Raw genomic sequence first — 122,143 nt, forward strand, 5'->3', positions numbered from 1 at the left:
TGCAGTGGCTGAAAACATGTTTTATTCAAATAAATCTGCCTGAAGATTTTAGTAAAGAAAAACCATATTTTACATTCACTTGTGCTAGGAAGAGGAAGGAGTGAAAGAAAAATGCCATAGTTGAGCCTGGGAAGGAATTTAATCACAAGGTTTCAAAAGAAGCAGATTGAGTGCCTTACTGAATTTGGCATGTTTGTTTGTTTTTTTTTAAATTAGGCTGAAATAGTAAACATGCCACAAAAGTAGATCTACTTCTGTCAATTTTTTCTTCTAAAAAGCATACTCAACACAGTCAATATACATTATATCTTGAACGCAGCACAGTGTGTTTTTTGATTGTAAAATACTGCTTGAAAACAGGTCATCTGAATAATAGTCTCAAATATATAAATACACATATATACATATACACACACGTACATATGCTTATGTGTATATATACACACATATACAATCATTAAGTTAATGTTATGTTCTGTAAAAGGAAAAAGATTTCGGAAACAATCTGATTAGCAGATTAAAACTCCTATCCAAGGAACATACTTCACTACAGTCCCATGGGTCAGAACCAGCTAGGTAAATTCCTCATACCAATAGGGCCACAGACTGGAGAAAAAAAAAAACAAAACAACCAACAAAACCCACAAAAAAATAACTCCATATATTTCATTTCAGATTTCAAATAACAGGACACCACAGACTAAGAACAATGCCCATTTCACCGATGGATTTATCCTAAGGATAGCCAATTCTGCCAGAAAATTATTTCCCTCCTCCAATCATTTATTTTTTTGATCTGTATTTCCAGCTGTTTACATTCACCCCTGTATCAGTTACCTGCAACTGAAACCCATCTGAAGTTCAACTGAGCACTGTGATTCCACATGAGACACAGTAAATCATCAGCTCTCAAACTGGTGAAATCTTGATTTTCCATAAGTGTCTTTATATAATGTAGGGCAGATTCTACATGAATTTAAATCACTGAAGGTATAATAGGTCCAAGAAGATCTATGCTAGTTTACACCAGCTAAAGATCTCTTAATAGATTTATGGAGAAAGCTTCTTTTTTATTGCTTAGAATTATTTCTACATGAAATGTTTATTTCTTTCCTGAAAGCCTTTCCTTCAGTATAAGGAACGTCTACCCTCTGTTCATTTTATTTAGTCTGGTCTTGAAATGAAAAGCTGACAAGTTTTTATACTAGTTATGTGGTTATGTAGGTTTAAAAAAATGAAACAACAAACCAACAAAACCCAAAGAACCTGTCAAGTGTTTCCATGTCTTTCCCTCTTATTTTTTTATACAAATATATTGTATTTTTTCTTCCTGACTCCACTTGGAACTCTTCAGAGCATACTTCTATAATCTCAACTAAAATTTACTCGGTAGTGTATTTATTCTACATTTAATGAGTACCTTCATCCATAATTTAAAAATATGAAGAATAAAAATCCTCTTTTCTATGAAATGAATTTAGAATCTTTGTGGACACGTATAAAGCACTTTGAGATGGTTTTGCATAAAAAGGTGCTGCTTTATATTACATGCATTTAAAGTGGTTTAATATTCTACTCCAAATAGAAGAGAATGTTTTGTAGTCTCAATATCTATTTTGCACATAAAAATTAAATACATTTTGGAATAAAGAAAACTACTCAGTGTAAAGGGATATGAAAGTACTAGATGCTATAGATTTTACAGATGCTCTTCAGCCAAGCAGGAGCACCTGATACCAGAAAAAAATTTTGAGAGGATCTGGAAGAATGGTGCAGACATGCAGATGTCATGATACACTATTTTTCCATGATAGGGAAAAAACATTAAGTCATTTTGAAAAAAATATATTGATATATTCCAAACATATTCATGATAAAATTTAGCCATTGTTCTGGTTGAATACAGGTAAAAATGCAGAAAATAACTTTTGATTTGCTTTAAATTGCACAGAAGACTGATCACTTTTAAAGTGAGAAGCATTTCTTGAACACAAGAATCACAAAGCTTAAATAATTCAGCAGAGCCATTCACATACATTCATGTATTACGAATGAATGCTCTCAGTTATAGTTTATTCCTTATACACACAGCTTTATGCTAATATATTTAATGCTTGTTTGGTTGGTTGTTTTTTTTTTAAGAATTTAACAGTTCAAATGGGAACAGCCTATACCTTGTTAGAATGATGGTTTTAATTTGACTGCTTTGGTCATGATACTTAAGCCACTGCAGTTACTACTTTGAATTTGTTCCTCTGTGGTAATAATTTACAATTTAAAGTTTAAAAAGTTTCGAAATGCTGTAAGGGTGGCTTGTCTGTGGAGAATAGAGTAAGACAGTTACGATGGTTAAATCTAGAAGCAACTTCTTAATCTTCTGATCTCCTTTAATATTGGTGTTACATACTTTTCCATCAAAATACACACAGAACCATACATTCGAGTGCCAAGACATTCTGACTCAGAAGAGAACAATTCCAACCAACCAATTGATTAAGAGAACATGAAATAGGTTTCACTAGGGTAAATAAAATATCCTGCGCTATATAAACTTTAATGGCTGAGAGCAAACATGAGGCTAACATCCAAATAAATTACTCCCAATGCTAACTTAATTTCAAATTGTTTATGCCTAAATGCAGGGATTTGTCTGGGAGTTACTGAAATCATTCAAGCAGCTTCAGCTACTCAGTACCACTGTAACGATAAGGCAACCTAGAAATTGCTGCTTTTAATCATTTTCCTAGTCATTTAGCTGGAACAAGTCTTCCTACTTAGCTCAGAATTAAGTTTGCAGGAGCTTAGAAAACAGAATGTACTACATGATTACAGTCATACCATCATATTATTTTCAGAATAGCTCAGTCCATCTTATCTGGGGACTCCTTTAAAGCAACTTCTCTCCTTACACTCAACAACTTGAACATGGGAAACAATGTTTTTATACGTTAGGATGTGGTAAGATGACTCTCTGGATCCCACAATTGCACTTGAGACTCTTTTAGAAGATATCCACTTTCAGGAGATGACCATGGAAGAAAGTTAGCCACAGAGAGATCTTCTTGCTTACCTGAATGTCCCCCCATCCCTCGCCAAGGCATACACAAGACGACACGTACTAGCTAGAAGATTTGATGGTACACACCATTGTGAACCAAAATGGGCGTGAAATGTCCATAAATAAAGATAAATACAGCTGACAGTAGAAAAAAACTTAAAATCTCTTAGAAAATTACAGAAGAGCTTGCTCATCACATAAAAGTAATACTAGGGTTACATGCAGAATAATCTGGACAGATGGAGCACCCAAGGAATAATTCAGAACTGACATGCACAAAGTCAGTTTTAGAGTTAGTACTCTATAATGCCATGTCCTGATAATTACTAACACTACTTTAAAGCTTTGAAGTCTAAGGGCAATGGTAGATTTTGGATTTGTGCAGGTGAGAGCAAAATCCAGCCCACTAACACTAAGTTGCATGAAATTCTTCTTACCAAAGAATGATAGACATTGTGTACTTATGTATGCTTGACACTAAAAACAGAGGTTACTTTAACAATCCTCTGTTAAATGCTAAATAACTTTTTTTTTTCCCTATAGTGTTGCAAAAAAAAAGAGTAAAGTGAGAGTGGGAGTTCAGTGAATACTTTGTCTGGAAATGACATTATAAAAAAGTGACAATTTAAATCAGTCCGCGTGTTACTAGTAAAACTGGACTTGAACCTGAGCTCTTCAGCTTCACGTGATTTAAAATACAGATTGAAGTTACATTGAGAAGTAAGACTCCTGAATGTTGATTGTAGAAAGTTACATATTTTCCTTCCTTTGAGGAGTCAGAAATGGAAAGATGGCAATGATTTTAACTGTCTACTTGATAGTCAATCACTACCTCTGAATTTGTCATATTTATCTAAGGATGAAATTTTAGGGAGGTCATTGCTCCAATATTTAAAAACCCTAATAAGAATGGAAGTTCATAAGGGACTTAATATTGTAAAGCCAACAAACCCTTATTCCCTAAGCAGAACCCAAATAATGTTAGTTAATGCAACTTGAGATTTGGAGGCTCAGACCTCATACCAGATTCATATAAAGCAGGCTCCACTTTATAACAATATTCCTTGAAGATTGTTTTCATAAATAAGTATTACAGTACCTAATCTTCTGCAAAAATTAAAGGATTGAAGTTCAAAATGTACTTTTGCTCCAATAACCATAATAGCAAAAATACACGTTCCCAGAGGTTACTAGAACCTGTTGCTTTTCCAAACCACGTACTGCATTTTAGTAATGAACTACTACACTGTTAAAAGATAACAGTGACAGGACACTGAAGAAAAACTAACTATTTTTTTTAAACACAACTGGAACTTATTTATTGCATGCCACTTACATTACTGCTATTTTTTAATGCATAAAAATATCAAGTTCATTAAATGTCAGCTATTAAAACAAATCACTGAACAGTATTTGTTAATTTAGGACTGTGTTTAATTTGAAATAGAAAACATGCTTTTAAAATAAATTATTCACTAATAGGAACCCAGTATCGTGAAATCAAAGCAAAAATCAAGTTTTGTACATTTTTAATACTGTACATATATTATATATTGTTTTTTTATATTTTAGATATTCATTTCTAGATTGAAACCAATAGATTGTTTCCTTGATAAACTGAAACTTTAAAAGCCAATATACCAGTGAAAGCAATTTGCAGTAATTAAAAAGAGACAAGTGAATACAACATATGTACAGATCTGTGGAATTCAAACTATAAGCTACATACATTAAACCAAACTGTCCCTGTATATTTAACTACAGATCAATTTTGGCAATGTGGAGGTATATCTTTTATCCTGTTGCAAGTCCTAACATGTAAGTAGGAAGCTTCAATATTTGCATTCTTCATGAAAGTAGCAAACATTAACCAAAGAGCAACTGGATTTTCAAAAAAAAATTTGTATGACAACAAACAAGTAGTACAGTGAAGTTAGTAAGTATTTTTAATAGCATTCACATTTTTTAAAAAAGTCTCTGAACTGGACCTGTACATCACTTTTATTGACAGAACATAAATATAAGAAAAAGATCCCTAAAAAGACCAGAATTTTTCCCAAACATAAAGTGCTAAAGATGTGTACGGTAGTAAGAAGTTTTTTGTTTTCCTCTTTCTTTTTTCCTTGATTGAGCAAAGAAAGATTAACAAAAAGGTTAACCACGAATTCAATTGAAATATTTTAAAAATACCATGTGTTCTTGAGCTTCAGCATTCAAATGTTTTAGAAGATTCAGGCTGCTCTTCTAAATTCACTTGCAGTTCATTTTGACATTCTGGCGTCTCACCTTTGACAGCTAAATGGATAACTTTTAGCCATTTCTGTTTTAGTTCCTCATTGTCCGCAGCAAAGCTGTGCACAGACTTAGACTGGGTCAGTTTGAAGCTGTGTGGGAGGTCAGCACTTCTTGGAGTGTCATCTACTGCATAGCCCAGAAGTGGAATGGTAGCCAGAGCTTTAACGTCCTAAGAAGAAGGAGAAGTTCTTGATGAAGAACCGCCAACTAATCTGCCCGTTACCTCTCGTTCACTACACAGGTTGGTACAATCACTTGAGTCTTTCCTCCATTCCCAAGCTATTTCACTTCTCTTCCTCAGATGTCAGTGACAATAATTACTAAAATCTTTTCCATTTTCTCCGTACATACCTGTGGAGCACCATACATGTACAGCACAAGAGCTTCCTGTTTAGGTATAACACACCATGCTTTCTGCCAGGGCTTTGATTTTTCCATGTACTGAAGAAAGCTACATATTACGCTATTTCCAGAGACTTCTGCAGATTCAATCTAGGAGACAGTATAAAGCAGAAAAAGAAAAATAAACTTTCTTAAATAGAGACTGTAAACACAGAGAACAGAAAGGCTGAAATACATCACCATTCCTATCAAATCATAGAATCATAGAATCATAGAATGATAGAAATCTTAGATAACGTGCAAAACAGCTTGAGCAAATACCCAAGTTAAGGACTGGATTTGCAGAGAATATTTATGTGATGCATACATACAGTCACAATGTGTACTCCCTCACCACATGTGTAATCTGTTCCTTCTTTCATCAGTAATTTTGGGCTATACATTTCTAGATCACTTTTGTCACCACAGCTAGCTATTCTCCGTATCTTAGTATCTACCACAATATGTTATTTCTAAGATAACATCATGTTAGGCATGCAAGTGCTACTGACTGTCCAATATGACAACGACTCTATTTTGGCAGTCAAAATATTATGACAGGATCAGATGCAAACACATTTCCAATAACAACATAAGAATACAAGCACTAATCCTAGAGAAAAGATTAGGTGAATTGCTTAAAATCTGAAGACAGAGTGACATGCTACTTGGGTTAAATAGCGACCCTGGGAAGAACAGAAAGAACACAAAAGGATTATGTGCTAATATTTCCCTGCATCCATTTTTTTCCTCCCTCAGCGGCAATACTGTCTGGATGCTGCAACGTAGTACCAAGAACTCCGTTGTCATGAGACCCAGCATGCAGACAAACATTTCTAAGAGACTCTATAGCTCCTTCAGCTACCTCAAAGAAGCCATCCTGCCAAGAAACAGCAATCTCTTGACTATAAGGTAAGATAGTAGTCCTGTGCTCCTTACTCTTCCTCATTTAAAAGAGTGTAGTCAAGCCAATATGGACCATGAACTGTAAATAGAATTACAATCTGTATCTTATTTTTGCCTTCTTTTTCTGTTGTATTTAGCTCAAGGGTCAAGCCTTCTCTACTACATCCCAAGGCAAATATACGTCTTGACAAAGTTAGGATGATATTTTTCTGATGTACATCAGGCATTTTAAAAGGGCCTATAAAGGGGGATTTATGAAATGTGAAGGTTAACTGCAATTGTAGGATGCTCATTTCTCTCCCTGATGTTGTCTGGTTGAAACCTGGAGTTTTTAGATGTCAAAAGCTGAGAGCCACTTGAGGACTTAAAGGTACATTGTATACACTGAACAAAACAGTATCTAATTACTCTGAAGACTTTGAATAGCAAAATTCTCCCCCATTCCCCTCTCCTCCATCCCCAGTTCTTTCAGTTTGGGTTTATGTTTTCAAGAATCATTATAGTAGCAGAAGAAAATGGAAGATTTATAAGAAAAGGTAATGTTTTATCATGTTAGCTGATGTAACTGGAAAGAAGCAAACAAGCCAATTTTCATAATTCCCCTCTTTAAAAAAAGTTGCAAGAAACAAAGTAGTATTCTAAAAGATGGATGGTGGAAATCAAAATTTATTGGAGGGGATGAATTTGGTCCACTTACTTTTTATTTCTCAAACAGAAACTGGCCCTGCCAGAATGCTACCGTTTTTCACCTACTGATGAGTCAAAGCTGTTTGCAATTATGCACATATAGTATTTTTAAATTATATACCTCCAAGATCCCTTTCTTCTTCTTTTCTTCACTATCTGTACAACCAATTATAACATGATAGCAGTCCTTACAGACTTTGTTCAATTTATTGCCATCATATTCGAGATGTGCCTTATAATCAGAACATTTCCAGCAAACCACCTTTGAAACAAAAAAGATAAACAAACATGTAATATTTAAGAATCTATAAAACTTTATGGAAACAGAATTTAATTTAAAGTTAATATTACTGTATCTAATGAGCAATATTTTGTTTAACTATACAGAACAAGAAAGATAATTGTTTTATGATGCTATTATGTCAACAGTAACTTAATTGAAAATAATGATTTTTCCAAATTTGTGCCACTGCTTCTTAACTGGAAGTGGTTTTTACTGTTTACCTGGTGGGAATTTTGCACTTTGTATAAAATCAGATTAGGCTTTCAATGACATCTGTAGGTTAAAGTTAGGACTAGAATCAGAACATAGCACAAACCACACTGCAGGAAGAAAATCCTCCAGTTTCCAGTTTCTTTAGATGCCAACCTGAAAAGATACACTTACCATGTTGTTTTCTAAGTTTTACATAACCTCAGAAATGTACAACTGAGATGCACTTTCAAGGATTAAAAAAAAATAATAAACTCAGAAATGGTTATTTATTTAACTTGAGAAATATTAAATTTACAGTTTCAGAATCTGTTCATGAGTACAAAGAATACATAAGCCAATGTCACACTGTCTTTTGTCTGTTCACAATATATATAGAGAAAACTGAAATGCAAGAAGATTTCTGAGAAGTTCTTTCATTAGAAATATTTTTCCACAGAAATCTTCTTTCAGGGGAAAGAGATGCCCTGCATAAAAAGCGTGAGTGAAGTTATTTCAAGAGAGAAGGGTTGACCAATGGACTTGAACTACTCAAATACCTGAGCAAAATTTTATTTTGGACCAGAGCTCTGCAGTACTAATCTAGATCAGTACCTTCAACTTGTATCTCTAGAGAATACTGGTTAAGTATTCCCAATTAGTCACTGCTGAAGAGACAGTATCACTGACCCAAATTAATCCCCATGAAAAAATGTTTAAAATTAAAGTGGAAGGAGATGTGATAGAACTACAAAAGAGGGAAGTAATTACGAGTCTAAATGAAAGAAAAAAAGGAAGGATGTGTTCTTAACATTAATGGAGGAGTTTTAAGACAGAATGACCTGGAAAAAAATCCAGATGACAACTGTATAATCAATAATTCAGAGCTTCTGAAAAAGTCTCTAGTATCCTGCAAAGCACAAAAGCAGCGTTGTGAATGCAATAAGTGTTCATAGCACATAAAAACATTAGAAATCATACAAGATAACCTGCAAGACAAATATTAAACCTGGGCTTGCACTACCATCTGCTGGAGAAAGGCGTAGCTGCTGGACGGCAAGAAAAGAACGCAAAGTGTTTCCTCTTTTGTTAACTTCTGAAAACTTTCAAGACATACCACTATTTCATGGTCACTTCAGAGTGGCATACGTTACCATAGCATCATCCATGGAAAGCAGCAGTAAGACTCTCTCCTCATCCTAACCTTCTCTCCTTCCCTGATGTTTCATGCATGTTTGCACAGTCACACTGAACCCAGCTGGGAACAGTTCCAAGTCAGGCCAGTGAAAAATCACAGGGCTTCATGATCTTCTTGCGAAGAGGAGAGATGAGGTAGCAGAATGGGAAGAGGAGGTTGCCAGTGCTGCCAGGGGTAATGCTGGTTTATGCCAGTTTAATATGGTCTTGAAGCTGTTGAGATCAGCGGAGGCCACTCAGAAGTCACAGTGTAGTACAGCCAGGGGCTCGGGACATTTTACACAAACGTACATCTTGCATTGCTCCAAATTTCTTGCGAGTTTACCATGCCAACTAAAGCAGACGGAGGATCCTTTGCGGTACGCTATACGCAGCTTCCCCTTTCAGCCACAAGCACAGCAACAAACTCTGCACCATAACAAGCAGCCACCAGAAGTCAAGTAGGTGCTTAGACCCATTCCCAAGTCTGCTCGCCAGCTGCAGCAGCTGGGGTTTTGCACTTACATGTCCACATGCTCGGCAGTGGTGCCTTCTCCTTGTCAGTGCATTGAAGGGCTCCTTGCATTTCATGCACATGGTTACTTCGTTGTCTCGTATCCACCTCGGTGCTCTCTTCCCAAGCTCAGCATTCTGAACAGGGCCAGGAGGAGGATGGGAGATTAAAAAAAGTCAGTATAAAAAGTTGTGCAGTACTTTAAATAGAGAAAGTAATTATTCTCTTCCTCTGGAAAGGAAATGGCAAAACATAGCTCAAGATGCATTTTGAAATCTATACAAGAAATAACAAAGAACCCAGTCAAAAATCATTATGCATCACTGGAAGGGTACTCTGTTATGTGTTTCAAGAAAAAAAGAGGCTTGTTTATAAGACTTGGCATTATGAAGAAAAACAATTACCAACAAGATGACTACTTTGTAATTCCTCTTCTAAAACAATGATAAGCTTGAAAACAAAGTTTCTGCCAAACTTTTTCCAATTATTGAAGAACAAAATGGGTACTAAAAAGGTTACAAAGGAATAACAGCAACTTACAGAAACCTCAACAGGCATGTCTTCATATTCTTTAGCAATAGCATTTCTGAAAGTTTCATTCCTCTGCTGAAAAGCTTCTATAGTATTTTGAAGCGCCTAAGGAAACAGTGGAACAACTCCTGAAACATATTACGTTGAAAAAGGACTCTCTACATTCTGATCAGTTATCAGCAGAGGGAATCTGCAGCTTGAAAATAGGAATATTACTTTTTTGGTTGCTTCAGTGAAAAAGTATTTAGAAAATAAAGAATGTAGATTAATTTACCTTTATCCATTCTTCCTTATCTTGTTCAGAACTGAAAGAAATATTTGACACATTAGTCCAAAACTACTTCAGGAAACATTCTCTCACTATCAACAACTTCTTGCAAAAGCCAAACTTCTAAGGTAATTCTCAGGAATTTATATTTAAACAATATTAATTGTTAAGTCTCCAACTTAAAAAAACCCTGAAATAACAGAGAAAACAAAAAGATGACTTCAGGCTTCACAAGTTTGCAATCACTAAGGAGTGAATTCAAGTTGAAAGATAAACGTATATGCATTTAAAAGTAGTAATAGTATTTGCATTGTTAGACTGTTTTTGTTTTGGTTTTGGGTTTTTTTTTTTGAGAACAGGATAGAGAGGAAAAGAGGACAAAGTAAAGTTTGGGTATAGGTGTTTTTTTTCTCCTCTCATTTCACACACTACTAAGTTCACATACTAACACACATTTTTCCTATGTATCTCTTAATTTTTCTATGGATTGCTCTGAAAGATATGAAAGAGAGCTTTTACAGCATCTCAATCAAAACAGTTCCTCACATATTTTGCAATATTAGTAAAACTTTTAAGCAAGTTTTTTCCCCTTCCCACCTACCATCTACATATGAGGCAGAAGAAACCTATTTAAACAGTCAAAACAATTCTCCCTACCTGCTTACATCAAAAAAACCAAAAGTTGAGCTATTAAATGTTTTAACAAATTGTCAACCTCTCAAAGAAATAATCTGCTAGCTGTTTAAAACCAGGGATTGAAAATGTACTTAAATAGTATTCTGAAAAATAAATAGAAGCCTGCTAGTAAAGAAACCCCGAAGGATAAACTAAACATTACAACACTGTTAATACAAGCTCATGAATGAAAAACATTAAGGTATAGGGTACATACAATACTCACACTTAAATCAAGATTATTCTAATAGAATTGCATACTATCTTGTTTGGTACTTATCCCTTCACAATTCTGTACAGACTTAATGAATTCTAAAAATGTCCATAAGAGAAAACAAAAAATGAAAACATGTTCTTCTCACACATAAAATAAACTCATGCAATAAACTTCCAATTACTGGTAATACAGGAAAATTAACAAAAACTTACTTTGTTGTAGCATTTCTCTTCCAATTAAAACATACATCACAAATGATACAGCAAGATGCCATCTTTCACCATTGAAATGGGTATATGGCATAACAACTTGCCAAATACTTAGCAAGACATCATACAGCAATTTATAGCAGATGTGACTGATAGCCAAAAATGTGGCCCAGAAATCTTGCAGACCTTAGTGGAAAGCTTTTTCCTGATATTTTTCAAAGTATATATTTAATTTCAAATTCAATGATAGTGTCAGTAAATTTCTATATGCTGTTATCTTTCTATATTCACCGCTGTAACTCTCATTAAATCATACAAGTTTTTTTCCACAAAGGAAAGTGGCTTGCAAGCTCATTTGCTAGCAAGCTATGGTTTGTCCCCAAATACATGGTGGCAACACAGAACTGTATCCACCATGGACATCCTCCTGCGTATTCAATCCTTGCCTCTCTGCAATGAAATCCTGACTGCTAAGACTAGGATCTTTAAGCAGGTCTAAAAGGAGAGATGGAGCACTCTATTTGAGGTGGGGCAGTCTAGACAGGCAAGGTTTAGTCTGGACAATGCAAAAAGCAGAAATGGGAAGGTAACCCAGCAAGAGATGGATACCAGGACTAATAAGGAGAGCAGAAAAGTGCCAGTCAGAAGAGTGCAGCTGGAGGAAAAGGACCCAAGAACTAAAAGGAGAACTTGCCTTCCAGGGTGAGGTTGATACCTGGGACCATAGGAAAATAGGTAGACTGGAAATAGGCCTGAGGAATGGAGGAAAGCAGGTGCCCATCTACCACTGTAGACAACTATGTTCTGTGGAGATAAACCCACCAGGGTGGAGAGTTTTGTTGCGTGGACATGCCCTGAGGTGAACACGCCCATTTGTACCAAGGTGGCTCAGGTACCAGAGGCAGCAGCATAGCCTAGAGATTAACACAGTGTCCCAAAACACTTAAGTCAGACAGATTGCCTTTGCATCAGTTGGGTATGTTGCTTTCAATTTTCCAGCCAGCCCATTCACAGCTACCTTGAGTATTTCTGCAAAGTAAGGCAATGCACTATATGTTGAGATGCATTTTCTACTCCAAGAGATTCTTGGACTGACAATTTATGATTTTTGGCATCCTAGGCTATTTTCAAAATACTGATATTAAGATGAAGCCCACTGCATCTTTCTCCAAATCTGTTAGTCCATTCTTCTGTGTGTATATATTTAATCCTCCAAAAAGGAGATAAAAAGACTGCTTACCTGGCCTGCAACTCCAGTGTTCGCTCTTTTCCGGACACTTGAAAAGTGTGTGGATATTCTTCATTATGAGTTTCTATAATCTTCATACCATCTATGCCGACTCTGGTTCGAACCGAGAACTTTGATCCTACCAGGCTGAATTTGGGGACGCAGTAGAGCAACATATTGTTAAACTGGAGAAAAAATAAAGACGTGGCTTTGCCTTAACAAAAACACAGATACAGCCGCAGTTTCTACTGAGAGCTGGACAATATTGCAAAGCTAGACCTAGTGGGTGAGAAAGCAGGTTCTTTCCTCCTCACCTGATATAGAAGACCAAAGCTCTAATGTAAGACAATTTTTTCTTGTTAGAAATAACATTAAAGGACAGCTTCAGTGGATATAAGAATAATTGCTCTGCATATGCAGTAGGCTTCATAGCATTTATTATCAACTATTCTCAGACTTGGTATTTTATACCTCTGTAAACCTTTTGTTAAAAAAACCCATTCTTATGCCCCAATTCTGCAAAACCTACTCTAAACTGCAGAATAAGAACTCTTTTATTTAGTGTATACGTTTATGTTTGCCCTATACCAAAATCATTTGGTTTTGTAGAAGTTGTAACTAACATTATTTGAAGACATTGTTTGACTTTTCTCCAAGACAGAAGAACATTTCTTAGAGTTTTATTCACTGAAACCCTCAATATCACAGGAAAAAAAAAACGTACATGAGCAGGACAAAGATATATTCATTTATTAAAGATTAGAACTTTAAATAACATTTAAAAATCTAAAGCTCCAGCCTAGAAGCACAGTTATTAATTCTGATTGATAGTGTTTAATTTCCTCACATTTTTCTCAAAATTAATTATTAAAAAGGGAAACTTACTTCGGTTAAATCCTATTTCATAGAAATCCTGCCTAGCCTATTGCCTGGTCTGCATCACAGATACAGCACATTTGAACTTGTCACCTCTCACATGAAGTGCACTTCATTTTAATCAGCTGTTTAGCCCCACGTGAGGTCTTACTATTCAATGATTTCTCCTTTTGTTTGAAGCACCGATAAGCAGGAGTTGTGCCTCAACAACCTGTTACTGGTCTTTATTAACCAGAAGATGTGCAATGCCAGAGGCCTGTAAGCAAAAACGTATTAGCAATTTTTAATGCATGGGAAGCAATGAACTACATCAAACCTTTTCCAAGGCAGTTGTAAGGGAGCATGGCTGTAGCTTGTTATTTCTAAGACAGGACACAGGCACCTGAGAGGTGGATGACCTGCCATGATAACAAGCTTCCACAGGACCATGAGACTTACTAGGACTCCAACACAAGACTAAAATCCCAAGCTTTACATTTTAGTTTCATGAGAATGTCAAAAGTTCTCATGCTCTAGGACTTGCATTTATAATCAGCAATCACTTGTTTAAAACTGAGTTGCTGGACACTGGTTCCATTTATTTAAAACCATATATCCTTTTCTAAATGGCATTTCCAAGGGCAGTATAGGGTTTACTCATGCTCTAACATCACGAGTGGAAAGGTATTGACACCAACTAGAGAGGATTTCCCTCTCTGGTAGTTCTTTCAAGTCTAGAAAGGTATACAGCCACTCCTACAAACACCGGCCACCATACTTACTAGGAAAAGATACCGTTCTTGAGCAGATGTATTGCGAGCAGCAAGTTTAAGGATCTGTCCTTCTTTTATCAGTTCATTTGAAGGGTTCACAATGTCTTCCTCTTCTCCCAACATTTCATATATCTCTAACAATTTCTTTAAATTCTCCTTTATAGTGAAAACACAGTTGTAAAACTTATTAATTAAAAGCATAGATCTTTAAGCGTGTTTAAATGAAATGATGGCAGCTTGTGTAAGTCTGGAGAAGGTCAGCTTTGAAAAACATATACATACCCCATATGTATGGCCAGCCATACAGATTGATTAACGTAGTTGACACAGTAACAAGTACTTTTAGAAATGTTATCTACATCGTAATTAAAAAAATGCAGTTATACATACAAACTGCATTATTTTTGGTTGAAAATATCTCACGTACTTAAGGAAGTACCTGTGATGCCAGCCCAATGTGATAAACAGTAACTACTCTTAACAAACAGTATTCTTCCACTAACAGAAATAAATAAAACAAGGTTAAAAGTCCAGTGTAGTGTCAGCTATTTGAGCAAGGAGAGGAACCTAGTTTGTCCCATTTTCCACTTGAGAGAATTGGGTGCAATGCCAAATTTTGTCTATCGTTCCCAGGAGCTGTATAAATAAATTCAGTAGGAGAAATCACCTGGACCCAGGAAACTCATTTTTGCCATTTTAGGAAAGATTTGAAATTCACACTCCTAGCTTCACCAAATACTCAAATAGAATATATTTAGAAACGGACAAGGAAACAAGGATAATTTACCATTTTTCTTATTGCACTATTAGAGTGACTTGCTGCAGTGGATATAATTTCCAGGGATTCTAGACAGAAGAAAAAGAAAAAAGTAAAACCAAAACCTGCATTTTTATGTATTTGTATATTACATAGAAAAAAAAAAAGGATCATTTTACAAAATTATGTTTGTGTCGTTTTTATGTAAATTACACACTACAATAAATTTCTTAAATTATCAATAAAAACTAACCAAGGTAAAGTGTACAGCATAAGAAAGTCAGCTAGCAAAAGAAATTATAATCTGGAAAGATCAGAAGAGAATTGCTGCAGATTACTTTAGAGTTTCAGCACTTTGAATCACATTTTTTGTGACACGAACAGTCATGGTTCTCTCTGCTCTGTTCTCAAAGTAGTCTAAAATGTCACACTGTTTTTTAGTTGAAACAGCTCACATAACAGATATTTACAGTAATGGCACTAACAATGAAATATTTCAGAAAATTGTCTGGCAAGTAATTTTGAACAATTCATGGAAATAGCTTGAACTGTTCTTGTGTGAATAGAGAGGAATCCATTTTAAAATGGGTTATTCTTTTTGCCTGCAGGAGCTTAAAAATACAATAACTCTATTTTTTTTATAAGTAAGAGACATATGTTCCAAATGTGCATAAAGCAAACAAAAATGCTGACCAAAAAAAAGACAGAAAAGCCACCACAATTCCTGAACATCCGCAAAGCAAATGAATCAAGACCTGTGCGATGTTCCAAAACTAAAGCAAAAGTTCTGTACTTCAGGAGAATACTAGAGGCTTTATAGTTTTTATATTAAGATCATCTACTACTGGAACAGATTTTTTTCAAAGAATCTTACAAGTCCACTGAAAAAATTCTATCATTCTTTTCAGAGAGATTTTGCTTTTTCATTTTAGTTTTCCTGAAATTATCTTTAATTAACAGTATCCTCTTACTAATATTACAGCTCTTTTAATGGCTAGAAGATATTTACTTTCAGCATCTTTCCAGTCTAGAGAATCCTGAGGCAATTTCCTTAGGTAATCCTTTAGAAGCATCTCGTAGCGTGGAATGCGTTGTACTGGTTCTAGCATGTGATGTTGCAATGTCAAATTTCCACACACTTTTTCCTTCTAAAAAATTGCAAACATATTTCAATGTAGGAGGCAAAAATGTTATTAGGATATAGTAAAATGAAAGCTATGATTGATAAAACATAAATAATGTATTTGAAACATGCATGAGAGACCTTCTGAAACAAAACAGAACTACTTTACTGAACCAAATAATTAGAAAATCTTTCCTAAAAGTAGTTGTAAAAAGTTTTCTAAGTATCCAGTAGAATGCACATATAAAAGTGCTACCAAAAAAAATCCTCCCAAACTCCACTGTAATTTAACTTAGTTTTGTAATAACTCAGACAAAAGAATTACAACTAAACTAATAAGAACAGTTCATGACCACGTATTAGAAAGCACTTCTTAAAAATATACCTTTATAGCCCATTTATCTACCTGAGCAGGGAGTGCTTTCTTTGAGTTTCATTCATAACATAACCCCCCTCAGAAGTGCTTTAAGATGCATATTCACTTCGATAATCTTAGATGTAATTAAAAGATTACATTAAAATACACGTAGTTGTCTTCCCCGGCTTAGAATCACAAGACCCTACAGAGCAGTAAAATTTACACAGAAATACCTTATCCTGGTTCTAGCTGCTCAGTGCCAATTCACAGAGAAACCTACAGGGAGCACTAGAGGGTATAAAACGCACCTTTGAAAAGAACGGTGTGTGGCTCAGCTGTTAAGCTTCCCTTACCTTTTGGGGCTCAGCATTTAGGATTATATACTTGCCTCCAAAGTGTAGTGCTCTGCATAACAGCCCTGGTGTGAGCCAACAGAGTACTTACAGATTCGGTGCAAGAATCTATAGCTGCACTGATACGTTACTTTATCCTAAAACAGTATTTACTTTTAATACCTACAACAAAACGGAGTATATTTTATTCTTCTCATGTTACAGCCCTTCTACTTTAGTCCTCTACGTTGCACTGGAAAGGCTGGATTTGCATGGGTATTTGTGCGGGTATTTGTGCATGTGTGAAGGGAGAAGAAGAAACAGGATGCGGTGTGAAGCGGACAAAAACGACAACTTTTAATTCTAAAGGAGTTAGCATTTAATTTTCTCTTTAATTCTTTTTTCACCCACAAACCTATATATTTTTATGTATGAATTACTTGGAGATCTACCTTATTCTCCCCATTACCTGAATATCTTGAATAATGAATTTGAATTGGGGTGACCGTTCAGTCCATGTTTTCACCAACTCCATTGCATTATCAAAATTCTTCACATACTCTCCATACATCTTGAGGAAAGGAGCTAACTTTTGCAGAATATCTCCAATTCGGGGCGTGGTAGTCCTGCAAAGTAAGAGGGTGGAATCTCAGGGCAAACAGGAAAGAAACGAAGTCACACAAGGCTATAAAACAGTTCTAAGCGTTTAACAGAAAATCCCTCCATTTGGGATCGCCTCTTATAGAGTTCCAATGTAACCATTCAAAACTGACTTGAGTTAACACAGAAAGATTGTTTGCATCCTCTTTGATCGTGTATAAACATGATAGGTCAGGTAGAGCACTAAAGAAAGAACAGCTAATCATAACGAAGCACTTGAAAGGCGTTGTTTACAAAGCATGGCCTAAATTATTTTATTTGTAATTCCTTAAAACTGCATTATCGTCTTTTGACCATACTTGACCTTCTACATATCTAACCTGTGGTTTTGTTTGAGGACTAAATCCATACTGTACAGCTTCCCTTCTGTGCCTTCTACAAATACATGTATTTACAACTTTTAAAATCATAATTTATCTAAGAAAACCTAGGAGGTAGAGAGAATCCCTTGGATTTTGATCTTTTGTGAGAATTTTGCCACATCTTTCCCAATTATTGATAGCATCTTCAAATAAAACAGAATAGTAAAGAAACCGATGGAGAAGCAGAGAAAAGCCACACTCTTGATGCACACAAGGAAAGTGGAACGGCACATGTGCATCCCCCGGAACTACAATACGAAACGCGTTTCACATTTCGTTTTCAAGGACAGATTGAGAAACTCAGTATCTCTGGATTTCTGAAAGTCTGAAATCAATGTTGGGGTTGTGGTATAAAGTGAAGCAAATCTACTGCAATTACTTCAGCAGTCTACTCCAACACACCACTTCTCCAAGAGAAAAGCTGTGCAGAAGGAAGAAGTTATTTGAATAGTGAACATTGCAAGAACTGGCAAAGGCTGGTACAGCTTGGGGGCAAGATGTTACCTATGTATGACCTGACAGAGGTCTGAGCTACTACTGGGCCTGGCAACTAGAGAAGGGGACAAGATAGGGTGGGAAGTTGGCCTCCAAAATCAAGGCTCCCCACCCTTAATTAACTTCATATATTTGTTCAATCGCTCTACATGAAGCAGGTACGTACATTTTCAAAAGCAAAAAACAGAAACCCACTCCTTTCATTCACTAAACCCACTCCTTTCATTCACTGAATGCTATTTCCCTGGGTTGTCATTTTATTGCAACGTAACAGCTCAATTTTTAACTGAAAATAAAATACAGATCATGTCAATTCCAACAGAACAGAAGGAAACGTGAATATATTTCTAAAGGTCACTAGAAAAAAAATCCCACAGACATTAACATTTTCTGATAAATGTAACAGATAAGTAATTATAAAACTTTACAATTAAAAAAAAACTTCAAGCAGAAAGGACTGTGGCAATCCTTTTTATCTAAAGAAAGTGGCACAAAAAAAATACTTCTACTTAACTGTTTCACAACTATTACTAGACAAACATTAAAAGAAAACATCAAAATTCTTATAAACCAAGTGGGAATAGTTTGCTATGCCTGCTTCTTGGATACCTATGGCTGCTCATTTACACAGAGCCCTGTGATTTCACTGTCTCCGAAGATTCAAAAATTTAATAACTATTTTTCATGCAAGGCCCTTATATGTCCAAAGACTCTGAGGCTGTAAAAACACAAATTCATCGTTTCAGTTAAGAATCATAGAATGGTTAGGGTTGGAAAGGACCTAAAATATCATCTAGTTCCAACTCCCTTGCCATGGGCAGGGACACCTTCCACTAGATCAGGTTGCTCAAAGCCTCATCCAACCTGGCCTTGAAAACTTCCAGGGATAAAGACAGACAAGGTCCATATCATACAAAGAGCTCTGGAAGAATAGGAAGGACAGAGAAGTCTTAGAAAGTAGAAGCTTTTGAGAGCAGCATCCTCCCTTGATGGACTTGGAAGTGTAGGCAACTAGTTCATCTCATATTCAAACCTTACATGCCATGAGCCAAAAATATTAAATTCTAATAAATTCCACCAGGTCCAGAACAGTTACTATTCTCTTGGATAGACAGATCAGAAAAAGAACTATTACCATGGACCCAAATCAGCACTGCATTGCTGCCAGACAACAAGGATAGCACCATTATGCGGGTCAAGAAATAGTACTTCATGTTGTAATGTAGGTACAGAAACACTTGGTATTTCTGTGCTATCAGACCACAACTGTATTCACATTTGCATTGTAAAAACTCAAACATGAAATAACTGACTTACTAGTCACGATTTGTAGCATGTCATTTAAAATTGTCATGGCTGCAAGAAAACTAAGGAAAGGTGTGTAAAATCACAGCACAACAAAGGTGACTACTGAGCAACTGCGTTCTCTTCCAATATACAAGGTAACAGGCATCCAACAAAATTGAAAGTTGCAGTTTCAAAGCAAAATAAATCATATGAGTAGGTCAGCTCTGTAATCGTCACAGATTCCAAAACTTTACATTGAAGGAGTGAAATAATTTCTTCACCATCCCTGCCCCTAGAGGCTATCACACTGTGTTCTTATATTCTTCCCCAGGTATCTGCTATCGGTCATGCTCGGGTACAAAAGACAGAGTTAGGTAAACATTTTGTTTGATGTGGGACCACTGTTAAGCTCTGTTATGTTCTTTTCATTGGAAATATATTGCAACAAGGCTGTTTCCAGTGTTTTCAGGCCATATGTTGTAGAAGAGATATTCTGCTCCAGCTGTTGCTCAACTCTTTCAAAATGCAACTACCAGAAAATTTCGTTTCCACCTGACAGTCTTAGGTCTACACTGCCTTTTTTTCTAAGAAAGGAGAATCTGCTTCTGATCTGCTTTCCCAGTTGCAAAACTATATACTTTTACCTTACGTTTTCGAAACAAACCACAACTCAGGGAAAGTGTCAGAATTTTTTATCCAGCTATTTTTATTGGAAGCTAAAGAACAATAGAAGTGCATAAACCTACCATTAGAACATACTTAAGTATTTTCTATGTCTAATTAGGAGAACTGCTGAGGAAAGTGAAATCTGTATCTGGCAGAGGCTGTTGTGCCAGACTGTTCTGGAGGCTGGTGATGGGGAGGTAAAGTTTTCTCAGATTATTCTTTCAGCAATGATCAGAAATAGTTCTCTTCAATTGCACCCCTTCTTCTTTTAACTCCTCCCAAAAGCATAATGTTTTAAGGACATTTAAACAGGCCGTCCCAGGTACAGCACAGAGGTTGTTTTCAAGCAAGGTGGGAAAGATAGCGTCTTTATGGTGCAGTTTATTAGTTTTACACCAATAGTCAAAGCTCATCTGCAAAAGCACTTTTCAACCTTTGAAGCTATATAATCGTGTACACGATATTAGTGAGCAATCTACTATTTTGCAGATATGTAAGGTAATGCAACCCCTCTTCTTTGGTCCATAAAGTTTCTAGAGCAAAATTTTAAGAGTACGACACAAATTTAATTTCAAATATATACGGCACTGACAAAACGTAGTGTAAGCTGCTTTTTAAACACCATTACAATAAGTTAAACTCCACTTCTCATGAATATGTACCCTATTTTAAACCAGGCATATTTCCTATCAGATTTTTTCAATTGATTAGAAGAAAAGAGTAAGTTTACCTTACACAGTCATTCTGGAAGGAATGTAAGTTAAGATGTAAGCTTTCCTATATTTCATGATGCTTACATCTTATTTACTTTCTTTCATTATAGACATACAGGACTACCATGTGTTTGTGCATGGTAACAATTCTATTTTAAAGAATTATCATTTTAAAGGGTAGTCATCTTACATAGTCAGGAGATATTCTGTGTCTAAAGCACCACTGTGTCGTCTGAGATTTTCATATACGTCACAAAAATACATTATTTCTCAATTTTTAGTGTGATTTTTGACAACTAAGGAGTTATATGAAAGTGTAACTGGAAATGATATATGGACAAACACTTGAATTCCGCATAATAAACACTAGAGAATAAGCAAAATGAGTCACACAGGTGCTGAGGTGAAACAACTGGATGAAACAACATTTGTTATTTTTCAAAATTTTTTTTTAGATCTGGTGACCCCTTTTCCAAAATAAGGTAGGGACGCAGCAATTGTTTGAGACCTTTTTTTTTTTTTGACAATTACATAATATAGACCAAAAATCCATGTCTATATTTTACTATCTCCAGAATCACATACAACAAGGCAGGATAAAGATACTACAGTATCTTTACATGATCATTACAGAGTATATTTACACATCAACTATTCCTTCTTGCTTGCTCCAGATAGAGGTCAAGAAAAGCTGTGGGAAAAATGGCCCCAAAATATACCTGACATGGATTTTTTTTTCAAATAGCAAACCAAAACACAGAGAAACAAGAATGTATCCCACCTTATTACAGAAAACAATAACGACAAAGGTTACTGTGCTACAAGGGTAGCACAAAACACACGTATGTTATTTATGTTTTATATTCTATGCAATGAATTCACCAGGTAGCACATAATTTCCGTCTGAAGCCCTAATTCAGAGAGGCACTTAATCATGAGTAATCTCACTGGCTTCAGCAAGATACATGTCCTTTATTTTGAACAGATGACGCAAGTCCTCTATTGAGTCAGATCCCAATGAAGAGTGGAAGAGCAGATGTTCTCCTACCCACAGTATTTCCTGGGCCTGGAGCACTTCAGTTATGACAGTACCTACCCTACCTCAAACCTGTGACAGAGCTTCTACAAACACGGTTTTAGTAATATATCAACCAGTCAATCGCTTCTTACCATTCTTGCATTCTTTTCTCAAGTTCTGGAAGTAAGAATTTACTGTGGAAGGCATTTATCGATGAAATATTAGAAAATATTTTGTTAATCACTTCAGCTGGAAATGAACCTCTGTTGGCTTCCTCAAGGAGTCTGGAATAGAATACCTGCAATACAGAAAAAGAACCCCAAACTTATCACCTATTATCTTTACTCAATGGATGAAGACCTACCTACCCCTCCTTCTCCAACTGGGGCAAGATTAATGTTTCAGTAATATGGACAGGTAATGACAAACTCATTTATTGTCTTTCCCTCACCAGAAGTTAAATGCTTCTCCTCCCCTTACACCCCACTTTTTTTCTTGTGAGCCAGGAAAACACCGCAAGCAGAGCAGACATAAGGAAAGCCAAGCTGAAGTAGTGCCATTTTGGATCGTCTCCAGGCATCCTGTCTGTTTTAACAGCTAGATCATCTCAGCTTTCCCAGTCTTCCAGTCATATTTTCCACTCTTGCCTCCTTTTCAATTAACATGAAGTCTGATCACCATGAGCCCAACCACTGTCTCTATATGCTGTATCCCCTTATCCTTTTGAAATCAAAGTAGTTGGCAGAGTATGAATGATCCATGCATACCGTTTAAAGCATAAAAGGATCCCAGTTCTGACTGGACTCTACTATATTAAAAAATTATATTATTTCCCCATCAGTGGGCTTTACTTGACTAGAGGCAGCTACAAAATGAGTGCAGCTGTTAATGTGCACATCACATAAAACAGTGCTTATGAGGAGTTATGGTCTCCCTCTCTCTCTCTCTCCCATCCTTGAACAGACTGCTTCTCCCTAGAAAGGGCTCCAGAAGTTTGGGAAAGAGAAAAAAAAACAAACCCAAAACCCAGAGCCTGAAGACAGGAACTTGAGTAATCCCAACTGATATAGCACCAGTGTCTTAAAAGGGAAAAAAACGTATGCTTTCACCTATACGTTAAAACATGCTCATTTTCCTGCATCTCTGAGAAGACAGTTAGTTAATTTTGACAAACTACTTTGAAAAATTATGCTGGTTTTGGCTAGGATAGAGTTAATTTTCTTCACAGTAGCTAGTATGGGACTATGTTTTGGATTTGTGCTGGAAACAGCCTTGATAACACAGGGATGTTTTCGTTACTGCTGAGCAGTGCTTACACAATGTCAAGGCCATTGCTGCTCCTCACCTCATCCCACCAGCGAGAAGGCTAAGGGTGCACAAGCAGCTGGGAGGGGACACAGCTGGGACAGCTGACCCCAACTGACCAAAGGGATATTCCATACCCTATGACGTCATGCTCAGGATATAAAGTTGGGGGAAGAAGAAGGAAGGGAGGATGTTTGGAGCGATAGCATTTGTTTTCCCAAGTAACTGTTATGTGTGATGGAGCCCTGCTTTCCTGGAGATGGCTGAACACCTGCCTGCTGATGGGAAGCAGTGAATTAATTCCTTGTTTTGCTTTGCTTGAATGTGAAGCTTTTGCTTTACCCATTAAACTGTCATTATCTCAAGCCACAAGTTTTCTCACTTTTACTCTTCCGATTCTCTCCCTCATCTCACCAGAGGGAAGAGAGCGGCTGTGTGGGGCTTAGTTGCTGTCTGGGGTTAAACCATGACAAGACTATAAAGGTTATATAACTTTTTAATCCAGTTTAGAAACATAACAGTTTTCTGCTTTCCTCTCATTAACTGCAGTTGAGCAGCTGTGCTCGAAATTGATTTTTCAGAACTCTGTCCAGTTCATATTTGGAAAAGAGTCATAGGAGTAATGCACTTATGATCAAATCAAGGAAAATAATTGTACATTACTCATCAGAAAAACCTATGAACGAAGTAAACATTTTCCTTTTTTTTTTTTAACTTCTCTATGTGAAAAGGGTTTTTTTGATAGTTTTTTGTTTTGTTTTGTTCAGTTTTTTATTTTTCTCCCCAAATACTTTGTCTTATAAAACACACCATATATCCATCCCAGTGTGGGTCTGCTAGGAAATCCACTTTCATGAGGACAACTACTTAGATCCCCAAAAAGCCTGAACAATTATTGTATCAGCGGAGACTTTTTACTTTTCGTCAACTCTGTGTACAAGACTTATGCATTAGGCCTGAGGAATTTAAACAGCACTGTCTGAGAAAAATATCATGAAGTAAGACAAAGCATAGCTTCAGGTATCCAGGTAAAATTGGTTTAGGTATAATGTGAGAAAGTAAACAAGGTTTTAAAAGGAAAATACTCAAGAACTACAGACCTCCGCATTTAAGAAATATCAGTTTGATTCTACAGAGCACAAGAATTCAACCCTTTCCTTGCAAGAAGGTTAATTTCTGTTCTCTTCAACAGGACTTAGTCTAACTGTATAGTGGCAAAATAGGGCATGTAGAGTTTAGAACGAGCTTCTTCCTAGGCTCTTTGACACTAAAGAAAAATTCTTTTCGGGTGGCTCAAATCTGAAAGATTTAGTAATTTTCTAGTGGGCAGGCAATTTCAGTATCATAAAATGATATCCTTCTGGTCCACGTTACCAGAAGCCAAGAAATGAATGAGCATAATGTTATCCATCCCCTTTGTTGGAAGGGCTACCAGTATGAGGTTTGCACTACTGTTGCTTATGGTGACATCTACACACATAGAACCTATTGCGTTAATAGCCACAAAATTTTAATACTTAAAAAAAAATGTAGTGTTTTTAAAATAGAAACATAGGCAAAGTCATACGGCAAGAGCAAATGACTGACTGGAAAAGTGTCATCTCTTATCTAATGTATATACATATTTATGCCTAGCTGTTCAAGTGAATTCAAGGCAAGACAACAAAAACAAATTCAAGAAAAACGTACCCCATCTAGGAGGTCAAGTCGGCTAACGTAGGCTTTTTCTGTTTGCAGAAGTTCACTGGCAATTTTGTGACGTTTCTCTTCATCTGTCTCCTGAAGGAAAAGAAGAAGAGCTCTTACAATACTAAAGGAAACATAATTTAGTATTAAAAAGAAAGCTGAAAAGACATATGATTATCTTACAGTCCAAAACATAGCTGAAATCCAAGCTTCAAATTAGTAGTAGACACTCCATTTTGAAAAATACAAACTTTCCAGCAGTTTAATCAACAAATACAAAAGTCAGATGAGGATAAAAATCAGACTGCTGAGTAAAACTCGAAGCCTAAAACATTTAATATTTTGCAGTTTGTACAGGGATCTTTGCCAGAGCACCAACTCCTTACTTCACAGATCAGCTCACATCCTGGTAATCGAGTACCACTGACCTTTCAGAGCTGGAAGAACTGATTTGCAGAGTAAGAGGGAACAGATGGGATTAGTTGGTGTTCGCCTCCGCCTCCGTTTCAAAAGTTATTTGAACTGCATGTTCTTTCCACAAGAGAATTATTGAAAAATACTGTACAAAATGTTTTATATTCATCAATACACTCATTGCTGATTAATTGTTGACTGCAATTAGAGGACTTCTTCTGCAGATCTTTATAGAAGTCACTTTTGCATCTTAAGGGAGGTTTTTGCTTTAAAGTTTTTCATTCCACAAAATGTATTTTTGATTCTTCTGCTGAACAGAAACTCAAAATGTTCATTCAAATTTCGGTATTAAACTAAATACGTTAGAATATCAAATTATGAGTTGCTATGAGAAGTTACTTCGAAACAAACAATGAAAGCACAGCCTTTTGAAATATTAAAACATTAGGGAAATGCCTTATGCTCACAAGTGTCAGATTCAACAAAATGACACTTCCATTACAAGATTTTTCTTCCAGATTTAGTGCTAGTGCTGAAAAAAATGTTCACATCTAACGACATCTAAGTGTTTCCTAAGCAAACAGCAGTCTTATCACAGTGCTTATGAGAAAGTGGTAATTTTCTAGACAAACCATAGAAAGCCTTCATAAAAAATAAAGGAGGAGAGCTTGAAAGTTATTTCTGATTTCAAACTGCACACTGATTTCCACAAGAGTACGATAAACATTTGCAAGTACATTTATAAAGATGGTTTGCAGAATACTGAACACTAAAGTACAATCTTTTCATTTAAAGGACTTCAGTGGCTTTTTTTTTTCCTTTTCAGTATTCAATAAGTATTCCAAATTTGAACACATTTCAATTCTTATCTGCAGTGTCAACAGTCACACTGCTACATGGCAAGCCTCCTCTCTAAATACAGGCTTTCAATAGAGACTTCAAAGCTCTTCATTAAATCTGTTTAAATCAGCATAGCAACCACAGTAACCTACAGAACAGCATTTTAAGTGCTGTCAAGAGACATTGCAGGGAGCTGGAGGATTAGCTATTACAGCTACAACATGCCTTCAGTGCATCCATTTACAAGGAATCTCACACGTGGACCTGAGGCACAAAACTATGGAGGCTACTGGTTCCTCAGCAATTTTATTTTACTTTTTTTTTCTCTCCCCAAAACCCCATTTGCTCCCTGAAGCACTGCTATAGAACCAATCTGCAGTTTTCAGAAGATTACTTGGACTAATTAAAAAAGGGAAGACCACACATAGCAGACTCAAAAATATCACACGAAATGAGCAATTCCGAAAAAGCATTTAATCCTCACGCCTCAGTAAGGGCAAATCCCTCTTACTCTCCCACTGTACTCTGACCCCAGCTTTCCCATCCTCTCAGTATCAACCTTACACATCTTCCTGACTCGTGAACCTCAGTCTCCTTTCAACACCAATCACACTACCCATCTCGGGATTTTTTTATGTGGGAAAAAACACACAGCACAGATGAGTTATCTTTTCACCATAGCGGCATGTTCTTATTGCAGTGTTAAGAACACTCACCTACAGGATGAGACCAGTGCAAGAACAGAATTGCATTGCTAGTTTTCTTTAAGAGAAGTCCTCAGTTTCCCACCTCACCATCTCAATATCTGTCCATGTCACATGAACTCCCTGCTGTGTTTACTACTAGCTCCATCCTCATCACCTCTCATTCTCCCACTTCAATGTCTTATCTGGTATCGATCCAAAGAAAAGCACCTGGTTTCCACAAGGTCACACCAGCTTCCCTCCTGTTGGAAACAACAGGTCGCAAGCTATTTTGGTAGTCGTGACATCTGTCTCATGAGGAGCTTTTCTTGATGGAATTGGCAGCCACTTGTCCTGAGCACATGAGGTGAACTGGGACCAGATGCATGGGTGGATACATGGGTTCTGGCAGCACCATGCTAGATGGCAAGGCATGTTTGGTGGAAAGACTCACCACTGCATGAATCCAGTGTTGCAACTGGCATCTATGTGTATATATATATTTATTTCCTGTCTTCAGGGAATTCATTTGTAGCCATCTCAGCTCTGCCGTGGCACACACTATGCTGCGCTGCACCTCTACCCCCAGCTGCACACTCACCCTTCCCCGGAGCAGGCATGCAGGGAGCAGCCAAGCTATGGGCTCAGGGCAGGCAGACCCCAACAATGGGCTTAGCTTCCAAAGACTAGATTTTGGCTATTCCAAGTAGCAGGAAGCAACTTGTACAACACAATTTGGAAATAAATCCTGAATAAAGTTTTGTGACAGTAAGAATGACACAAAGCCATTCCTTATTATAGCTGTTGAACAAAACAGCCTTGAAAAACCTTGAAGAGATAATAGGGAAAAATTCTTAAAAAAAAAAAACACCAACTTTTAAAAACCATGGAAAACATGAAGCTAGTGTTCAGCTTCTGAGAACTTCAATGCTTCCCTAAAGAACTACTGTATCAAATGTAGTCATTAACAGTAAAAGGGAATTTTAATTCTCTTTTAAGTTACAAGTTAAGCTTTATTTTTGTGGGATATCACCATAAATGCACACATCTCTTTTCGCAAGTATGAAAATAAGATAATAGAAATTAAAGATATGGACATATTTTTTTCATGGAAAATGATTTCTTTATGCTTTTAGTACATCAGTATTTATATTAGGTTCCTTGCCATTAAGCAAAAAATGCTGAGACAAAAATTTACTACAAGGTATACCTGGACACATGCTCTATTGCTTAAAGCACAACTTCTCAATGACTTCAGGGAACTTTTCAAACTTCTGTGACAATCCGTAACACATGGCAACTCAACATATAAAAACAATCAGGAATGGTTAGTGTGATATATAAAGAACGTTCATGTTAGATGTGCAGAATTTCCAATTGATGATGAAAATATCAAAAGTGTGAGGTAACATTATATTCTCCATGCGTACTTCAAAGTAGAATGCGATCACGTCAGAAATGTTTAGGCAGCTTTTTTAAGCACTTAAGCAACTTAAAACGATGAACCTCTACTCTTTTCCAAATAAAAGGCGAAAATTGAATAAAATATTATCATTCATTCTATAGGTGCAGCTGAACTGAATTCTCAGTTCTACTTGTCTTGCACAAAGTAACCTTTGAAAACTCCAATTTTAGATGTTTTTAGTTCCACGTCTTTAAGCTATAAGCATACAAAATTTGACAAGGAGTCTAAATATTCCAAATACTATAACTTTTTATTTCTTTCCATGAAATAGTTCATATGCTAAACAGGGTATATAAACAAGAAACAAATTTATTGTTTAATGAAGACAAGATACGAAAGTAACTTAGAGCAGTTGTTACCATCATCTTTGTTTACTCAAACCAGATTTGGTTTGGTTGAATCATTTATTATCTGAGGTATTTAAAAAATAATAATCTCAACCAGACCATACTTTCCATTCTACCCAAATATTTGGCAAAGTTCATAAGGCAGGACTGCAAACCTCTATCTCTACATAGCATGCTTACAATAAATATTTCACTTAGGCTTAGTTATATATTCTTTAGTATAAAGTTGCACATCCTTAGAATCATTACATTACTATGGATGCTTCAGAAATTAAAGCAAGTAATTTTTACATAAGTTGTGTTTGAACTCTGAAGTTGAGGTATGAAAAACGCCACTGAAAGTATGCACTCTTTGCATCTGTGTTCACATTTCCTAATTTTGTTTTCTCATTGTCCTAACCTTGCAAAAATTACACCAATTTAAAATAGGCTTTAAATTAAACTAACTCCCAATATGGCCATAACTTATTACCCAAACCAAACAGGATCCATCTCCCATCAAGCAAACTATACCTATTGACATGATAGTAATGCTGTACATGATTCACCCCTATTTAGATGTAGCCCTTGCCACAAAGGCTTTGATATAGTGATATAGTAAGAAATACACATGGGGTAAGAGATGTAGAATACAAACAAATAGTATTCAATCTATGCGGCACTTGTTTGTTTGTAATGCTGAGTTTGGTCTAAAGTAACAGCAGGGTTTTCTTTTCTAAGACCATTCATGTCATAGCTGCTTTATTATCAAAAGCTTTCTTTCCTAAGTATTTGGAATATAAATGTAAATTTCCATGAGAGCTTAAGATTTCCTTTAATCTCTTGAGACTCCAGTTTCTGAAATAAAGGAATGCACTAAATTTTGCAAGACCTGCAATGAAAATCCTGAATCCTACCATCACCTTTTGGCATGCTAACTCTATGCAACAGCCCATTACACAAATGGTGAGTGAGTTTCTTGCATAGAAACCATGAAAAACAGTAAAGATCCTGTTATTGTTCTCAAGAGGATTTACGTGTTTAAATTGGGTGCAGAAGATATACAGCTTTGTTCCTGATTTACTGTTGCATTTACTGTTCTACATAAAATTGTAGAACCAGGAAGAAGCTGGCAGAACCTTTCTTTGTCCAGTGTTGCAACTTCCTTGGCAGAAAGTTAACTTAGCAAGGAAGTTTCATAGAATCATAGAATGTTTTGGGTTGGAAGGGACCTTAAAGATCATCTGCCATGGGCAAGGACACCTTCCACTACACCAGGTTGCTCAAAGCCCCATCCAACCTGGCCTTGAACACTTCCAGGGACGGGGCACTCACAACTTCTCTGGACAACCTGGTCCAGTGCCTCACCACCCTCAGAGTGAAGAAGTTCCTCCTTATATCTAATCTAAATCTTCTCTCTTTCAGCTTAAATCCACTGTCTCTTGTCCTATCGCTACATGCCCTTGTCAAAAGTCCCTCTCCAGCTTTCTTGTAGACACCCTTTAGCTACTGGAAGTCTGCTAGAAGGTCTCCCCAGAGCCTTCTATTCTCCAGGCTGAACAATCCCAACTCTCTCGGCCTGTCTTCACAGGAGAGGTGCTTCAGCCCTCAGATCATCTTCGTGGCCCTCCGCTGGACTCATGCCAACAAGTCCATGTCTTTTCTGTGCTGAGGACTCCAGAGCTGAAATTAGTACTCCAGGTGGGGTCTCATGAGAGCAGAGTAGAGGGGATGAATCACATTGTTTGACCTACTGGCCACGCTTCTTTTGATGCAGCCTAGGATAGAGTTGGCTTTCTGGGCTGCGAGTGCACATTGCCGGCTCATGTTGAGTTTCTCATCAACCAACACTCCCAATTGCTTCTCCTCAGGGCTGCTCTCAATCCATTCTCCACTCAGCCTGTACTTGTACTTGGGATTGCCCCGACCCATGTGTGGGACGTTGCACTTGGTCTTGTTGAACTTCACGAGGTTCGCATGGGCCCACCTCTCCAGCCTGTCAAGGTCCCTCTGGATGGCATCCCTTCCCTCCAGCATGTTGACCACATCACATAGCTTGGTGTCATCTGCAAACCTGCTGAGAGTGCACTCAATCCCTCTCTCTCCATGTTGCCAACAAAGACATTAAACAGTGCCGGTCCAAGTACCAACCCCTGAGGAACGCCAGTCGTCATTGGCCTCCGCTTGGACATTGCGCCGTTGACTGCAACTCTTTGAGTGCTACCATCCAGCCAATTCCTTATCCACCAAATGTTCCCTCCATCAAAACCATGTCTCTCCTATTTAGAGACAAGGATGTTGTGTGAGACAGTGTCAAATGCTTTGGACAAGTCTAGGTAGATGATGTCAGTTGCTCTTCCCTTATCCTTCAATGCCGTAATTCCATCATAGGCGGTTACCAAATTAGTCAGGCACGATTTGCCCTTAGTGAAGCCATCTTGGCTGTCACCAATCACCCCCTTATTTTCCATATGCCTTAGCATAGTTTTTATTTAAATCAAAACTTCACCTTATATTTAGAAACATATGATCTCCACCAGGTTTTTCATCTGAAACACCAGAGCCCTCAATATTGCCAGTAAAAGGAAGCCATCAAATAAGGACTTTAATAAAGATGCGCAACGGATTCTTCTCCATCTGTGGCAAGCATGCAGTCTATATCCCTATTTCCTATCAGCCTCATAACAAATACCAAATCATTTGTCTTCCTGTCTTCAGTTAGCTCTAGCAGCAGATTTCTCAGAAGACATTATTCAGGAAGTTAATTGATAGGAATGTTCTTGTACTATTCAGCTTCCGCGTTTTAGGCCAACCAAAATTTATGACAGAAGGTACTTCTGCTGGAAGGCAGGAATCTTTTCACTTTAAATTGTCTTTTTCCTTGTGATATTTGTGGTTTGTGACTTTCAATTTAATACAGTAAAGAAGAGTAATCAAGTATACTCTGCTCTGGTCATTTGGGGCAAATGTTTCAGAACACTGCAAAATTTAGTAAGTTTTGTCTAAACGTTTCCAGAACCTGCAAGAATCTGACTTTAGTCAGATCTACAGCGATGAGAAATAAAAACATAATTGCAAGAGCAACATTATTCCAAAAAAAGCTTTCTTTTCCAAGTTAAAAAGCAACTTCTGCTCTGGTTTTGTACCATTCTCCAATTTCATAGAATCATAGAATCGTTAGGGCTGGAAGGGACCTTCAAAGGTCATCTAGTCCAACCCCCCTGCAACAAACAGGGATATCTCCAACTAGATCAGGTTGCTCAGGGCCTCATCCAACCGGGCCTTGAACGTCTCCAGGGATGGAGCATCCACCACCTCTCTGGGCAACCTGTTCCAGTGTTCTACAACTCTCATGGTAAAAATTTTTTCCTAATATCCAACCTGAATCTACCTCCCTCTATTTTAAAACCATTACCCCTTGTCCTATCACAACTGGCCCTCCTGAACAGCCTCTCCCCATCTTTCTTGTAGGCCCCCTTGAGGTACTGGAAGACCGCTATAAGGTCACCCCGGAGCCTCCTCTTCTCCAGGCTGAACAGCCCCAACTCTTTCAGCCTGTCCTCATAGGAAAGGTGCTCCAGCCCTCTTATCATCTTCGTGGCCCTCCTCTGGACCCTCTCCAACTGGTCCATGTCCTTCTTATGTTGGGGACTCCAGAACTGGACGCAATACTCCAAGTGAGGTCTCACGAGGGCAGAGTAGAGGGGGAGAATCACCTCCCTTGACCTGCTGGCCACACTCCTCCTGATGCAGCCCAGGATGCGGTTGGCCTTCTGGGCCGCAAGAGCACATTGCCGGCTCATATTGAGCTTCTCGTCCACCAGTACTCCCAAGTCCTTCTCCTCAGGGCTGCTCTCGATCCATTCTCCGCCCAGTCTGTATTTGTGCCTGGGATTGCCATGACCCAGATGTAGGACCTTGCACTTGGCCTGGTTAAACTTCATGAGGTTGGTACGGGCCCACCTCTCCAGCCTGTCGAGGTCCCTCTGGATGGCATCCCTCCCTTCCAGCGTGTCGACGGCACCACACAGCTTGGTGTCATCGGCGAACTTGCTGAGGGTGCACTCCATGCCACTGTCCACGTCACCGACAAAGATGTTGAAGAGGGCCGGGCCCAACACGGACCCCTGAGGGACGCCACTCGTGACCGGTCTCCACATGGACATCGAGCCGTTGACCACTACTCTCTGAGTACGGCCATTGAGCCAATTCCTTATCCACCGAGTGGTCCATCCATCAAACCCATGCCTCTCTAGTTTAGAGAGAAGAATGTCGTGCGGGACAATGTCAAAAGCTTTTAATTTAATTTAATTCACTCTTTCCAGCAGTGGACTTAGTTTATTTCTGCTGCGCATGTATGCACTTACAATGCAATAGCACCACTTTCTTCTCTTCCCTGAGTTAGGAAACATGGCATGAAAGAGACAAAGAAGATACCGTGGATCAGTATCAAAATGTATATCAGATGCATAATTTAAAGTTTGTCTATGACTCACATACATCTGCTCCTATTGCTTTTACACAATTGCACCTACACTTGCTTAATTAAAAAGGGCGGAAGAGTGCTGTTAGTGTAACTTAACTGGACTGCATCCCAGTTTTAAGATCCTTTACTGACTAAGTGGGTGCTTAGCAAAACCACAGACTGTCTAATTGCTCTTGCTTCTTCCCAATGCCTGCTTGGACACAGTAACAGCTTAAAGGTCTTACCAGATCTCTCCTCACCACCCTTCTCCCCTATTCCAGACAGCATGGCAGCAGCTACTGAAACCTCCACAGGGCTGATTTCAATGTATAGGTTGCACTAACGCAAAGTAAATCAGTGTTTGATTTTGTAAAGCGTGGTCCTTAGATCAATCTGTGGTAGACATGCTTCTTAATCTTACTAGACTTAAAGGGGATGTCCTTGTATTGCAAGCAAGCTGGTATCTTAGGAAGTGCTGCTGTGATTCAGTTCAGTTTTACAGATTTGGTTCTCCACTAATGCTGACTTAAGAGTCATACTGCATGGGTTTGTCTTTTTTTTTTTTACCCTTCTAGCCCCAGCAAACAATACATCTAGTAACATCCATGTTGCACCTCACAATTTGACTCTTGGTCAATATAAGGCAGATCACACATGGTGGTCACCCAGCACCTCAAAGACAGATTTTGCTGAGATTGCTGCCATTAGCATTTGCCCAGTTCCTTCCTGGGCTTTACAACAGGACTGCTTCCCATTTCTGCTTTTTCCTGAAAATGCTGCCAGCACCTTACTGTGTGAATTGGATTCAAGCTTAACATTGTTGCCTATGGAGCACTTAGCACTTTATTGGCACAGAGAGAGGAAACAGGCGTTAGGGAACAGGAGACAGAACCATAATGAGAGGTGTGGCAGGTTAAAGGTGCCTTGGACCGTGATCAGGCTTAGGTTTAGATGGGTATCATAATGTTCATTCATTACTGGCAAAAACAATCCCCAAAACAAACAAGAAACCCCCCACATCCCAGCACCTTCTTATCACTACCTAGGATATTTTATCCTCTAACACACAAGAATTTGAGACACATCATTCCTACACGCAGAATTTACCCTCAAGCATGTGCGTACGTGACCCCCAGCTAATCAAGCTCAAGGACTTGGAGACGTCTGTAGTTAACTCATGCAGGTGTACTCGTGACAAGCAGTGAAGAGCTTTATCAATGCCCAGATGTTTGGCTCTGCGGTGAAGAGGAAGGCTGGGAGGGTCCAGTCCAGCCCAGCCCCCTCTGCCGTGACACACATGGCATGACTGGACCAGAACTGTTAATGATGTTTACTGGCCACCAACGCTTCAGTACAAGAAGGCAAACCGCATAATCAAACTTTTAGAAGTGGAAATATTCACAATTTTACAGCAAGTAATTTCCCAAGACAGATTTTCTTCCACCCACTTATTTCCCTTAATTATTTAAAACATTCCTTATGAGAAAGCTCAAATTCATCCTAAATTCTCCTTGCTAACAAGGCATGTATTTAGTATACTCTGAGCCTTGCATCTATCCGATGGATAGCAGATTGCCACTGCCTTTCCAGCTTTGACTTGACAACCAAGTTAAGGATTCACATGAGAATTCTGCCTGAAGCACTGTCGCTGCAGTTTATTATATGTGGAATTTTATTTTATATACAGCACTAACATGTGATGTATATAAAATACACACATATAAATATGGCACAGCTGAAGCACAGTGCTAATATTTTACTTAAGCACAGAATAAGCACAGAACTAAATATTTTAGTTTCACTTTTTTTTTTTTTTTAACTCTCAGATACCTAATGGGGGAAGATAAAAGGAAAAGGGAAGAGTAGAGCAAAACTTTTTTTTGTCTCTTTTTTCTCTTTTCTTCTAAACCCTGAGAACACGTATGAAACATCGATATCCCTTTCTTGATACAGCTCCTGCTCTAGAATTTGTGTCATTTTCCAAGCTAACAGTATAAAATTACCACCACCAAAAAAATCTTGGCAAAACAATTTTTTTTCTTTTCATTATTTTCAGAAGCGTGTCACTGAATTGCCACTGGACAGTCAAACTTTTACCTTTCTTTTTTTAAAGACAAATTTGCTGATAGTTCTTTAAATAACCTTTTTTAACAGTAGAGGAAATGGTAACAAATTTTAAGTTTCAGAGGAAAAATAACAAAGATTTTCAACTTTCTGACCTGCTCTAGGAAGCTTATTTTTTGTAAATAAAAACCTAGAGAAAATACACAAAGTAGTAATACAGCAAGAAAGAAACAATTTCTTTTTTTACCTTTGTTTCTACAGGTTGATCTTGCTTACTGATTTCCTCTTCCTTCATGTTAGTACTAATTGCTAGAGTTTCACTTTCAGATGGAAGCAGTGTATCACTGCTTGGAGTCCTGTAGCTGCTGTTAAGCACCTGTCCTTCACAGGCAGTCACACTTTGCAATGACTCTCTGGAAGTACTTTCTCTTTCCCCATTTATCAAGCTGCTGTTGATGGCATTATCCGGAACCGAGGCGGACATAGCAGAGCCACGATCAAGTAATCTCCTGTCCTCATCTTCTGTCTGGTCTTGTGCTACTACTCCGTTGGCTGTGTGCAGCTGTGCAACCTGAGTTTTGTCGGTATTATTGTTTCCCTGTGTTTGTAGTGAGAGCTGGGAAGGGAGTTTTGGCTGAGGTGATGGTGTTGACCCATATCTTCCTTGAGATTTAGAAGTGTGGAAAACGGAGGAATCTTTCTTCAAATCATTAGGATTTAACGGGCTAAAAACACCAAATAAACAAAACAGGTGAGAGAAGTTAAACATGGCATCCCTGGTAAAATCCCTGGTAAAATCATGGAAAAATGCCTGGTATGGGGAGTAGGAGAGTTGCACCATATAACCAATTTCTCCAAAACCGTTTCTTTGGGTGTTAATATTAGCAAGTTCATGCCATTGAGACTCGAACGGCAGTATTCCATTAAAACACAAAAAATCATGCATCTCCCACTGGAAACGTGGAGTGCCATCCATATTGATTCATGACATTCTTGTCCATCTTGAATCTCAGTTTGTAAAATGGAAGGCAGTATGATCAGCTACAGTAATAGATAAGGGGACTGAGGCACAGATATATGAAGCAACTTGCCCAAAGTGTCCCAGGGGGTTATTGGCAGAAATGGAGAAAGACTCGGATTCTCCCCAGCCCCAGTCCAATGCCTAAACTAACAAGCAGCCTGTTCCCTAATTGCCCTTTAATTATACAAAACACATGAAAAACATCCAAGGACATTTAGCATCTCTTTCCTTAGCTCAGCATATTGCAGGAGGAGCTCTAAATCCTTATCCCATTTCTTCCCCTAGTTTCCTTATTTTAGCATGTCCTTTTGCCATGCCGCATTTTTGCTGAAGGTTTCTTTCCTCCATGTTTTATCTCTGCTTTAAACTTATGTTATTCTTTGTTCATACCTTTCACTATTTCTTTCTTTATTTTTGAGATTTTGAATTTTAGGCTAATATAAACGTTAGCCTACTCTGTGAAAGTGCTTTGTTTCACTATAGTTTAACAACAAAAAAACCCCAAACACACAAAAAAAATTGAACCAAAATAAAACCTATACATTTTTGTCCAAAGTACATTTAACAAGTCATATTCAACCTGCAAATTGGTACCATAACTACCCCTCTAACATATTGTTCCTAGTATGTACCACTGATCTTCTGGAAAAATGAAGACTACTTATAGATTCTATGTTTACTTCTTATTTATAGGACAGTTTACACAAATATTGCAAGCATATTCTGTACTTCAGCATGCAGAGCTCAAAAAATATCTTAAACTAACTTCATCATCTCTCATCACATAATAAAAAAAATTAAATCAGTTTTCATTTAGTTGTGTAAAGATCATTCCTTTTTAAAAAAATAAGTTTAACTCCAAAATATAATTAATTTGTGTTTTTCAATTGCATGCACACAGCAAAGAGGTTTAATTAACCTTTTGCCATGCCTACAAGTTTGTGGGCTGTACAGACTAATGAAAATATGTTATTATAACTGAAAATCACGGTTTGCAGTTCATGAACTGCTTCCATAGCCACAGCAGGATATTCCAGAACATGGCATGCTAATTATGGAAGTTTCTCATAAGCAGAGATCATAGAGTTGAGGAGAATTTAACCATTGGACAGATATCATTGGGTGTACTTAACGAATGATGATGATGTGGGTCAAAAAGCAACTCAGCTTCCCCTAGTCCCCAGAACAAAACATCCCTATTTTTAAAAGTCTACAAATAAAGAAAGTTTTCCTTACATTCTTTATAGCTTCCTTTAATTGTATAATATTGAAAAAGTTCCTGCACAATACAGCAGGTATGTACAGGAGGAAGAAACGTAGGGCTCATTGGTGTAGGGCACAATGAACCTCAGTTTCCTTTCAGAAAGGATAAAATTGTTTTTCTAAATATACTACACTGATAAAAATACTTGGGTGATGCTTTTGAGGAAGACTGGGAGACAAAAGCGATAACAGGACTAGAAACCTGTGCTAGAAGAATTCACAGGACCTCCAGTGCAGTAATTTCTTTTTCCCATCTTTGAGCAGCTGTCATGATGGAGTGCAATTAAGTCTCTGCCTAATGACAGACAGTTCTTGCAGATGAAGCACTGAAATAATTTATATTCCACTGGACAAACGTACTTTTGCAACGCTCAGCTGCTTCTGTATAAAGGATTAAATTTACCCCATCTTGAGGGGAAATTCTTTCAATGAAAGCCTTAATACTCTGACTCTTCAGAAGCACGTGCTTTGTTGTACATCATGCATTCATTCCCGTAGGGGACATCCCTTCAAAACATCAGTATTCTGAGGAAACACAAGAAAGTCACATCCAAAACTTGCAATGCTCAACTGTCACTGGACTGTTTCTTGAGCTGCTGCTCTGTTGTGGGCTTTCTGGAAGGTCGCTCTCTTTACACAGAGCAGACATATTCAGAACTTCTGTTTCAGAGCTTATAATGCTTGTCACGTACACCTAATTAAAGACACAAGTAACACTATTTTGCAAAAGCAGAGTTCACTGTGGCTCATGTTTCTCAAAGCTCCAAATGTTTCCTGTAAAAGGCAGTATCAAAACTCAAGAACACCAAGCTATTCCACAGAAATCATCAAGTACTACAAAGCAAACAGTTTAGATAATGTATGATGTATCAATACAAATAACTCGTACAGTTCACCCTCTTCACATGAATGATCTGAAGACGTTAAGTCAGCATAAAGGGAAAACCACGATTTCGGGTTTTTCTATGTGCTTATAAAAGTAAATCTAGTTTTCTACAAGAAAAAAAGAATTCAAGATTAGCTCCAATGTTTCATTCTAAAAATCAGCACTTATTTCATATTGCTGACATTTTTCAAGATGTTTTAAAAATGCCACAAGCTTGTTTGTTTCTTTTTTTTTTTTTTTTTTAAGAAAAGCCAAGATTAGCACCTTATGAAAAAGCAGATCTTGTACAGGCTAAACATATAATTGGGGCTTGCACCATGCCAAAATATGTGGAGTCTTGCCATCAACTACTCTGGCAGCAGTGGGTTTAAGCACTATTGCAGTACCTATGTTCTTCCTCACAGGTTCAATTTCCAACAAGCCACACACAAGAGTCAGAAACCAATTTAAATTCTATTACATACCTGCCTCCCTCAAAACGATTGATGAGATCCGACACTTTACTGGACTTTTCCTTTGCGACGCTGGAAACAGGTGTCTGTGTCTCTTCCTCCATTCTTGGTTTCTGATTTGATAAAGCTTTATGCCTAGGGGTTTGGTATGTAACAGGTGACACCTTCTGCAGATGAATTGGCTTTGGAGGCACTGCAAACAACAACGACAATGATTAATCCCTCATGAACTGCTTCTTTGAACTGTCAAACATATGTGAGATTTTTGCATAAGAACTCACTATGGTAATGAAGAAGAGATGCTCTTGGCTTTACTTAACCTTAAAGTTGCTTTATGAATACAGAGACTTCATATAGTTTTTTATGCATTGTCTGGTATCGGGCATCTTGTTATTTTTCTTGGATAAAAGCCAAACCATGTGCTACTTTAACAAGCAAGAAAACTGAGGAGTTTGCTTGTTTTATTTACAGTGTACTGCAGCAAACACATATGTGGCCTCCATAAATGCAGTTTTTATCATAAAAAAGAATTAAGCATAATCAGAGGATCTAGCTGTGCTGTGGAGCTCAAAAGAGCGATTTAAAATGTTGCCCAAAATTCTGGTGCTCTCATTCTTTAGCTTTTCCCTCGTGACTTCAATAATAATACCAGCAGAATAGATAATTGCCTTCAGCTTTGAGCTTGCTTTACTCACTGAACCTTTGTGTGCCTATACTGCTGAAAACCTGGCTCTCTGAAAATACCTTTTTAATTTTTCGTGCTTTTCCCCCATCCCTACCACAAGTCTTTCTAATCAGATTGTTAATGATCAGCCACTGTTTAACACAACAGTGACTAGAATGCAAAAGACAAGGTGACACATAAAGTGACTAAAGTCGCAAGTGCTGAGGATCTTTAAATTAACTTTTATCACTTTAAGCAACAATGCAGCATTTGTGGGCAGCAAAAACACTTCACAGACAGGGTCCAAATATGTTCCACTGTCAGAGCAACATACCTCTAGCTCCATCAAAAAGAGAGGCTTAATGAAAAGACCCTTAATTCCCAAGAACACGATTCTGTTCATTCCCACACACACTCCCAAAACATATTGTGGGGAGAAGTGAGAGCATTTGATATGAAATGAAAAAATGAAAACTATATCTGCCCTTCAATAAAAGGCAGGCATAAATCAGCAGGAGTAGGCAATGCCCTGCCAGTGGAACTGGCGGTCCCAGGGGCTTGGCCACCGCTCCGCAGGCACTGTGCTCCAGCATGCCACAGGCACCAGTCCCCCAGTAACTACAGAGACCTGACAGGGAGCAAACATGAAGGGAAGGTTGACAGCAATTGGCATTAGAAACCCCATGCAACTCTTATGGTATAAAAATAAGTACTAGTATAGGATACATAGTAGATGGATGTGAAAAGCCACGTTCCTAGCATCACTGACTCTAGAATAGCTTATTGACTTACCCTGAAAAACCTGTGCACCGCAGGAATTGGCTTAAATCCCATCAACTGACATTTGAAAGTGGTGTTGACAAAATTCTTCCAAATATACTATCACAGACTACATTAAACTTGAAGAAACGCTTGATTAAGGGTGACTATCTATCTCTGCCTTATATTAAATTTATAGGAGGTAACGTTTATCTGTGCTTCCAATAACCTAATTGCACTTAAGTGGGATTGTAGTTATCGCTGCAGTCTGAAAAGTGCCATGAGGGACTCTATAAAGAAATGAATGTACCACAAAAAGCTTTAGACTTCAACCGTATCAACTACAAATGCTGATAAATTAAATAATCAGAGGGAGAAGGAAGAGAATTACTGTAGATCAGATGCTTTTACCGTATATATGTGTGTATCTTTGGTCCTTTCGAGCTTTATTTTATATTTATTAATGCAAGCAAAAAAACCAAGCTTGAGGAAGGATGCAGTGCAGAAAGGATGACTTAAAATACTGCAACTTTCAAACAGTTACAATCCGATCCTGAAACAAGCAGAATACTAAATTGTGTAACTGCTTAAGTATCCGTAGTAACTGAAGCCTCTCCCGAGAAGCCGCACACGTTCGCTCAGCCGCAGCCGCAGTGCGGTGGAGCAGCTTTCCCTCTATTCCCTCTTCTCAGGGAGTTCAGAGAAGGTCTGGCAGAATTAGGCCAACGAGCATCAGATAATCGTCCAAGCGCTGAATAGCTTGCTGCACGGACAAAGGCGATGGGACGGCTGAGAAAGGCGAGACAAGAGGGCTGGAGAAAAGCAGGACACATAATTGAGCGTGGGCACTGCCATTCCCTCAGGGAGGAGACGGAAGGGAAAGGGGACGCTGGGTGGATTTACTGACCAGTGCTACGCCAGTTGGTAGAAACGCTTCTTGCTCTTGCAAATGATTTTGTATAACCCGCGATTCTGTGAATTCTCTTATGAATGGACTCGTACATCTCTCTTAATGGACTCGTACATCTCTTCAATTCTGTTGTACATCTCATAAAATGTTAATATCCTCACAAGGATATATTAAAACTACTAAACTTGAGGGAATTAATGTCTATTGATAAAGTAGAAGGAATTAGTTGGAAGCTATTTTTATACTGGATCCACTGGGACAAAAAATCAAATTCTAGGACATTCTGTGGCAGTGTTGCACACTTTTGCAGCTGTTGCCATGAAGAAAAAAAAATGAAAAAAAAAACCATCATAGCAGTGTTTCAGTTGGGCAAGCACAAGGAGCCTCTGGTCAAACTAGACAATCAGAATATATTGAAAATCCTTGTAATGTCTTTAGAAGAGAACTAGACATCAAATAGCCACACCAATTTATTAATGTAAGATATTTTTTCTTTACTTCCTATTACCATCTAACAGACAGCATTTCCCCTGATCAGCTGCTGCTGTAGCTACTGTAAGTTTTAGAAATAGAGCAATGGGAAAAGGACAGTCACAAGATCAATGAAAACAAAATAATCAGTAGCGTAAAAAAAAAAAACCACAAACCTTCCTGTAAGGTCAGCATTGTTAACAGGGATTATGGAAAACAAATTCCATTAATTCTCCCCTCAATGTACTTCTGAGTACTTTGTTTTAATCAGATTGTTTTTCAATGTGCACAGAGTAAGGATCTTAAAGAAAAATAAAGGAGAAAAGACTGGCCCATTGTAATACCCTGCATAATACAGAGCTCTGTTCAAGTCTATAAATACTCTTGTCTCTATACTGCAGAATTTTGAGCTCATTAGGAGATATGAACTGCATATTCTGCCCACAGAAAACACCTCAGTATACTCAAGATTGAAGCTGCAATGCCTAGTTGTGCGTTCAAGTTTGTACCTATACACAAGAAAATGGGAGGTAATGCTACGAATGGCTCAAACAGGTGCAACCACCTTGGCTGACTCCAAAGCATATTAGCAAATGTCATTTACCTTTTCTCTCAGGAAGTATAATGTTTTCAGTCTCCCTCTACGCATTTAACTCCTGCTGGTTAAAAATGCTGCTACATTTTTATTCAATGAAAATACACAGTTAACACTTCCTGTAGGAAGCAACTTCAGCTCTCCTGGCTAAGTGATCTTTGATGACCTCCTTACATGCTCCGTCACCTTCAGGAAGATCAAACGAGCACAGCTGGATAGATACCAAAGATTTACACTCACAAGAACAGTACAAAACAACTAGTAATCTAGACTCAGCAAGTAATCTCTCTCAGAAAGAGAGAGAAAGTCATCTCTTTAGGATGTACATTTCCACATTTTTATATGACATCAGAACAAGTATACTCCAATAGTGTATTAAGAAAGAAGAACAATAATAATCAGGTGTGTTTTGTTCTCTCATTTGTCTTCTTCCTGGAGATAATGTTTGGGACTCAGCAGTTTTGTTGATAAAAGAGACATTGCTACAGGTTTCTTAAAGCACCACTGAGCCTGGAGAAGTCTAGCTTGAAACAGCTCTCAATTTTAGTTCAATTCAACTTTAATTGTAGAAGTTTCATTTGCCAGAGAAGTACAGTCTACATCCCAGACCTTTAAGAGGTCTTTCAGGTTTTCTGGGCCCAGGCCACTGAATATCTTCAAAACCACAGACTATATTACGATTAGCTGAGAAAGTAGGACAAGATTGATGCTACACTATAGACAGTCGGCTAAAACTGACTGCTGAAGTCTACATGTTGAATGCTTTGTCTGTACCGTTTCACAGTACCACAAACCAGGTCATCTTCTGGAGTGGAAAATCATCTCCAACCCAAACAAAAATGCCTCTTCAGCCTCAGCAGGAGATTCACAAGTACTCCTAAGCACTCATTAGAAAAATTTAAATGAGCAACTGATGCACAGTCTTGAACTGACAAGATACTTCACTGCTTTGGAGAAGTGTTGACATTTCAAAATATTTTCCATCCTACAATAATACTGCCTCATATAGACACCAGTTTCAGTGCCCAGCATTTAGTAATTGGGCATCATATAAAACTTATGCAAGGGGTTCAAAGAACTGGGAATAGAAGAAATTAGAAAAAAAAAAAAAGATCAATTTGTACATGTCACTCTACATGCATTCTGCTATTGCTAGGTTACGATCGCTGCCCAAATATTTGTAGGTAAGGGCAAATTTCAATTTATTTAACAATTTGCTTCATCACTCATGCGTCGTATTTGCCTTCAAACTCAGTAGCATATTTTGCTATTGCCACTGACTACCTTCACTCTGGATTAGTCCACTTGATCAGAGAATGCACTGCACTGATGCAAAGCAAGAGCATCGTGTTTCACAGCTGGTACAGACGGCAACTGCTTTTCTGCTCAGTTCTGATTTCTTTGCTCAACTCCCTCATCGGCCTTCAGTAAGTTTCAGGCTTTGTTCCAAATTTGCAAAGACTTTCATGAATCAACCTGTTCTTAACACAGAAATCTGACATATGAATTGCTAGACTGTTGATGGAAGGAATTTTTTGGGAAAAAATATTGCTCTTTTACTGTCAGGGTATCCAACAGCTAGTTTGTTTTCTCCTTGAAATGCCAGGGGAAAAAAATGAAAATGAAAAGAAAGAATTTTATATTGTATTCTGTGCAGAAATTTATTCACTTGATCTACCTACCCTGAGTGATCTGTTTCCAAATATTTAAACTACTTCTCAGAGACCAAGTACAGTCAAAATAGGTTCCGAGTCCAGGGTTCACTTCAAGTGCAAGATTTTGGACATTTTTTCCTCTATATTAAAGCTCCATTTTCTCTGTTAAAGCTAAGTTCACTAAAACTAGCTGTACCCGACTTATAACTTATATGACTATGTCAAAATCATCTTTGTATCTCTCATTTTAACTATATACATAATTATATACATTTTGATATACATCATAGAGATGAAGGTCATTTTGCAGTTAGTTCATCAACAACCAAATACACTGGCATTACAGTTCAGATTCACTATGAAAGGACATTAAGTATTTGCATGACTAGAACAACAATTTGGAAAAATATTTCCTGCCTAAAAATATTTCCTTCCTATAAACCAAAAATGTCTCTATATCTGTATGTGAAAAGCTGTTTCAAAAAAAAATAGCAACTACATTTAAACCAATAAACTAGAGTAATTTAGTCTGCTTGGATAGTTTGGACTACCAAATGCTTATCTTATTCATTCTATTATGTTTTGCTTCAATTAAATTAAAAGGTCAAAATGATATACTACGTAACTTTAATACGATGCACATATTTAATAGAAGCAAATGGAGAAAGACATAGGCCCATGAACAAAGCAGGCACAAAATACTATTTACAACAGTATTATTGAATATAATCTACACAGCTGCAGTTCTTAGACTACAGCACTATTCCCAACTATGCCATATTTTGGAGCAAGAAATTTTGACAAACACAGAAGTCATGGCTAGGAAAGAGCAACAACAGCTGTGTAACTATTTGAATGAATAGGGTCCAGTACTAGCCAACTCCTAATTTATCTAACAGCTAAAATTTATAATAAGTGGGTTGGCTTTGGTTTTGAAAGGCTTAAAATCTTTTATTGATTGCCCATATCTCTTTATCCATTAACAAATTTCTAAAATATTTTCCTTAGGAAGGATATGTGTTCTCTTGTTAACTTAGCTTCAGAGAACATGTTTCAGAGACCTAGGAACTGGTGCAGAAAGATCACTCAGATAAGTAATGTTTACATATGACTGATAAAAACATCTTAGTTTGGTGAACAATACTGGCAAAAGTTTTATAAAAACAAACAATAGGAAAAAAACCAGCTTTATTTTGCTCTCATTCTCCCTAATTATCTAAATTTTCTTGACATCTTTTCCTCCCTTAACTCTAAGATTAACTCAGGACTGATGACAAAATTCTTTAAGATGCATTTTCCCATTAATTGATATACAGATTGTTAAATTCAGCACATGATGACTCTGTGATTCTAGTTTCTATAGGTAATTTAGATGTGATCTAGTTTTCTATAAGTAATTCTAGTTTCTGTCATATCAGCACCGTGTCTCAGAATCCGAGTTACTGCACAGGATCATGATACCAGTCTTCTAAACTCACTCCTGTTTTGAACTTTTGAGATGAACGAAGTTCCTATTGTGTGTCACTCCTGAAAGACATCAGTCCAGATTCGCTTTGAATATGAGATTTCTAGAATAATATTACTGAGAAGACCACATAAGATGATGTTTTGAGGTTTAGATATACGAAATCAATGTGTAGGCTAGAAACCTATTTAGCTTCTAAAAGTAAAGATACTATTTATTTACAGGAAGAAAGGAAATCTGCTACTCTGCAGACACTATTGGTCAGCTTTTACCACACAAACACGAAGTTCTTGCCTCCTTCCACAAAATCCTGCAGGAGGATTCCTCTCAAGCTCAGCTAGAACCTCAGAGGTCTTGAATATTTTCCCCATCACCCTCCCCCTCAAAGCCAGCCTGCCAAACCCTCCATCTAATTCAAAAATAGTACCACAACCTTCCGGCTCAAATACAGTAATCCTTTCAAAAAATAAGCCCTAACAATAGTTTAATACAAACAACGGGCTTGCACGTGTTCTCCCACCTCTACCTACGAGCCACTTCTTGGGCAGAGAACAAATTTAACACTTGCAGCCGAGCAGTAAGTGCACAACAAATTACTAGGCACTTGAGATAGAAATTGTAGATACACCTATGTGCTTCTAAGATATTAGTAAGTCCAACCTTCCTTCTGAGAATATTTTTCAGCAAAATATTGTCAGAAATGACAGATTCATAAAGCACTTCAGAACATTTGTGTTTCAGCTACAAGTTTTTACCTCACTATTTTCTGAGAAATATAGTTCTTTCAAGGCGCTCTGTTTCTCTTAAAGCCTGAGATGATGAATAAAATCCTTAACCAAAATGTTTGAGACTACTTACCTTGTGGCTTTGGATTTGAAGCTGAACGTGGGGACTGTTTGACTGGCACACTTCCATTTATTCCCTGAGCCGCTTCATGATGTACATTCTGCTCAACTAGCCTGGTTGTGGCACTCGCTGAACAAGATCTAGACAATATCAAGGACTTTGGACAGATGCTGCTGCCTGAAAAACAAATAGTTACAAAAAATCAAGAGTTTTTAAAAGGATTAAAAATATAAGGTAGAATGATTATAAACACATTTATATAGTGCTAACACTTCTCTATAGAGAAAAAGAGAATACTTGTCTTCCCCTTGAGGAGTGTCTCATCCTAAGAACATATTTTGCCTTTCACTGAAATTTATTATGTGGCTTAAACACTGAAGAGGTGGATATAAAAAAAAATTCCACCATAACTAGCCTAGGCTCTTCTATAGAAAGATCACAATCTCTAACAGACTTTTTCCTATCTGAAAAAGCCATTCTATTTCTGTATTCAAAAAGTTCACAAAATGCTATATATTAAAAATGTTTATTTTATTATGGAAGTAGCATCCGAAAATTAGATAAATATATTGCAACTTTTTTGTAGGAAGGGGCTCCTACTCTAAGTATTAAAAATAAGAGCAAAACACAAAACAGTTGACACTGCTATTACATTTCTTCCTAGCAGAATGGAATTTATTTTGATTAAAAGGATGAAGATGCTGCTATCTTTAAGAAAGATGGAAGAAAACATAAAGCAAAGCATATCCACACAATGGAAACTGTAATAAAAGAACTTATTAGAATATGCTCATATAAACCTATACTGTGGGCTTTTGTTTTGAGGTGTAAAAGTAATTGGTTCTGTAAACACAATCAGAAATTTGAAATACTGTGAAAGACCTTGAGATCTCACTTAGGTCAATAATCATTCATCCCTCAATCAAAAAAATTCACAAGATTTTCGTGGGGAGGAACAGAGCAAAGGAGGAAAACCCATTTATCGTTTATTGCACTGTTGTCATAATTTACTCTCATTTTTAACAAAATTGTTACGGTAGAGTTTGAACACCTACATTTATTGTTATTATTTGCCATCATTTTGCCTTTGCTTGCTTGTACTAGTAGAAACACAAACACGAGTGGGGGTTTGTTTGCATGTTTCCAAAAAAGCAAATCCAAAACCCACTGAAACCTTTCATAAGGTTGTCTCTGATGTCTTCTTTAACAACAACTGGTCTGCAGAGCCTGGACTCTCTAAACTAATCTATCTTCCTATCCCACTGCAAAATCCATCATATCAAGCCATTCCTAGCAACAGTCAAGCCTACTCTTAGACCAGCAGGGGAAAGAGATGCCATAGTTATTGCTCAACACTATTTAAAGACCCTTCAACATTTTGTTGATTCCAACAATATTTTCAAGTATTTATGTTTTATTTCTTAGAAGTTTATTTTTTTCCTTTTAAATACTGAAGTAGCCCTACATCAAGAAACTGCCTCTACAAACACGGAGACTTGCAGACGTCGATGCAGAGATCAACAACCCACCCTACCAAAGAGCCAGTACTTGGATCATGACACATGCAGGACACCCACAGCTGCAACATGGCATCTTTCCCTCTTTCAGCTCATTTAATTAGCAAGAGATTTCCTGAGAACATAAATATCGCTGGTCCCAAAACAATGCAGATAGTTTAATGAGGCCAACTACATACGGAAGTTTCTCAGACATTTGTGATCTTAGTCACAAATTCTTCAGCTCTGTTTCCTTGGGTATCGTTCCATACAAAAAAGGTTATATTGTACTACAGCTGTGGGAGCTCTGTCCCATATCATTCCTCAATGCCTAAGAAGGTATCTTTAGTGCCATTTCTGTCTCTCCTATGGAGGTGGTAGTACTGAGAGCTCTCAGGCAGACCAAGGTGATGGTACACAGAGGATCATACCAGCAAGTCTTCTTTGTCTCCATCAAAGATCTGACAGGCTGAATTTCCCTCTCCTACAGAATCCCGTACCATACTGTAGCAGTTTACACTCCAACTGGGGAATCTCCAATTCAGAAACAAATTTACAAAAGAGTAACTCCTGCAGGATCAGTACGATGCACAAGTCAGGCAGGCAAGGCAGGCAACTGCATGTAATTTATAAAACTACATTTAGATCAATCATAACTTTGCAATGAGGGTGAAAGTATGACGTCTTAGAGCTTTTTGAAAACTATTTTTCTTGCAAATTTGACAGCTAATAGCTTCAAAAACTCCAACTCCCTAGCCACAACTCAGTAACAGATATTGCTGCTGTCAACTGTTCAGGCCAAGGCTGGAAATCTCCATCAAAATGGTACTTTATTTATTACAAGGGTTCCCTAAGAAAACAAGGTACTGCTAGGGTCAGAATACAAACTTATTTTACACACAGAACTTTATCAAGGCATTTAACTCCTGATTAAGGTTATCACTCATGATCATTTTAAGCTGAGCTGCTGCTGAGAACAGGCCAGCTCTGTGGTCTGCCACTCCTTCTTCTTCCCTGTCACCATCTGCTCCAGCTTCTGCTTCTGGCTACTCCTTCTCCTATGCCAGCACCAGCACTTGTTCAACCACACAGCAGGAAGAGCAGCAGAAACGATGCAGTTGAACGCTAGAGTATATTTCAGATTGGTTTGACCTCATGGCCACCCCAGCACTACTGCTGGCATAAGGGGAGAGCCAGGAACATGGCTGAAAGGGGACAAGACAGCTCGTCTCAGCAGCAGCCCTTACTTAGATGGGCCTGAAGCAATCATTTAAGCACATCTCCAGCCCCTCAAGTAGCTGTTCAGACTTGGATTCTACTTGGTTTACACATGCACATGCAGAGACTTAATAAAAAGTTCACCAAAACCAGGAACAGCTGAAAACAAACCTTTAATGCAAAAACATAAGGCTGCCTTAAGAACTGATCTTGTTGTCAGCATCACGTGCCCCCCACTAGACTGGCAAATATTAGTTGCATTCAGTGGGCAAAAGCCATTTTGTAAAGCTTGTCCACTGCAATGCAAAATGGTAACACAAGCAGCAGAAAAGATTGCTTCTCCATAGTGGGATCTTTCGCAACCGCTTACGGAAAACAAAAGCTCTGAGAGGCCTTCTGACCCAAGACATGCTCTGGCTTCACACACGTAACAACTCAGCACGTGGTGGGTACGGGGAAACAGAACATCTTCAAATTCATTATTGTCGTACAAACCATTACACAAATTATTCATCCTGTCTGGAAGCTGTATTTGCTAGAGACGGACACACTACAGACATTTAACCTGTATTTCAAACTAGTAATTCTGTTAATCATTTCACATCCTCAAGCCATGTGTTTTGAAGAGTAATACAGCCGCATCAGGACGAACAGCTTTCTTCACGTGTAAAGCTGGAATGGAAAAAGGTAATGGAAATCTAGCCACACTATACTTCTATACAAAATTGAGCAGCCAAACTCTCTGGACAAAAAGCATCCTTTAACATCCTGGAAATCTGAGCTCTGGTTTCTAGCCAGTGAAAGATATTACCTTTCGGGTCATGTAGACAAGAAAATTGTGGCAGAAATACAAGAATTTTCACCTCAGACTTATATCTAGTGTATTGTATGCAAATGTATTATAACAAAAGCCCAAACCACATGATTTTCAGCACATTATAAAAACACCAACTACTTGCTCCACAATCAGCAGCATGCACTTCAGTAAGGCTACTCAATTCTGTCCACTTAAGCAAGCAGTAACACAGTCTACCTTTTAGAAATACAGTTGTTGCCCTGTAAGTACAACTTAAAATTCCATTAGATATGCAAAAAGTCAAGACATGCTGCAAAAACCTGCAGCTTTTACTGGGCTGAAGTAGATTCCCATTGTGATTATTTCTGACCTGATTAAAGAAACACTTGTGTTTTTATTGCTATTCCTACGAATTACAACTACTGAGAAATTTTACTTTAAAGTCAGAAACGCAACGCGCAACAAAATACTACCAGCCAGTTACTGTTTTCACTAGTGCATGATTGATGCTGCCTCTTATAATCAGGGACGATTAAACACACTGAAAAGGAGAGAAAGATGGGGAAAGACTTAAAAAAAAATTAAAATAGGGGCAGGCAAGAACGTAAGTGAGAAAGAGGAAGTAATAAATAACTAACAGAAAAGAGAAATAAACACTGTAAATTTGATAAGCACTTAATTATTTTTGCTTATCATCTGCAAGGAAATGAGAAGCTAGAATGCTTGAAAACATGCTTGCATCTGCAAGAATGTTTAAAGCTAGGTGATGCATTGTCTATTTTTTCAGAGCACTCTAATTAGAAATAACTTGGAGCCATGGCCATATATTTGGACAAACATAATCAGCCAGTTTTAAATGCCAGTAACATGAAAAAAATGGCTTATTTGTATTCACAAAAAGTTAAACTAATGTTTTAGTATTGCAAAGGTCCTCCATCAGCAGTTCCACAAACTTCAGGAAGACAATTTCAACATCATTAGGTCTTCTATTACGTTTATTTTCAGGACTGCTTATAGCACATAGTGCATCTATACTGTTCCAGTACTAATTTTTACTGCTGTTGTGATCCCACTCTTGATCATACATTCTGAGTGAAAGAAATGCAGCATTTCTGGATGTATCCAAAGCCTGTGGGAAAAGAGTTATTCTCTCGTGACTGCCAGGAGGCAAAATTTAAGTCTCAAAATCGCTTCTCTTAAAATTACACAGCTACGTGTATACCTAGTGTGCCAAGTCCCAAGAACACTTGACATAATGGTTGTGGTCTCAGTGTCCTACTGCTAGACCTTTTCATGTAAGATCAATGCAAAGCTTCACCCTTCCTACTTCATCCCTGGACATACATGGAGGTTGAGCTAATAGTCTATCTACCAAAGCATTGGTTTAGCCACAGTAACCTCACCATACAATCTCCTGATCAGTTCAGAAGAGCTTTAAGAAGCACTGACACTGCAAGAGACTAATTCAACCCATCCACTTACTTGCCAAACACTACAGGAGCTGCTGCAGGGCCAGGACAAGAGTGAGCAGCTTCCCAAGCACAAACGAGAAGGCAGAAAGCGGGCTCTCGCCTGGGCACTTACAACAACTGATTTGTTGAGTCTTGAGCAGGAAATCTAGTAAATCGGGTCATGAATTTTGCCTGCAATTGCTTCCAAACCTGCCCTCAAAACTAAGTTCCTAGTAACTTGGTACCTACCCTTCACAGGTTTGTCCTGTTTGTGAGAGGAACCGACATGCTACTAGGAGGCTGATGCATACCCAAACACGTTTTAAGAATAACTGTCTGGATAAGCCCAAACTATCTGAAAATTAGGAGTATGGAGGAGGAGAGCAGGAAGTCTGGAGATCCAAGTTTCTCTCATGAAAAAAAAAAATCTACCTTCCTCCAAACTCCATTAAATGTTATCCTCTTAAGTTAATCACACATTTGTGTTTTGATATATCTTCGCCTCTACCATTGCAGTGGTGATGGAGTTGTGAAGGCTTTGCAGCTGCAGAATATTACAAAAACTTCATACTGATAATTCTGCTCTGTGCAGATGAGCTCTAAAGGTTAAACATCAGGCCAGCCCTTACTGTGGTGAGCCACTGCTGAAACACTGCAAACAGTTGATAACCCAATGCTATAAAAAGAGAGAAAAAAATAACTTTTGCTGAAGTCAGGAGAGCTGTCTCGCTGAATAAATTAGTTTTCTTTCTGCAAGAAGGTGCTGGCCAAAAAAATAAAAGGCAAATATCAGAAAGTTTAGAATTCTCTTTGAAGAGTGGAATCTTGGCAAATCGTAGGACACAGATCAGGTTCTATTAAAGGATTAGTTCAGATACATATCCTGACAAAATGTAAAAATGTAGGGGTTTTTCTTGCAAAGCTGTTCTCCAGACACAGGCAAAAATATACTACATTAAACAGAAGGTGGTAGTCCACTTTCTGGGAATAAGGAAGATGTAAAGCATATAAGGCTATTATTTCTCACTGCATGGGAACATTCCTAGGACTATGGAATAAATACTATCCTCCTTTTCATAGCATTTATTGTAGAGAGTAAGTCTTCAAGCAAATACGGTAGGTATAAATCGTATATAGCAAAAAGCGTATTGATACTGCTCTTTGTATTCAGTGACTCCTGTAAATCCATTCACAACGTCTGATGGTGAAGTTAAACAGATGAAACAATATTGAACTCAAAACTGGCAGGCCAAACACTTGCTACCCAATACTTGCTAAGAACTAGAAAACATTCACCTTCTTGGTTTCCAAACTGTGATATGCATAACACCAAGCGTGTGAACCACTCACAACACACAGAGCAGTAATACAGAAAGAGAACTGAAACAAACTTCAGCAAGTTTAACTGGGAAGAGAAACAACTTTGACTTTTGAAATAATTTAATTTCTAATAAACTAAGGTGGGTTATGCAGAGCATCAGTGATAGAACCCAATTCAAAGTAGATATGTAACCATATCTGCTTGGTTTAAGATGAGACATTACTGCACTGGTTTGGTTTGTGGGTATTCCCAAGGCTCAACCATTCAATGTTGCCTTTCCTATGTTTTGTCAAGCCTTATAGTCATTCTGGTTTGAAGAAACCATGCCTCTTTTCTTCACACACGTAGGACAAGGGGCAATGGATTCAAACTGAAAGAGGGGAGATTTCGATTAGATATAAGGAAGAAATTTTTTACATTGAGAGTGGTGAGGCACTGGAACAGGTTGTCCAGAGAAGTTGTGGCTGCCCCATCCCTGGAGGTGTTCAAGGCCAGGTTGGATGAGGCTTTGGGCAACCTGGTGTAGTGGAGGATTTCTCTGCCCATGACAGGGGGGTTGGAACTAGATGATCTTTAAGGTCCCTTCCAACCCAAACCATTCTATGATTCTATGATCTTTCGCATAATAACTTTCAGTTTTAGAAAGAAATAGAGCTTATAGTAACTGCTACTAAAGAGCTACAGTTTGCCAAATTACCAGCTACGGATGCCACCGTATTTAAATGGGTTACCTGCTTCAAGATTGTAATGCCCAAGCTTTAACAAGAAGCACTGAAATATTTACAAAACAAGATTTATCAATAATCTCCTGATCTCAGTCTCAATATACTGTACACCACGCAAAGTAAAAGACTGAATGGTGAATTTCCCATTCACTACAAATGTCCTGCCAACACTTGCTAGGGCAGGCAGACTCAGCGTGCCTCAGTCTGCTGTCCTGTCTGGCTGTGATCTTTGTTCTTTTGGCTCTGATCTAGTAGTCATTTCCATGCAGGCAGACCTGTGCATCTGCTGAGAGTCTCAGTAAAATAAGTCAGCTATTAATGGAATTATCTTTCAACATTTGTCTAAGTTTTGGATTAGCATAATAATATAACATGCACTGCTCGTGCTGTGCCAATAAAACAAAAAGCACTGTACAGGACTTCAAATGGCTTTTTCCCAGACTGAGCCCAAAAAACTATTTCCTGAGAAGTAATTATGGTTTCTCCATGCAACATGCACTGATTAAAGTACATTTCTCATCAGAGAGGGCGCATTCTGGAACACGGAGATGCAATGTGAGGGAAGGGAATGCAAAGCAAGTCAAAAAAATACCTTCAACATGTGGAGTCTTTGAAATCAAAGTTAATTTGATAGAAGTCCAAGGGGTACATACTATGAATGTTAGCTAGTAGTGTAAAATAAAACGGTAAAAGAAACAGTGAACAGCTTTTTAAAACTGTATTAAAAAGGCACAGTTTTGAGTTTTCTGAGAACAAACTCCCCTGCAGTCACCAACTTCTATACCTTTTCCCCATTGGACCACTGCTTTCATACTGTCTGTCATCCACAGTCTAGCAGTGCCACCACTCACTCATCACCCGATTTTTGGAGGTGACTGGTGGGGAAATCAATGCTGAGGCACCTTAGGGATAGAGAAGTCATGGAGATAACGTCTGACAACCCTACCCCTGGTCATTGCTGCTGTGGCTTTCTACTCCTACCTCTTCTGTCATCGTACAGAGAGGAGGAAGCAGGCTTTCAGGCCTTGCTACCGACTGAGAAGCTGCTTCAGCTGCAAGGACCCCCAGAAATCTGCCCCCGCTGCTCCCCCACCACTACCAGTGTGGCGGCTGAAGCACACCAGCATCTCCCTCGACTGGAAAATGCTGATTTCAAATAGGCTGCCAACATGCAGCTTGCGGTTTGGAAGTAGTAGCTTATGACTGAGGTCCTCTGCCAAAACCACAGCACCTCTTACACTAAGGTTCTTATGAGTCACCTACACTTGTACACATTGGGACAATGGTTTTGCTGATGGCAGTCATTCATCAACTATATAATGAATAACGGAGGTTGCTTGTATGAACAGAGACAAGCAACGTTCAAGTCACGTCTCCAGAAAGACATATAACTGAAGGGAGAGCTCTGAGTATGAGTTCTGTTTACAGGAAACAAGCACTGCTCTTTCACATACTTAGTTCCCGTACTACAAAACATTCCCTAAACCCCTTGTTTTCACTTTGGTCTTTGAACATGTATTATCAAGCCCAAAATCCAAAGAGAAAATATGCAATAGTGTTCTTTTACTTGTAGAGACTTTTCTTGGCTTATTTTTCATAAAATAATGTCAATATCTCTTTCAGCAGTTTTGGACAATATTTTTTCTTTCTTTTTATTAAGTCTATCTGCAAGACTTAAGGGTGAGCACAGTTCCTGACCCTATAATCCATGTACCATGAGCTTCATGTAGTTAAGAACCACAAGGTTACTACAAAACAAACAAACAAATAAACAAACAAAACAAAACACAAAAGAGATTACAAACCACCAAGAAAGAGAATGGTACAATAAGTAGCTGCTCCAGGAAAAGTCAATCCTGTAACCAGTCAGCTTACACTGTTGTTACTGTTTCATTTCTATACCAAGTAATTAATTCCTTCCCTCCTTGTCAGCACAGCCTTTTGCCAGTGCCATAACACATGACGGTAACTTTCAGCTCAAGGGCTGCTCCTCACATGGCAGTATTTCACAAAGTCATGGGAGCGTCCTGACTACGTATGTTAACTTCTTCCCCTGTTGTGATCATGGGAAAAATGGTGAGCCCTGTGTCCAAGGGTCACTTCCTCCCCTCCCCGCCCCTTCACAGCTCTTCACAGCTTCCTATGCCTTTGACGAAGGAAGAGGTTGAGTAAGGTTCTGTGGCTTTCTTGAGTTCCTACTGCTTTCATAGCCACTTTCATTATGAATCTTACCATGAAAAAAGATGAACAGGACGCATCTCCGCCAAGTTTTCCCTAAACTATTTTTTCATTTTAGTTTTCTGTGCAGAGCTGTGTGAGGTGAGCAATGTTCCCTCAACAATTATTTTACTTAACATTGAAGTTTTGTCACTGAGTTTTCAAATGACACTGGCCTATTTTGCACAGATGGCAATCATAATTTCTTAAATGTCCTGACCTCCTATTTAATAAGTACGACATCTCATTTGCATAAGCAGACTCACTGATCACAGAAGAATCACTTGTCTGAGCAAGGGTTGTAGCACCGAGCCCTGTGTGTTTCTTTCACCTTATTTGTTGAGACTTAAGATGATTTATTTTCTTCCTTTTATCATATATAAGATGACCAGCATGACACCATGCTAGGCAGCACAGTCTAACTTAATATGAAGGAGAGAACCTGCACTTCTGGGGTCATGTGAAGGAAAAATGCAGCCAATTGTATTTCATACAAACTACTGGAACGATTCAAGATAATGTATTAACATGTATGTACTAGAATTGATAAGCCATTATGAAATAAGAGTGTATGTAGATTTTTAGACAGATACTAAACGAGCTTTCAAAAAAAGTTGATAAATTTGATCTAACTACAAATTCCACCATTTTGCTCAGTATACACTGCTTCAGAAGACTTCTCTAACAACTCAGTCACTGACATTTTCATCTTCTACTCTGCCCAGTTATCTGTGCAGTTATTCCATATTCATCTCAACTCAACTTAGATTTATTTTACAAAATATCTATATGCTTTGAGACATGAAATCAGCTACTTTGGTCGATAAAAGGACTGCTAAGAAAAAGCATTTTTAGAAACAGGATGCTAAAAAAACAAACAAACAAAAAAACCCCACAAACCAAAAAAACCCAACAGACCCAAACAGGAGAAAAAAAACTGATTACAGGAGGTTGAAACTGTAAATGTTTCAGAAGATCTGAGCGACAGTTGTATACACACTGATAACATTCAAGTAATTTAAAGATATAAATACATAATACAATATATTCAAAATGCAGAACAGCCAAAGATCCAAAGAGAAGTCAAGTATTCAATATGAACCAATAAAATTACCACTGATAGATGGAAACTGCTTCCCACATCCAACTGCTGAGGCAGTCTGTGTGTCCGGCCAGCATCAGACAACCCAAAGCCCATCCAGCAGTCAGTTGTCACCAACACGAGTTGTTCCACCCACTCCCTCCCTGCTCCTGGCTGCCTGCTCCCACCACTTTATGTGCATCAGCACTGGCATGCATTTAGCTCCAGGATGCAATCTGGAAAGGTTAAGGCATCAGAAATGTAACCCCACCAAAAAAAAAAAGCAGCCAGTTTCACACATTTTTTCACCTTAGATGCACTGGAGCTCAGGCTAACCAATTCAATGATAGGGGAAGGGAAACAAGACTCCTTTTCCAGAAGCAAGTAGCCACTAGATATCATTAATTCTGTGGAATCACATCTCAATGAGGTTGAAGCAAACAGTAGGGAAGGAAAAGAAAAAAATAAATCAAAAAGTTGTTCTCTAAAATAAAGATTTTACTCTCTATATCTCTGCATGGCTTGAGATTTAAAGTAATAAGCCCTAATTAAAGAACAGGCTGCTATTAACTGCACAATAACCAGGCATTCCTCCCTGTTATTTGAAAGATTGCCAGTAAATATGAAATGATGGATTTGCTAAAGAGTACAGCACAGGTGGAGAGGAGCACACAGTTGCTCGTCCCTTAGAGCAGCTCCAGCGGTGCAGCTATGCGGCACTACGGCTGCGTGGTGGCGAATGCTTTTCCTGCCCCAAGCCAGGAGCAGGCAGCCCGCTGTCAGGCTCTCCCAGCACTTCGGTCTCCTTGCCAAGTAATTAACAACAGTCATCTACGAAACACAGAAAAACAAGCAGCTCCCTGGGAATGCTCACTGAAAACAGAAATATAAAGAACCCAAAGCTGGACACTGCACAAGAATTCAAGTGCTTCCTGCTTTTGACCTGGTTGGAAAAAAAAAAAAGTAACAGCAGCCACAAAAAGGCCTGGTTTAAGTACATTTAGAGCCTTCCTGTGAAATCATTCAAGAAGGACCTTCCTTGTCCATTCCCTTTAAAGCCTACCATAATTACACCAGCTTTTATTCAGTCTCTTGTCCATACGGAACAAGAGAGAGAGATCACCATTTCACAGTAACTCATCAGTTCATAATCATCCTTAAAGAAGGAAGTCGAATACAAGTCGCCTGGAATCCAAATGTGGAAAAATCCTTTAGCCCTAAATTGCCAGAGATGACCACTGTCAGTGCTGTACACACAACTCACTCCAGATTAACAGACCTGCACATCAGTACAGGTGCCTCTTGAACATTATACAAACAGCTTTATATTTTATGCTATGAACTGGCCGAGAGATACAAATTCAAAACTATTTTATTCTTTAGTATCTACCCTCTCTTTTCTAAACTCCCAGTTAAAATACATTTTTTAAAAGAAAAAAAATATAACCATATGATTAATTTAAAATGCATTTCATGAAACTTCTTATTTTGGAAAATTAAAATCGTTTTTTATGCAGACTTGGATGAATATTTACCATACTGTTCAAAAAAGCTTCATAGTCATATGAATATTGAAATAGTTTCCCTATCTTTGAGCATGCAATTGGATAGGAAATGTTTTTAAATGAAGAGTCATGCAATGTAAAAATACATTAAACCCAACAACATTTCAGAAAAAGACATGATTTTGTAATAGGTCAAGTTTTGTCCAACACATCTGAAGGATGTGCAATCTTTCCCTTTACAAACGTTTGGAAAACGAAAACATTTGAAGGCCCAGGACAGACCAAAAAAGGCTGCTCAAACCCAACCGTGGCTATCACGGCAAGACAGCCCCCCACCAAGAAGGGAAAGTTTTATCCCCTCCATCCTTCAGGATCCCCGAAGCTCCCACCCCTCGGTTCTCACCAGCTCTCACACTCCCTGGGTTTCTGTCTTTGCCAGAGTAACCCCTGCGGCCAGCCGGCAAGCGGACACTGGGTTTATCACAGGAGATTCGTGCCGTGCGAGTGAGCTGAATTGGCTCGTGAATGAGATCAAAAGTCTGCGACAGTCCCAGAGAGGGACTGGGCAACCTTTCAGCAGCAACTGCCCGCTGGATTCTCTTGAGGTGCTCGCAGAACTGCAGCCCAACAAAACATTGCTGACTCCTAGGCAATATTCACAGTTTTCCTTCGACTCTCAGTTTTTTGGCATCAGAAGAAACAATACCGAAATATTCATTAAAAAAGGCTGATGGCTTGCATGTTGGGGAAGAAAGTTTTCCAAAACAGAGCAAATAAAATTCATGAAGCAACTCTTACAACACAACATTTGTTTAAGGCTAAATATTTAATTTCTTTTATAATACAAGGTTTGGCAATACTCCAATCCCTCTCCACCTTACATGACCTAACCCAGTTGTTGCCCCCTCTTCCTCTTTTTTTTTTTTTTAAGTGATAGGTCATGGTTGTAGGGGCTTTTTCGCAAGCAAGCAAGAACAATCACAATGTGCTAAGTATTTTAGGGCAATCTAAAGTAAAGACTGTATTTCCTAACCACCTATCCTTCTCAAGGTCAAGCATTGACTGTCAAACTGTGAGGAACACACAGGCACTAAGTTTCCAAACTCTTAATGTTAAAGGAATTTAATCCTTTTGTTTTATAATAATCTTAAATCCATCCAGGGCAGAGGGTAGAAGAGATAGGGAAGAGGAGCATTCCATAACTATTTTGAATTTTTACTAAAGACTCAACAAATTCACTAGGTTTACAAGCAGTGATGTAAACCATTAGACTGTCTGTCTCTGTTTATATAGCACCTACCATGTAAAAGACTAACATAAGACTCAGGGTGCTGCAGTCACGAAGCAAAGTACAGTTAACAGTACTAATAAAAACACTTAACTCTCCGCTGACTTCTGGGTCACAGTATCTATCACTGAGCTTTTCAAAATGACGTTGCTTGAAATCAGTTTTTCAGGGACGCTTTCACCCTCTAGTGATAAAGTCCTAGTCTTCAAAAACATCAAAGCTCCAGAAATGGTTCATTTTACATATTTTCCGTATTTGTTATAGGCCTTTAATACTTAGAAAAATTGCTTTGCTTAGGCACCTGGACACACTTTTAATTGCACATTGTGACAGCAACAAATAAACTGCCATATGAACTTATACCTTCCTATAGGCATTGTCCTTTCAAGCCATGCTGTTGCCCTCTCACCTGGTCCCAGCAGTCAGTACTGGAAAGATTTCTTTCCATTTCAGACTTCAGGCAGCCAGTGCTTCAGCAAGCAACTCACTGCTGCTCTCAGACACTATTTGGGAGTGTCCAGGGATATTTGTCCGCTTGATTTCAAATCCACAGACTGGAACTACTAGCTGTCATCTTTTCTATGCGTACTTGTCTATATACTTAGGTCTTCTACACTGTTCTGGTCTCTACACTGTCACTCTCTTTCTGTTCTGAAAAGGTGAGGTTAACAAGCTGGTAGAAGCTCACTCCTTACCCTTCAAGCCAGGTGTTTGCACCATAGTCCACTCCTGCATTAACTGCTTCCATGCAACTTCTAACTGGAGTCTGGAAATTACACTGCCTGGAAAATACCACAGTAATATAACCTACGTCACCTCCAAACACATACAAATATATTTGTACTTCACATATTTGATCACTTTAAAAAAATCAAAGATCACAGCTTCACCCATATATTTGACATTTAGACTGCCATTGTTACACGTAAGTATACTGTAGGCACCTGCAAACCGAAATAACCCAAAGTCAGTCAAAAGGCAAGAGGGAAGACGAGTTGTAATACCAAAAATAGTAGTTATGGTACAACATTGAGCTTCCTGAAAATCTGTAACGGTTTAACGTTACATTTACAGGAAAACCATATGCATCACAGATCCTAGAAAACAGCTCTTAAGAGATAAGATCAATGAAAAAAAGTTTCCTACATCCACATGTAGATTTTTCTCAGGATAGAGCAAAATTATACATAACGAATGGGAGGAAAGGTGTGATTCCCATCCTTTTGGTTGATTATCAATAGCTAGAGGAAGAAAGGCAATTCAAACAATCATAAAACAGGTAAGGAGACCAAAGAATTATTTTAAAACAAGTATTCTTGGTACCCAAGGAAAATCAGATGCCTACAAGTACTGAAATCAGAAGAGCTAAGGTAGAGCTGTATGCATGCATCTACTCCAAGCTTCTCTAGAAAATCTCTCAAACTCAGTCAGCCCGTGACTCCCTTCCCTCTATTTAGTCTCAGAGGGCTTTCCAGAGGGACACCAGCATTCTGAATCCAAACCTTCCACAGATCTGTTTCGTTTATCTCTCTGTGGAAAACTTAATTCAGAATATTTGCTTTCTTATATTAAGCTGTTAGGGTTGGGTAAGTCTTTTAATTTAACTTACCCTAAGTTGAACTTTTCTCAGAACTGAAAAAATGCACTCACTCACAAGTAAAGCAGTATTTTCGAAAGTATTCTTAAAAATTCAGTTACAAGCATATTTGCAATGGAAAAAATCCAAACATTTCACTGGATGGTGCAATAAAAGAAAGCATTCTTTAATTCTGGAAGCCAATTCTGTACATCAAATGTAGAGTAAGCATCAGTTAAATGGATTATTGCAACATTAAACATGAAAAGCTGAGCATAAATCAGGCGTGTATACCTACTTCCTAAAATGATGAGAGATATAATTCTTAGAGCCAATACTGAATTATAGAAGTGTTCTATAGGAACCTTGCAGCTATAAACAGAGCTCGATGAATCTGGCAAATAAGCCAGGAACAGAAACCACTTATAAACATCATAAAACCAATTTGCTTTTAAGAAACTCTCAAGCTGGTGAAAGCAGCAGCAAAAGAAGCCAAAAGTAGCAGAGTGCTCGGTGCAGCAGAGGTATCAGGCAAGCAGTTCAAGAGACTGCAAGCTCATTTACTGAGAATAGGAGGAAAAAGCCACCAAAGCATTCCAGCTGTATTGCATCACAAGGCAGCTGGATGTTCACCGGTTTATTTGCTTCAAACAAGAAAGCTTAACTCTTGGTGTCTTGGGACACAAATATGCCCCAAGTCTCAAAGAGATGAATGTTTAACAGAGGCATCCCGTTCTGCCTTACCTGGTTCAGAAGACATTGTTTATAAATACAGTCCAGTACCACCCCACGAGGAACTGATTTCACAACAGTAACAACCCTGTGACAGGCTCACATAAATCCCATTTACAAGACCTGTGAACTGCCAGAAAGGACTTCTCACCAGATGTTTGGTATATGCTGACAGTTTACATGCTGGGTCTTTCAATTACACTATGCTCCTCCTCTTGGAGGGCGAGCCTGTTTTGAGAGGAAAAACGCAAGCGGACCAACCAGTCCGCTTAGAGAAGAGAGTGAAGCCTGTTCACTATTAAAGAGGAAAAACAAAGAAATCAGCTTATGTAACCTACAAACTGCTGGAGGCAGGAGGAGAAGGAGGAGGGACTACTGTAAGTTGTCTAATGCCTCAGCTGCTACGAAAGTTTTACCACTATTGATTGCATTGCTCTCTGAAATTAAAGCAGTATCAAGGTTAAAGGACAAGTTAGTACATTTCTCTGGTCGGTACTTTGTTCTTAATTTATACTGCATTATGCTTTTTTATAATAGTATTTTTCACTGCACAATCTGTATTTAAATGTATACCTAGAATAAAGCAAATACAACACGCAGGATACCCATGCAGTCTACATTAAAGAACTGTCATGAAAACATCAGCTTATTTGGCACAGATTAAAATGCACTAGAACAATTTAAAATAAGTTTTTAAACAGCATAAACTAGATATTTCCCTCCAGGGCAGAATACAAAGTTATTAGAGTGAATTCTGAACTGCGAAAATGCACATTTTCAAAAAGCGAAAGGACTAACTGAAAAGAGAAGTTACTGCAAGTAACTTTCTTTCATTGCTCACAGCTCTCACATCATGTGATCCCTGGCTGGCACACTTTCATCCCAGCAGGAGAAAGGAACTGGGATTTAAAATCCAGCCCCGACAATTCGGATAATATGAATCAGAATATTGCAGCCAGCTCATCATTCACTGCAGCTGAGGTCATCTTCAACCACTGCACTGGTCCAAACCACAGCTCCCTACAGCCCCTTCCACCACCGGCCACTCGTAGTCCTCACATTCAAGGCTACGTACCAGCACACCACTGCAGAGCTGCTCTGAAGGACAAGTACCAAGGGTTACGAGGAACACACTTGCAAAACAATCCATTGTTGTGAATGTCTGTTTTTCACTGAGGAGACGGTTCTCTGCAATAGGGCAGCTAATTATTTCCTTTCTATTACAGATGTTGGACAGAGGGAGTTTTGCCAAAAAAAAAAAAAAAAAAGGTAAAAACAACTATTTTCCTCCAGTTATTTCAAAACTTTGGTGCATTTTTCTTCTTGAGATGAGCAGATGCAAGTTCCACACATATGGATTTGAAATCTAGATGGAACACATTTTTAGCACTTTGACCAAGATTTGCACGTGTTGTTTTTGTTTTGAGCAATTATTTTTAAACTGTTGGGCTAGAAAGTTGCAATTCCCCATTCCTGATGCTCCTAGGAAGTCATTCCAGACTCCTTAAAAACACATACAAATTTTATTCACCCAGGTCATCAATGCATCATTAAAACAAAAAATAACAGTAACTGAGTTTCATAACCAGACTAAGAGAACTCCGATGCATAGGCTACAGTTCTATTTTGAAGTTCGCCTCCAAGAGTTCAAAGCTTGTCCCCTTGCCTGGGCTTCCACATGAAATACATCTACAACAGAACATCTCCTAGCTTCAGAAAAGCCTTTGCAGAGAAGATAAATCTTCTGCTCAGTTTCCCATACTTGAAACAAACCACTTTCCCCATCAGCCTGGTTTGTCCATCTGCCAGTGAGGCTTTGTCAGCCCTTCTTCAGCCCGATATACTCTTCCTAACCCAGAAAAGACACTCATAATTCCCTTTATCCAAGCATGCGACAGGTTTTAAATTCAAATGGGATCAGCAATAAAGTTTTCAGTTTTCACAAAAGCAACAGAGTAGGCTGGAAAGCTGTAAGACAAACGGCTACAAAACAACACAACCAGCAATTAGTTTGGATAAGCAGCTACATAAATGCTAGTTACTGACCATCATAAGCAAAGAGAAGAGAAGGGGTCACACCAGGAAAAGCAGGGGCCGGATGGGAAATCAAGTCTCCCTTTTGGGGAAACATATATAGTAACTGTTACAAACTTTGTAACGTGACACATGTGGGAGGGATGACATTTGAGCTGCCCGGCTCTGCTCTCCGTCCATCCCTGCCGCAGGGGACAAGGCAGGGAACAGGCGAGAGGTCAGAGCTCCGACCAGCCCCAAAAGGTCCACCTTGGGCCGTGCAGGAAATCCCCTGGCTCACAACAGCCCACCGAGAGTAACTACAGCTCCGCTACCACTCAAGAAGAGAGAAGGAATTTTACACACATGAAGGAAACTGTGAATTTTATTTCATTTCCAGAAGGAGCAACATTAAAACAAGGGTTACGAACTCTCCAAAATCCAGCTTCAAAACACAGGCTTAGCTCTTCCTTTTTAAAAGAAAGGTAAAAGATTAATTGTTTTATCTCTATTCGGTTAGCTGGTAGATAAGGGGATTTGAGAGAGATTAAAACTGATACAATGGGGACATCTCATTAACTTATTCCCCCTGTTTTCACACGAGTTTCATACCCAACTTTGCTCACTCTAAGCAAGTGCAAAGTACAAACTGCACAACGCAGTTATGTTGGCAAGTATCAGTCGAAAACTCGTTGACAAGACGCACATCTTACCTGTCACCAGAACATGCCTGTGAACTTCAAAAGTTAATTAAAACATAAAGTTAGTTTCATTAAAATTCTCTAAAAAGCTGATGAAGAGACATGGAGAACAACTAGTTCAATAAAATGTGGGTAATTAAAGTTGTACTCCTAAAACAAGTAGTTGCTGTCAAGTAGTATGAACAAGACAGCTAGTCAAACTAAAGCCAGCATGTTCTTAATCCAGAGACTTGCACAGCAGACTAGTTCTATGAACTAGGCTACATCAAATCAAAATTATTGGCCCATCATACAACTTCATCCCTGTAATAATTAAGTTTTTACAAGCGTCTTGCAGTAAGCGTACGGCACTTACTTTGTTCTCCACTGCCGTGCACTTTTCAAACTAAACATAGAATCTTAGAACCATAGAATGGTTTGGGTTGGAAGGGACCTCAAAGATCATGTAGTTCCAAACCCCCTGCCATAGACAGGGACAAACATCACAAGCTTTCTCTCAGTACTTTCCCTATTTTCCAGATAAAGTGACTCAAATTATGTACCTGACTCATTTGAGTACTCTTACTGTGACCAAGCTGGAGTTGAGAGGGAAGTCATATGAGTACAAGCACTGTTAGGGAACCTGGAAAACTGACCTAAGTATTACAGAGCTACAACGGGCAGTATGCCACGCTGACACACATCCCCCCAAAAAAATTAGCTCACATGGCAGTGAATCACAGCCCAGCATTCAGAATGGCCATCTTAAGCAGGCTCCTCAGTACTGCAGACTCATTTCAGGCACAGTGTTTGAAGAGGTTTGCTGAGCATGCTGCAGCAGGACGTGATACAAAATTTCTGCAAGCCAGTGATGGAGAGTGAGTGATTTTTGTTCCATCCAAAGGATGAGTAACCCACATATCGCCCCAGCACAGAATGCAGCATGAACACTTCTGAATGTCAATATATCAGTACTCTACACTGAAAGCACCCCCAACTTTTTTCCCTATGAGACATCTCAATGAGTCCAAGAGAAACGTAAAACCACAACAAAAAGGCACCTTTCACAGGGCTCCCATAAAGTAGGCATGGTTGACTCACACTGCTATCCTATCTACCCCATTCCCTGCTCTTTGCACCCCAATACTTCAAAAGCACAGCAGTTTGGTCCTGGGCAAAAAATGAAAGCATGCTTTCTCCTGATCCCAAAATAGTTTCTGAGGTGCTACTAAAAGCCCCTCTCAAAAGCCCGGCAGTAATCTGCAGAGGGGTTCAACTTGGCTCCTAGCTGTTCTTAGGCAATGGGATTAGCTACTGAGAAAACCACACACCCTTGTCCCAGAGTGACTCCCGCTTCTGTCAGACCTTCCACATGCTGCCCTTTTCATGATTCTTGGGATAGTCTAAAATCAGTAACGAGTGATTTTATGCAGAAGGCTGGATGGATATAAACCATACCTTAAAAAAACCCACAAAACCAAACAAAGCACACAACTTGGTAAATACTACAGTTTTGAACAGATACTTCTGTAACAAGGAAAAAAAAAAAAAAAAGTCTTAAAATTCACTTGGGGTGCAGGCACACAAAACAAAGGATATCTTTGGAACTGCAGATATGGAGAAATGTACATTGGTCTAGGCAAAAATCTGGGAGAAAGCTGCACTGCCTCAGGCATGCTAAACAGAAGGTGACCATCTGCCCTTCCTACCCGCACCTTCTTGCTGTACTGAAGTGATGAGTATCTTCTGCTTTCTTTTTGAGCACTGCAAGAGCTCAAGCAAGGCCTACCACTGGTGCTTTGTAGTTTCTTTTGATAGTAACTGAGGACACAATGGGGGCTTCCTGCCTCCAGTCACTATGGGCGGACGGTAAAACTGGAAAGCCAAAACACGGCAAAGTAAACGGCTTAAAAAGACAAGTGGTCAACTACCAAGAGCTATGAACAAGGGAAGTCACCACATGAATGTTCAGGAGTTTACCCTCTCTGCCAAGGAAAAGAAGTAAAGCCCAACAGAATGTGGTTAATGTTAGATATGTGTTTCAGTTTAGTGTTTCTACTACCAGGAGGAACAGATCCCACTCTCGTTGTTCCCCCTTGCAACTAATATCACATTCCTCCCCTACAAAAATGTCCAGTCCATGATAAGCCAACACAACCTAGCAGGCAAAGCAAACTGTTTTGTTCCAGGTGAGCAAGCTGAATCAGTGTTTTGTACAATGTGACAAGGTCCAGGAGGTGCGTGGTGATCATAGCACGGCATAGTTCAGCACGGAGGGAAGGAACAAGATGGCCCTTCCCAGTGCCAGGCTGTCACATTAACTCAGCTTCAACATCTCATCCAGGGACAGGAATGGGGGTCAGACTGCAGGGGCTAATGATCATGGAATGCAGTAGCTGTAAAGCATTGACAAGGACCCTTGAATAAGTACACAAAGGGTGACATTCATGTGTGGTTGCCCAGCATCCTCAGGAGAGACAAGACAAGAGAGCCCAAGAGCTCCCTTACACCAAGCCACCAGTTGGCTGCTGGCAAAGGAACATCCTGCTCTTCCCCTCCTTGCATCAGATCTTGTCTAGCACTGCAGAAAGCCCATTCAGCTCACTAATCTGCCAGAAATGTATTCATTTTCTTTTGGATTGTTCTGTTAACTTAACAGGTTGAGGTGGCCCATATCATGAGATAAGCCTCAGTGTCAATGGAAGGAGAAAGTGGGAGATCCTTCCAGGAAGCAGACCTAGTTATTTGCTGTCTTGTTAAGCTGCATCCCTCAAGCTTTGCCACACAGGTATGTGAAGAAGGAAGAAATAGCCATATGACAACTCAAAATTTACAGGTATAAAATGAATAAAAAGATGGGGAAAAAAATTCTAGATTAAGCAAATGACCTACAGAAACAAGTGACCACCAGGAAAAGGCAGCAGAAGGAAAAGTCCACACAGAAGCAGGCTAGGCATAGAGGGAGTTTAGGAATGGGCATTTGGGATTTCTGCAACAAGCAATGGCAGCATCCTTAAAAGATGGGTAACTAGCTCCCAACAAGGTGAAGAACGCTATGGGAGATTCTGGATCTGCGACCCAAACAGAAACAAGTTTCTTGAAAGGACACCTTCCCTCCCAGTTCTGAAATCAAAAACTCTTCCATCACTCGCTTCCCTAGCTCTCCTAGTTCACGTGCACGGAGATTTAAGACAAGTCACCTCAAAGCAGGTGTGATGAACAACTACCATGCCATAATTAGAAGGTCAATAGCAGTATTTTTCTTTTTTTTTTTGTCTTTTCCTCCAGCTCAGCTGTATCGTGCCCCAAAGCGAAAGCCTGTGGCTACACAAAACCCCAACAGACATGCAATGAAAGTTCTTAGGGGAAAAGCCTGCCTTTTTGTCCTGCATTTGTACAGGATTTGTCACTGTAGCATCTTGGTGTCTGCAATCTAGTCCAAGCATAAAAGTAATACAAACAACTACAAAAGTCTCCAAATACATAATTAAGTGGTTGTAGTTCTACAAAATCAAATATATTAAAGATCATTGAGCGCCACATCGCTGACACCTACTGTATTAGCTTTTACAAAAGGAGTGCTTTTGCTATGGCACCTATATTTTACAGTAGCTGTATAAAGCTGATTTTCTGTAGCTTAAAGTATTTCCCATACTTAAAAAAGAAAAAAAAATCCAGGAATCTGTAGTTCATTTTTCAGTTAATCTTCTCTAGCAAAGAAAGATCAGCAACTGTTAAAGGATTTTTGGTTTTAGAAGTGGGAAAAGGATTTTTGGTTTTAGAAGTGGGAAGTGGCCAAAGGCTTTGCCTTTATCAACTGGGTTTGATTTGCCAATTGTCCTGTTTAAAAAACATGGCTTAACAGTTCACTACTACTTATACTTCCCTCATATATATATATATATACAAAAAAAATTGAGAGAAAGCTTCATGTTATGATTTAAGGAAGAGGAAATTACTATTTATAGCATTATCCATTCTATTACCCTAACACACAGTTAACAAATAAATAGAAAGAGAAGACCCTCTGGCCCTGCAGCGCAGCTCTGCCTTTTCTCATGTCATCTTCTCTGCTTTCTCCTTCCCATGCCTTCCCCCTTGAGAAGGCAGCTTCTTCAGGCCTCCTGCCCTCCGTCGCAGCTGCTGCTCCTTCCCTAGTGACAGTATTTCCTCTGACGGTGATGTTCCCCCTTGCCACTGCGCTCTCCTGCCAACCAGCACATACAGCTAGACCAGCAGAGCCGGGTGGTGCTAGGCCAGGAGAGCAGCTCTGGTGTCCCACCAGTTGGGGAACATGTAGCTGTTACCACGGAAACCCACACCATCCTTTAGGGAAAGGTGGAAAAAACAAAAGAGGAAAAAGCTTGTGACCTACCCTAATAGTGTTGTGCCACCTGTCTTTATTCACCTTCACAGGTTAAACGTATCATCTTTGCAAAATAGCTTAAGACCACAGGCTCTCATTTTGCAGTTAATTTAGCTTTTGGTCACACACACGAAGCACACACGTCCCCCAAAAAGACCAAAAAAACCCCATAACCCACGACTATCACCACACAGGATTTTCCTTAGATTCAGTAGTACAGTGAAAGGCTGAATCCACAATTTAAAAATTACCCCAGCCATGTTAGAAATCCAAGCAGTACAAAGGCTCACAATGGAAACAGGTCAGAATGTAGTGACAATGATTTTGCTTCCATGTGAAAAACAAGTTTGGGCAGTGATAGATACTAAAATAAAGTGTAAATTATTCTTGGTTTGAGTTAATAAAAAAACTACATGGAAGATTCACAACGAACATCAGAGTGGAAAACATCAGTACATTTCTGAAGTATGTAAGAACAGATGAACTGTGGTCAGGAAAAAAGAAAATAATTAAAAAAAACATTTCATCAAATATTCTGTGTCTGAAAAGAAGCAGTAGCAAATGTTTGGATAACCTACAGTAAAAGGCAGCAAACACACAATGATCTTTCCCTCAATTCCCATGGCTTCCAGCAGCAGTTTTTAGGGATCACTTGCATCAGCAGGTGCATTTGTACAACTGTATTTTACCAGCTGCTGGAAGACATAGTCACCATTAATTTGTTTAGTCTGAATCTCATTTATATTTCTTGCACAGAGTATGTGACAATCATGTTCAATCTATTCTGTCTCAAATCTGATTCCATGCTTTCTGGGGAAAAGAAGCTTGATGGCACAACACATTTGCCCTTCCCCTTCCACCTTTCTCCGTCCTCCCTGTCACCTTATAGAAAGCATCAGACTAACTATCTCCAGAACACATCAGTTCCTAAAAACCGTAGAACCATAGAATTGTTTGGGTGGGAGAGGACCTTTAATGAACATGCAGTCCAGTCCCCCTGCAAGGGCAGGGACACCTTTCAGTAGATCAGGTGTCGGGACAAAAATTCCGCTACCTGTTTGTGACTATTTCCTTCTGCCTCAAATATATCAACAGCTTTATTGTCCTGACTTTGTCCTGTAAGGATCAATTTAATCTAACACTTATAGGATAGTCAGCAAATTGGGGCCTTCTTTACAGACTTTTTTCTCCCCTGCCATTAATACATAGCATTAATACTGCTTTTTTCCAGTCCACCCAGCTTTGCATATCTCAAGCGTCCAAAGAAAAATGATCAAAAGGAATTCCTCCATCCATTTTTTTTTTTCAAAAAAGGAAGGTAACAATACAGAGAGTAGTGACAAATATGAGAATGTAGAAGAGTATTTCAGCTTTTGGTGCAGCAAGGATGCAAGATGAGACAGTTGTGACCCCGTTTTATGTCATGAAGTTGTGCTGATAGTTAAACGCAGCCTTCACAGAGACCACATCAGCACTAACAAAACTATAATTTCCTTTAAATTATTGCTATCCACACTCTAGACCTCATCAGCCAGATGGTAATAGCTTTTCATCATTTATTTTAACACAAAAGCAATCAATAATCTCTTCCCCACAGTTCTTTTACTGCTATGAACTCTAAAAACCAAGAATCAGAGAAGATGCCAGCTGTAAAACACACACAGTCAAGTTTTATTGTTGTTTTTCTTACAAAAAGCAATTCTAAAATGCCACCCGATTTTGTGATAAACTAGATTAAAGCAGTTTCAGTGATTTACAAAGAAAACGTTAATCCATCCAAAAATGACAAATAGACTACAGTATCAAAGACCTGTAAGCAGATAACATTGGATTAAGTGGCTTTTCCCTCTTATCATGACTGTGTGTTGTGCATTGTTTTGCACTGAAAATGTCTAGTATCAGATTGCAGGAATATCATAGTTGTGTTAGCGTCGTGGATCATTCACACAAGCTGATGGCATTCCATAAAAGACACACACATACACAAGAAAAAACCCTCAGTTATCAGCTGAAGTTTTACTCCTGTGTTAAGCAGCAAGCAACAAAGTGTTCTACAGGTTTCATAATTTTTCAACAGTAGGAAAGTTTTGGAATATCCTCAGTCAAACCAGAGAAAAATCAGTAATCCAACAAGTAACATCAACAATAAGACAAGTTTGGAAATTTTAAGTCATAGCAGAAACCAGGCCACAGCTTGCAGAACGAGTGGTAAAATGGCGAGAAATTGGTGGGCAAGGTGCTTAACTACAGTGTTCTAGACTAAGTTTTTAAAAAGAGCATTTACCCAACATAACAGGGCGCTAGCAGACGACAGAGGAGTGGAGCACTGCCAGCTTTACTAAGGGCAAACAGTGCTTGCACTGCTAACTGTGAATATTTCATCATATTAGATTTTAAATGTTGTATTTCAATTCTTAGGTAAAGCTCCAATTCCTCCACTAATTTTATTTTGGCTTAGAGCAGTTATCTTTAAGAGTTTGTTTGTAGCAGCTTCCACAGTTAAAATTGACTTGCACACAGAAATCTTGACAAGCCAAGGGACAAAAGCACTTGCCAGTTGCATTACAGTGAGTGGCCAACTTGTAACAGCAACATAAGGCTCCAATCAATGGAGCGAAGAGAACAGACATCAAAACTAGTCATGGAAACCGCCTTGGCACATAGAGCTGCCAAAGAACTATTACAGCTGTAAAGAAAAGTGACAGAGGATCTTTAAAGAAAGGCAACAGGTAATCTTATATAATCCATGAACCCTTTTGATATTTTAGGGCGCTTAACAACAGGTATAGAAGTCAACCATGTGGAATGTAAGTAAAACTAGCATCAAATTATTTATTCTAGGTAATAGATCTCAGCCTCAATGTAACTGCTGCAAGCATGATATGGGAAGCCATCAAACTATTTTGAATTATAGAAAAGACACTTCACGCTTTTACTCATCTTCCTGAGCATCAGTGACCTCCTTAAGAAAGGGAAGAGGAAAAAAAAAAAATTAACTTGTGTAGGAAAGGGGACAGGGCTGTAAGAGCATGCAAGAAATGCTGGGACTGAGCATGAGATACTGGGCAGAAAAATTCCAAGTGAGAAGTTCAAGTTGTGCCCTGCAGGAATAATTCATTACAGAATCAACTCATTCTTTCAAGCAATATTACAAGTTCTTGAGCTAATTTTCCCTCTAGTACTCTAACACCAGCTATGTTCGACACTGCTCCAGGGAATACACCACACCACCCATGGTACTACTCAATGCCTGCAAAACAAACCCCTTAACTGTAGAAGAGACTGGAATTCAGGTCTTCTGAAATCTCAATCCTCAATTCATGAGCCTTTCCTAAAACTTTGTTTCACTCTTGGCTATCAAATCTAAACCAGATACTCAGAACTTTAACCACAACACTACTGCATTGGGCAGTTGAACATGGATTATATTTTTCTTTTTCAATAAGTGTTACTACAAGCAGAACAGACAAGTTGCAACACTGTTTAATGCCAAGGTTAACTGTATCTATGCAATCTTTATGAAGGTAAAGTGTTTCTGTGATAGTGGGAAAACCACAGCATCAAAGTACAGTCCAAAGGATACACAAGCCAGCAGATGTCTACAGATACTCAAGAACAAGCATAAAAAAATACTGCAATGAAGAATCCTCCAAAGATCAGCAGTTTGGAAAAGCACTTCTACTAGCCATCTGTCAGGACAAGACGACTATTCTTCCCTCTGATTCAAAACCTGGATACTTTGGGTCTTTCCTCTGAAGTGCTGGAGACTTTTTGTGCTATGGAGTCCAGGCAAGCATCATACTGCTAGCAGAGTTCATTTCTGAAGTGCCTGCCTAAGTTTTCTGCTAACAGCAATCTCATGACATCGGCAATGACTTAAATCTTTCTTGCTCAGTTTCTGAAGAATGGCATAACATTGGCCTTTGGTCATTTACTACAGTTTTGTTTAAAGTTTGTTTCCCACAGCCAGTAACAACCTGTGATTCTCAGCATGACAGAAAAAAAGTCTACTAAACATCTAAATGAGACATAAGTTACATGGCTGCCTGTGACTAAGGGAGGGAGGGGAAAAATCCACACAAAAAACCCTCAGTGACCAAATGGCTCCTTCCAATCCTGAGCTCCACATTCCCAAATGTATTCAAGTACTTGCTCTACTCAGATATTTGTCAAAAAGTAAACAATTCTCATGTCTCTATCAGTCCAAGTAGTATTTTTATACTTAAAACAAATAGCTAATTATTACACATAGGAAGAGTAACTGGGTGAACTGGGGGAAAAAAAAAAGAAGAAAAAAATAATTCCACTTCAAGATACTCTGTTGGTGGCATGCAGCCATTTATCCCCACCCTGTTCCTGAATAAGGACTACCTGGGAGGAATGTTTTCTGAAATCATTTGCAGAACAGCTCTGAGTCTTCAGGTTCATCAACTAGACACTTCAACATGGAAGGACAAAAATACTTTTGTACTAAACTCAACCCCCTCTGGAAAAGACTAAAAAAAACCCAGCCACAATTCATAGTCATATCATTAATCTGCATATTGCCAGTCTCTCACGTTTAGTTACTCGTAGTCTCACTGCACCGACTTAGTACCGTGATCTGCTTTAGAACAAATTCAACAAATCTGATGTTTCTAAAGTCTGGTACAGCAATTTCTGCCTGCTTTTTGTCTCCACGCATACAAAGCATAAAAGACGCAAGCAATTTTACTTCACTGAGGCCCGGCGAACAGAGCAACAGCAGCAGTGCCTGTGTCAGCAGGTTTATCCTCCCACATCCAGCATCCCGAGGACTCCATTATTTCATGGGAGCTGCAAAGAGAACTGTTTGTAAACAGGCACCAGGACTTTCCAAAACAGTTGGCCCTTCAGAGGGAGCTGCAGGCTTTAACCTTGAAACAGCCATGCTGCTATAAGGAGAGAGTACAGAGCCGGGGCTTTTTTGTTTGTTTAGTGTTCAGAATACACGAGTAAATAGCAGGAAAAAAGCCTACTGAGAACTAAGCATGTTTAAAGGCTCCGCCAAGTAGCAGCCCGAACAGAATGTATAAATAAATCCAAGTCATGTCAAACAGCATTCCACAGTCATGTGTCAAGTGAAAAGCAGAAAGACTTGTCTGTTTGAAGAAAACAATTGTGATCGTTTATATGCAAGCCAACTTCCTATATATTGACTCAGGATTTTACCATTTAATGACAAGTCTCCTGAAAGCTTACTATGTACAGACATTATAAACAAGATTAAGATGAGCCTGCTGTATACTAGGCTGCATTTCTAGATGCTATTTAGTTACGAGTTCATTCAAAATGTCTTTTTTTTTTTTTGTGAGATGATGTATGTAAATTGAGCTTACCTCCTTAAAAAAACCCAAACTACTACTCAGCATGACCCTTCACCTCTGCTGGCCCCCAAAGCCTGTATTTTAGAATAAATCCCCTTCAAGAGATCATGTAGCAGATTACACTGACCTTCATTTGTTTGCATTAAGCATAAACATCAGAGCTGCTTGTAATAATCTACCAAGGATAAAAAAAAAAAAATCTTTTAAAAAAATCATTAATTTCAAACAGACATTTAACATTTTCTCTATTACATGGAAATGGGATGTCTACTATGAAAGGCCAGATGCTCAAATGGATTAAAGAGTGTCTAGCCTTTAAATCCTGCATCTGCAAATCAACACTGACCTAGTGACCTAAAGTAAAATTTAATAAGGGGAAAAAAGTATTCAACAACCACATAGAGACCATTCAACAAAGGAAAAAAAAAAATTTTGTTCAAGACTATGTGGATAGTCACATAGTGCTCGTCAGAGAATATAATAAGAGCAGGGGAATACCAAATGTAAAGTCCCTGATTTATCCTTGAAACAGGTTTAGCGAAGGCAGTGGAAAAGCAAGCTTCTCAGCACACCACCAGCTAGCGATCAGGAGAAATGACCTCTGGAAAGAGTATACAAGTCATTACCTTTATGTTGATGTGATTGTTTCTGCCTATGAAGACGTGCCAATGAGACAGTAATTCACATCCCCAGCGACAGCAAATCCTGTAGCCAACAACTACCTTATGAGAAACAGAGCAGGGAACAGAAACACATCCCACACCAGGTACAGAATAACCTTGGGGTAGTTGCCCTTCCCTCCAGCTAGGTTCAGCATAGCATCTGAAGGGTGAAAGTCTAATCTATTTTCAATCACAAAACCCAATCTGCCTCCTGTGCTCTTTTAACAATGCAATCATAGACCTGCATGTGTGAACAAGTCCACTGAAGCCCATTAAAAGCAAGTTTTGCATAAATCACTCAAATCAATGGCAACGCAATACTTAAATTCTGGAGAAGGAAGGGGTTTAAAAAAAAAAAAAAAAAAGAGTCTTTTTAATTACAAGATGATTGAGAGCACTCACCCACTTCCACCAACATGTGAGTGTGACATGACATCTGAAAGGACTTCAGGCACACACACCAGGCTCCCACAAGCACAAGAAAAGCTCATATACCATGAAGTTTAAGTACTCAAAGAAACAAAAAACTCCTCAACCTCCCACACACACACTTTTGTTAGGCACCAAGACTTGGAAAGCATCTCGGAGGTCAAAAATTTATCCTGGTCAAATATGTTGGAATCGTGACTTATTAACCCCGCCGGTAACTTTCCTCCCAGACTCCAATGTACTGACATTTTAAGTGCATAAAAGCAGAGGGCATGTCGGAGGAATTAGGACTGACACAGTTTTGATTAAAAGCCTCTAGTAGTGTTCTCCCCAGCACCAAATAAAAATGGCAGTTTGTACGAGAAGGATGCAGCATAAGAGCTTTATTGGAAAAGGGAAAGCCCATACGTGACTAAAAATATCTGTTGAAGTAACATTTTGTCTATTTGGCGTACAAATTAATTTTAGTGCCCCTCGTTTAAGTCAGTAATTTGAACTGCACACAAACATTCATCATGCATTTGTTCTGAAAAAATGTAATACTTCTAGCTCCTACAGTACAACAAAAAATGTCTTTCATAGGACACAAAAGACTTACAAGCATATATCTCTAATTTTATTTTCCCCTTTAAATGAAATCCTGCTGTCAAAACAGCCACAATATTTGCAGAGTATCCTGAAAACTTGTGTCAAGTCTCTGTACAATTAAGGTCTATAAAAGAAAGAGTCCAAAATGTTTGGTCAGTTGGTGAGTTAGAAAGAGGGGCAGAGGGTGGGAACGAAGAGTGGAAAACCTGCTCCTGTGTTCTCCCTCCTTTCTGCTGCTTCCTCTGAGCAAACTGCATAAAACACCCTAAACATCCATTGTATCGCCAGCTCTGTTTGAACGTTTCCCCCTCGTCTCACCCTTCATGCCAGTATGAAAACCAAACATGTATTGCATCAAAAAAAAAAAAAAGAAAATCACTCAGTCCAAAAGCAATCAGCGTGAAAAGGCATGTAAATCAAATAGATTTGGCAGTGAACAGCATTTCATGAAGACAAGAGATATGAATTGCTCCATTTGCGTCAGTTTGGCCAGTTATTGTTCTGACTTACTACTTTAACGACCCCAAATTAAACTGCTTGAACTGAAACAGACAAAGATCTTTAAAATACAATTCCCCCCCTCACACACCCTCTTAACAATAAGCGTTATTTCCACGGTGCTACCATCCTTAAATCACAAAGCCACTGCACCAATTAAACATTACCTACCTACATAATGAATTTAGCACTGACCTTGCAAAAAGCTTCCTCCTCTTGGCTAGAAATCATTAATAGTTTTGGTAAAATCCTTTTACGTGCTCCTCCAGCTAGCTAATTCCAGCCTTCCATTAACGCACTCCATTGCAGATAATTGCCGACAGCACACGCTCCCTTGCTTTTGCTGCTTCCCAACCCAGCAAGGATAATCACATTCCAGCGGGGAGCGAACAGATGGCAGCCTCCATGGTAACCAGTCCTCCCCAGCTAGCGGTAGCACTGGGAGACTCCCGGGGACTGGGCGAGAAGCGCTCTTTGTGCTCCAGCCTTGCCAAGGCGTCAGGAAGGGAGAGTCGGCTCCCGGCGCTCACTGGGCATGCCTGGCAGGTGCCTTGCCTCCGCGAGCGGGCACAACACCTGAACAAAAGCTCGCACCCAGCTTTAACCTTGATGCTGCCTGTTTCCACGTCGCGCCAAGGGGGAAGAGGGGTAAAATGCACACTAAGATGGAGGTGAAGCTAGCGAGAGTTTTCGCTTACTATCAAAAGAGAGGGGCCAGAGAGATTAGCTGAGGACTGTTTTACCCCTGACAAAACGATTCTCTGAAGGCAGGTTTATTTTCCCTGCTGAATGGGTTGGATTTCAGCACGATGGGAATGTGTGCTGCCTGATCTCTATCTCCCAGACCTTGAAATTGCTACCCTCAAGAACACTATAACCTTCAAACCTGGGTTTTCCTCAACTGCAGAAAGAACAGCACAGACGCTTGCTTTGGTCTGAGGGTTTTTGTCAGGCTTATGTGTTCCTGCATCTGCCGAGACCGATGCCGAGTCAGCAGCAGGCAAACCCGCCGCGTCTCTCTGCACGACCAGGCTGCTGGGGCAGGCGTGTCTGGAAAAGCCTTTTTTTGCATCAAAGCTGTGCCTGAAACCACAGCTCTCACCGAGTCAGATCCCCGCGCAGCTACACCCCTACGCCGATGGCGTGCACCAGCTCGGCGAAATTCCCACCGACATTATCTGGAGGGGAGAAGGAGGTGGCTCTTCAAGCCCAACTGATAATCATCTTGTTGGCAAAACAGAAAGAGCTTTGAAAGAACATATTAAGGCTTTAAATGCTGATGAGTTGCATAGCACCACATCTCAAAATATTTCAGGTTTGAACCACAGGACGTGAAAAAACATGCTGCATGGTAGTACACAGACTGACCGTTGACGCATTCAAACTTTCCCCCTCTCAAAGCCACGCAGTGCTTGTGACAAACAGCATGTCAACGAAGTGGGTAATTCTACTCAAAGCTGAGCCAAATTTGGACTTCAAGTTCCTACATGCTAACTTAGGTCTGCTGAACTGTTCTTTTGAGGAAGGGAAAATATTTCTTTTCTCCCTTCATGGCACCTTTGATCTTGTAGCTGGTCCTGCACGGCAGCGTTTGTTCCTGTAAAAGACTGAAAAATCCTGTGTTGCAAACCACCACCACAAAAACACCGTCTTTTCCTCTGGATGGCTCCAGGCACGGAGCTCAGTAATTCTCTTCTCCCCCCAGATTTTCAGTTTCCCTCATCCTCACTGCATAAGGAAGTCAGTTTTGTTTCACAGTGTTGCGGTTTAGCCCATCCGGCAACTAAATGCCACCCAGCCACTCACTCACCCTCCCCCATCCCCAGGGAATGAGGAGGAGAACCAAAGGGGAAAAGAGACGCATGGGTTGAGATAAGAACAGTTTAATATTAATAGTCATATATGACTATTATATGTATATATATATATACATATGTATAATGATAACATATATAAACAAGTGAGGCACAGTGTAATTGCTCATCACCCGGTGACCGATGCCTGCCCCATCCTGGCAAACGATCCCGAAACAGGTAAGTCCCGACACCACAATCCCAGATGAGTGAGAGGCCCGAAAACAGACCGAGAGAGAGAGTCCACAGAAAAGCAAAGGCCCTTCTTTCCGTCAACCCTTGTCTAAATAGTGGGCATGGCATGGCATGATATGGAATACTTTTTTGGCCAATTTAGGGCTCAATCCTAAGCTTCAGTTCAAATCATGAGGAGAGTTGTGGTCCCTTTATCCTGGCTACGGCTCCCTCCCCTGCTTTTTGTGCTTCTGCACACTGGGAAGAACACGAAAAGCTGAAAGGTCCTTGAGGTCTCAGTGCACTCTCAACATTCTTCTCATAACAAGTCCCAAACTAAAACCAAAACACAGAGCTCTTCTAGCTGCTAAAAAGAAGAACTAACTCTGTCCCAGCTGAAACCAAGACACACAGCAAGCACAGTCAAGTTTTTCTTACACTGGTGAGAGACACCGCCATTAAACTGCTACCATATTAACACTGGAAGCCTCTCACATGACTGTTAATGGGGCTTGAAAACCCATATTTAGGAGAGTCCCTGTCACAGAAAGTGTATCAGCTGAAGAGGATCCAGATTTCAGAGGGGACTTGCAGAGCTCACGAGGACACTGCCAGTACCGGTGTCAGGTGTGGGACCAAACCCAGGTCTGCTAACTTCCCCTCGAGGACTAGTAAATCATTCTGACTCATGCCACTAATTTCAACCCATTTTCTTCCTCTAAATAAGAAATCTTTACATCATCAAAAATTTCTTAAGCAACCACAGGCACCAAACCTAATCAGCCATCAGCAACAAGGGCAAAATAATGTAAGGAAGTAAGCCAATTTCCTATTTAACTTGCCAATTGTTAATAATAAAAACTTTTCAGTGTTTAAGTGTTACGAAACAAACCAATAGCATTTCTTGTTTTGCCTCTTTTAAAATAAAGACCATGGCTCAGAAATTAGTTTTACTATACTAACAGATTTGATGTATTTATACATGTCTGGAAAAAATATTTAGCAATTACAATTCTTGGCAAACAGACTGACCTCAAAATTACAGGGATTCAAAGTCTGTTTGTCTTTTTTTTTTTTTCCTTCATGAAAAAGACTTCCTACAATGCAATTTTCTAGATTTATGTTAATTCTAACTTCATGTCAAAAAAATAAATGATGTTGTTTAGTAAACTATTATAAGTAAATTTGGCAGTGGAAAACCTGTTGCAGACACCAACAAAAGTCCTTAGACCGTCTGTTTCTGAAGAAGTACTACCGGTACTTGTTACGGGAAGATTGCTAGTAGAATAAAGGGCAAGAGCAGCAAGAATCTGTTTCAGCTTCTTGGTATTTCTTTAATTCTTAAGTCTGATTTTGCACTGATACAATGCAAAAATTTGAATAAACTACATGGAGCAGCTGTCACACAAAGAAGGGGGCAATGGGGTACACTACAAATTTTGGCAGAAGCAATAGGTAAGTTATATGGAGCAACACTAAACAAGTATCCTCTGTATATGTGGCACACATTTTATTCAAACTACTTAAAAAAGGAGAGAGGAAAACAGCACAACCAAAATACTTTTGAAGAGGGCTGGAGAAGGGAACTCCCCTTATTCTTTGGCCCAGTCTGAGGCAGATAGGAGTTTAGGAATAAATTGGTTTTAGCTGGAAGATATTAATGAAAAATAAACAACATATTGACATCCTGTCTCCTGAATTGATTCTGTTGAAGAGATTGTCTTTTATAACAATGACACCACGTGCTTTAGATTTTTCCAGTGCCAGCTGCTATCTGATAAATCAAGACTTTGGTATTTCGCACAAGCTGATGGGAACTCCAAATGGACTATAGAAATGTATATTTTTCAAATTGGATAATTTTAATTTTTTTTTGTGATGACTGCTTAAAATCTTTTGTCCCAGACAAGTTACATGACTTTACAGTAAGTCATATTGAAAGAAGTTAATCTCCATTCTCTGCATGATATTTGATAGCTGTATTTATAAAGCCAATCGCAGCATCTAAGTAACTGACACAAGGCCTCACGTGCATGGTTTTGAACTTTTGCCCATTTCTCATGCCTGTTTCTGTTTCTAGACTTCTGCTAAAACAACCTCATAATTCCCGACAGTTGTACCAACTGTACATTACTGCCAGAGATAAAGCAACACAATAGACCCTTGATCTGCTCTATTATAATATCACCTTTGTTTCTAAAAAGAAAGCAGCTTCAATATAATAATGTATGTATTTCTTTTAACTTGATACCATTTGGTCTTAAGGAAGTTCACTTCAAGGGAAACAGGGTGCCTAAATTTTTAGGAGTATAAAACAATATTCTGTAAGCAATCGTAAGGGCTGAAACTTGCAAAATTCCCTCTTACTTGTCCAGAATTCCAAGATTTAACATTTTTTGTGATAAGCACAGAAAGGGCAAGACTTCCACACCAGTCCTTTACGATCCATCTGTATGACAGAGATGCTCTTCCAGCCTTATCTCAATCGGATGTTTTCCTAAATTAAAAAACACTGTACTTTCCAGAAGGAAAGCAATGAATTGAAGCTCTGCAGGCAGCAAGTGTTTCCTCAGCAGCACTTCCGCAGATATAAAGCAAATGAAGACTCCACACCTGGGTGAGCTGCCCTCCCCTTACTTCCCAAGCATTTTCAGGCCCACGGTTTTGCAGCGGCACACACTTCCCCAACGACTCAAGGAACAAGACTATAGAGTTTCTTCTTTGTTCACCTGGTGCCCCCGTAGGCTGGGAGCATGTGCTTTCTGGGTGTGGGAGAAGGGGCAGCAACTGTTTTCCTCTTGTTCTTACAGGCACTGTTTGATTAAATGTCGCCAATGTTTTGAGTGATAAACCTTTCCCTTCCAAACTGTTAGCGCTTACAAAAGCAGGATTCGCAGTAGGAAGATGAGCTATCTCCTTTTCACCAGTTCAACGACATGAACTGTCTCCATCCACTGCAGCAATCATTCTTCCAATGTTTCAACAGCTGTTTCTGTCAATGTTTATTTTTGGCAACTACCACTGAAGGAAAACAAAGAAATACAGACAGAGCTCAAACTAGGCCATCTTAGTGACCTATTTGGGGTATAGGTCAATAAGTGTATAGTAACATATTTGGTAAATAGCTGGAGAGGGACTTTTGACAAGGACCTGCAGTGATAGGACCTGGGGTAATGGCTTTAAACTGAAAAAGAGTAGATTCAGATTAGGTCTAAGGAAGAAATTCTTCACTTGGAGGGTAGTGAGGCACTGGACCAGGTTGCCCAGAGAAGTTGCGGATGCCCCATCCCTGGAAGTGTTGAAGGCCAGGTTGGACGGGGCTTTGAGCAATCTGGTGTAGTGGAAGGTGTCACTGCCTGTGACAGGGGTGCTGGAACTAGACAATCTTCAAGATCCTTTCCAGTCCAAACCATTCTATGATTCTAAAATCCTAGACAAGCCTGAAAGTTATCCTTCCTTCATTGATAGTCCTCCAGAATAACTTTCAAGTTAAGAAACTAAATTCCTTACAGAAGTAGAAGAAACAAGACTTCTACTGTTATGCCTCCAAAGGTAGTTATTTTCAGATCAAGAACAGCACCAGCCCAATACACTGAAACACTTACTCCACAAACTGGAATTACTCTAGTTTCCAAACATCTTATGGCACCTCCCACTCACCTGTATCACTAGTGTCTCCAAGTTAGTAATTCCTGCAGAAAAGGACATTTTTTTTTCTTTAAAAACACCAAAGCATATCTAGTCAGGCACATTGATTAATATAATTTTAAAGTATTATGGAAATCAAACTATGTAAAATGCAATTAAAAAAAATAATCCATCAATCCAAAGGCCCTAGATTAGAACCCCTTTTCTAGTAAAGAAAATCCTCTGGGAAATCGCGGATCACAAAGAAACAAGTTAGTTAACAGGATTTTTTGTAAACACTGAATTATATTTATGTCAATAGTTAAATGTAGTGCACGGAAGAGTTGTTAAGGAGAACATAAAATAGCACAGCTTCCATGAAGAGGGTACTGCAGCTCGGGCCTTGCATATACAAGGCATGAGACAGCTCATATCAGTGGTAGCTACTCAGAAGCAAGAGGTCTGGAGCTGGTTTTGCAAGACATGCGTGAACTGAGAGAAGCCAACATCAAGGGGCTTACATTCCAACAGCACAATAAACTGTGACATTAATGCTTTTCAATCCATCTGCGTTCAGAAAAAAAAAAAAGCAAGAGAGATGACAAAAGTAGAGTTGGATTTTTTCTGAAAATTCAGTTTGCTAAGGTTGGACAATTCAGTTCAGTGTCTGGAAGCATCCAACAATAGGGCACAGCATCCACCAGACATGCCCGATTATTTCTGCAGTCACACAGAGTGTTTCCATGGAAAAACAGCAGCCTCCTAGGCTTGACATTCAGCGTCTGACAGCTGAGTCAGCCAAAGCTCAGACACACAAGGCTCAAAGAGATATCACAGACAGCTCTTTGGATGGGGTTCTGAGCAATGCAAGAGTAAAACCAGCTCTAGGGGAGAGCCTAACCCCAGGGCTCTGCCCTGTGCTCTTTATTTACCAGTTAAGATCTCAATGAAAGCAGAACAGACATCAGAGGGGCACATGGGTGGGAAATGAGGCCACAGAGCTTTCCTTTCTCTTGACACTTTATACTAAAGAGTTTGAGTAGTCTGCATGGGAACTGCAGGACTGCTCTTCCACCCTGGCTTGGACAACTCTGTACAGAACTTGTAAACAAAACATAGAAATTATGTCTCTGGAAGAAAAATAGCCTGTACATTCCCTCCTCTATAAAGTGTCCTTCAATAAAAACCACGTATAGTAGGGAAATAAGGAAATGCAGAGAAACCATGCTACCATAAAATAATTCAAGATGTAATGGGTACTCAGTGTGTTAGTCTCCTCCATGCAGATACAGGAAGTTCTCACACTTCAACAATTAAACTTGGGAAGGAAAAAAGTTGTTGCAACTCCAGAATTTTAATTTATGCTTCATAAAGCTAATCTGAGGTACAGGAGGAACAGTGGTATTTGAGTTGTACTAAATATTACATCAGCATCCTTGTGCTTTAGCCCATTGCAGGTGGCTAACCTATTAGGGGCAAAGAACCCAGAAAAATTCTTAAAATGCATTTAGCAGTTCACTCACATAATTCAAACTGATTCGATTTAAATTCCTCTCCAAACTCAGCAGGCACCGCTTTGACACAGATTTCTAAGGTCTAAAAACATCTGTGTCAGTGCCAACACAAACACTTTTCCAAGCAGTCTGTAACAGTTTTCTGAGCAAGAAACAGATTAATTTTACAAAACACATTGCTTTTCCCTAGCCTGAAGCTCCTTCAGCAGGTCGACAGATCAGCCAGCAGTGAGCCACCTAAAGAAACTAGGCTCATGTATTCGATCAGGCAATCATGGAGCATGTCCCATCCATGCCTGCAGCCGACAGCTCCACTGCCAAGCAGAAGGAAAAGCAGTATCGCAGGATTTACTGGTAACTACCAAGACCACATCAACAAAAGCTAAAAATTCCACCCCCCTCCTGTGCCAGCTTACAAAAGCAAGCTAGCTTTTTTGCAACGCAAATTTACAGAACCATGTAGGCTAACAGTAACTACGTGTTCCATTGGAGTCACTCAAAATATTCCTGGTTTTATTTTGTATAAATGTCAATAGCTTAAACATCTCTTTGCAGTCTACCTCCTCCCACAAGGATGAGCAACCAGTTTCATAGCTAAGAAAAAAAAAAAAAAAGAAGGTTTTGGCAGAGACTATTTAGAAAAGTCTGATGAGTACTGGGGGCCTGGTCACAGTTGGAGCTTCCAGGTGGACCAATGACAGAGATGCACCATTAGAGGCCTACAGTACAAAACCATGAGTCATCTCTTTTTCAGATTATTTTCCATATAAGTAATAGGCCCAGTCTAGCCTACTACTACTATACAGCATTTATGCTTGCAGTAAGAATATCATGGAGACTTGTATTATTATTAACATACATATATATGTATTTATATATATATACACACACATATATATAAAAATAAAATACAACAAAGAGGGAGTCATATCTTTCAAGGATTTTATTCTTTTGTTACAAGGGGCTGGGGAAGGATATTAGCACAGGGGTGACTCCAATACCTTGAAAGATCTAGACTTTCATAGTTTATCTTTAATTGCAGAAGTACTTACTACACATAAGGATAAGGGAAAAAAATAAACAACATAGATCAAGACATACCTACAATAAAAGACTCCTACACATTCTGAGAAATGAGTAATGACTGACATATATATACACAAAGTGGAACTAGTAAACTTGAACATGAGCCAGCAGTGTGCCCAAGCAGCCAAGAAAGCCAACGGAATCCTGGCATGTATCAAAAACAGTGTGGCCAGCAGGAGCAGGGAAGTGATTGTCCCCCTGTACTCAGCACTGGTGAGGCCACACCTGGAGTACTGTGTCCAGTTTTGGGCCCCTCACTTCAAGAAGGACGTTGAGGTGCTGGAGCGAGTTCAGAGAAGGGCAACAAAACTAGTGAAGGGTTTAGAGAACTTGTCCTATGAGGAGCGGCTGAGGGAGCTGGGACTGTTTAGTCTGAAGAAGAGGAGGCTCAGGGGGGACCTTATCACTCTCTACAATTACCTGAAAGGAAGTTGTAGGGAGATGGGGGTCGGTCTCTTCTCCCACGTTATGAATGACAGGGCGAGAGGGAATGGCCTCAAGTTGCGCCAGGGGAAATTTAGGTTAGGTATCAGGAAAAACTTCTTTACAGAGAGGGTTGTGAAGTATTGGAACAGGCTGCCCAGGGAGGTGGTGGAGTCCCCATCCCTGGAGGTGTTTAAAAACGTGTAGATTTGGTGTTGAGCAACATGGTTTAGGGACCCTGACAGTGCAGGGTGAATGGTTGGACTCGATGATCTTGAAGGTCTCTTCCAACCAGACGATTCTATGATTCTATTATCTTGCTTGCCAAAAAATATTTTGGCAACACTTTTGTAGTTTTGACTGTCTTTGCTATAGCACTGGTGAACTCACTGAGTCAAAAATAAGGATAAATATTTAACAGCATTTCTATGTCCTTCAAGTAACACAATAGAGTGCAAACTATATTGAAAGTTTGAAAACTATATTGAAAATATGAATACTATATAGTATTCACATATCTATAGTGAAATACTCTCCATTCAATTGGCCTGTACTTACAGTTTACACAGCTAGAATAGAGATGAACTAGTAGACAGAAGTATTATCTAAACTTCACTTTCAAGAAAAGAGAATATTTGACAATGCACTGCTAGCTAATGATGTGGGTGGGCTGTAGTGACATGCACCATTTCCCTCCCATCCACAGACTCAAAGATCATCACTATTCTCAGACTGCATGTGATGGAAAAATAGGAAGGAAAGGTTAGGAAAGTGTCAGAAAATAAGCTCAAATTTGAACACAAATCCATCGTATGCTGTGAGGAAGGTCACAAGATTCAACTTCTCACTGCAAGGGCAGCTGCCTTGGATCAATGCACTCGTGTTCTGCTTCTGCTGCTGCTCATCCAAGCGATAAGAATTCAGGTCAGTGCAACTGCACTCAGACACCAACAGATGACTTCTCCTTCCTCAACAACAGCAAGAAACATGCTTTCTTGTTTATACTAGCAGAAAAACTAAATCTAGACTACAGAATGCACCCCTGCATAAACAAGTTTGACCACAGGCTACTAGAGAACTTACGGGGCTCCTGACGTCTCTTAATTCTTTGAAAGAGATCTATAAGTATATTAGCTATGAGATGAGAAAACGTCATTTTCAAACATTTCAGACACTCTCCCATCCACACACTCAAAACTTAGGTCATAAACTTACTTCATAAACAGCAAGCTATTAAAAAAAAACAGGCAAAAAGAGAGGTCTACTTACAGCTACCCATGCCTTATACAGGAATGTCATTACGGCGAGAACTCCTTACATTCCAATGTTTTCATGCAAGTAACTCTACTCATCTAAGAGACAGTCCTTAGATTGGGCATAGAATGACCATTATCACACCATTATATAAAAAAAGGAAGTTCTGAATTTCATAACTCACTGACATAGCTCAGGAAATAAGCAACAAGAAATATTTCAACACATACTAACAGCAGATTGTGTGAGTGGGCACTTAAGTAAAAGAAAATGTTTCTTTAAAAAGAAATAAAATCTTCACAGGTCAAGATTCACTTCACTCAGTACCATCAATATGGAGAACTCTATAGCTATGTTCTATTCCTCGTTATATAAGCTATAGTCTAGTTACATATTTAAGAGCTTTTTAAGAACCCTCATTTCTTAAAAGAATAATGGGCAGCTCTGGCAATGCAGAATGCCTGTCAGTCAATGTAGAATAGTGGTTCTGTGTTCTAGTTTGTGCAGAACTAGAAACACATGAATAAATTCAGAGAAAGGATTTGTATAAGTTGCTTCCACTGGTAACCTCACTACCCTTTTCGTAGTATTAAACTGTCAAGCAGTGAGTTATTTATTATCTTCCAGTACTAGGAAACAAACATGACAATCTTATAATTTGCATTTGGTGCTCTTCCAGTTTTGCTTCTCATCTTTACGGTCTTTATACCCAACTTCAGCAAATGGCCTCCAAGTCTTCTACTGCTACGTGTTTGAGCCATGCAAAATTCATCGATGACTGTCAAAACCTTCTGACTCTTCTGTGTTGACTATTACACTACTGAAGTGGTATTTGTGAATTTTCAAGCAGAATAAAAGACTTGTCATTTTCCAGCGTGCCGCAACAACAAACCCTTGTGACAAAATCCCATGGCATAGGGCAGACATGATGCCAGCAGCTTTCTTTAGAAAGTTTTCTAGACAGCCAGATACTCACCTGTCACACTACCCACTCCATGATCTTCTCTAGAAGTCCATTGAATACTCTGCTCCTCATTTTAGGTACACTACATAAAGAAAAGCCTATTTCAACAGACTTCCGAAGACATGAAATGTAAGCTATGTCACACAAACCACTGTGTGTAACTAACTCCCTCTTTCAGAGAGTCTTCTTCCTTTGAAGATGTAATGTGTGAATCCCTTTATAAGCACAATTTACAGGCATCAGCTGTAGATAGGGATTACTTGAAAAAAATAGGTAGTATCATTGTCTCTCAATACATTAGAAGTCCCAACTGGTGGCAACAGAAGAATAATTATAGCAAATTTGAGGTGCCACATGAAAGAGTTTCACAGCCCTCATACTGGGAAAAGCTGGAAATCAGTAAAAAGTGACAAAATTCAGCAAATAAAAAGACAAAATCCTTTACAGGAGCTTGGGGGTTTTTGCTGTTCTTTTATTTTGAGAAACTACTGAAGACTTTCTTGACTGTCGTAACAGTAAGATATAACCATAATGCAAAGCAAAAACACAAATGGGTAAATGCTTGCAAAGTCGAGATGAATGGCTCTATACATGTCAAGGGTCTCTGCAAAACAGTGCCTTTCACAAACAGCTGCACTAGGAAGACTCCACTGGAATACCTCCTCCTCAAAGTAATTTTTTTAAAGCAGGAGGCACTATCAGCTAAAACAAAAAGTGGACCATGTGTCTACTGCATTATTGCTTCACAAACTGTGAAAATTTACATTTCAGAAAATTTGCATTTAATGATCAATAAAAGAGTTCTAGAAGAACATGCATGGAATAAATACTAGGAGACTATGTAGTCCAGTGCTCAGCCCTGAAGCATAGTTAGTATGCCTAGTCCATCCTGGGAAGACGACTGTGAGAAGACTACATCATGAAACGTATGCACCTCCGCCTAATAGAAGAGAAAGAAAATACAGTGCAGCTAGACAGTTCAGCTAATGAATCTGTGAATTGTGTTTTAATTGTCCTTCGCTAGAAAGCCATCTGATGCTACTAACATAAGTCAACCATTTTCTCATTCTTTTTCCTAACTACTAGCTGGACTAAGATCCTCAACATTCCCAGAGAAAATGGATTTTAAACATCATCATCTCTATACGCTGTCCACTATCTCACCCAGAAACTCTCCTCACACTTTCCTTCAAGGCCTGAAGCTAGTATTTGAAAGCACAGCATGAATTATAATGATCTCTTTGGTCATGTTACTTCTATCGACCTCCTGCCACTTTAACAGTAGATATAGTGAAATTTTTACACTCTTATTCTTCCTGCAATTTCAGGTTATAAAAAGAAGTGATATCTGAACAGAAATGAATTAAGCCACTACAAAAACGCTGCTTTTCATTTTGCAGAGTTACATCTATTTTGAGCACTATAACCATTAGGAGTGATTGCTGTCATCAACAGGAAAACACCTGCATCTGGCAGTCTACAAAGAGCACTTGCTCATCTGGACCACAATTATCTAGAATACAGTAGCATTGTATCATATATTACACTGCCATTTACTTAAATTTCTATTCTTTTATTTAAACTTACATTAAGTCTTTTATGACAAATAATTAAGGCTGCAGTGTAAAACAGTGGTTTTTTTTTTTTCCCCCTTCAAACAGTCTATTTCTATTGCTTCAGTAAATTGTAATCTAATTTTAAGGCAATCCCATACTACGATGGGACACAATATAGCAAAATCTCTAGCCTGACAGGTTTCAGATTTAGCTATTAATCAGTCACTCTATTCCATAACAAGTGGAGACTTTAATGTGGCATTCGTATCTGGAAGCTACTGAACCAAAGCAGAGCACCCTGGAATAGATTTTAAATTCAGTCCTACATGATCCAAAACAATTAATCTCCAAAATGCATTCACTCCTTAATTCAGAGAGATTTAGTGCATCCAAATTTAAGACACTCGGTTGTCAAACCAAAGGCATCTACATTTGTGATTTATCAAAAGTAATGCTGAAAATAGATATAAATACTTCAGCTGACTCAACACAACACGGAAGCAGTGGAAGACTGCCAAACTGACCATGGCCAAGTTCCTCTGAACACAATATACATCCTGTACATTTACCACCTCCCTCTAAAGCAGCAGCTGGTAGCTAAAAACACCTATGTTGCTCATTGACTGGAGGGAGAGACTGCTCAATATTTTATTTTCCATTTTCTTATAATATTCCATTTTTTTCCTATTATTTTTGTTTTCACCAAGAGCTCAGGAAACACTGAAGAAATAGCTGAAGGAGACTCTACTCACAGTTATTTAGACTATGAGGACACTGTAAACCACAAGAAGTCTTACTGTCTTCCTCAGCGATCTCTCTGGAGATTTGAGGGATTATGTGGTTCACATTTGGGAGCAGAAAGATCTGAGAAGTTCTCTTGGGATACATAGGAAGCCTGCATAAGTACAGTACATGATGGCAAATATTCTTGCTGTTTTCCCTTCCCCCTTTGACAGCATATATCTTCACTGAATATTGAAACTAAAGTCTGCCAAGGGCCTGTATTTTACGAAGACTACCTACCTCTAACCCAAAATAAGCAAAAATGTTATGTATGTTCAGAGGAATTTTTCCATGTTCACACCACGGTATGTCTCCACTTCCAGGGGAATAACAAAACAATAGGTATTTTTGATTATATTTACTAAACTTTTTAAAAAAATAAACAACACAAATGAACTAGTATTCCCTTTTTAGATTTTGTTGCTCATACACTACGTCACAGCTAAGGAACAAAGCATCAAGTATTTTAGAAACAGCAGCTTTACAGAATTTTAGACTCATCTACTCAACATACAATTTCAGTAGACTGGCTAATAAGGAAAAAAAAAAAAGAAAATTGCTTGAAATAGAAAAATTTGGTAATAAACACTGAAGCTCATCCAGTCCATCATTTGGCTCACAGATTTGCAAGAAAAAAACCTAGAGGAAAAGAGGAGCTTCAAGAGAACACCGACGTGCACATAAGCACAGAAGTTGGTTTTCATTTCAGAGGACGTGAGGGTTGGGGGGAAGCTGTTTGTTTCTTTGGTTTTTAAGTCTATCAACAAGCCAGACCCTGCAGGGTTATTATTAATCATGTTCAAATCGCATCAGGTTACCAACATCCAATTGTCCTTACACTTGTACTTTCTGTACATGTCCCTCTGAATTAAAATGGTAAATTATATTAATCAGCAGTGGCAGCAGACAAGACTTTTTCATGCAGCAAGAGCCAAGTAAACTGGAAACAGCTCAGAGAGCTAAACAAGCCCCAAAGCTCTTTACTCTGAGTTTACTTTGTGCAAAATCTTTGTGCTATCTATATTATTATTCAGCAAACATACACCGGAAATTTTTTTTAAATTTGTTTTTAAATACAGAAGTGTTGAGGTGATCAATGCCACAAAAAAGAAAATGGAAAAAATATACCCACTTTCACTTGGGTCCCTCTCCCTTTACTGCAGATTCTGAACAGCTGCCCTGCATTTTGCCAAGTCCGTGGCCACATACACCCACGACTCTGACTCACCATTTCAGAGTGCAAACATTGCTACTTGTTCTTTAGCTGCTTCCTAATCTTTTTATGGTTTAGGGCATCCTCATCATCATTCATTTCTGGGGTCTCCAACATAAGAAGGACATGGACCTGTTGGAACAAGTCCAGAGGAGGGCCATGAAGATGATCCGAGGGCTGGAGCACCTCTCCTATAAAGACTGGTTGAGAGACTTGCGGTTGTTCAGCCTGGAGAAGGCTCTGAGGAGACCTTCTAGCAGCTTTCCAGTATTGAAAGGGGGCTTACAAGGAAGTTGAAGAGGGGCTTTTGACAAGGGCGTGTAGTGATAGGAAAAGAGGCAAAGAATTTAAAATGGAAGAGGGTAGATTTCAATTAGTTCTAAGAAGAAAATCTTCACTCTGAGGGTGGTGAGGCACTGGACCAGGTTGCCCAGAGAAGTTGTGGATGCCCCATCCCTGGAGGTGTTCAAGGCCAGGTTGGATGAGGCTTTGAGCAATCCGGTCTAGTGGAAGGTGTCTCTGCCCATGGCAGTGGGGTTGGAATTGGATGATCTTTAAGTTTCCTTCCAGCCCAAACTATTCTATGATCATGACTCTGAAATCAATTGCACATGGAAAGACACACTGTAGCCAGAAGAACTCCGTGATACACACTCAGACTTTAAAAAAATTAAAATTAAAAAAAAAACCTTTACACACCCCCCCCCCCCCCCCCCCAAAAAAAAAAAAACAAGCAAACACACCAATCAGGCCAGTTTTGCCTTTTCCAAAGGTTTCTTTGATCCTTGCTGTAGAGGACTTGAACATATTTATGGTATTGCAATATGTCCTAGGCATTTGTCAGAATAGATTGTTTAGCTTTTCTATCAACTACTTTGACTGGAGATGGGGGCAAGGTGTAGAGATAATGACTTTTTACCTCCTCCAGAATCAAAACTATTTGTCTGTATGATGATATTCCATGAAAATACTTTGAAAGCAGATGTCTGAAGCTGGGCAATAAATTCAAAAATCAAGCCACTAAATACCCTGCTATAACAGGATTTTTTATCTTATCTTTTTATTATTTAATTTTATTTACATTTTATTATGTACTTGGACACCTAGAACAAAAAAAAAAAATTACTGTTTAAGAATAAATTTTATATTAAGTTAAGTCTATAGTTCCTTCAGGGCAGACAATCACAGTAACTAAAAGATCAAGGAAGATGTCTCAAGATATTATGTTATATGATATATTCCATGAGTACGTAATCAAATTACTTCCTTACAAACTGAAGACATGGAAGGCAAATAAAATCATCCACAGGAGAAAAGTTCTTGCAGCTAAGGTGCTGAACTAGAGGGAGCATGAATCACTACCACAATGCTCCATATGGTTTCTTTTGCTATCTAAGACAAAGGAGTCTGAGCTTCTCTCTTTTCTGTAGGAGGCAAAACAACTACATCTGCCTTACATGGAACAGCAGCCAACGACAAAGACAATTTCAGTAAGGGCTTCTTCAGTGAAGTCTCTCCCATAATACAGCAGCAAGACAGTAAGAATACCTACGACAGTCACTGCCCTGAGTGTTAGTGAATATTACTGAATGAAATAAGAAAAAAAGAAAAGAAAACAAAACCGTCTGTATGCTTTGGGCTATTTATATTTCCAGCTAACCAGTCAGGCATCTACACTTTTACAGGAACACCTGCAGACCACAACAGGCAATCTAACGAGTTTTGTCTGACCTCATCTGGTTCAAGCCACTCTCCCTCCAACCTCATCTCATACAGTAACTTAGTTTTGAAGGAACCTTTAAGGTCATCTGGTCCAATGACCTGCTCATGGTAGGGCCACCAGAGATCAAGCTGCTCAAGGCCTTGGCAGTTGAGCTGCTCCAAGTGCCTCCAAGGATGGACATCCCACAGGCCCTCTGGGCACCTATTCTAATGTCTGACCACCCTGACACCAAGTTTTAATTCCCCTGATGTGTAGTTGGGAGCTTCACTTGCAGTTGCATCTGTTGCCTCTTGTGCTAATATTGTTTAAGAGTCTGTTTCTGTCACCTCTATACCTCCCCATTAGATAACAGAAAATCACAATATGTTACTCCATATATTTATCTTTTGAACAAACTCAGTTCTCTCAGGCTCTTACATCATACATGCCAGCCCCTGATCACCTTAGTCAACTGGACTTGTTCCAGTTCATCAGCATTCTTGCACCGGTGAGCCTAGAGTTGGACACGATACTCCAGATGTGGTTTGACAGGTGCAGAGCTGTCACTGAAAGACTTGCTTTCCTTGACCTGCTGCAGTTGGTCCTGTTCCACCACAAGGGCACACTGCCAACTCACATTTCTCCTCTTCATCAGCTCCCCGTTTCTGCTGCGCTGCTCTCCAACCACCAGTCTGTACTTTTTCACAGGTATTTTCCAACCTAGATACTAAAACTTTCATTTGCCTGTGATTAACTGCATGAGGTTTCTCTCAATCCATTTTTTCCAGCCTGACAAAGTCCTTCTGAAAAGCATACCTACCGTACCTGTATCATCTGCTCCCCACCCCATTTAGTATCATCCACAAACTTGCTGAAGTGCCCTTCTTTCCATTTTCTGTGTGGATAACCATGGCATTAATAATCCCACCGACTATGAACATACAAGGAGGAAACAATCATTAATTACTTGAGGCTGTGCAGATATTCATAAAGCAAGAAAAATGAACACGCAGTTCTGGATGGCACCTGTGGTGTTTTTAAGCAGCTACATGATCAAGAAGTGAAAAAAAGAAAAAGTGACCCAGAAATCAAAATAAAAATCAGACTTTGTTCTAATATGGGATGGAGGAAACTGCTTCCTCATTACAGAACAAACAAATATCATCAACTGCCTGACACAAAAGGGAAGAGGAAAACAACAGGAAAACTTGCCAGCTGGGGAAAGCAGTAGTCAACTGCCAAGGATCATTTTAGAGCTGCAGCTGCTTGTCTGCCAAGTTTAAAGAGTTAGCTGTTCTAAAAGTGTATTAGAAAAATGCCACTAGGGAGTTTAAGTACTGACCTTGTAAGGAAAAATTCCACAGAGAAGAGAACGAATTTCCAGGATATCAGGCATTTGGTGAAAAGTCATCTCACAATTTCCCAGGTTTAGCATCAAAATAGCTATTCCAAAAATGTAACCAATGCTGCTCTTCTCCTGCTCACATCCCTACCCACAGAGCTGCCAGTCTCCCAAGTGTCCGTCTGAATTCAGTTCTGCACATCTCACACCAAAGGGAACAACTTCTAGACTGAGAATGTTGCTACTACTATGTCATCACAAATCATTTTTTACTGGGTGATGCATGGTGCTTCTGGGAAGATGGCAGATATAAAACTTTTCTCAGTATTTTAAGATTATTCATTTACAGGGCTCTCAGCAATTCTGTCTCTTGAGGTTTTTAGAGAAGCATGGGTGGATGAGAAAACTTCTAAGTATTGTAGGACTTAAAAGGCCTAAATCGAGTGAAAAAACAGTCCAAGAAAAATCATCAAGGTTTTCCCCACGTAGCAGTGTGCTGGCAACCAAGCTAAAAAATAATCTGAAAAAAAGTCATACTTTATAACAGAAAAATCTGACTGCATGGTATAGCATTGATATCAAAAGTGGCATGAAGGATGATCAAATTACAGAATCATAGAATGGTTTGAGTTGGAAGGGATCTTGAAGATCATCTAGTTCCAACCCCCCTGCCATGGGCAGAGACACCTTCCACTAGATCAGGTTGCTCAAAGTCCCATTCAACCTGGCCTTGAACACTTCCAGGGATGGGGCATCCACCACTTCTCTGGGCAACCTGGTCCAGTGCCTCACCACCCTCATAGTGAAGAATTTCTTCCTTAGATCTAATTGAAATCTACCCTCTTCCATTTTAAATTCTTTGCCTCTTTTCCTATCACTACACGCCCTTGTCAAAAGCCTCTCTCCAGCTTTCTTGCAAGCCCCCTTTACGGACTGGAAGGCTGCTAAAAGTTCTCCCCAGAGCCTTCTCTTCTCCAGGCTGAACAATCCCAACTCTCTCAGCCTATCTTCACAGGAGAGGTGCTCTACCACTCGGATCATCTTTGTGTCTCTCCTCTAGACTCTTTCCAACAGTTCCATGTCCTTCTTGTGTTGAGGACTCCAGAGCTGAACGCAGTATTCCAGGTAGGGTCTCACAAGAGCGGAGTAGAGGGGCAGAATCACCTCTCCCGACCTGCTGGCCACGCTTCTTTTGATGCAGCCCAGGATATGGTTGGCTTTCTGGGCTGCGAGCCACATTGCCGGCTCATGTTGAGCTTCTCATCAACCAACATCCCCAAGTCCTTCTCAGGGCTGCTATCAATCCATTCTCCACTCAGCCTGTATTTATGCTTGGGATTGCCCCGACCCATGTACAGGACCTTGAATTTGGCCTTGTTGAACTTCATGAGGTTCGCATGGGCTCACCTCTCAAGCCTGTCAAGGTCTCTCTGGATGGCACCCCTTCCCTCCAGCGTGTTGACCACACCATAACCTCTGTGGTATTTCTGAGAGCTTAACAGGAGTCCCCTCAAACAGATGATGAAGGAAGATGTGATGTAAAGGTGCTCAAACCAACGAAAAAAAGTGATTCATTAGGTAACATCTCCACTCAGGTTTCAAATATACTACATACAGCATCAGCTGGAAAAAGCGTATCAAAGACAGGTGCAAGAAGAAATCCAGATCCACAAGCCCAGTGTCATGTCCTTTAACACCCCCAGAACCAGCTGACACTTACTTTAATCACTCAAGACAACCTGGAAACATTTATTTCAGCCTATAAACTTTCAGCCAGAAGTTCTGCTACTCATTCCCTTGAATCAGAAGCAACTGAACAATCTAAAGTTTACCAGGTTTGATGGAACAGGCAGATGTCATTTTGTTCCTCTGTAGTGACAAGGGTGACCAGTACCCAATGTGTGTGGGGAGCTGCTCCAGACTGGAAGTGATTATTTGCCGGAAGACTAGATGACTATCATCAGGTATTGTTATAAAAGCTTAAATATCTATGTAACAAGCATGACAAAAAAGTAGAAGCCACTGGAAACCATAAACATTATCCTAAAAAAAGTGCAGAATTCTACTGCTACTTGACAGTTCATTATTTTATAGCATTCCCCTCCATCATTATCACAACAGAAGCAATTCAATCACGGTTATTGTATTTCACTGCTGTTTCAGAGCAATCAGCATGGCTGTTACTTTCAGTGACAGTCAGACAAATCTCTAAGGCAGTATACACTTCCTGCTGAAAAAGCAGGCAGCCAATCATTTACTTTTCCATTTATGGAACTAAGCAGCCCATGAAACAGGAACCTTAAAATCCTACTGCAGCCTCAAGAACCATATCTAGGGACACAGAAGGAGAAAGAAAAACTAAGGACAGAACAGGACACCAAACAGGTTTGTTGTGGCTTGACTGCATTTAAGAACAATTAAAAAAAAAAAACACACTCATATCATACAAGCCAGTTAAAAGTGTCTTCCTAATAAAAGATAAGTGTCTTTGCCAATCCTTCCCTCTGGTACACATACATATACATCAATGATATTTAAAAATTCAAGTATCAAGACGAATAACAGTTGAAAGAAAGTTTATCAAGTTTAGAGTTATCTACGAGACACTCGCTGCATCTTCTGGAGGTACAAAGATAAGAATATGTATCTGGAACACAGTCAAGACAAAGAGGGAAGTTTTAAAAATAAACCCAATTGCACACACTGACATTGGCTCCCCAGTTTCATGTTGACTTTTACAGAGAGATGAAGTATTATTAAGGCACAGTTACTTTCTATTTATTATTTTTTTAAAAAAAACTGGACATGAGTTTTCTCTGAGATACCTAGGTAGTCATGGGGAACCTCCACTACATAAAGACTGTATTGCATCAGAATTTATTTGCATTGCAGTTTCCATGCTGTGCACCACAGTCTTTCTGTTCCACTAATCTCACAGTTACAGTGCAGTCTAATGCAAAGAAAACGGCCATAAGCTCTTTCTAGGCAATGTCAGGATCCTAAAGCCAAAGAGAAAAATTCACAGGAAGATCACATAACACGGCAGTAGGCAACAGTACAGTGCTTGGACTTCATGAACTATGGCAGAGAACTCAAATAAAAGGACATTCAATAGTTCTAATGTTAATAACTAACTTTTAAGCCAGCCAGTGCCTTGTACAAAGTGACGTCTGGCACACCCTTTACCAGATCATTAAAGAAATCAGAAGGAAAAGAGAAAAAAGGAAAGGAAAGAGAAAAAAAAAGAGCTCTTAACAGAGCCACCTTAGCAGACTGACCTCTCTGGAAAGGATGCCACCGGTAGGATTGGAGGGCCATCAGCTGCACAGAAGGAGCAGGCTGGCTGCTTCCACGCCTTCAACAACAGCCTGGGGAAGGGCTCAGCGGAAGCTAAGGCCGTGTACAGAAACTGAAAGGTATCGAGCTGCATGTCTAAAAACCATACAAACTTGGCGTATTTCCCATTGTGTCTAAATCAGCTAGAAAGATGAGAATGTTAGAGCTCCACATGATTCACTTGGGTTCTGGTAAATAAACAGTGTGCAAGCACATTTAGCTGCTAAATTTAGAGCAGAATATACGTAAGTTCACTTCCAAACCAAATTTCAGAGAGAAAACTCATTCTATAGAGAAAGGCCAACTGATAGACTACCTACCTTCCTACCCACTCCACTCACCCTAACTTGTCACACGTAACCTTTTCTGTGGTCTTTTACCTGTTCTTCCAACCCACTCTACCTCAACACACCCGTTTCCCTTGCTGCATGTCTGTAGGAACATCAGCAGTCTCCTTCACATGCACACACACACAAATGCACACACATATATATTATATCCCACTTGCACTATGACCTCCCGCACTTGCTCCACAGCTTGCTACCTATGGAATAAAAGGTGGGAAAAGTATAGCAAAATCAACACTTAAGACTCTTGTGAAGGGCTTGCTAAGCAGACCGCAGATAGCACGACTTCCAAATCAACACAAGACCCTTAACTTACTACATGCTTAAAACCTGCAATCTACATTTGGAAGGAGCTTGCATTTTTCCTTTTCCTCCATTTTTTTACTTCTTAAAGCACATTATGCCTGCAAACTTTAGTTAACGACTGTGGTAATTCGTTCACAGTTTTATTCGAGACCATTGCAGGCCTTTATGTCATATACCTGCCTAATGATGAAATTGAGTATTTATGGATTCTCTCTCAAAATTTATGCAGAGGTAATAGGTGCTTATTACTAAGAATTTTGAAGTCCCCATGCAATATAGTTTACAAAAGAAGTGAGTCTAGGATTGGCACAAGTGGACATTTTTACGGTTTTGTGAATGTAGGTGGCTTGGTTTGTCCCAGTTACTTTAAAGACACATGAAGCAGCTTAGGAAGATGGGAAGAGGATTTTTTTATGAGTGACAGACAACACTTCATCTAGAAACAACAATAAATGTATCAGTCAACTATGCTTTTTTCTTTGGATTTGCAAAGACAAAACTGAACTCTCTCTTCTCCCCCTATGCCTGCCTTCTGTAAAATTTACAAAACTGGAATTAGCAATATAATAGATTTTCTTCTAAGCAAATATTTTCCCTTGAAAATGGTATTTCATACTCAGAACATCAGTTCTTTCCACTGTGTTCCCAGAACTCCTACAAGAACACAAATGCATTGTTTCAAGCATCATTTTCTTCTCTCCTTACTTCAAAGCACACACAGCCTCCTTGAAGGAGAAAGACTTCATAGTTCCATTAAGGCAGCAGAAAGGAAGTATCTAAATCTAAATAAGGCCTTTCATCTGTCAAATAGTACAGACAGATAGACCCAATATAACTCATTCTTTAGTCATACAGTACTTGTGCTTTGAGGTTATGCTTTCCCAAACAAGGCCTCAGCTGCACTTCAAGTACTGTGAACAGAGGGGAAGAGGGGAAAAATAAGCCTGCATTGCAACATTCAATTTTGGTAAAGTTCAGTGTACTCAAAAGCTTTACTTCCTATTCTCTTTTCTCTCCCCAGTGTAAAAAAGACTACCTCTCCTATGGTCCCTGCCTGGCTGAATTCATAACCCTCTATCATGAGCACAGAAGCAATATTTGGAGTAGCCTCCACATTAAGATCAAGATCCCACCACACTAAGTTTAGAACAGAAAACATACAGGACTGTAAGTACCACAACATATACCATCTACAAAGCAAGTCATTGATAAATACAGGTCTAGAATTGATTTCAGCATACCAGCAGTTCAAGCCCACTAAAAGTTTATGTGGGCATCTTGTAAACATCACAGCAAAGAAGTTTTAAATGTGTGTTGGATTAGTCTGGCAATCTAAAGCCCACCATTGGCATCAGCGGGCTGTCACTGCACCATCTTGCAACTATTAAGTCAGACCAGTCCTGACAGCAGTCACTTCCAAAAAGTCTTTTCCATTAAAATACGTGCAAGATTTTAAAAGGTCATTGTTCTAAGTATTAACTGAGAAAGAAAATATTTTAAATATCTGAAGCTTTTTTAAAGAATAAAAAAAAAAGTGACTCTGTATACATCAGTGTAGGCTTCCAAGTGCTAGACTCAGGAATCATGAACACTGTAAGCCCAGGAATCAGCAGATGGAAGGGACATTTTGCTTTACGTGGAGCCACTGCCTAAGTACTGCACTATATCATGACCTTACCCAGCATGTTTACAGGCTGCTGTAAGAGTTTCTGAGAACAGCCTTGGTCACTACCAAATCATGCTAATAAGCATAACAAGCAGGATAAATGGACAAAGCAGAATTTGGGTTTTGTACTAGTTTTTCTTGCTCATGGCACTACACCTACACCTTGATTAAAACCAGCTAAAATTATTTATGAATGTTTCATAGAGGAATTCCTGAAAGTTCTCTCTTTCATTTACCTTGCTCCAAAGGGAAAAAAGTAGTAGCTCTCCTCTTTCATGGGAAAACAAACAGCTCTCCATCTTTGGCACTTTCTTCTGTAATTGTGGAACTAAATAGCATAACAGAGACCTCAGTGACATGTTCTTCATCTTAAGCCAGATTTAGAATAGCCTTAAAAGAAACGCCACGCAAAGACTTATTTTCTAATAGAAACTCTTTCTCCATCTTTGATCGTGGCAAACTTGATCTGACAGCTACAATAAAGAAGAGGTTACTGCCACAAGCCGACTATTCTGATCACCTCCTAGAAGCTGGCATCCCAGGAAAAAAGCAGAAAAACCGTTCATGGGAACAGCACAAACAAAGGAGTGGACAAAATGCAAATTCAAAGGCAGTAACATGCCTGGCTACTGCATAGGCATCCCATACAGTTAATGGAATTACACGGCAGCAGCCTTTCTCAGAGAAGTTTTTAAATCACTCAAATAAGAATGTCTAAAGCTTATCTGCCAAACACCTCATATTTCATTTATCCTTCCACAGCAGCAAGCAGTTCACAGACTAAATACCTCTCCTTCGTGTTATGAAGTGTAAAACCCTGTTAGACTGATCTATTTAAAAGCTAGATTAAAAAAGAAAAAGTAAAAATTGTTCTTAAAAGGCGGCTATTGGCACTTGTAAATCCCTCAGAAAAGCCTTATAACTGCACACACACACACACACGCAATGCATTGAGACATACCCCTTGTGGTCATAAGTATCTTCCATTTTTCTTGAACAACTTCCAGCACTTTTGGAAAATAGGTTATTTATTCTTAAAGATAGCATGCCAATTATTCCATGGATGAGCCATGCAAGCAGAGAGCAGCTGCTGTAGCAGGTCAGTAAGGCACTGCAGGAAGGGCAGCGTTGCTTTGCTCCCCCTTCAAAGAGAGATCAGAAGCACTGCCTTCATTAGCAAGTCTTGACTACCCTCTCTAATTACTGCCTTCTGGATCTCACATTGTCACTGCAGTACAAACCTCAGCTGTCTACAGATGCCATTTGCCCAGGTTAAATTTTGCTTTTACTGACAATTTACCACTCTGAAAAGGGGCAGGCAATTTTTTTTTTTTTATAGATGGTATGTACTTGTCAGATTTCCAAAAATAGTCACAATACAATACCTAGGAATGTACTTACTGATACTAATCTTTCAAATTACGTACCGGAATCTGTTGGTTTCCGTGCCTGAAGTTAGAAAATACAAATCCAGTATTTAGACTTGTAAATTACTGAACTGGTTTTCAGAAGAGATCAAACTCAACACCTCTGAAAAACAGGCTATTTAGTTGTTACATTTGTACAGAAAATCCTGGCTGTAGAATGGAACGCTTTCAGGCTTGCTCTCACAACCCTCTGATTAACCACACTGAGCAATACTTTTGCTTTCCCTACGCAGGAGTTAGAAACAGACATCAATCCTAATTAACTACAAGCAGGAATTTAAAAGGCTATTTTAACTCTGACTAACATTGTCAGCAGAGTAGAATACAGTTTAAATCTCCCTGAAGACCTCTAAGAGCATTTGTTAAGAATTTATGAATTCATTTCTTCTCCTTAGGTCAAAAAATATTTCTTTCTACACCAGTCTGACTTCCTCCTCACATCCTCAACACCAACACCCAAGGCGGCTGCACCACCTACGTTCTGAAGGGCTCACTGACCTTCACTTCCTTTTGTGGTCTTCAAGGCTGAAACGAGGGACAGCTTTTATTCACCAGAATATCGCGCTTTTTCCATCACTTTGTCAATATGCTGTTTTTTCAGAGTGAAAGCTTTACTCCTACCTTCTGATGCAGCCTCTCATACTAATTTGCTCCTATCTAGGGATGATGCATAGGGAGATGTCAAGAACCAACACAAGCTCAGAACACCTCCCCTTCATTCTTATTGTTGCACTCTGCACTTTTAACACATGCTCCAGAAAGCAGATACTTAAGTGAACATCAAAAGCCCGTCTGGACAAATGGAAAGCTCACTTCTGTAGCTACCAGAAGAATATATTGTTAGACCGCACTTCACCATTCTTACAGAGCAATTTGGTTGCCTGCTGAGCATTGCCTGTTATTTCTACAGAAAGCCTGAACTGACATCAACAAGTGGGGTTTTTGTCACCCATATCCAAGGGCCGTCAGGTACCTGAAAAAGACACCTGATCCTTGCCAGTTTATCTTTAAAACAAGGCATGCACACTGAAAATACATAGAAGATTGTTGTACATGTACTTCATCTTACTCTTAGGTTATTTGACTGAAGGAAGAAATAATTTTCACAGGAGATTCAGGACACAAAAGACACCACAGCTTTCAGTAATGTCTTCTCAGTTTCACAAGTATTATAGGAATTAAATTGTATCATATAGTTTTTGAATAGCCCTGCAGCTGAAACATCTTGTATGCATTTTATATAAAGCCAATGTTTTTGAAGGATGTCTCTTCACCACCAAGCTGTCGAAGCTGTCTTTATATCAGCAGAGCAGTTCAAAAGCAATAACCAGATATGTAGTTCTGGTTTCTCTAACTTAATAGTCTGTGGTGTGAAAACACCCTAAAAAAATATAGTTAGAAACACCACCTTCAATCTTGTGCATCATACTCTGAGTGGTTTATACAGCAACATGAAGTTTTAATACTTATTTGTCCAATAAGATAAGAGATATTAATTGAATAAAACATAGTAGCTGCCTCCTGTTTTTTGAAAGAAGAGGGAGAGCTACTGATCTTTTAATGTTTCTTTTGCTTAGAAGACACTTCTGGATGTAAAACTACATCCATCATACAGATGACAATAAACAGGTCAAAAATATCTTATGAAAGGAAATATTTGCAAAACCTTTGAAGGCTGGTGATTCACTCCTGAGATGAAAAATACGTATACAAATGAGAACATTACGAAGGAAACTACACTGGTTTTAAAGAAATGTAAAGAGTCTCAATCCTTTCAAAACTGTATTAACTGCTATACAGAGCTGCTTGAAAATAAAATCAAAATTTAGGTATTATATTAGCAACACAGACTCAGTTTCTGATCGAAAACTTGGATATCTACAATAGGTTTTATTCTTTTTAAAAAACTAAACCATGAAAAATTTTCTGTTTAGAACATCGCGACTTATTTTAATGAGACCAAAAAATACTGGTTTTCCATTTCATTTGAAAAATACCCCACGGTTTCTCACTTAAAATCCCAGAAATCTAAGAGCAGCCAGATAATCTCCAACTGCAGAGAAACAGAAGACTTTGGTCTTGTGAAATGGTCAGCCTATGGTGCCATTGATCTTAGATTGCTCCATGTCACCTTGAGCATTATGGCCATCATACTGAGGGCTACTGCTGATTGCTCAGTGTGATAATTCAGCAAAAGCAGGACAGACTTTCCCAGCCAGCTCAATGATTTGAAGTGAGCAACAAGATATACTTGAAGTATGATTTTTAAAGTGGCTTTAGTATAACAGCACACTGAATTCAAAACCATGGGTCAGACATTTAACCAATTTTGGACATGATATAGTACATGATCCAGTGTTTTGGCCTACAATTTGACAAAATAGTCCTAGGGATCATTTTTTCTTATTTGTACGGAAGCACACTTAACAAGTACATCCGCTTCTTATGTCCAAAAAAATATATAGCCATTAGCTTGTACATCATTCCTTGTTATGCTGCTCAGTCGTAAGAAGGAGGGACAGAAGAGAAAGTTGCTGAGACAAATTTATTTTGCCAACCGTCAGCAGATTCAGTGACGGATTCAGATTCAGAGTAGGATTCACTAAGCTTTCGAAGCAGTCTCTGAAGGCAACTGTGAAGTCCTATGTTACTTAGAGCCTGGAAAAACGGTAAGAAGGTTGCATTTGCACTTGCTTTTTTGAAAGGACATCTATTGCCATGGAAGCAGAAAGCAAAATCGAGTTTTAGAAAGGTTTCACTATTCAGTGTAAGTAACCACACTCCAGATATGAAAAGGATGGTGCAAGAATTACAGCAAAAGGAATTCTAACCACTAAAAGGTTAAGGGTCTTTTACCAGCGATGATCATCTTTATCTATTTCCATAGGCAGTCTATCCTCAATTCCAAATTTTTGTCATTGATCTCCAGCTTCAAGTTAGCCACTCACAAAGAAATAAATAGGCAGGTAAATCGCCGTTTTCATTGTAGACTTTGAACTAAAGATAGAAAACTAACATGCTAAGCTATGGCTAAATCTAAATATTTTATGATTATTCACAGATTAATATGTGAAAGAGAAGTCCTTTGAATTAAGTCTGTGGGAAACAAACGTATGTTGTACTTAGTCTTATTTCTTTCACCTTGAACATGAAAAAAGACCAGGTCTGATTCGATATAAATATACGGCTGATAGGATATAAATCCTTTTACCTTTCCTATCACATGGCAAATGTACTTGGCACAACTATTTCTATTGAATCATAGCATCACCAGGCACAGAATATTTGCAAATGATTTGCGGTTAAACTAAACCTTAGAGCAACTAAACCTGGTTTACTAGCTGTAGGTCAGTACTCAAGAGTTTCGAAGAGTTCAAAAAAGTTCAACGTACAAACATTCATCTTGAATGTCATTCTTTTCCATGTCAGCCAGTTTTCTGTTTTGTTAAAAACTACACCGAGCAGAACATACATATAAAGGAAGATATACGGAAGTATGCAAAACAGTTTGATAACAGACAGATGGGACGATGACCGGACTCAGAGATATATGGACCTGTTGTGATCCAACAGAGAGTATGCTCCTCCATATAGTCACAAGCACTCCGTACATGACCAATACTGTTACCAGTTCACCTTTTTCACTCGGTATCAAAGCTCAGAGCCTCCAAAATATCTGGCTTTTAAAATTATGCCCCCAGCAAGTGATAACTCAAAATGCAACCTGTAGGCCAGGCCCATAATCACTGGTAGGAAGGAAAAACCAGGTCAACTCAGCTGAATCGGAGCCAGCTGGAAATACAGCAGTAGCCGCTGCCATCGGACCACAGCACCACGGCAGCGGTAACAGCGGCCACCTCGCCAAAGAACGGCAGCAAGAGCTAGAAAAACACGGCAGTCTGACATCTGGAGCTCACCTTCTCCACCTCTGCGTGCACGTAGCTGCTGCTCTGAACGTCCTGGAGAGAGGGTAAGCCAGGCTGCACCCTTCGCCTTCGGATTCCAGCAAGGAAGTAATTTATTATTCGTTTTTTTTAGGAGAAGTTGGTGGAGAATTCAGTGAGCTGCCATGAGGGAAATGAGGTTGGTTTAAATCCAAACACGAAGTCAAAGAAATTACTGCATTGACTTTGCCTGCCAGTCTTGAGCCTAGGAAGTGCAGAATCCCTACCTAAGCTTGTGTAGCAACACCAAGTTAAACATTATCTGTCCAGACTTGCCTACATATTGTTGGAACTCATACAATGTTTTACTGATATTTGTCAATAAAGAGCAATATGCAGCTGCTCATATTTTAAGTTTCCATAGGTACCATGTACTAATATGGAATTTTCACATTTTCAATACAGCAAGGCACAATTCTGTGTGAACCAAAATGACTAAAATTTTGAAGATACTGAAGTTTGATAAAATTACTTAAATATATACCCTTATTAACTTTATATTAAAACTGCCTTAATTGAAGTTGAATAAAATTCAGCTTTAAATTTCAAAACTCAGATTCTTGTCATATGTATAAGGTTAGCATATAAAATTACCTTTGTTTTAAACTCTGAGGAGCTGTAAAACACAGGTGTGCTTTTATTTTAATTAAACCACCTAAATTAGAATTAATAGAACAAGTTCACACCTGCCTCCTATTTAATATCAAATAAGTGAATCAGTGAGACATGCAGACATTCTCCACAATCCACTAATCGGGAAACAAACACTATGCATCTTTTCAGAAAGTTATTTTGCCTGCATATTCCTAAATGTGGCTGCTAAGCCCTAATTAGAGAACACGATAATATTTTAAAAAGAAAAGAACAACAAAAAACACCCCACAAACACCTTCCAAGTTCATGAAAGGAGAAAACATTAAGAGTTGGCTCTACTCTTCTCACAGTGTCTTTGCTAAGGGAAAGTAACCACAGGGAGCAATGAGTTGAAGGAAGAAAAAATCTAGTCTGTCACATCATAAAAAACCTCACATTGACTCAATATGCTGTGCAAAAAGGATCTTCAACTGACTTCTTTATGTTATAACGATTGTAGGAACCACAACAGGAGAACCAAAAAAAGGCAGCCTATAGTAGTTTGCTGCTAAATTAAATTATTGGCAGTGAATTCTTTCATAACTTCTTATTGTATCTGGATGGATCTGTATCTTATTATGCCATGTAACATATAAGCAAAATAAGAGATGATTGCTCTGCAGAACAGATTATAGTATTTTGATTATTCATTCCACTTGTTCAGGACAGAGCTTGTTTTTTCTACAAAGCGCAGAGGAGGCCATGAAGAGAGCATGGAATAGAAGAATCTTGGTGGACACGGCTCCAGTGCCATGCAAGCTGCTGCCTCACATGCTGGTGCCTCCAGACCCTGCAGAAGGCAGCAGCTGAGGCAGACTCTGTCCTCCAGATCACCTGCAGAAAAATCAGCCAGAGAGCATACTGACAGCTGCATGGCACTGATAAAAAAACACGGCTGAAGTGACCATTTGAAAAGGGAAAACTTGAACTTCAGACAACATTTGAGAAAATGGATTTGAAAATTGATATATTTCTAGATTTGATTGCTGCAGTAATAGACAAATGCAAGCCACTCTGCTGAGTCACCACAAAGGTTTTTAATGAAGCTGGGCAATCAACGGACATGAAATTCTGACTGCTAGAAACTTGCCTATCATCTATTAACTTATCTTACAATATCAGACATTCATTAACTATTACCTTCAACATACAAAATTCACTCAGTTTATATTTTCTACACAAATTTAATACGGTAAGTAAAAAACAGCCATAGAAAAACAACATCAATAGAAAATATTCTAAAGCCAATACTAAAAAAACAGTGACTTGATTGTGTCAGCCTACCTTTGGCCTTGTGCTTGCAGTAGCCACTGTGCTAACGGGGTAGGCAGGCAGCATTACTTAAACATACATGCAGGCAGATAATAATCTTGAAGAACAACCTCAGTTTGTGTAGCCCTTTTCCCTGTTACTCCATAGACGTATGGCAGACATGGTTATTTCCAATACAAGACAAAAAGCATGAACTGGAAGCCTCTGAATGAACTGGAGTTCAAAAAATCAAGTCAGATGTGGCTAAGAGGCATTGCTCCTGACCTTTGCTTGCTAATATGAAGAAGAGCAAGTCAGGCTTAATGTTGGGGGCGGGGAAGGGAAAAAAAAAAAATCATGTTACACATTTGAAGGTTTAATAGTTGAACGTATTAACCATACCCAAATGCTCATGTCCAACCCGTATTCATATCCAACCATATCCTAATGCTTAGGTCCACTACAGTCTACCAAATTATAACAGGGATTAGATAGGTCTCCTGCTGTTTTATACACAAGGAATGTTTTTAGATTACCAATAAAAGCACCTTGGAAGAACTACCTACACTGCAATGCCTGTGACAAAGACAATACATTGAGAAATCAGTTCCTTTGCTACAACAGTGCAGCACCGGAGCTGGCTGAAGCAGCCTGTGCAGTAAGAGCACTGTGAACTGGCAGACACCTAGAATTAGTCACATTCTCTTCAGAGACCTTTATATTTTCTTAATCACAATTCTTAGTTCCTTATTCTCTGCTTTAACTTTTGTCACAAAGATGTTCCTTATTTTCAAGGAGCTTTTAGGTAATATTTGTGTAGATTGCCATTATGTCCCAAATGGTTAAACACTGACCCAACATTGTTTGTACAAATAATAATTAGAAAAAAAAATAACATTTAAACTTTCTTTTCCCTACAGTAGTATCTGTGGCAAGCCACCTATAACCTTTTGAACAACAACAACAAAGGAGCCCCAAAATATGGATATCAGACCTCTTTATTTTACATAACACTGAAGTCTTTCAATTGACCGTCAAGGTTACAATCTCCCAAATTGACCTTCAATTTGCTAAAAGATTTGAACTCAACTTATCTTTTAAAAAAATCATGTTTTCCACAATAAAAAAACAACCAACCAAAAAACCACCCAACCAACCCATACTAACAAGAACCATGCCACAGATAAAGACCACACTCCCCAAATAATTAATTATATAATCATAATTTAAACAGCAGATTTTTCAATGGTATAACATTCATATGTAGAAAGAAAGATAGGGGAACAAGACAGTATACATTTCACACAAAAATATAGATGATTTGCTTCTATTTACTCGAATACATGTCATTCAAAAGTTTATGGTAAAAATGGAGGTGGATCTTCATTAGCACAGGATTACCTTAGTTTAATTCTATGCGGATTATCAGCAGCTGCTATAAAGCAGTTCAGAAGTTTTCATTTAAAATTTAATATGCTTACCAGCTACCAGAATTCTCCTGTGTTCTCTCGGTGTAAGGCCACATACCAAGAAAAATAAAAAGGAAAAAAGTCCTTAAGATAGAGTCCTTTCAGCACCATGCAGTCAGCTTGCAGTCCTCTCTCCTTACTTCCAGTTACTAAATAGCTTCTGCTTCTCTAACCATTGTGTACCATAACCATACCTGGGAAAAAACCCTTATCAGAATGCTGATCCTGCTTCTACACCCTGAGCCACTGTAAATATTGTGTTTTAACGTCAAACAACCTGCCCTTCCACATGTACCCCTCTAAAAAAAAAAAAAAAAAGAAATTCCAACTGTAGTACTTCAGATACCTCAGCTCCATGTATTTCACTTTCAAGCTCTGCTAGCCTTACCCACATTTAATGTTTCCTGTTATTCCACTGACTATAACTATAATAAGCACGCAGTCCTTGCCAGTCTTAGCAAGGATCTGAAACTAAAGCTAACATTTGACAGTAAACAGCTACTTTGTTTGATTTCTTGTGGGAGGAAAAATACTACGAGAAATTCCTCTATTTCCATCCCAGACTATAGATTCAGGATGGTATGCAGGCACAAGGCAGCCCAAATATTAGTGACAAGAAAGTCTACCTCAGAATGAACATATGTGGAAAACAGACTACTAAATATGCATTTCCATAGTCCTCACACAGCATAAGTCATCTATTTCTGCTTAGCACTCTAACCTCCTTCCCCGGGTCCAAAGGAAGGAAACAGTGAAAGATTTACTTCTCTATTTTGTTAAGCCAGCATTGATGTGAGCAATAGCACTCTATACCACAGGGCAGCAGATGGAATCACATTTTTTTTCCTGCAGGAAACTCTCTTCAAAATGTCACTCTAATATACAATTTCTGTAATTTTTTCCTGATATGTAGAATATCTCCCAAGCACCTCCAGGCAAAAGGAAAGAATCGGAAAGCCTGGTGCTGCAAAGAGGCACTTGGACATTTACTGGGCCTGAACAACATAACTTGAGTTTTCATTTGCAGTGCTGCATGGTCGCTTCTCTGCAAGTGAGGGTTTGGATTCTATAACTTCATCGTGTTTGAGTATTCATTACATCACGCCTAGACACATTAACTGGAAGAGAGTTATGTTAAACTGCTGTGACCCAGATCTGTTACCCATGCAGATACTTCAGCAGCAGTACCAACCCAGTCTTCCAGACACTGGCCATCCTCCTCTGTCAGCTTTAAAACCTCTTTCCTTTTTGAAAGGACTACGTTAATATTCTCTAGGAAAACTATAAAGTGAAAGTCATAAATTTTAAAGAATAAGAGTCTGAATTATTTCTATCAAAGAAGTTTTAGAAGACTGTGAAGGCTTTCTGATGTCTCATATAAGAGGATCATGGTCCTGCTTATAGTTCTCAAATATCGCATGCTGTCTCAGATGAACGCTGTAAATGTACACTTTGACCCCAGAAGAACAGAAGCAATCAATAAGGGCTTGGCACATGCCTTTAAACATGACTGTTTAAATCTGTGGGAGAAAAAAAGTAGTCTGACAATTTGAGATGCATGAGACATCTGTAGAAATACTCATTAGTTTTCTAAGTGATATAAATATTTAAATCACCGAATCATAAAACATGCACAGTGAAACTACTTAATCCCTTTTTTCCCTTTTTCATTTAGAGCCTATCACCTTCCTAACTCAACATTTTCTGAACGTTGCATGAGGGACAAAAAGCAATTAAGATTAGTTTTAATCAGGATCCAGTCCCACACAATCATAACAAAGAGGACACAATATTCACGGTGGTAAGATACACATGTCATGTACCACATTCCAACATCCTGATATTACTGAGATTTTACAACGGTAAGCCTACTTTTCCATTGCAGCTCAACTGCATTTGCTGAAAACAACCCATAAAACTAGTTAACTACACAGTTGGTATCGGCCACATAAGAAAAGCAGAGATTATACTGTTAAAAGCTAACAGTTGTTAAAACTGGGAAGTAATAATTCTCAACAGTTAAGATGAAGAGACACTTGTTTGTTTAAGCGCTACCAAAACCCTTGGAAGGGGTAACTCATCTGAGTTTTGAAGTTCCTTTAAATTCCTTACTAATATACACAATGTTAATATTGTTCTTATTTCTATGAACAAAAAGCTTTTAATATATCCTGTGCACACGCAGTCCTTATACAGAAAATAAAAAAGATAAACACATAAATGGGCAATTGTCCAAGTGGAACACCAAGGGCAGCCCACGCCAACACTAGTCAGGTCTCTTGGTGGCTATACACAGCAGTTAGGGTGGACTTTTTCTCCCCCTTTGACTGAATGTCAGAAATGTTATTCTGAAGATATCCTCTATGCTTGATACAAGACAGGGAAAGGATAGAAGGAAGTTTAGAGATGGATTACATGGACAATCGACCACTTGGGTTGTTGTGTTTTGACTTGCTTACACCCTTCCATTCAACCTAACTGCAAGAGCCACCGCAGAGTGCTACGGCAATCATAGAATCATAGAATGGTTAGGGTTGGGAGAGACCTCAAATATCATCGAGTTCCAACCTCCCTGCCATGGGCAGGGAAACTCTCCACTACACCAGGTTGCCCAAAGCCTCATCCAACCTGGCCTTGAACACTTCCAGGGATGGGGCATCTACAACTTCTCTGGGCAACCTGTTCCACTGCCTCACCACCCTCTGAATGAAAAATTTCTTCTTTATATCCAATCTAAATCTATCCTCTTTCAGTTTAAAGCCATTACCCCTTATCCTGTCACTACATGCCCTTGTAAAAAGTCCCTCTCCAGCTTTCCTGTAAGCCCCCTTTAAGTACTGCAAGGCTGCAATAAGATCACCCCAGAGCCTTCTCCTCTCCAGGCTGAACAGTCCCAACCCTCTCAGCCTGTCTTCATAGGAGAGGTGCTCCAGCCCTCGGATCATCTTCATGGCCCTCCTTTGGACTCGCTCCAGCAGCTCCATGTCCTTCTTGTTCTGGGGACTCCAGAGCTGAATGCAGTAGTCCAAGAGGGGCAGAATCACCTCCCTCGACCTGCTGGCCACGCTTCTTTGGATGCAGCCTAGGATACATTTTACCCAAGCCCAATTACCTCCTGATACTTGACCTAGCTTGGCAGTCTCTGAACATCACATTAACAGCCAGCTCAGGTGTTAGCATGCCCTTCATTTGTAAGCCTGGTAAGCATATTTGTCCACTGGATCAGATATAGATTAATAAATTATAAAGAACACTGTTTACTGCATTATCATGCATGACTCAAGAGAGCGTGGAGGTAATTATAGAGCAACAGTTGGGTCAGATTACCAGAACTTGATGAAAGTCAACTTAAACTGCATTAACAACCACTCTATTTTCTAAAAAGGACAATTATCTTTAGTAGTAAATAAATGCAACTTGCTTTCAAATTTAAAATGCATCTTAGTAAAATTCACATACTTCTATATTTAGAAATAAAATAAGCCAAAACACAAATGCTGAACGATTTCATGCAGAGATAGCCATTCTCATTTTATTGTATATGCCACAAATATCAGGTGTTTTGCAAAGTCTCCCCTAGAATCACATTTTAAGCTGAGAATTTCTAAGCTTTTGTTTTAAAGACATAAAAGCCCTCTTTTTTAAGAATTAAAAAGTTATAGACTTTCAAAGGGCAAATAAAAAGGATCTCAAATAAGTCTTGAAAACCGTCCTCAGTTGTCTATCATCCCATATAACTTTCTTGAATGCTATAGTGTTCCTAGCCCATAGGAGAATAGTAGAATTACAAAAGGATTCTACCTTTACAGATGAAATATAATTTCTTAGTGATGAAAGTTAGCGTCAGATTGAATAAAAAGGAATGTACAATATGCTTGTACTAAGACAGAGACATTTTGGCAAGAGTCAGCTGAAGAAAAGACTAGCAGTATAATTGCATAAAACTGAAAAAAGTTTCCATTATATCAAAAACAAATTATTTTTTTCTCTATCAGTGAATTTGTTTTGATTCTTAAATCACCAATTCTGAAGATGAATGTAATTAGCCAGTAAGTTTCACTTCCTAACTCAATTACTAATTAATAGAAATAATGCATGTATTAATATTCCATTAAGAAACTGAAGCGTTACAGACAAGATAGTGAACAGTGGTATGTGAGAGCAAAGAGTAAGAACATTCTGATTACTCACTGAAAGAAGTTGTCATCAAGCCCTTCTGATACAAGACAGGAATTTAAAAAGAAACTTACCTTCAAATATTATTTGCTTTAACAATTTTTACAATTCAGGTAATTTATAAGGCTTTTTTTAAGTCTACTGTAGACCGTAACTTTGATTTTTGATTTAAGATACCTGTTTCATGGTGGAAAATAACCTAGGAGTCTGAAACAGCTTAAGCAACTGAATGCCTCAGCCCAGTAAGAAAATAAAGGCTACCGATATAATCCTTAAGTAAATAAACAAAAAGTCCCCTTACGCCAATGCACTAGCTGGAGCTTAAAGACTAGACAGTCCCCACAAGTAACAGTGATCAGTCGGGTCAGGATCCTCAGCCAGAACCAGAAGCAGTGGCAGGGAGCTCTGTACTCTCTCCCTTCCTCTTCTACCTCCAGAATCCACCGGGTATGGGCAGGAGAATCTGCTCTCGAGTATTCCAGGTCAAGGCCTTTCATGCTTCACAGAAACAAAGACATACCAAAGAGGCAGGTAGAAACTTCTCTACTGACTTTTGCTTTGGGTGCCACAAAGTCCCCAAAGAGATCCCACGGAAGCCCCATCAAGAATACAGCTGGTCTAGAGACAGCACGCAGCACTGAACCAGAGCCTAGGACAGCCACCAGCAGCCCCGGTACAGCAGCACTGGTGCTCAGGGCAGCTCGGACCCCCTAGGTTTCAAGTATGCACGAGCCAGACAGAGTTACAACGGAATTATACAGCTGCAAGGCTGGGTACCCTTACAGCAGCTGGACGTCCCTACCATGAGGTCTTGGTCACAACAGCAACCAACAGAACCAAAGACCCTAAAGTGGAAACATCACATGCTCAACTAAAAAGCCAAATCTTTAAGGCGGCCAGAAGAAATTCAGCCACTGAATCAGTCAGAATTATTTTCAGTCATTGGTCACTATTTTCTCTCCCCAGTCCTCATCCACCTCTGGGCACACAGCATCTATTTGAGAGGGAGGGGAAGGCCATACCTGTAAGTCAGCTGCGTTATCACCTCTGCTGTAAGACAACATTTGTTCAGAAGTCAGGAATAAATCACAGGATTTCGCTTCTCACATTACAGTTCCACCACGTTTTTCCTTCTTTCCAGGCTATTTAACTTATTTTACATTACCATCTGTGACACGTTTAGCATTAATACTTAGTAACTAACACTATTTCATTGCTCTGCCCTACCTTCTACTCAGTGTCTTTTGCCTCCAATTTTAATCCATTTTAGGCTCCATTTTACTGAGTTTCAGTGTAATCAGAGGCGTCAAATTGCTCTGAATCTCATTAAAAATACATTTCTTTACATATCTGGCTTTGCAGACTACTGGAGCTGTTTAATATTTCTCCTCTTGTGCTTTTACTCATTTCTCCGTGTCTTCCGATATCACCTTACTGCAGTGTATTTGTGCGCTGGGACTGCATCTCTGATTTTTACTTGGTTTGTCAACATTTCAACAAAGCCCCATCCTCTCTTCCCTACATTGATTTCAATAGTTATTTCTTCTGCTAAAGCCATCTCTGTTAAAATGTTGCTTCCAAGACAGCTAGTTGAAGAAACCATTAAAAATTCCTCTTTCAATTTCCTCCTTTCACTTGCTTGGGTTATTGACAAAACTGCTGCTCTGGGGATACCCTCGCCAAGCAGAATTCTCTCTCCCCTGGTCAGAAGTAGAAGCATTTGTTAGTAACGGCCTAAATATATCAAGCTGTCCACAGCTACGCATTTGATTAAAATGTTTCGACCATCAAGAGCTGGAGGCAAAGTTTGTTCATAGATTTAACGTGATGGAAGGGATCATTCTGATCATCTAAGTGAAACTGTTCATCCTGGATCGCCTTGTTTTCAGGAGAGATATTACATACAGTATCCCATACTGGAACAGAAAGCCATTTTTTCCCTCATAGAAAAAGGAATGTCAGCTATACTATTCACAGTCAGTAATTCGATGATTAAAATATTGAATTGACAGTAACGTTTTGAAGAAAATCTACCCAGCATTAACGGAATCGGAGGAAAAAATCCCACAAGTATCTTATTTTAAAATTTGCTTGCTTCATATTTTTCCTTTCACTTTTACAAATCCTTCATCCTGGGAAGATAATCCGTTTTATACAGTAAACGCATAATACTAAGACATAGGGCAAAATACAGGAGTTGGAGTGCTTTATCACAGAACACACTGTACCCAAGACATACTGACAAAACCGCATCAAATACTGCCCAGTTATGAATGGGATTTTGACTGAAATGCTGGGAGATGAGGGAGTCCTTCATCATGACCTAAGAAGTAGGTGAAAAGCCTGTCAAGTGTAGTTTTAAGCAGCACAGGTATTGACAGACTAGGGACAAAAAAAATAGCCAAGGGCAAATCACAACTTTTTTTGGTTGCTGTTTTAATTAACAGCTTCCTTTCTCAATATTTATGTTTTACTGGTCACCCAAAAGTAAAACATTCCTCAAGCAAGCTCTCTTTTTCCAACCCAGAAATCTCCCAAACATATTTCTAAATTTACCTGCAAAAGCAATATGCTCCTGTGATTTTGTACAACAAACTAATTTGTATTGCTTGTACAAACTATTACTTCCCCAATTTCAGCAATGCCTAAAAGCATTTCAGGAATGGCATTTACCAGCACCTCCACTAATTTGCCCTCTCAGGGTATAACTCTAAAGAAGTGCCTCCAGCAAGGAGCAGACTTAACGTTATTTTCAGCAAATCCCTGTCAAACTGTAACACTTCTTTGAAACCCTTTGTGTATTGTCACTAGCAAATCAAGCAGTGAATACAAACTCTAATTTATTTAAGGAAATCGCCATCCTGATCACCTGGAAGTCAGCATTAGAAGACGAACAACAATTATTGGGTAAAGTAGACATTGTTAGGCAAGAGCTAAATTGTACACTCTCAAGGGCTAAACAGCACACTCTTATTGGCTTTAAAGAGATTATTTTAATCCTAAATATCTGGAGGAGAAGGAGGGAAAGAAAGGAATAAGAAAATAGTAAAATCATATTCAGGAAGCAAAGCTACATTTCCTGGCACTTTCACACAACACGTTTGCTTCAATAGGAGGCACTTGGGATTAATTTGGCCCACAGAAACAGGAACCTCTCTAATAACAGGCAGGAAAATGTATTTTCATGCAAGCTCTGCATAAAGTGATTTTTTTTTTTTTCATTTTTGAAGGGAGAGGAATATGTAGAAGCAGTTTCCTACATATCCACCTTCCTCTCTCAGCATTTTTAAGTATCAGCTCTTCTTGATAAATCTCAACTTTAGAAAATTTCAAAAACCCTGCATTGGCAAGGAAGACATGTAAAGCAAAGGCAACCAGTTCTCTTTTGCAGCAGTCTCTAATGCATCTACAGATTCCAGTCACTGCTTAGATTAGCCTCAATGATCATACAGGTTTTCCCTGAATACACTGCATAGCAATCAGATTTCCAATCACCACAGACCAGTCAACGAAACGCAGCGAGTTACACAAAGCCAGGAGCAAAGAGTACAATGGTCCAAAGTTCATTATTTTCAAAAGTAAAACAAAAACGACAACAATTAAGAACTATCAGGCAGGGCATAGCTGTCGTCCTAGCTTTTAATGAATAAACCTCTGAACAATAAAGACTTTTTCATAGACTAGAGCAGCACGGTATTAGAGTCTCGTTTAGTTATCACCTACTGCAAGAGAGAAACCCAAAAGACTACTGAAGTTTTGTTAACATAGTCCCATAAAATCATATCCATTTAACAGGCAGAGATACAACAGTTGTGGCGGGGAAACTATTTTTTTCCCTGTCAGTGTTTGCAGACACCTTGCTGCAGTGAACGCTGTCCTGAATGCAAATTGCCTCAGCTCCCTATGAGGCACACTGCAATGTCTGAGACTGCCAATATTCAGTACAATGCCAGATATATTTAGGAAAAGGCAACAGGAGATGACAGTGCAGAAAGGGTGTAAATTTGCACTTCAGTGAACGAAGCCAAGGAACCAGTGTAAGACTTGAATGGCACAAAAGTTAACCTAGTCTACGTGCAGCAAGGAAGGAGGTGACTGTACTGATGGCAGGAAAAAGCTATTTCTTGCTATGGAAGTGAGTTACTGCATCCTTGTGTTCTGAGCTGCGTCCTCATAACTAAATCAAGTCAACTAACTGGAGATACAACCTTCTAGGATAGCTTAATCCCATGCGGAAACAAAGCAGTGCCATGCGGACGCCTTGCAGAGCTCTTGGCTTGTGAAAGGTGCTGAACAAGCAAGCAACAGCCTACAGCTGCATCTTGGCAGACAGCTCATTTTGAGTTAACATGCATCGTGCATTTGAAGTAAAGATTTGTTTGAGTTAGTATCAACTCTGAATTCTAATTTAGCAGAAAAAAAAAAAGACACCAAATCCACATTAGTTATTCCCTTCAAAAACAGATTATTAATCATGCTACTCCACTGAACGCTTTTCTCTAAACCGTCTCCAGATACCAGCCTTGACATTTTCCAACCCTTTCAAAGTATCCCTGAAGATTCAAGTACTCTTTTGTCCAAACCTTTAAATTAATGTCAGCTTCTAATAGGAAATAATTTTTGCTTTGTCCTGTAGGTAGTTAAACACATCAAGCTTTTTCAAACTCAAACGTTAACAAAATTTAATTACAATTTTGCACATGACAATGAACCTGAATGACTTGGACTATAACATGTCAAAGAGCACAAAGATTTTTCTGTTAGAAGTCAGACACTTAGATTGCAAAGCACAACAAAAGACTGGTGCTGTAACTGAAACCTTAACTAGCCCATTTCAGCGTTAGAAATGTTTTCAAGCACCACCAGGAACGGAACACTCCCTCATCTTCTGCCTCCCAGCAGAGAAAACCTGCGACATTCCCTGCTTTGTAAGACCAATGTCAAAAGCTGTGAGGAAACTGTTGAGTGTACAGGAGTTATAATAGGTCTTATTAAGTCTTTGGACTAATTAACAATTTACTAGTTTGAGAAGAGTTCTGATTTGCCTGCCATACACATAATCCAGATTTTTTTTCTGATGCATTTGTAAGCAAATATATCTCATGTAATACATCTAGCTTTTCCAGTTGCTTTCCAGATACAGATCTGAGACAATTGCCAAAGTCCCCAAGCAGTCACATAAGTAACTAGCATATTTCACAACACTTAGCAGAGCCAAGGATTGGAGATTCGTGGGTGTCCTGGGCTACAGCTACACTAACTCCTTCTTTCCCCTAAGGTTTCCAAGCAGGTCAAAGGCATTCTCCTGCATTAGAAAACCCTTTTAAAATCCAGTTAGCATTTTGTAAACCAAACAAGTGTAAAAGCGTAAACACCTACCTTTTTCTCTTTTTTTTTTTTTTTTTTGATTGGAGAAAGAATGCACCCAGCTTTACGTTGCACCTGGAGATTAAAGTTTATACTTGCAGAATTAAGGCAGTCTGATCACCTTTTGTCAGCAACAGAAGCAAGTGCAGTAACATTCTGACTACAAAGAACAGAGAGGAAGGCTAAGAAGCTATCCTGGGATTATAAGATGCTGGAGCACATGCCTCAGTGGCCTCTGCCAACAGGAAGTGCAGACAGAGAGCTAAAGTCTCACTAAAAGAAAATGAATTGTTTGTATACACAAGGTTTCTCCACCTAATTTTCTAGGAGAAACTGATTTACATACCTACATGAGAAAAGACTAAAATAATCACTGAGTCTCCCTTTTACTTCCTACACCTTTGGGATTCATTCCCTTATGTTAATTTTGTGAGTTTTTCATATTGCAGTCCTATTTAACAGTTACAATGCAGGAAAGTACTATGAAGTTGGTTGTCGCAGTGCAGGGACATTTGATAAGCAGCATGTTGCTCTCGTCATGGCTGTCACAACCTTCCTATCATCCAAAAGTCACAAGAAAGATGCTCACACTGAAAAGCTATGCATTGCACATACGTTCAGTAAATAAAAGCCACCCACTTGAATTGGTGTATGCACAGATGAAAAAAGCAACAATAAAAGATTGTAGATGAGCATGAAACTGTTACCCAGGAGTCTAAGGTAACAGAGAGAAACCGCAGAAGCCTAATGAAACTAAAGTAGAAACTAACAGAAAACGCAGGGTCTCTGTTGTAAGCATACCTCTATTAGAGGAGAATGAAATCCATTAAGTCTACATACTACAAATACAGCTGTCAATTCCTCTTTCCTGAGGTAAACATGCAAGTAAAGCCTTGGGGAAAAAAAAAAAAATCCCACCATGGATAAAAAATTGTGTGTTCACATACATATCCGAAGTCACTACACATTAAAGCTAAAATAAAGCACATTATGAACAGCATCACAATAGTCTGTTCTTATCTGTGCATGCTTATTGTTAAATTAAGCAAGCCTCCTGCCCAGGAATTTGAGAAGAGAGAGTCCCCAAGCAAAACATCCCATCCTTACATTTGACATGTCATCATTACCAACATTCTAACAAGCATATGTTAGAGATTTCAAGCTTTATTTCATCCCCTTTGTCCTTCCGCATCCATAAAACCCACGTTATGCTGTGACATAACAAGCACGGCACGTCACACCTGCTGTCACATCACAGTCACCGGGTTTAGACCTGTAAATGGGCGTGCGCCTTAACTTCCTCTTACAAGCAAGAACTTTCTGAAGTTTGGATTTTACCATAACTTGTTTTTCCAGCACGGCCAAGGTAACACAGGTAACCAGCCGCAGCTGACCGCCGCTTTTAACAGCCCCGCATTGATGCTGCAGCAGCTGCTTTCTGAAGCACAGCGCGTCCGACCAGCCTAACGCGGGTGCGTTGCTGAAGGGAGCGAAGAAAGAGGCAGCGCGGAGGGGCGGGCGAGAGGCACGGGTCTGTCCGAGGAGACAGATCTCCTGCCGGTCTAGGAGCTGTTAAAAGCGCAACTGAAGCACGTTCCGTGCCCAGACCGGGGCTGAGGGATGAGCTGAGCTGCGGCAGCCACTGGTTGGTTCCAAGGGACCGGCGGGCTCCCCCGCACCCCAGCTCAGCCCCTTTGAGAAGCAGCTCCGGATCCGCCACGGCCGCACCCGTGCAAGCCCTCACCTTCACGGCACCGGCACGCAGGGCAAAAGTTGATTATGTGAGTCTCCCCCCTGACTTTGACGAGGAAACACAACTTCTATTTATGCTCACGCGCAGAGGAAGCCCACACCGGACCCGCGCGGCAGAGCGACTCGGGACAGGACGGCGCTGCCGCCTTCGCCGCTCCCCGGGCCGGGGGCTGCCCGCCGGTACCCGCCTCCCCCGGGCGTCCCCCGGCAGCGCGGCGCTGGAACCGTCAGGGCCGTTACCTGCGGGCGGCCTCCGGGCGGCCGCCCCCTGCGGGGGCTCCGCGGGGCAGGTGGGCTCTGCTCCATTGGAGGCGACGGCGGGGCTGGATTTCCTGCGGATAGCCGCCCGTCTGAAGCGCGCGCCCGCGGCTCCGCTCATCCTCGGAGGGGGGAGAGACGGAGAGAGGCAGAGTGAGGGAGAAGCCGCGGGGTCCTCGGCGCCCTTCCCGCCCCGGGGGCGGCAGGGCCGGCGTAGCCCCGAGGGCAGCGCCTGCCTCCCGCCCTTCCCGCCCGCACCGCGGCTCCGGCCGCCTCCCGCGCCGACCCCTCACCTGCCCACGGCTCCCCGCCCCTTCCCTTCCCCCGCCACCTGGCCAGGCGCCTCCTCCCGCCGCCCTGCCCCGCTCTACCTGCCCAGCGGCCGCCGGCCCCGGGCGCAGCCCTCTCTCAGCATAGCGAGCCCCAGCCCCTCCGCCACCCGTCCCGGGCCGGGGCTGCGCGGCAGCTTCCCGGGGCCGGGCACTCGCGGGCCGGCGGCTCAAGCTCCCCCCGCGGACCGCGCAGGGAAGTGGGTGGCGCGGGCACCGCACCTGCTCCGCTTCCTCCTGGACGGTGCTGAGCTTCCCTGGCCCTGCGGGCGCCTGGCCGGGCGTGCCCTCTACGCCCGTGGCTGCTAACCCCGCTGGGTCCCGCTCATGCACAGCCCCACCGTGCTCCTGTGCTGCCTTCTCTCACCAATCGCCTCTGAAAGCCTTCCTTCCTGGAAGGAGGCCCAATTCCTGTAAGATTTATCAGCCTACATAAAAGAAGTCGGCTGTAATGCAGTCCCCCTCTTCCAACGAGAAAATTCTCAATGACACCTGAGTCCTAGCACTTAGAAAGGAGTTTTGATGCCAGGGATGGAGCTGCAATACTTGCATCAGTAATGATTCCAGCTAAAGTGGTTCGTTGAAGCCAAAGCAGTTGTCTCGCCCTCCAAATTTTCATTAACTGAGAAAGATAATCAGAAAGCTATGCTGCTGTGAAACTTGTGAGTAGGTTCACTTTTATAGCAACAGTCTCTGAAAGCACCTATGTACCTACTTAACTGGGACATGATGTTTAAAGGCAGAACATCTCCACCTGTGCCACCATGGGAGTGGGTAACAGCAGCCCATGGTATGCAGGGCGAGAGCTTTTGAGTCTGTCAGGGAGCTTGATGTGGTGCAGTCAGAGGCAAATCAGAGTAAGTGGTGTTCCCACTACGTGGGGATTTCCTGGGCTTTGACAACCCCAGGTTTTACGGTTTCTTTAAAAGATAGCCTTCTGTTTTGTAACATGCTGCCTCGTTTGCCATCAGCCATACTTGGAGGACTTCCTCACAAAAGGGAAGGAGTGCAGTCGGCTACACTCCAGGGATGTTCTCCCTTTGGCAATGGTCCTTTAGTTGCCAGGAAGCCCATGAATTGCTGAAGCCTGGAATATTTTGGGGAAGTACCCCTCTGCACTTGCCCTGCTCTTGCGTCTTTTTTGAGGCACTATCAGAGATGGGAAGTGGGCAAGAGCGACCTTTCTTCTGACCCACACAGCCACTCTTATGCTCTTACATCTTCAGCAGTAAGATTTTATGGACTGCTCAGGCAAGCTACTGACTTTGTACCTTCCTTGTCTCCTGAGGGATGAGGATACCTTTTGTCAGCATCCACAGAATCATCCATGCAACGTGGCCACATCTACACAAGGAAACCATGTGATGGGGCTTCACCTTCCTCCAGAGTCCTGTGCTACGGTGTGAGGCTGCTGCTGAGTCCTTTCCTGTGAGCTTCCCTGGCACGCAGGACCCAACAGTATAACACCTCCTCCTGATATCAGAGGACCATCTGTGTGAGGCACCAGCCGTGCCTGACCCATAGGAGGTAGAGCAGCAGACAGAGGCCGTGGTGCTGCTACTCCTACCACACATGCAGCAGCAAAGGGTCATGAGGCAGAAGTCAACTGAGTGGGTCTTCTGCTTTTGGTGTTAGAGAGCAGGTCAGCAGCGAGCACAGGGGGAACTGGTGCAGCTGGGACATCTGCAAAGGATCTCACTCTTTTGTTTTGTGAAAACATTCTCTTCCAGAAGAGAGTTGGTAACTACAACCCCCTTTTCATTTCCCACTAAAAATGAAGCAGTCAGATCACCTCCTGGATTTTATTTGTGTGCTTGCAATTGCAAACATTGGGTTTTACTTTTGCAAACATACAAAAAACCCCAGTGACTCAGAAGTAAAAGACTGATTTATTTCCTGACTTCAGTCACCTAACCTGGGCTGGACATATGGAGATGAATGTACTTACGTTATGGAGAGGACCAGCACCTGCTGACTTTATTGCAAGGAGCTAGAGATTCTAGTAAACTTTGCCTGTGTACAGTTCATGAATGTGTAGGAAGGATTAATTGTTAACTCATTCAGATAAAAATCTTCTTCCAAAACACTGGTGTGCATTTAAACCTTCCTCTGGACTCAGACCCCTTCTAGTACTGAGTAATTTTCAGTGTTAC

At 39.5% G+C, this 122,143-nt stretch overlaps 1 protein-coding gene across 1 annotated transcript; it reads right to left on the reverse strand.

Annotated features, from left to right (window-relative positions):
- Nucleotides 1-5,264: 5,264 nt before the first annotated feature.
- FGD4 (FYVE, RhoGEF and PH domain containing 4) lies at nt 5,265-120,055 on the reverse strand. Its single transcript, XM_086610396.1, has 18 exons — nt 120,033-120,055; nt 119,644-119,783; nt 46,264-46,428; nt 38,899-39,079; nt 35,512-35,989; nt 25,011-25,100; nt 22,169-22,314; nt 17,285-17,441; nt 16,012-16,150; nt 15,033-15,091; nt 14,255-14,401; nt 12,630-12,802; nt 10,295-10,325; nt 10,030-10,125; nt 9,501-9,626; nt 7,449-7,589; nt 5,705-5,845; nt 5,265-5,522 (listed from the first exon to the last, which is right to left on the reverse strand). The coding sequence occupies exons 2-18, from the start codon at nt 119,780-119,782 to the stop codon at nt 5,265-5,267; spliced, it is 2,667 nt and encodes an 888-aa protein (XP_086466522.1). The 5' UTR covers nt 119,783; nt 120,033-120,055.
- Nucleotides 120,056-122,143: the final 2,088 nt, after the last annotated feature.

This window comes from Tauraco erythrolophus, chromosome 4, assembly GCF_009769465.1.
Source record: "Tauraco erythrolophus isolate bTauEry1 chromosome 4, bTauEry1.pri, whole genome shotgun sequence".
Classification (NCBI taxonomy): Eukaryota; Metazoa; Chordata; class Aves; order Musophagiformes; family Musophagidae; genus Tauraco; species Tauraco erythrolophus.

Coding starts and splice junctions, on each gene's coding strand:
- FGD4 (XM_086610396.1), bottom strand. CDS start 119,782: ATGAGCGGAGCCGCGGGCGCGCGCTTCAGACGGGCGGCTATCCGCAGG. Junction 39,080..46,263: donor TTCAAATCCAAAGCCACAAG/GTAAGTAGTCTC, acceptor TGTTGTTTGCAG/TGCCTCCAAAGCCAATTCAT. Junction 35,990..38,898: donor AATCGTTTTGAGGGAGGCAG/GTATGTAATAGA, acceptor TGGTGTTTTTAG/CCCGTTAAATCCTAATGATT.